This window comes from Haliotis cracherodii, unplaced genomic scaffold (assembly GCF_022045235.1).
Source record: "Haliotis cracherodii isolate W230 unplaced genomic scaffold, xgHalCrac1.p SCAF_24, whole genome shotgun sequence".
Classification (NCBI taxonomy): domain Eukaryota; kingdom Metazoa; phylum Mollusca; class Gastropoda; order Lepetellida; family Haliotidae; genus Haliotis; species Haliotis cracherodii.
The window spans coordinates 10,456,391-10,600,569 of NW_027266280.1; the positions used below are offsets into that span (position 1 = coordinate 10,456,391).

The 144,179-nt window shown below is 40.1% G+C and overlaps 5 protein-coding genes and 2 pseudogenes across 6 annotated transcripts; 3 read left to right on the forward strand and 4 right to left on the reverse strand.

Annotated features, from left to right (window-relative positions):
* Window positions 1–12,533: 12,533 nt before the first annotated feature.
* Window positions 12,534–17,011, reverse strand: LOC139472217 (sulfotransferase 1E1-like). The gene is made up of 6 exons (XM_071254592.1): window positions 16,999–17,011; window positions 16,608–16,793; window positions 15,130–15,483; window positions 13,708–13,811; window positions 13,377–13,557; window positions 12,534–12,643 (listed from the first exon to the last, which is right to left on the reverse strand). Exons 1-6 carry the CDS (start codon window positions 17,009–17,011, stop codon window positions 12,534–12,536), a joined length of 948 nt encoding a protein of 315 aa, XP_071110693.1.
* Window positions 17,012–26,127: 9,116 nt separating this feature from the next.
* Window positions 26,128–26,949, reverse strand: LOC139472239 (uncharacterized). Its single transcript, XM_071254623.1, has one exon. It carries the CDS (start codon window positions 26,947–26,949, stop codon window positions 26,128–26,130), a length of 822 nt encoding a protein of 273 aa, XP_071110724.1.
* Window positions 26,950–29,273: 2,324 nt separating this feature from the next.
* On the reverse strand, window positions 29,274–44,277 carry LOC139472314 (uncharacterized; annotated as a pseudogene).
* Window positions 30,086–32,075, forward strand: LOC139472533 (uncharacterized; annotated as a pseudogene).
* Window positions 33,957–35,593, reverse strand: LOC139472534 (uncharacterized). Its single transcript, XM_071255007.1, has 3 exons — window positions 34,577–35,593; window positions 34,265–34,456; window positions 33,957–34,004 (listed from the first exon to the last, which is right to left on the reverse strand). Exons 1-3 carry the CDS (start codon window positions 35,591–35,593, stop codon window positions 33,957–33,959), a joined length of 1,257 nt encoding a protein of 418 aa, XP_071111108.1.
* A 3,242-nt stretch (window positions 44,278–47,519) lies between the features above and the next one.
* On the forward strand, window positions 47,520–52,645 carry LOC139472398 (sulfotransferase 1B1-like). The gene is made up of 5 exons (XM_071254875.1): window positions 47,520–47,769; window positions 48,566–48,916; window positions 49,736–49,839; window positions 50,252–50,423; window positions 51,951–52,645. Exons 1-5 carry the CDS (start codon window positions 47,595–47,597, stop codon window positions 52,049–52,051), a joined length of 903 nt encoding a protein of 300 aa, XP_071110976.1. The 5' UTR covers window positions 47,520–47,594; the 3' UTR covers window positions 52,052–52,645.
* Window positions 52,646–92,436: 39,791 nt separating this feature from the next.
* On the forward strand, window positions 92,437–135,419 carry LOC139472336 (mucin-2-like). Of its 2 annotated transcripts, XM_071254796.1 has the most exons (45): window positions 92,437–92,534; window positions 93,017–93,043; window positions 97,571–97,723; window positions 100,807–100,866; window positions 101,589–101,609; window positions 101,905–102,063; window positions 102,289–102,321; window positions 103,769–103,927; window positions 104,050–104,121; window positions 104,552–104,572; window positions 104,876–105,034; window positions 105,260–105,292; window positions 106,152–106,310; window positions 106,433–106,504; window positions 106,935–106,955; window positions 107,259–107,417; window positions 107,643–107,675; window positions 108,535–108,693; window positions 108,816–108,887; window positions 109,318–109,338; window positions 109,642–109,800; window positions 110,026–110,058; window positions 110,918–111,076; window positions 111,199–111,270; window positions 111,701–111,721; window positions 112,025–112,183; window positions 112,409–112,441; window positions 114,043–114,201; window positions 114,324–114,395; window positions 114,684–114,851; window positions 117,625–117,639; window positions 118,042–118,188; window positions 118,479–118,502; window positions 119,075–119,131; window positions 120,165–120,326; window positions 123,032–123,046; window positions 123,497–123,643; window positions 127,019–127,033; window positions 128,806–128,967; window positions 129,597–129,620; window positions 130,785–130,838; window positions 131,866–131,886; window positions 132,661–132,813; window positions 133,512–133,580; window positions 134,184–135,419. In XM_071254796.1, exons 1-45 carry the CDS (start codon window positions 92,468–92,470, stop codon window positions 134,195–134,197), a joined length of 3,774 nt encoding a protein of 1,257 aa, XP_071110897.1. In that variant the 5' UTR covers window positions 92,437–92,467; the 3' UTR covers window positions 134,198–135,419. The 2 variants fall into 2 exon arrangements, with proteins under 2 accessions (XP_071110897.1, XP_071110899.1); XM_071254798.1 differs by lacking the exons at window positions 118,042–118,188; window positions 118,479–118,502; window positions 119,075–119,131; window positions 120,165–120,326; window positions 123,032–123,046.
* The last annotated feature ends 8,760 nt before the right edge of the window (window positions 135,420–144,179 follow it).

Below are 144,179 nucleotides of genomic sequence, written 5' to 3' on the forward strand. Positions count from 1 at the left end.
ATTTTACTTTCATTAGACTGTGTCTTATGGGACATATAAACATGTTACTGGTAAAAAGTAAGTGAAAACAGTTATTCCCTATATGCCTGACAACATATATTTGCTTGTACAAATATCTGTCGTCGCCGCTTTGATTGAAACATTTTAACACGTTGGACTATTCGTGACTCTGTTATTGATTCTGCAGATGAAATAACATAAATTTGCTTATCATGTTTTAAATGTGAACTTATTGATCAATTTATTAAGATATATAAAGCTACCTACTATATCGATCCGTCACTCGCTGTATTTTGTGAACAAAAAAAACCATGTCATACGTTTGACATTATCAAATGTAATAGTTTGCAAATGGTAGACTTTTACCACAGATCAAATCTTTGCATCGTTGTCTGAGTTTAGCTCTTTCTCCAATTGTTTCAATCCCAAGTGTTTTAAACTCTTCGTTCGTCAGCGAAAGAACTTCTGTTGGACCAACCTTACGTGATGCAAATGCAAAATGCATTGAATGAAATACATGTAAAGTAATCATTTGGATCATTTTATGAGACGAGATAAAGCTACATATCAAAATAACTGCACTGACCATCTTTAGTTAACCTTACAAATATAGTTGATAATGTTGATACTATTGATATCACGCATCGGGAATACAACCTTACCAACTCGTATGAATAAGATTTCTTTCAAGTGCAGTGCAAATATATATTTAAGTCTACCAGGCTTCCTAAATGAACTAAACGTTCAGTGATGTTTATCTACATCATACAAAATATATCGCTCTGGCCGTTCAACCGTTCATCTGTCCGTTGAAAATCCTTCAATATATGGAACTAGGTATATATATTAATCATGTAGGTTATGCTGTTTGGGAATTTTTAGAATATACAATTGTGTTCAATTTCAATAGATGTAACTGGGACTAAGACGCATCAACACGACGGGCTTCGTTTCCGTAACGGAACTATTATATATGTTTTCATGAAACATGTGTTAACCATGTTCTGCAGTGTTGCGTTTTAGTTATAAGACATGTTTGCTTTTTACCTTTGTTCCGGTTTCTAATTATTAAAGTTTGACTTTTACTAAGTAATGCGATAGCCTTTGTTTTCTAAAACAGACATAAACACCATTTATGATTTCATGTAACTATTTTAACCGACATCAACCAAAACCTTAAGTGGAAATTTTTGCAATGTAAGATTTCATTACATCCTTAAAGGTTATATAAGAGTAGGACAAAGGGGGAAATATACTCATATATCCATTGTCGAGTCATATGTTGAATTTAATGAATAGGATTTAGATTACATCTAATATTGTTACTTGAAATGTGGAATTTCTGTATTATTGATGTGCGAGGATGGGGGTGGGATGGGTGGGGGCGTATTGTTGACGCAACAAACTTTTTAAAAACAATAATCTATCTTAATGCAAAAACACATTGTATCTGGAATTCGCTTATTAATAGTTTATGCACAAGTTTTGTTTAATTGTTTGTGTTTGATTGTTTTTGCCACACTCGGCAATATTCCAGCAATATGATGACGGTCTGTATAAAAATCGAGTCTCCAGACACTCCAGTGATTGATATCATGAGCATACCAAGTCAGCGACCCTGACAACCCCATCCCGTTAGTCGCCTCTTATGACAAGCATTGGTTGCTGAAGACCATTTCTAATCCGGAATCTTTACGGGTCGTATGCACGAGTAAAAGGGTATATTACAAACAAGCCATACAGTTAGGAAAGTATATAACATGTCTTTCGATACGAATAAAACAGAAACCTCACCTTGTTATCATTAAACTGTGTCGTCATATGACCTAGGTTCAAACTTTCCAGTATTGATTCCATTTTGCAAATGGCGACTGAGCCTCGTTTTTTGCTAAATCATGCGGAGATTGCACGGAATGATGGGAAATATCGCTCTATCGCTTTCTCGCTCTATTCCTTTGTCGCTCTCTCTCTCTCTCTCTCTCTCTCTCTCTCTCTCTCTCATGACTGATTAACCAAAGTCATATGGTGAAAGAATCGGATGTATTTTGAATAGTACATACTATAAATCTTGAAATTAACGCGAGAATTGATTAAATGCGACAAATGCGAGTGGCCTTAATTAATTAAACTTTGCATTTATGTCTCAGAAATGACTGTTGATAAGACGGCCTCACTGAACACTTTGAATAGAGGAAATACCAACTTGAATATAAAACCAATCAACTATCTATTTCCACATTACTGTTACTGAGAACAATATGCCATCCAAAAACTAGAAATTACATAATGGACATCCGGTAGTATTACCATTGCTTGGGTGAGGACTTCCACTTTGATGACATCTACTCCGCAAACAGAATAAACATTGATATAAGCGTTGTTTTTAGGAAAACACTATTGCTTTTTAGGAAGTACGTTCTACTCAGCGCTATTGAGCGGTGTTATTTGCTATTTGTTTTGATAACTTGGCCGGGGGCGGGGGATCCAATAGCTAATTAGGGCCATAAATCAATCAAATTCCTTTTTACGCAGAAATACGTGGATTGTTATTAAAGCACATATGTCTGTACTGTTAAATTATATTTAAGTAGATAGTGAGAAAATTTCATATGTATAATTTGAAATGTGATTGGAAAAATGATTAAATGATTAAAAATATGATTAAAACTACATCAGCCCCCCACACATACATTGAGGACAATTCATTAATGTGGTTTTACGTATATACTTTTTATCATAAAGAAACACATAACGCATGCCTCCCATATTGTGGCCAAGAGGGAATATTGCTATACCGTGAGAAAGCGATAGAGTGAAAAAGCAATAGAGGGAGAAAGCGATAAAGCAAGAAAGCGATGTCCCCTCTCGGCCACCATAGGTATTTGTGTATTTGCGTAGTCAGTGCTATCATTAGCCTCACTACAGTGGGAGCAAACTTGGGTGTGATGACAGGATCTAGCTCCATGTCCAAATTGTTGATATTTAAAACAACGGAGTTTATTGAAGATGGAAGCTTTGCGAGGTTGAAGGTAAAAAGGTACGTATTAGTTTTGATGATTTTGTCACCATCTTTCCTGTTGAACCGTTTGACTGAAGACACACCTTGAGGCTTCAATTCTGCTACTATTTCCTCTTCAGACATGTCCGAGAGGCACTTCACGTACAAAGCCTCTACATGAATTGAGTGTTTTGTGCACAGAGGCTCCCCATCAATCCCTTCAAAATCCAGAAATCGTGGCCAAGAATCAACATTTTGTACAGAATCCTCATCAGAAGATATTGCAGGATCTATATCAATATGCCTTCTTTTATTTTTTATTGTCGAGAACCAGTGATCTGTGGGGTAGCCATAATGAATAAAAAGGATGTTCGACACCCCTGCTCCCCACCCACCATGGAGTATCTACAAGGACGGTGCTGCAGCGGAAACCCGACTACAAACACCAGGGTTACAGGCATGCTATACTCAAGTAATACAGACACGGGTAGCTAAGAAAGTCAAACAGAATAAAGTCAGGCTGGTTCCGCCCTTTACAATTTTCTGAAGACAAAGAGAACCTGGAGGTCAATAATGCCAGATTGGCCCATGAGCCACTGATTTCAGGCATGGGAATCTAGGCAGATTAATATCACACAAATTTTGATGTTTTCCAGAACTATTGAATGGAAAATAAGTATATATATATATATATATTCAAAATCAAAGTGAATCATGCTCAGGGCATGGCGTGACCAGCCGATTGATAAAACAAGGCCCATTCTACCACCCGTCTAGGTGAAGTTAGGGTCTAACTGGTGTGTATGACAAAAGGAACACTGTTCCTGTCTCCAGTTCCCTCAACCACCATAATCCCTTTCTCCACCGACACATGTACAGGGACGCAACCCACGGCAAACAGGTTGCCCAATATGTTCGCCTCATATGACAAGCAATGGGGTGCTGAGGACATATTCTGCCCCGGGTCCAAACGGGGAAGATCTATTAGCGTTACCCAGCACTCGCCACGTGGAGGCTGCTCTTCCTGAGTGCCTCCATCACAAGGAATTGAGCCCAAGAATCATTGTTTTGAAACACATTTTCAGGTGAACTGTCATTTTCAAGGTTCATAACGAGTTGAACCAGATAGTTGTTGTGACATGTTGAAAGGAATTTATTCAGCACCCCTGTTCCCCACACACCATCGAGTGTCAAAAAAGACCATTCTGCAGTGGAAGCCAGGCTGCAACACCAGGGCTACAAGGGTGGTATACTCCAGCAAATGCAACACGAATAGCTACATTTGTCCATCAAAAGAAATGTCCAGCTGGTTCGGGACAAGACAGAACATTGGAGACATATAAAATTCTGAGGTCGACATCACCAGATTGGCCCATGAACCACCGCCTTCTGGCAAAGCGATTGGGGAAAGAGCGAGGGTGGTGGTATCTATGACATGATTCTTCTTGTGAGGGTGTCAAAACCCTGAATTTCATGTTTTGTCCAATCAACAACACCAAAGGAATATGAAAGGACGGGCACAGCGTAAGTATTGTGGCTTTAACTTTATTGCGAGCGTTCAGCTCTGAACTCCACATTTGTACTCTGCCCGAAGTTTGCCCTTGATATGGGCATTCTGGAATTTGTCCGTAATCTGCATCTCTAAGTACGTATAGGCCTGACCTTCCACAAGATGGTCAAAAACTCCTATCCAAGGAAACTGACTGATCCTCCCCCTTCTACCTTGCCACGTTTCAGATGAAGAATGCTACATTTGTCGAATCCGAAGGTCATGCCTATGTCATTAGAAAAGGACTATACAAGGAGAATCTGTTTACCGAGTGTGGATCCTCCACTGGCAATAAGTTCAAGGTCATCCATGTAAAGGCAGTGAGTAAGGAGTGTTGGGATCTGTGCTGAGGAGGTCCCGGATAATAACCATCCTCTTTGCAAAGCAAAAAGCTTAAAAGGATTTAGTGACAAACAGAAAAGCAAAGGACTAAAAGAATCACCCTGAAATATTCCTCTTCTGACAGAAATTGGTTCCGAAGTCACCACCTGCCCCTCGACCACAGCAAATCATGAAAGACTTGAGTAAAAAAAGAAGTCGTTCGGTGAAGTCAATATATTCCAGTGACCTCAAAATCTATTCGTGAGGTACATAATCATAAGCTTTTCTGTAGTCTATCAAACATATCGAAAGGTTGTGGTGATAAGTTTAAGACTATTCAAGGATCATTTTCTGAACTAGCAGTTGGTCCTAACAACCCCCACATTCCTTTCTGGAAACTGGTTTTGAATACCATCAGGCCGTATCAGACTTTTTAATTACTTTTTTCCAGGCAATCAGTTGTAATGAAACACGACAATGCTGATATTATTTTTTCGCGTACACAATCATTAGATTCCTCTAACCATGGTTCCTCTCGAGGTCACTGTTGCCGGGTGTAGACCAAAACGGTTTCCAAAGCCTTTCACTGGAATCCATGGATGGTCTTTTCTCATTACTGCCATTGGTTGCATTTAGTTCACAGTAGAATTGTTTTTCATTTAATTTGAACAATTTGTTTTGTTTTATGAAATTATTTTTCTTGTCACACTTTCTTTTTACTTTTTGTCCAAACATTTAACTTTGCTTTCAGAGAATTAAGAATTTGATTAAGAATTTTCTCTTTTGTTGTCATGTATTTATATTTTAACGTTTTCCAAATTGATTTTTGTCGTTTAGACATTGATTTCCCCGAGGAACATAATTCTAAGCAAAGTTCTATCAAGGATTTATCTTTCCTTGTTTCATTAAGTTTAATTTGGAACCGAACCGGTTTTTCTTTGGATGGTTTTGTTTATAACCCTTTTGTGGTTCATTGTCTTTGGAAAATGTATGGAGTTCCTCCAATGTTCGAGCAGCAGCATACACGCAACAGTTAATGTCATGCAAAGAACAGTCTGCATTGAGAGTGACAATTTAATGTTATTATTATTTACAGATTAAATAAAAAATGCAGCAAAAAGGGTTTGGGTGATCCTGGCACGGTCAGGCTGGTTAAGCTCATCATCAGCTCAGGGCCCTTCCCAACATCGTCTGCGTTGACATAACATATGGAGGCATGCCACACGCCGTCCCACCAGTACACGTCTCCTTCAATATTAGCGACAGATGCAAGCGCATGTGTGTTCACATTTTTTTCACAAGACTGAGTCGTGCTGACACATTATCGCCAAACAAGGTCTTCGGTGTAAACTCCTCGGTTCTACAGGTCATGGGGAGATGACAGTTTCTTTTTTTATTACATGGGTTACGGAAGATCACGGGTTTTCTTTTTTCAACTGAAGGCTCAAACCACATATTGTATCGCCTGCTCAAAGCTGTTGGAATTGGAATTCATTCACATTGACGGTACTGGTGAGTATGTGCATTCATATACAGTAAACTACGTTTATAACGAACACGCCAATTACGAACTGACCGATATAACAAACTTATTTTTAGTCCCGGCCATTTGTTGTATATGTGCCGCATATATGCTTATAACGAACTACGGTTATTACAAACTAAAATTAGTGGTCCCTTTGAGTTCGTTATAACCGTAGTTTACTTTAACAATTTATGGCAGTTTCTCTGAACATTCAGTGCCTTCTCATTGAAAACTTTCGGTGTTCTCCATCACCTCAACCTGAGAGAATCATAATAACTACATGTGTCAGTCTGTAAGTGATAAAATAGTTATCGATAATAATCATTACAATAATATAAATAATACGAAATTTAGATTGATCATCTTAAAACTACGTGTATATTTTTACAATCTCAAAATGTATATGTTGTGTCGTATTTTGACAATTAAGGTGTTAAAAAAACAAAAAACTTACCTTATCTATAAAGAAGAGTGACTTCATGTAGAACAGGAGAACAGCAAAAGTGATGGGAGATCTCAACTCTTTTACATGTAGTCTTCTACATACCACGATGGCATTTCATTCGGAACATATGTATTTGATGTTTGACATAACTGATCACTGATTGGAAAGTTTTGAATGTGTGACATTTTTTGTACCATGTGATGGAATTCATGTAAAAATAGTTCCGACCACAAATATTTAGATGGAATCAACGTTTCCCATACTTGTCACGATTTTTTTTGCTATTGTTCTATAAGAATTTTAAATGAGGAATAGTTGAAATGCCATTTTTGTTCTATTCAGACACAGATCGTGACTCGGGGATCGTAATGGCCTAATACAATGTGAATTACGAACTACACAGAATTACGAACTTACAGTATTCGCACACACACATGGAACCTATCAATTTGCAAAAAATCAATTCCGATAGATGATAGCCAGTGTTGACACAAAAGTTCATAACAACAAAACATTTAAGAAATACATCACTTAAGAAGCAAGTGGCTGTGTATGAATTAATATCAAACATTTTAATCTAAACGGAAAACTGTCAGTGTTGAACATGTCTGACGACCTCACCAGAATGGAATCCGGGGACTTGCTCAGCGAATATGACGTCTGCGCCTCCAGTGGTTTGGCATTGTTTTAGCTCACGATTTCTTTGAGGTTGGGGGCGCACCATTGTTACGTCACCATCTCATAGTTTTCTCACTACTGAGAATTTATGTTTCAACAATATGGCTAATGAACGTGTAACAGAGTTGTTGGATTTTATAACTGATCGTTAACATCTTGTTTTTATGCCTATTGTTAAACATCTGAATATATACTGAGTCAAATTAAAAACTTCACATTTTAAAAAGTAATCCCATATATGATTTACAACGGACAAATGTATCAGAGAAGGTAATTCTTATTCATTAATGTCCAAAGAAGGATTTCAATTAACGGTGGTAACCATTATTTGTTCCAAGCACCTACGGTATTCGGTAATAACATCAACAGTTTAACTCATATGTCTCAAGCACGAGAATCTGATGGCACACAAAATCAGTAGCGTGTATGGCCACCATGTGCGTTGACAACTGCCACACAACGCCTCCGAATGGACCTTGTGATGCTTGTGAACACATGATTGGGAAGACGACGCCATTGTTTCTGCAAAATGGTGCCAAGATCTTGCAAATTCTGTGGTTGGTTCTGGAGAGTGCGCAGACTTCTGCCAAGAGCATCCCAGACGTGATCGATGGGATTGAGGTCGGGAGATCATGACGGCCAGTCCATGACGTTGACTCCCGCATTCTGAAGGAAAATCCTTGTCAAAATTGCTGTGTGGTGTCTGGCATTGTCGTGTTGGAAGATCAAACCGGGTCCATGTGCTGCCATAAAAGGCAGAAGTTCTGATGTTAGTACCTGGTCGCGGTAAGCAACAGCGTTGAGGTTGCCACGGATGACAAGAAGCCTTTTCAACTCTATTTTAATAGAGCTTATTGCTAGTGTCCACTGCCATGATATTGCTGGAATACTGCTAAAAGCGGCGTAAACCCATGCCCCCTCCTTCATTCTAGTTCAGGAGTCGGCTCGTCACTGTGAAGAGTTGACCCGTGAAGGTCCGGGGTAGAATAGGTCTCCAGCAACCCATGCTTGCTATAAAAGGCGACTATGCTTGTCGTAAGGGGCGACTAACGGTATCGGGTGGTCAGGACTCTCTGACTTGGTTGATGCATGTCTTTGTATTCCAATTGCGTGGATCGATGCTCATGGTGTCAATCACTGGATTGTCAGGTCCAGACTCGATTATTTACAGACCGCCGTCATATAGCTGTAATATTGCTGAGTGCGGCGTTAAACAACCAACCAACCAACCAACCAACTTTCTCAGAAGCTGTTTGATCAAGGTTACAGTGACCCAGTAAAGCTTTTAAGAAGTTTTATGATGGACATGTAGAGGACGTTCCCAAATGTAACGAATTGGTGACAAGAATGATGCCCGACACAATTCCTTGCTTTGACTTGTACCATATGATCCAGTCTTTCAACAGGTGAATAGTGATAGAATGTTTTATAATCCAGGTTTGATTAATGCGGTGTTCATTATGATCAAGCTTTTATTCCGAGTCTGGATTTAATAGACCGTAATAAGCCACAGCTATATTCATTTATATATATGTCAATGTATTCCAATTGCGTCGACCGATGTCATGATGTCATGTGTGAGTGGGTATGGTTTTAAGCCGCTTTTAGCAATATTCCATAAAAGGGCTTCACACATTGTACACCAGGTGTTCACAAAAAGGCAAAGCATGACCTGCTGTACCTCAAATATTGTGAAAATGTAGAAGCCAAAGACTTCTTGTGGATGGTGGACCCGCCGATTCAAATAAAGTGCATTGTCTTGAAAGCTATTACGTTTAAATCCACCTGGTGGAATGATTGGAAAAAAATATCACTGGGTGAGTTCATGGTATGCGGATGGGATGAAATAGCCTTGATCTATGTTGATAGGCGACTTTAGGCGGCGAATCTGGACTGCTTCTGCTAGTATTCTTTCAGCGAAGTCATGGAAGTTGTTGGAGTGCATTTTTATGTTTTCCCAATCGATGTTGTGATTGGGGCAGTTGCTGATATGGTCGGAGATGGCTGATTTACTGTCTGCTATGATTTTTGAAGGTTTGTCGCTCTTTTATTTCTCCATGGAGTAAGGAATTCCGTTTTTCCTAAGTTTGTTTAGAGAATAATATTTTACAAACTAGACAAAAATGTTTATGGATAATAACTTCTTCATAATACTATAATAGGGACGTTTTGTATCCATGCTTATGCCATTGTCAAGCAAAACTGAATAATGAACATAGTACATAATTATATATGGTAGGGCAAGGATTAACAGTAACGGCAATTATCAGGAGGGATTAACATGTGTAGGTTACTAATACTAACAACAGGATATTATTATAACAACATGATGGACGGAGAACACACAACGAGGAAGCCAATTATAACAGATTAAATTACTGGGTGGAATGATTGGAAAAAAATATCACTGGGTGAGTTCATGGTAGGCAGATGGGATGAAATAGCAATCTATATGTCTATAGAAGCTTTGTGGCGGCGAGTCTGTACTGCTTCTGCCATTGTATTCTTTCAGTCAAGGAAGTTGTTGGAGCAGATGTGGATGTTTTCCAAATGGATTTTGTGATTGGGGCAGTTTCTGACATGATCGGAGATGGCTGATTTACTGTCTGATTGATTTTTGAGGTTTGTGCTCTTCTATTCTGGTGTTGATGAGGCAGGATGTTTCACCACATAGGATTGTCTAAAGTTGCAGTCAAGGTTATAGACTACTCCTTTAGGTTCTTTTGATTTGGTGGTGTTTCTGTCGTTGTCTTTTCATAGGGTATTGTTGGAGTTGGTGTTGGTGCAGTAGGTGTCAATGTTTGCTTGCTGAGGAGGAGGCTCGTGATGCGGGAAGCATTTCTTATGAAGAGGAGGGTCAATTGGAAGGTCCTTGGCTGTCGTAGATCTCGATCTGGGACAGGGTATAGAGGAGTTTGGGTGGGTAATTGCTGAGATGAGTGAAGGCTTGACGGAGATGCTGGGTCTTAGGATTGGGATGTGCAGAAGAAAGTCTGATGGCTCCGTCGGAGTCGTTTGGTGAGTATGGATGTGATGCCAGATCCAAACCGAATCATCGCTATTACAGTGTAATAAAGGAGTTGTTTTCTATTAACTTTTTTGTTTACTTTGCTTTCGTCAACTTCTAAGAAATGCCTATCTGACAATTAAGTTGTGTACAAAATTGAAAAATTAAATCTTTTGACACAGTTGAATTTGGTTATTTTCTGAGATTTCAAATATTATAGCTAATCCTTTGACATTTTCATGATCCACACGGTGCCTGTTATCTAAAGTACTTTCTGTGAATATAAAAAAACGCCCTTCCTTCATTGTATTGAGGATTATGTTTAATCTTTGACAGGGATTTGGTGTTACGTTTGCTTATGCCTGCAAATTATCTCTTTGTACCGTGAAGATTCCGGGATAGAATAGGTGTTCAGCAATCCATACTTGCCGTAAAAGGCGACTATGCTTGTAGAAAAAGGCGACTAACGGGATCGGGTGGTCGATGGGTCGATGCTCATGATATTAATCACTGGATTGTCTGGTCCGGACTCGTTTATTTACAGACCGCCGTGATATAGCTGGAATATTGCTCAGTGCGGCGTTAAACAACAAACAAACCAACCAACGTATTTTTATAGATGTTTGGAATCCATAACAAAACAGGAATGGATATGTCTTCAGGCTTTAGAGTAAAGCCAAACGTTTATGGGGTTTTATGGTAGTGTATTTTATTGTTAACCAATTATTGTAACTGTATTACATTGTTTCTGTTGAGATTCAGTAGAATTCAGTAGAATCTCATATCATTGTATTTGGACAGTGATTAGTTGTCAGGAATGTAGTACCTTTAAATGCAAGCTTTTGTGAGGCAGTTACTATATTTGAATGCCAGTGTTGTGTGTAAACTCCCAGTATACCGTGGACTGAGAATTCAGAATATTCTGTGTTGTGATGGCACTGAGTGGAAATTTCCAGCAGCTAGTTAGACTGCATATAAGAGGTCGAGAGAGTGCCTCTCGTATCTCTCACACATGTAGTATCTCACATATTTCATTACACCAAGACCAGCTTTCGTGTGACGATCACTCATCACCCTGGATTCCCTGCCATGGCCTTTCTCGGAAGCTTGACCCTTGTCGCCGCTGGGTGAATATACCATCATCACTGACTTTTGCTGGGACCACTGTATTTTTATTTTTCACATTGAAAACTGCCATAATATTATATATTGCCATTTAATATTGTACGACCACTGTATTGTGTACTGCCCTTGTTATTGTTGTGCGATAATTGGTGTTTATTTGTAAACATAGTTAATTTTGTAATACAATTGTTAATTGAATACGATTTGTTGGTTATTTATTGGTTTCACACTATTTAAATCATTGAAGGTACATATTTCTGGGGTAACATATTCTTTCAATTGGGGAATCGACACGTAACAATAGTACTATTGTGTCTTCCCGAAAACTCACCACCAGAAAATAGAAGGATTGGTTACTTAAGGTTCCATGAAAAAGAAAACTGATTACGATGATTCCCCTACTCCATGCCCAGTGTCATGGTATTTCCCGCATCATGTTGTAGAAAACTGGAAAACACTGACTTGAGCACTCACTCATTCATAATGGTCCATTAATATCTTTGTAACCACTAGTTTCCCAATGGTATAACAATAAAGTTTTTGTTTTGATTGATAATTTCTAGTACCTCTGCATCCCATATTAAGGTGACATACCAAGTCAAAAAAACGTCAACGCCAGAGAATAATCAATGTCTGTCAAACCAGATTCCAATCGGCGTATAAGGCAAAAGTGTTGAAAAGTATTTGAATTGATCACTTAAACTCAGTGATGACACCAGGTGTATGTCCAGTTCTACCGGTAGCACCCGCCACTCACAATTTACATAAAAGCATGTGTCTGTTTAACGCCATTCGACGGCCGCCTATAAAAGAACAACAGATGGAGTCCAGAACAGACGTCGACAATCCAGTGACACGATAACGCATTTACTGACTATAGCGTGTTTAATTCCATTCCCTCAAAAGTGCAGAGCTGGACATTTTCTCCGCATAAACCTTGTCAAAGTGTTCATTTTGGGCTATGGTAAACCAACTCTTCCATTCTTGTGTCTCTCCTAAAACGAAACAAGAACACTGAAAACAGCCACCAAGATACGAGTTGAAAAATATTAGAGCTTTCAAGTTAGGACTTTTCGTATTAAATCTTGACGTATAAATGAATTCTTTAAACTGTTTAGCCACTTGAGGTAAAAAAAATAATTTGGGAGGCCGCAGCGTATCGCAAATACCGAATGCATAACGTGTAGGGAAGCCACCCAATTGTCAGACGTCCCGATTGTCAGGTCCGGGGTAGAATAGGTCTTCAGCAACCCATACTTGCCGTACAAGGCGACTAAGCTTGTCGTAAAAGGCGACTAACGGGATCGGGTGGTCAGGCTCGCTGACTTGGTTGATGCATGTCATCGATCCCAATTGCGTGGGTCGATGCTCATGATATTAATCACTGGATTGTCTGGTCCAGACTCGTTTATTTACAGACCGCCGTCATATATCTGGAATATTGCTGAGTGCGGCGTTAAACAACAAACCAACCCGATTGTCAGACAGCTTCTACCGGGATTAAGTTAGGCTGAGTGCACTAGTAAGTGTTACCTGTTTACCTTTGTTTATCTGTATCACCTAACGAGTTGAAGTGTCTTTCTTTGCTCACAGTTAGGAGACGCTCATTCATTAAGTGGCTAAGTCTAGACAGTGATATTGGTCACACTTCATTGACTTGTCTGACAATTGGGGTGTCTGACTATGGGGAGTGAACCCCTCCTACACCGGACAAATTTTCATAAATACCTTTTCTGTACATTCCCCCAAATCCTTCCTTCCATGTCATGTCTACAGATTTAGTTTGTTCTTCAGCGTCACGGGTCTTCAGACTTTGAAAGTTACAGGCCTCTGAAATCGACATGGCCCGCTGTCGGGTCATGTCTTTGCCAAGAAACTTTGCAACTTTGAATACAGAGGAGACTGTGTTCTGAAATACCAAATAGGATAAATACTTAGCTATAATTCTGTGCAGTAAAAAAATTTCAAACTTTGTTTATTTTATTGTTTTCCATTTGGATGTGGTATGTTGTGTATTTAAAATTTTGTTATTAATTACATTTTATAGTTTGAAACCAACCTGTTTCATCTCTTCAAAGGTCAGGTCTAAGACTTGTAACTCAGGGTGATGTTTTCTCTCCATCTCCCAATCCAGCAGGTAGTCAAATAAGGAACCGTTAGGGACTGTAAATGTAATCCATATGTTATCTTGAGCGCCATATCATGACGATTTACATTATGTGAGTGAGTGAGTTAATATTTAACGTCACATCGGCAATATTTCAGCCATATCGTGACGAGAAGTTATACATTAAATATACATATATTTAGACTTTATCAAAACCTGTCATCGAAGGACAGTATGATAACTAGAAAATCACAGATAAGATTTAAAACTGGTTGCGGAACATTTAAAAGCATTAAGTATTAATGAACAACACAATATAAAAATGGGCTAGAGATCGTCAGTTACTAAAGGGAGATCACCATACCAAGGACCATGGGGACATACAGTACCTTTGCTTCCTGCATGGACCCTGGCAGGATTTATATCAACCCTTCAGTCACTGGCGATAGTTTACCAGTTAAGCCTTGTATTAAAATGACAAAAAAACTACATTTTAAAATTATAAAAATACTTTGAATGATGTGGGAATTACATACCCTCTTAGGGGGACAATAATTTTACCCTACTTCCACCCCTCTGCAGGGTACAGCCACTAACCATCTATGTTATGAATTTGCACTACCAATTTATAAAATAATACATTAAACACATCAAAATTTATGAACAAGTTCGATTTCTTTAAAAAAAAACTATTATTAAACGAGACGTGTCACAGATTTGTTGATTGCTGCTTTTGCAGCAGCAGCAGCCATTGTGTTACCAATGATACCATTACATCATGTGAAGGGGGGCGCCCAAAGTAATGCAGGTCTTGAAACCAACCAGTACCAATATGGTGCTGACAAACCAAGAATCACAATCACAAACGTTAAATTTTGAATTGCAGCGCCTTAAGACGACTGTGCCACTCGTGCCTCGTAAAGAGAGCATATAACATTGCGTCGGCATTGTTTCACTCCAGTGAAGGAGACGGTTTTATTGTTATCATACTAATTATCATCATCAATGATGGCACGTGTAGCTCTGAATGAGGAAACACCAGAATAACGAACCCCTGCTTGTTTCAGAACGTGGATTAAATATCTTTGTGTAACATGATTCCTGCACCATACCTTCCCCTTCCATATGGTATCATGAGTGACTTATTTAGTTATATGATGACGGTTTTACATTGTGTGAAAGGAACGCCTAAGATTATTCAGGTCTTGGGCGTTTATGAGTTTTGTGATGGTCAAACCAAGAATCTTAATCATGGCAAATCTTGGATTGCAGTGCCATTAAGACGACGGGACGTACCCAGAACATCAGAATGATGTATCCCTGCTTGTTTCAGAACATGTGATATATTTGTGATACATAATTAGTGCATCCTACCTTCCCCTTCCAGAAACATTTCAAGAAAGTCTTCCCATTTCCCATCATATTCCTTGACCGTCACTAATCCTGCTTCACATCCTTCAATGGACCTCATGCCTTTCGTCATATTGTAGAGGGACACGGCCACTGACTTGGGGTTTCTTTCAAACAGAATTATTTTGGTTCTCTGTGTGAATACTTGGCGTGGAAGGTATCGGAGTGGCAGGTGGGAGCTCATCACCCTTGGAGACGTCAGGCTGTCAAGGTAATGGGTGCTTCTGAAGTCTGGTTGGTTCAGTCTTTCCACGTGGTTCCGGTAAACCAAATCTTCATGGGCCACCATGCTGACAATCTCCCAAAGCCAGTGTGTACCTGCAGATGTATCATTCAGTGTCGAGCTACTGCAGTTTATATTTTTACAGAACCCATCAAACTGTGACATTTCATTTCAAAATTTCGACGATCTTTTGTCATTTTTCAAACATACAAAGAAAACATCTAATACAGTTTGGAGTCGTGCGATTTCCCCTATAATTAGGAAATGACTTTACTTTGTGAGAGGTCATTGGTGAACGAAAATACGAACCGTCATAGACTGAGGGCCAAACAGTACGAACGTTGGAACTTCAGTAACTTCATTGTTACTCACCATTGATCTATTGCCAGATCATTGAAAGGTGATTATGAAGATGTGGACCCGTGAAGATCCGGGGTAGAGTAGGTCTTAGGCAAACCCATGCTTGCCGTAAGAGGCGACTAACGGGATCGGGTGGTCAGGCTCGCTGACTTGGCTGAAGCATGTCATCGATCCCAATTGTTGAGAGTATAATACTAATGTGAACTGTATTATACTAATGTGAACTGTATTATGTCGTGTTTGTATGTACAGTAACTTAAATTTGTGTCATTTGATCTCTGGCCCCGACCATTTGATATTCAGGGTCGGAGAGGGACTGGGATATTGTATCGAGATTAGATTTGTTTCAGCTACAGTTAGAAAACCAGATATTTTTTATTTTAAAAATGTGAGCCTGAATATGTTTTTTGTGGCAGGCAATTTCCCCGATAAGATCCCAGACTGAACTTAATTAGCAATATTCATCTAGTTCTGCTTATGTATTACAGATTGTCTCACCATTTAAGATCCAGGTTTGTCTCGAGCGTCACATGCTTGTCGTACAAGGCGACTGGTCGGATCGGGTTGTGAGGCTTGCTGACCTAAGTAATGCATGTGAGTGAGTGAGTGAGTGAGTGAGTTGGGTTTAACGCCGCTTTTAACAGTATTCCAGTTATATTGCGGCGTGTCAGCTTAATGTGGGAGGAAAGCCCGAAGTGATGCAGGTCTCAGACGTTTACCACTTCGGTGAAACCCACGAGCACGGTATGGTACCGACAAACCTAGAAACATACTTTGGATTAACGGTTTCTCAGGTATTATCATCTTTGTATGGTCATTCTTTTCCTGTTATTGTTTGGTAGATGTTGATTAATCCTACCTGACTTAGGGTATGCACAAACAAAGACGTCATCAGGGCGCAGCGGCATGTCTCTGATGTTCTCCAAATGTTGATGAAACGGTATGGATGTCGTACCACGGTGAAAGTAAAATCCATCTACACAGTTGACAAGAAAACTGTGTCCACTTCGGTCTTTCAACTCGGCTTTGTGCGACAATGTGAATTCTGAAATCATTCATAAACACTCATTTATCTACACCTACAGACTACTCTACATTACAGCATCCTTTATTATGTACTGACATCACGTGGCAAGTATTTATATGCGGATGACAGAGTTTATGATTCATATAGGAGTTTAGATCATTACATTAATGCACTCAGTAGATTGTGCCGATGACTTTGTTACTAGTTCGACACTCATTCTTACCTTGCATGGCCATTATCGGGGATAGAGTTTAGGATAAATTGTCCCAGCATGTTACACTATGAATACAACTACTCGCATTAATTTCCTGTTTTACAGTATACATGTATAATAAATAATATATGTTATATGTTATATTTCCAAATGGCAATTTTCCAAGGCTGATTGGCTGCCTTTAAGTTCTTTGTGCAGTACTAAATTGAAAGCTGATTATTTCATAAATGTTCATGACCAACTTCAATTGTTATCTGATACGTTACTAAACATTGCCACCGAAACCATCTCTAAAACCTCGACAACTCCACGTGTTAGTACACCTTGGTACAATGAAGATTGCAGAAAAGCTAGAAAAACCAGAAAAAAGGCTGAAAGAGTTTTCAATAAACACCCAACTCAAGACAATTTAAAACACTTAAGGATATCAAGAGCAAAAGCTCGTAGAACCATCAAGCAACATAAACGTAGCAGCTGGAGACATTTTGTGTCAAAATTGACTACCCGTACTCCACTCAATAAAGTATGGAATATGGTTTGCAGGATAAAAGGTATAGGTTCCACAAGTAGTGTTCAACACTTAAAAGATGAAACTGAGACATTAACTTCTAAAAAAGACATTGCTAATAAACTGGCCGAGACAATCAGTAATAATTCATCGTCTGCCAACTATGATCCTAAATTTCAAAGGTATCAGAGTCAGCAGGAAAAGAAGATTCTTACTTTCAAATCCGATAATTCTGAAGATTACACTGAATCTTTTTCCTTAAGTGAACTACACGAGGCTCTAAACAAAGCTCATGATACAGCATCTGGGCCAGATGATATCCATTATCAATTATTGAAACATCTACCGGAATCATCTCTTTTAACCCTCTTGTTCATTTTCAATAATATTTGGGAATCTGGGCATTTTCCTTCTTCTTGGCATGAGGCTACCATCATCCCTGTGCCCAAACCAGGGAAAGATCACACGAATCCTTCTAATTACCGTCCTATAGCTTTAACAAGTTGCATCTGTAAAACAATGGAACGAATGATCAACAGGCGTCTTGTCTGGTATTCGGAATCTAATCACCTGAAAACTGATATTCAGTCAGGTTTCAGGCATCAGAGGAGCACCATTGATCATCTCGTTGGTTTAGAATCTTTTGTACGCAATGGTTTCATTAATAAACAACATGTAGTATCAATCTTTTTTGATTTAGAGAAGGCATACGATACAACATGGAAATATGGCATCTTAAAAGATCTCCATGATATGGTTCTTCGTGGCCGTATGCCTGATTTTATTACACGTTTCTTAGAGCATAGAAAATTCAAAGTTCGAGTGGGCTCCACATTATCTGAGATGTATGATCAGGAAATGGGGGTCCCTCAGGGCAGTATTTTATCAGTGACACTTTTTAGCATAAAAATCAACAGTCTTGCTAAAGTCTTGAATGACAATATTGATGGTTTGTTATTTGTTGATGATTTTAATATATCATGTCGTGGTGCCAATATGAATACCATTGAAAGACAGTTACAACTCTGTCTAAATAAAATCCATAAATGGTCTCAAGAAAACGGTTTTAAGTTTTCGAAAACTAAAACCTGTTGTGTCCATTTTTGCAACAAACGGAAGGTACATAAAGACCCAGAATTGACTTTAAATGATATTCCTATCAAAGTGGTCACGGAAACAAAGTTTTTGGGTATTGTCTTTGATCATAAATTATCTTTTATACCTCACATTAAATATCTGAAGGCTAGATGTTTGAAAGCTCTTGATATTCTTAAAGTGGTATCAAACGCTAAATGGGGTGGAGATAGAGACACACTTTTGCACATCTATAGAACCTTGATAAGATCCAAACTTGACTATGGTTGTTTCATTTACGGTTCAGCCCGTAAATCATATATCCGAGAGCTTGACACAATTCACCGTCAAGGACTTCGATTGTGCCTTGGAGCATTTAGGACATCGCCCATTGACAGTTTGTATGTGGAGGCAAATGAACCCTGTCTTAATTTGAGACGCATAAAACTGGCATTACAATATGTCACTAAACTTCGCTCCAATCCATCTATTCCTACCTTTAACCGTGTATTCTCTCCTCCGTAGAAGCATTTGTATGACAGAAAACCAAACATAATTCCACCACTTGGCATTCGCATGGAATCACATGTCAATAATGCTCATTTAAATCTTTCTGCTATTGCTGAATATAGAGTACCAGCAATGCCTCAGTGGCAATCTATACAACCTGTCGTTAATTTAGAACTGACAAAACTAAAGAAATCTGAAACCCATCAATTATCTTATCAACAAGCATTTCATGAATTGAAAAGCAACTACCAATCTCATTCCAGTATTTACACAGATGGGTCAAAAGATGATGAGAAGGTATCAGCTGCAGTGGTTACAAACAGCTGTACTATGTCAATACGATTTACTGATGGAAGCTCCATTTTTACCGCAGAAGCACAGGCTATACTATTAGCTTTGCGTCATATTGGAAAGTCTCCTGAAACCAGTTTTCTCATATTTTCTGATAGTCTGTCCTGTTTACAGGCAATCAAAAACCGAAAAGTGGATCATCCATTTTTAGCTGAAATTTTAAGGTGTCATCTCAATTTATCAGTCGCTGGAAAAGATATAATTTTTTGTTGGCTGCCCAGTCATGTTGGCAACTGTAAGGCAGATTCTTTGGCAAAAAACACTCTTAATAAACCAACCTCAAACACAAAACTCCCATATTCTGATCTGAAACCTTCAAACACTATGTGAATGATCAATGGCAAAAATTTGGAATACCAAGACTCTGAACAAACTTCATGCTATCAAACCACAGATTGGAGGTCACGCATGTTCTGGTTTACATCGTTATGATGAAGTTTTTTTACAGCGGTGCCGCATTGGCCATAGTTATTATACACATTCGTTTTTATTGAAGGGTGAGGACCCACCTTTTTGTATCCCCTGCAATAGTCCAAATACTATCAAGCACATTTTGCTTGATTGTGTAGATTTTGCACTCATCAGACAACACTTTTATGATAATGTTCATACCCTATCTGAACTTTTTAACTCAGTTTCTAATCACTTGATTTAAGCATATTTAAAAGAAATCAAACTGTATGATAAATTATAGCCTCTTATCTGAACAATCAGTTTTTACTCTTGACTGTGATCTTGACTGAAGTTTTAGTGATTTTCAGCATCACTTTTATTATATTTGATTCCCTATGGTCCGATTAGACATTTTCTCGCCGCGAATAGCTGCAAGATTGCTGATGCGGCGTTAAGCAAAACTCACTCACTCACTCACTCACTGTAACAGAAACACCTTCCATCCTGGAGATGACCTCGTGGATAGGGTGTCTGCCCTGAGGCTGACGGTCGAAAGTTCAACCCCCGGTCGCGTCATCCCAAAAGACATTAAGACTTGGTACTTGTTGTTGCTATTATGTTCCGTTAATGCATGGTATGAAACTCCCAAAAATTTCAGCCAGACCACAGGACTACTACCAGCCCTGACCAAAACCTGCCTGCCCACTATAATCATATGTTTCTCAGGCTAACGGGGTTTCTTTTTGGTTACATTTTATCATTCATCTTTACATGTGAATTAATGCTTATCATCGGGAAATATTATGAATATGAAATATAACCCGACCGTCGGGCATGGGGGTTTGAGAATCTGGCAGTTCACCCTCTATAGCATAAGCATGGGTTTGTGAATCAAAATGAAATAGTGTTAAGTGTCGATTCGCAAATTGAAACAATATGTTAACCAATAAATCGGTACGTAAAAGAACTTAGTGTGAAACCAATAAACAACCAGGAAAGTTTACCAGTTGTATACAATTAACAATTGTATTTCAAAACACTTGAAACCTCACACAGCGCTTTCGGTTCAAATTCAGTTAAATCTACAGGTAAGCTCGGTCTACATTCAAAACACAGAATGTTTATCTCCTAATTGATATTTTATAACAAAACGACCAAAAGTATGGTGGCCGAGAGGGGACATCGCTTTCTCACTTTCTCGCGCTATCGCTTTCTCGCTCTATCGCTTTCTCGCAGTTAAGCAATATCCGCTCTTGACCTCTATAGGGGCCGCATATGATATCTGCTGCAATTGGGAGGGAATGTTGAATTTTTCTCAATATTTACTTAAAACATAATTTAACTGTACAGACGTAGTTCATTTTAAAACAATGCACAGGTTTTTGCGTAAAATGTACTTGATTGATTTATGGCCCAATTCAGTTGAATGAAAGTGGCAGATCATGGCAATACGCTCCAAATAAATCCGGTTAAAATCTAAATATATGCTTTTCAAAAGAAGTTGAGAAGACTATGGTTCATTAGTCATGGATGATTGTTTTGCAAAAATACAATCTTATAATTTTGGGTGTTCTATAACTTGTTTTCGGTAGTATATGATGTTACAGTGTATCATACTGTTGTCCGCAAATATTCTTTTTGACATTTGATGTATGTTTAACTTGAATTGTGTTTCTTGTCTTGTGCAAATCTACAAATATATGAACTTGCATATAGTAATTTGATAAACACCGCTGTGAGTGAGTGAGTGAGAATGGTTTCACGTCGCTTTTAACAATAATCCAGTAATATCACGGGGAACACCAGAAATGGACTTCACACATTGTACCCATTTTGGAATCTAAATGGGTCTTGGGCTTGACGAGCAAACGCTTTAACTACAAGACTGCCCCACTGCCCCCATCGGGAGAAGAAAGAAGAAGAGGGGGGAAGAGGGGGATTGGGGGTATTATGAACAAAATGAAAATCAGTGAACAGTGACTATCTTTATTCTGTGAATCTTGCGTATCTACTACAATACAAGAAAATATTCAAGCTAAACGAGAAAAAATTATGTGTGCATTTGTAACATATTTATCTACTGCAAGATGTTTAAAAAATCTAATCATAACAGGCAAGCAAATTAGTGCTGAGAATTACAGGATGGATCACTAAAAATCAGCAAAAAACGTTTTAATGTACGGCATTATGGGAAATATCGCTATCTCGCTCTATCGCTTTTCTCGCTTTATTGCTTTCTCGCTCTATCGCATTTCTCTAATGATTAACCATAGTCATATGAAGAATCAGGTGTTCTTTAACTTCTTTTGAATAGTATGTACTGTAAATCTTGAATATTAACGTTTGAGTTAAGTATAACTGCAAAAAATGAGAGTAGACTTAATTAATTATACTTTGCATTTATGTCTGAGAAATGACTGTTGATAAGACAGCCTCACTGCACACTTTCAATAGCAGAAATCCCAACTTGAATATAAAACCAATCAACTATCTGTTTCCACATTTGGGTTACTGAGAACAATATGTCATCAAAAAACTAGAAATTACATATGGACATCCGGTGGTATAACCAATGCTTGGGTGAGGACTTCCACTTTGATGACATCTACTCCGCAAACAGACTAAACATTGATATAAGCGTGTTTTTTAAGAAAAAGATATTTTTATTTAGGAAGTACGTACTATTCAGCGCTAATGAGCAGTGTTATTTGCTATTTGTTTTGATAACTTGGCCTGGGGGCGGGGGATCCAATATAACTCCTAAATAGGACCATAAATCAATCAAATTCTTTTTTACGCAGAAATATGTGTTATAAAGCACCCATATCTGTACTGTTAAATTATGTCTAAGTAGACAGTGAGAAAATTTCAACATTCTGTCCATATGTATAATTTGTAATGTGACTGGAAAAATCTCAGCACTCTTTTATGATTAAAAGCTCTCCCCTCACTGAAGTCAGGTTTAACAATTCACTAATGTTGTTTCTATCGTAAAGAAACCCATATAAGGGCCAAGAGGAAATATTGCTATAACGCGAGAAAGCGAGAAAGCGATGTCCCCTCTCGGCCAACATAAAAAAGCGATATCAACCCCATAAATGTCCATGTGTCATTATTTTGCAATGTCAATGTGGAACTGACATGAAAGGGAAGTCGACAGCTTGTGTGAGGGCTGGACACTTACGACAAAGGGAGGTAACTCTTGTAAGACAATAGTTCCGTCAAAGTGTTACGTTCACTGCAGTGAAATATCAAGTGTTATACACTGCAATATAAATGTCACTATTCCTAGCTTCAGAAAGCTCAGACATCCACAGTTAATTATGTAATAATGAATGAAATCATCCACATATCTACCATAAGCTTTGGAATCCAATTTAAAAGAGGAATGGATATGTTATATATGTTATATTGTGATCTACAGCCTCTTCTGTAAGCTCATATTGCTGTAAAGCTGGACACTGATATAGAGTATGACTGCTGCGAGCTCTCTGTGACTGTTCGAAACTGCTTATGTTTATCACAATTTTGTTATGTCAATTCTGTTATGGTTATTGTCCCATTGGGCAATACAATTGGAAGCTGACTGAAGCTTATAACCTTCCTTTGTGGGGGCAGTTTCTTTGTATAATTCTTCGCACTGATTGTAAATACCGGGACGTAAGGTTCTTCAGCAACAATTTCTACAAATTCAGCAATATGTTTAATTCCTGTACAGTGTTCCTTGTATGTTCTTCAAGACACCCACAATTTCTTTTTCCAATCAGCCTTGAATATACAGCAGAAGTTTCTCAACAATCTTTCCCATTCTCAACTGTTGATTTCGCTAAGCCAGTCCAACTTCACAACTTCTTACTGAATCGGAGTATCTTCTCTGTGTTGCACCTAAGGTTGTGAACTTTATCCACCAATGCTTTAGCATGACATATTGATAACCGAATGTCTCCAGCATCAACTGGCTGGCTTGAAAGTAGCAAACATCTGGGTCCATCTGGCACAGCACTTTGATAACACCATTCTTGTCAATGGCTAGTGTAGTGTTGCAAACGTCTACTTAGCACTGTTGCTGCTTGATATTTGCCCAAAACTAATGTCAACGGACTTGATAAATGCCCACTATTTCAGAGGATGTCCGACAATTGTCATGATTTCAACTTCTGACAGCTGCAGCAAATGCATATTGCAGATTGTTGGGCTGTGGTGTTTGAACAATATTACACTGACTGTGACTTGTGCCAAACTGCATTTGAATTGAGCCTCTTGTCAAGGTCATTCACTCTTTGTGTGGGCTTTAAAATCTTTGACATTGAGTTCATGGGTTTGGATTTTATGTTCGGTATCTCATGCTCTGTGTTGTCAATTGCCAGTATTTCGGCTTCAGGGGCTGAAAGTTCAGTACCCATATGGGGCTCTCCTCTTGCACTTCTATCTAAAATCCTTGACATTCAGGGATCACGGGTGGCCCAGCCGTCTAAGGCACCGCGATTCGCTGTGCAGAGTTGCGTCCCTTGGGCACGCCAGAAACCTATGATTATGGGTTCGAATCACGGTTCGTCCCGATTATGTTTCTATGTTTGTCAGCAACATACCCGTGCTCGTGGGTTTCACCGAAGTGGTAAACGTCTAAGACCTGCATCACTTCGGTCTTTCCCCCAACATTAAGCTGCCACGCCGTGGAATAGTGTTGAAAGCGGCGTTAAACCCACCTCACTCACTCACTCACTCACGTTCAGTTCCTGACTCTTCTTGGGGCAGTTAATTTGACCTCCTGTGCAGTTTGTTAGCGGTAATATTTGACTGTTTCGAGATTATCTGATATCATATTCACGTGTCTCTATTGTATCACGACACACTTTCTCAGATAACTTGACTACATTCTGCTTCAAAATATACGGCTCAACTGATTTTTCTCAACATAAATCACAATGTCTGTAGGACGACTTAGCAATCTTATTGGCAATGATATGGTTACATCAAAACAAAGTTTTATGAGTTTAACGAAGCCAACTGTGATGTACACTTCCACGTGACATTTGTTAAAATTCCTTGATGATTTATACGTTCCTGCTTATATTTTTTTCAAAAATACAAATTGCTAACACCATGCTTAAGTGTGAATGAAAGAATACAAAAGATAACATGATGCTTCTTCAGTGGCAAAAAGCGGGCGCAGCTTTATTACATAACAATACAGGCGGAAGTCGCGACAAGCAGTGTTACACAGTACACAGCAATGCAGTTACATTGCTTGCGTCCGAGGTTTAGATGGGTACACATCGTGACGCAATGGAGTAACTACCAAATCATGACCAAATGGGCCGGAACATACACATCATGACCAAATGGGCCGGAATATACACATCATGACCAAATGGGCCGGAATATACACATCATGACCAAATGGGCCGGAACATACACATCATGACCAAATGGGCCGGAACATACACATCATGACCAAATGGGCCGGAACATACACATCATGACCAAATGGGCCGGAATATACACATCATGACCAAATGGGCCGGAATATACACATCATGACCAAATGGGCCGGAACATACACATCATGACCAAATGGGCCGGAACATACACATCATGACCAAATGGGCCGGAACATACACATCATGACCAAATGGGCCGGAACATACACATCATGACCAAATGTGCCGGAACATACACATCATGACCAAATGGGCTGGAACATACACATGACCAAATGGGCCGGAACATACACATCATGACCAAATGGGCCGGAACATACACATCATGACCAAATGGGCCGGAACATACACATCATGACCAAATGGGCCGGAACATACACATCATGACCAAATGGGCCGGAACATACACATCATGACCAAATGGGCCGGAACATACACATCATGACCAAATGGGCCGGAACATACACATCATGACCAAATGGGCCGGAACATACACATCATGACCAAATGGGCCGGAATATACACATCATGACCAAATGGGCCGGAATATACACATCATGACCAAATGGGCCGGAATATACACATGACCAAATGGGCCGGAATAGAGATTACAGTTCAGTTCATCCTCCGAGGCTAAACACAACGTGAGGCATGAGCTGCAGTCCATCCTGTGTCAGTACATACACTGTCATCCTCTGTGGTTTGGGTACACTACATGAGGTGCAGTTAGCATGTTGAGGCTGAACTTACTTACAGTTAATGAGAAAATTGAGTTGCCTGCCACGACCTCCGCCACTGAGCTTGGTTTATAGCAAGCTCATTCCCCTGAGGATTAAGCAAAAGAACTGAATACGAGCGACACTAGTTTTGAAATGAACGCCTGGACGAGGACAAACCAGCAAATAACTCAAGACCCCCCTGCAATGAGTTCACGAAAATGTCATTGCCAATGTCCGACAGGTGGACACCATCCTGTCTGAACAAACCCCTGTCTGCTATGTTAATTTCGTTGTGCCCGAGAACACGACCTCCAAGGTCTAGTACACCTTTCCTACCAAATCTATTAAATCTCTTCCTCTTGCGCTCCATAACTCTGCCGTCTGGTATACCCCGCCATGTGACCCTCTGCAGAACATCTGACCATATGACTTGTGTGAAGGGCATCATGTGATGAATTTTAGTAAGATCCCGACTCACCGTTTGTAACAGTACTGTTGTTGGCACGTCCCCAAGGTCGTTACCTCCAAAATGAAGGAGAAGCCATGCTGGTGGAGGACTGCGCCTTAGTTTTTGCTGAAGAAATGGCAACAATGATTTCCACTTCATTCCCCTACTCCCGTACCATGTTAAGCTGAGTCCATACTTCTGCAGACCCAGGTCCAATCCCACTGGCCTTGCAACTGCTCTCCGGTGAGCCCAGTAGATAAGGCTGGAGCCGACAAGCCATATTTCTGTCAAAAATGAGTTGTTACAACATATTGATGCGAATGTACTTAGCGTATGCAGCAGATTTCCACCTGCCCCATGTGCAAAGTAGCTCATGTGGTATTCCCTGTGTTGCTGCATATGTAGCAGCTCCAATCCTGAATGAGTGTGTGTTGTAGTTTTGTGTGTGAAAGTTGAGGAACTGTAAGGCTTTCCGGAGTACTGCAGAGAACTGATATCTGGTGACAGCTTTACCATTCAAATGGATGAAGAACTGGCCTGGTTGGGCTGAGCGTAAAGACAGATATGCACTTAATGACCTGACTGGGCAAATTGTAGGTTCAGACTTAGCTGGGATTATCAGAGTTGTGCCTTTGCCCTGTTGATCATTCTTCGAAAAGCAAATCTTAACGTGCACTGCCTGTGCAATGATACCGACATCTGCCAATTTAAGTGTTCTGTCCTGATTCATCTTGGTCACAAATGCTATCTCACCAATCCGTAGGAATGCAAAAAATGCCAAGTTAAACATGGCAGCAAATAAACAAGCTTCATAACCTGACGTACAAATAGCCTGGAGGGCACTAGGTAGCCTCTTCAACATATCAATTGTGATTGGGTGTCTTGCATCAGGCGTCGACATCAGAGCTGCTGTATTTCTGTATCCCTGCATGCATTTGCGAACGAAAAAGTTTTCAGTAGGGTCAGACCAGCTATTAATTTTGTGATGTCTGCCAAGAGCTGAGAGATGTTGAGCTATAGTTGAGCTTGCAAAGGCCTTCCTAGACATACTGGCTATGTAACATAAAATATCATGTACCGGCACAGGCCAAATCATAGGTATTTTATGATTGTGACGAAATTTGTCAAATGACCTTAATGCAGCTGCATAGGTGTGTTGAGTATTGCTCGACACTGATGCTTTAATTAAGGCAAAAGCTTTGGATTTTAGATAAGCCACAGATTCTTGGGTACTGGTGTCGGTTTGGTTCTGGCTTCTGGTTTCAGCTGACGAAACTTCTGAAGATCAAAACGAGATAAGGAATCTGCAATGCTGTTTTTAAAACCAGGAATATACTGACCTTTGACTAATAAATTTATGGTGAGACAATGAAGTACAAACTGCCGCACAAACTGCATAGTATTCTTACATTTAGTTGACTGCTTGTTCAGTATGGACACTACTGCTTGGTTATCACTATTTATTATTAACTTTTTGCCCCGGAGGGCATCAGCCCAAATGTTAACCGCAACATAGACTGGGAAAAATTCCACCGTGATGTTTCGTGTTAGGCCTAAAGTCCTCCAATGTCCTGGCCATGAACCGTTGGTCCAGCGTCCATGAAAGTATGCTCCAAACCCACATGACTCTCCTGATGCACTGTCTGTGTAGAGGTGTAATGCTTCATTGGTAATCCAGCATTGATCCAGGAATAATGACGTTCCATTATGATTGTCCAGGAATGAAAGCCAAATCTGAAAATCATCTTTCATATTCCTTGTTACCCTAACTTTATGATGGGGCTTCTTAATACCACAAATTGAATCAATGGATCTCCGTAGGAAGGCCCTGCCGATGGGAATGGCCCTACCTATGTAATTTAGTGAACCAATGAGACTCTCTACTTTGGATTTTGACATGACAAACCTGAGTCTATCCTTATCATCCTGTATTTTGTCTGCTGGTATGGTTAACTCCATTCTTACTGTGTCTAGCTGAAATCCAAGGAAGCTGATTAATGTTGTTGGTGTTCCTATTTTGTGACTGGCTATAGGTATTCTGAGTTTGTCGCAAGCTGCTAATAATGTTGACAGGACTAACTGACATTCAGACTTATCTCTTCCAGATCCTCCGCATAGGTAGTCGTCCAAGTAATGCATTAACTCACCTTGAGAATTTAACTTTGTTTGAACTATCCACTGGATGAAAGTGGAATTTTTTTCAAATATTGAGCAGCTTATACTGCATCCAAATGGTAATGCTTTGTCGACATAATATCTATGTAAGAATTTTATTCCTAGTAAGTGAAAATCATGAGGATGCACCATGCATAACCTGAAAGCACTTTTGATGTCGGCCTTTGCTAAGTATGCCCCTGGACCAAGCTGCTGAATCATCAAAATTGCATCGTCAATGGATGAGTAGGTTACGGAACAAAGGCTGGGGCTGATGAAATCATTTACTGACATACCGTCTGGATACGATAAGTGGTGGATGATGCGGTACCCGTCTACTTCTTTCTTTGGACCAATTCCAATAGGAGAGATCCTCAGGTTTGGTAAAGGTGGGTTCTGATATGGACCGGCCATTCGGCCTAATTGTACTTCATTGGAAAGTTTCCCAAGTATGATTTGTTCCATATTGGGATCTTGAGCTGATTTTAGGTTGTTACAAACTAAACTGGCCTCTCTGGGTCCTGTGTAATGTAAATGAAATCCTTCGGTGAAACCGCAACGAAGAACACCGGCATCACTTAATAATGGGTAGGACTCCAGGTATGCTAATAGCTTATCTACTTTGATAGGTGTGTGGCCCAATGCTTGCACGTTTTGGGAGGTTTCTGTTGCGAAACTGAGACGTATTAACCTCTGGGGTTGGTTGATTTCCTGTAACTGATTGGTTTAATCGGCTTTTAGGGGATGGGTGGCTCCCACCACACTGATAACAAACATGAGGAAAACGGCAATGTTGTCTGCGACAAAATTTTCCAGGGTCATTGAAATCCCAGCAAAAACCAACTTTTAAGGTGTTTGCAGTTGGAGATTGTGAAGGCTGCTTGAAAGTGGTGAAACTGCGGTTCACAGGTTGAGGAGTGACATTCATGTATAACATCCACAATTCCGCGTTGATTGTGCCCCATGCCTTGTCTGTGGATCTACTTATGCGCAGCCTAAACTGTTTATCATAATTTTGCCAACCCTGGCCCCTGCTGGCCGCCAATCTAATTGTGTGCAAATATTTAAGCATTTGCTGGTGTGGCTTTCGGGGAATTTCTCCAGGTATATGCTGACAAATATGATAAAGGCTGTTGTCCACTCTTCCACTGACTGTATGTCCTTCGACTGGCGTGACATTTCCAATTGACCCAATGAGTTTACTCTGATAGTGCTATCCATTCTTGGCTCCTTATCCAATCCCTTAATCAGGGTAGCCAGATCTACATATTCCCCATTGTGTATTTTGTCCTTAATTGGTTGGGGGATAAAGGAACCAACATTGTCAGTTGACAAGGCAACCATTTTGTCACCACTGCATGCTATCCTAGCATTTATAGAGGGCTCCGAGCTTTTTCCGATTACCCACAATGCATCGCCGGCGGCCATGACGGTAGGCTGTTTTGTAAACACGCTCGGGTTGTCCTATTTTTAATGGTCAGTCATCCAACACGTGAAAATGCCGACTACTTGCGCTATTGTCAATTGTCATAAACGATCTGGTAGAGACCAAAAGAACTTTTATCGGATCCTAAAGGTAATTTGTCATCAAGGCGAGGACACACAGAGGAAAAGCGAGCGGCGGAGATGCCTTTGGTTGGCGGCTATCAACAGGTCCGATATGAAAACGTGTGATCAACTCCGTGTTTGTTCCGACCACTTCCTTTCGGGTATGATTTTTTTATTTCACAGTTTAGTTTAAAATGGTGTAAGATTTTGTCAGAGAGAAGTAAACACCTCACGTGTGTCTTACTGCTATCGTAGTAATCACTGGCCGAAGTAAATAATGGCTTTAGTTGACCAGTGATACATCTAAGCAGGAGGGGTGTATATCTATACATATACAGTCCATGCACATGCATTTCTCACTCATGCAGATGATAGGTTGGTAGATGGCATGTAAATTGCAATGACCTGATGACACTCCTCCAGTCATTCCACTAATTTATGCATATTTCCGGAGAGTTGATTTTTTAACTTTTGATTTTTTAACTTTTGCATATATATATTATATGTATGTTTATGTTAATGTTAATGTTATATAAAAATATTTATATATATATATGTATCCATCCTGCTTTATCGTAATTTATATACATATTTCCGGAGAGTTGAAACTTTAACTTTTGATTTTTTAACTTTTGCATATATATATTCATCATGCTTTTTTATTTCAGGTAAACCACATTTGTATGATGAAACAAATCCAGACTATGTACTGAGCATCAACCTGGGCTATGATTCTGTGAAATTACCAGAGGTATCAGCTGTCAGGCATGAACGATTGCAGAAGAAGAAAGAATCAATAAAAGCTACTGAAGCTGCAATGAGCCTTTTGGAATTAAATGCATCATTTGCTATCGATACAGGCGCAGATGTGTGTGGACCTCTGCCGGAGACTGACTGTGTCGATACAAATACAGAAATATCTGACACAGAGAAGTTAAACTTTGCAAATATAGAAATTTTGGAATTGAAGGATGAAAATGGGAAACTTTGGGAGCAAAATGAGTGTTTGAAAAATATTGTGCATAAAATGAAGGCTAACATGCCTGAAGATTTTGAAAATGACAATGACAAAGTGAAGTATTACACCGGTTTGCCTAGCTTTCTTACCCTCATGTCACTGTTTAACCTCATTTCCCCTGAAATGACTGAAAACAAGAATTCATCACTGAACAGATTTCAGAAACTGATTATTACACTTATGCGGCTTCGACTTAACCTACCGTTTACAGATCTCAGTTACAGATTTGGTGTGTCAAGGGCAACAGTGTCAAAGACATTTTTGGAAACTTTGAACATGATGTACCGGTCACTCCAGTTTTTAGTGAGATGGCCAGATAGAGATGAACTGCATGAAACAATGCCAATGGTTTTCAGAAAGTATTTTGGTCGAGGTATAACATGCATTATTGACTGTATTGAAACTTTCATTGACAGGCCTTCTAACATGACGGCAAGAGCTCAGACATGGTCAAACTACAAGCACCACAATACAGCTAAATACTTGATAGGGATCACACCTCGGGACAGTTAGCTTCATATCTGAAGGCTGGGGCGGAAGAGTGAGTGATAAACACTTAACAGCTAACTCTAAATTCCTTGATACCCTAATTAATGGTGATGTGATACTGGCTGACAGAGGATTTGAAATTCAGGATTTAGTGGCTCTTGTTGGAGCAGAAGTCAAATATCCTGCATTCATGAGAGGAAAGCAACAGCTTAGTGCGACTGAAGTGGAGTCCACGAGAAAAATAGCTAATGTTCGCATTCATGTGGAACGTGTTATAGGAACTGTTAGACAGAAATTTATGATTCTTGGTGCAACATGTCCAATCGACTATCTTATTACAAAATCTACTGATGATTGTCCAATCTTGGACAAAATTGTGTTTGTGTGTTGTGCTCTCACAAATTTATGCCCCTCGGTTGTACCATTTGACTAAGGATTGTCAATGTAAACAGATTTTACAGAGGAATTAAATGGTTTGATGATATTTCTAGATTGTTTTATTTAGTGCACGATATGTACTTATAAAAAAAAACATGTCTGCAGTTTATTGTCATAGCAACTGATTTACTGCACCCATTGTCTGAAGAACATTTAATTGCAAAGGCTCATTACCCTGCAGCCATGACATCTATATGCCTTTAAACACTTAATTGCCGTTATTTATAAGATGCTAATCCTATTTGTTAATCCCCATTTTTTTTGTACATCGACATCTGCCATCCTGAACAAGATGTGCAAGTATGTCAATGAAGAATTACTGTTTACATTTTATTTATTACTTACAAAATGTCAGATGACCTTGGCTATATAAGCCTTGGTCCAGAGAGATTGAGAAGAAGAAGAAAGAACGGTCTTACCCTTAGCCTAGATAGGGTTAGGCTGGGTGCTCCAGGGCACCTACACCACTACCACTATGTGCTGACCTGGCACATAGTGTCTTTGGTATGTATATATCTACATGTTTAAAGTAAAACTGTATATACCGCAAGCCATCGTCTCCAAGTTGTCACTTCCTACAGGAACCATACGGCGGCCCCTTGCATATACGAGTATGCAAATACTATGCAAATTATTCATTAATCAACGTCGTTGTTATTATACCACACTAAAATATTTAAGCGTGGATAACCCAAGCTGCACTGACGAGCCCTGGGAGGGCGAAACATGTTTGATAGGAGAAAATGTCTAAACTACTATGAATTTTGTTATGAAGTACAGTCGTGCCTCGTTTATACGGACACTTGCGTCACTTCACAATTCGTCCGTATAAACGAATTTCCGTATAACTGAAACCAGCTTCTTACTGGAAGTCTGTCATGGAAATTTGAACTTTACCACATTTTGAGGTTTGAATTTTAAACAATAAATCCAAATTGTCCAGATCGCCTGTGTTCTCGTAATAGGTAATCAAGGTCTCTATACAAGCCACGAACTTGTGCTTGGGGATTACATGTACAATAAACAAGCTCGTCTCAAACGTAACTCAGTGTCACTTTGTTAATTGACTTCTCACGAGTCAAAGGATTACCATCAGCGGAAGGATTACCACCAGCGGAAGTGTATTGTCCGGATAAGTGAGACAATTTTGTGTGCATTTCAGTGTTTTGTGTATGAAAATGACCGTCCGGTTCCGGAAACTGAATTTCCGGATATACGGGTAAATTTATATAGTCATTATTTCGTTTTGAATGAAAATCGTCCGGGAACCGAGGTTTCCGGATATCTGAAGTCCGTATAAGCGGGGCACGACTGTATTTGTGTTACTCTGCACATTCAATAAAAATGGTCAAGAATGTGATTCTATCTTATGAACATGTTTCGCCTTCCCAAGGCTCATCAGTGCAGCTTGGGTTTCCCATCAAATAACTTTGTTGAGAAAACTGCAGACGTGTTTGGGGGTTGGTTGTTTACAAATCTAAAGGAATTTTTTATATAAAAAAAAAATTCCCTGAGTTCTTTTTCACACAAATTTAGCTCCTGGCAGTCAGGACAAAACCACTCAGCCACTGGTGTCTTCTTCAGCTTCATACAAGTCAAATGGAACCACTCGAATGGTTGGTTGGGGCAGTCAGTAGAATCACAGGCTATCATCCGCCCATGTTTTGCTCCACCACATATACAATACAGACTTAGGTTTTCGTCAATAGTTTCCAAATTTCCAACAGGGCCATGGTGACTTGAGGATCTAACAGTTTCTGTATTTACTGATGCAGTAGAGCTGGATGCTTGGAGAACCTTTTCACCTTTTTTCAGGGTTTTACCTTGTTTCCTTGATTTCCTAGTGGATTTCACTTCCTTCATAGTATAGGCTCTGTCAGTGTTTGAAGTGCTGGCTGTCAATTCCTTCATCACTGTCCTTGAACTGTAGTGTTTAGAAACAAGTTCTGGCATGACCACAGTGGCAAAGAATCTAGCCGACTTGTCAACAATGTCACTCCAAGTGTCAGGACATGGTTCAATCCTTTCCATGAATATATCTTCACGGGTCCACATAATAAAGTCACAATAGTCAGCATCTGAAAGATATAGCTGTGTTTGGATTTGGTAAAAATAATCATGTTTTCTTCTCAGCTGAAAACCACTGGCAGTGTTTTCCAAACAGGATCCTTTCCCAGCTCGAACATTCTCATCCCGCATGCAAAAGGAACACTTTATCTCCAGACATCCTCTCCCACAGCAATCACATTCAACCAAACCATCAGGTGAAGCTCCCATATGCGGATACGCTGACTTGAGGAAAAGACCACAGGTTTCAGACTTCCAGTTTGTATGGTTTGGAGCAGTCTCTCGCTGATACTTGTTCCATGCTGTTTCCTCATGTTTGCAACCCCATTCAGTTGCTGCACTGGAGAACTTGCATTCCGTCGGATAGCAAATCGATTTCAGTAAACTCATTGATGGATTCTCACATGATGTTTAAAAGACCGCTTTAACTCTTGATGCTGTTATTCTACCAGTTCTCATTCGATGCCAAAGCTTAGAATCTGCTTGATCTCTAGTTTCGCTTTCAACATTATAAGCTTCATCTTCTGTTACTGCAATTTTTGGTAACAAGGACTGACAGTGCTCGAGAATATGTTCACAGTCCATACCCACACACTTGTCATCAAACAGTTCAGTCAATACCAATGGATATTTGGCTTGAAGGCTTTTTGGGATGTAAGCTGTGTTATATTCTCTGTTCACAGACAAACAGGAAGGCATGTCAGGTTTGATGGCTTTGAAGAAAAGGTCTATTCTTGATTTATTTATTTCAGTTGGTTTCTTTACAGATGTCGTTTCATGGCTGGCAATTTTCAGATCTAAGTTTTCCAGTGTTTGAACTTGGCTAATTTTCTTATCAAGTTGTTTTTTCAGAGTTTTAGATGATGTAAAGTCAATTCCAAGAAGAGGGGAATAGTTGACTGAAGTGCGTGACGTCGGCAACATCCAGTATGCAGGGGCTTGTGTCACTGTACTGGCTTCTCTTAGTCTAACTGTGGCTTCAATGTAGAATAGCACAGAAGCAACATGAGAACAACTTTCTCCAAGTCCAGCTTTGCAATCACAATGTGCAGAAATTATTTTAGACTGGTCATCAATAATTATCCATGGATGGAGACTGGGATCTGATAACTTTTGCGAATGCATGACTCTTGCTTTTATCACCTTCCTCGGATTTTCACTTGCACTGTAGATGTAAACACCAACATCCCTCACCCACCCACAGATAAAACGATCGTAAGCATCTAAACTCTTGTAATTTTGAAAGTCTTTCAGCGTGTAGAAGGGACTGGGATGGAAAATCAGATAATTTACCAGGTCCGGGTAAGTCAGTTCGGGAAACAAGCTGTGATCTCTACTCCATTCTTTTTCATCAATCTGGTAAGGGTCCTGTTTACCGATAAATGCAATCTTTTCCAAATACCTCGCATGTGCTTGTTTGTTTAAGGAATCCACATACTTCTCCATGACGTACGATATCTTGATAGTCACCAAAAACAGTTGCTCAAAGCATTCACAGTGCGTTTTCAACAATATTTGCTTGGATTAGATGATGGCCGCCGATAGCAGACAGTAACGCGAGCCTACCAACATGTCGCGCCGCACGGGCTTGTGGGTAATGTTACTATATTTAGCCCAAAGGACGGAGCCCTCTATTGACCTTTTTCACACTTCGCTACTTCCGGTTTGAAAGCGAGGCTTGGAGAGCATCGCTGCTTCTGCAGGTAGTGTCAACATACAGGAAGTAATGGCACAGGAAGTAATGGGTCGAGGTGTGAGCAACTCCTTCCAGGTAAGCAGCCTGTCTGTAGTGGTACATGTGTCGAATCACGAAAAATGTTTATCGTCAGTTCACAAGAAGTCCGCCTAATTTGTTGCATACAATGATACCACAAAATTATATTTCACTAAAAAATGACAAGAACATCGTGTTCTAGGTAAAATAATAATTGTTTACATGTAATTTCAAAATCTACTTCAATATTTCGAGCCATTCGTCACCGATGAGCTCTTGACAACTTCATCACACGATCAGTGAATAGGTTGACATAAACAGACGGCAAACCTAATGTTATGTAAAACATGTATTATTTATTTAAATGTTGATAATCTGGGGAAAGATTTACTTGAATGCAATGCCAGTAAGTAACACTGACACAATAGTCAACCTTATACTTGAGAAATAGTTATGTAATAAATATTTGTGGTTTGGGCCCTAGGCCTTATAGATCTATATTGACTAAGCATGTCTGTCTCTATGGCTGCCTACAAATGTAAATATTATTTTGATTAAAGGATACTACTGGTTAATGAAATGTTATGGTTATGGTCGTTTTGCTATCCTGCAAGTCAGGTTTATTTTCAGCAATCCTTGTACTGAAAATGTTCATACATTTAGGTAATATACAGGTAACTTCTACCTTATGTATGCTACTTTTAACATTTTATGGATATAGATTTTGTAATAATGGTTATCTACATGTATGTTTTTTTAACAGCTTCACCATTTTGAATAATAGAAACTTAATAACATTGATAAATATGTTTATTGATGTTAATTTTTTTTGTTTCAGATTGGTCGCAATATTACTTTTGTATGCTCTGACCACTTCAAGCAATGTGAAATTAAAAGAGGTCTGGGAGGGCACAAAAAGAGGCTTGTTCCAGGATTTTTAGATGGAACAGTGCCACCAAGAGTAGACCAACCAACAAGGTCCAGGACAGAAGGTATTGATTTGACTATCTCTTATTATCATATCAATTATTACATATAATATACAGTTCACTAAAATGGTTGTAATCATAATTTGTCATGACATTAATATTTTATTTAATCATTCATTTCTATTCCAGTGCATGTACTGTACAGTGTGTGACACTGTAAATGTATTATGATTATAATAATGTATAAATATATTATTATTATAATAATGGCAGTATTGCTCCCAGACCTGGCGGGTAACCAGGTGCGCGGAAGCTATGTCCAATTTTTTGAAAGTACTGATTTAACTTAGAAATTTTACTGCATCCGCCATCTTTGTTTATTTGACTTGACTATTGTCATTGACTTATTACATTTCTTTGTGTGAGTGTTGTCCAAAATGCACCCAATTGCTTAAAATGCAATCAAAAGTATAAATATTTATGTGAACCCCCCAAAAGTTTTCCTCTTTTTGAGGGAAAACCTGCACACATCCCTGATAATATATTTTATGGTACCAAAATTACTATTCTAGGATATGCTTTATTTACGAGGGAATATGAAATGTTCCGTGACTTACACTTTTCAGGTTGGATAGCATGGACTGTGTACCAACAATGCCTACACCAGCTGACACTGCAGATCTGGCTTCGACTACGGCCAGTGACCCGACCCAAACGTCTACCCCCCACCCAACAGCAGATCATGATTACCATGAGAAACAACACGCCACAACTGAAGAAAAGTCAGCTTCTGCACATGCAGAGATAAAACGCTTACAAAATTGTGTAAATGTTCAGTCTGCAAAATTATTTTCTATAAGGCGTTTCGCTACCAGTCCTGTGGACATCAATTTTTATACAGGTTTTGCTGATTTCAATGAGCTAGATCATTTTTTTCAGTGGCTCTATCCTACTGCTTCAAAGATGCAAACCTGGACACAGTTTCAGAGAGGCACTGATGTAGACAAACTACACTGTGGATTTCCATGTTCTTTGTCATTGTTTGACCAATTATTTGTTTTTCTTATTAGAGTAAGACAAGGTTACCCTGAAACACACTTGGCACATCTGTTTAATGTCAGTGTTTCAACTATTTGTAGAATAACTATTACATGGGCCAATTATCTGTATTTTTTGCTTGGATGTGTATGCATTTGGCCCTCTAGAGAAATGATAAATGAAAGAATGCCACCAGAATTTAAATGTTCTTATCCTGCAACACGGGTAATTGTTGACTGTACTGAATTGAAATGTCAAACGCCAACCTCTAGGGTTGTCAATTCAGAAATGTTTTCGCATTATAAAACCCACACCACTATGAAGGCATTGATTGGTATTGCTCCCCATGGGCCAATTACTTTTATCAGTTCCCTTTATGAAGGATGTATTTCTGATAAGGAAATAATCAAACAGAGTGGTCTCTTGTCATTGTTAGAGGTAGGCGATGGAGTTATGACTGACAAAGGTTTTTTGATCGATGATCTTCTTCACTCTACTGGTGCTCACTTGATTATCCCCCCCTTTCTCTCAAAATCAAATGATTATCAGTTTTCTAGAAAGGATGTAGAAATCACACAGGAAATATCCAGACTAAGTATACATGTGGAGAGAGCCATCAGAAGAGTGAAGGAATACCATATTTTTGATGGCATAATTCCATTAACCATTGTAGGATCTGTAAATCAAATTTGGACTGTTTGCTGTCTATTATCAAATTTCAGGGGTTCTCTTTTTTAAGTGATGCAAAGAGAAAACTTATGAAACATAACATGGCTAATGCCTCTGTACCGAGAGTCTGGTGACTTTGGACCAGGGGTCCGGAAACCGTCATATGCGCCGGACATGTCCGATTGGGAATCTCAAATGACCGGTTTAAAATATTGCTTACCGGACATTTTAAAAAGTATTGTCCGGACATTCTTAAATTTTGACCGGACATGATCAACAGTTAGGACTGAGCAGTTTCTGTCTGCAGTTGCAACACAATTAAGATTATCTACACTGACAAGCTTTGTTTCTTTTGATTGCTGTAAATACATCGTACCTACATGATAGTCCAATCGGTCAATCACTGTAATAGGCAATAAACTGAGTTGACACTAATTAATCAAGGATTAATTACTGAGAACATCTTGTTAATTTGCGTGAAAGGTGTTTACAACTGTACATAAATACCTTGCATCATCGATGTACATCATTATCCTCACAATGTTACGATACGTAACCTCAGACAAGAAGCGAAAGCGTGACGACAGCCAGTCGACTGATGCAGATCAGTCGAGCGGATCTGCCAAACCCTCAAAGTCAAGACGATCATTTTGTAAGTCGTGGCTAACGACTTTCACTTGGTTGACATACAATGAAGATTTGCAGATTTTATTGTTTTCAGTAGCTAGTCGTATATTGAATCTTGATTGACCGCCATTTTGCTTTCTCGGACGATCGATATCAATTTTTTTAAGGTCAATAATTAAGTACAGATGAAAAAAGTATTCAAATAACTATTGCTCTCAACGATATTTTAGTATTTGTGATTAAATTATCTGTCTTGTTTTAAAAAAATCTTTAGTTTAAAAAAAACCTTTTCCCGTGCGGTCACGTGATAACCAAATATGGGATAATAGTCTCGATCCAAATGTTACAACGCGTACACTTGAGCAGACTCATGAATATAACTCAAATTCAACCGTTGAACCTTTGGGAACTTGACCAAACGCAGATGGTACAAGAACTATATCATTCATATTCGGAATGATTGATGAGAACTGATTAGCCTTAGGATTTTGTCCACAAATGTTTTTTAGAGTGGAAGAAAATTCATTATGGTTGATGTCTTTGGGCAAGGGATTATATAGAGTAGACCTCAAACCATCAAGGCGTCTCTTTTTTAAAGGGACAGATTTCGCATTGGAAGATGATGAGTGAGTAAGTGTAGGAGAAGCAGAGGAAGTGTTAGTAGAGGCAGCAGATGTAGTTGAGGCAGCAGATGTAGTAGAGGCAGCAGATGAAGTAGGGGCAGTAGAAGAGGTAGTATCTGTTGATGACTTAGATGTAACAGATCCACTGGCAGGTGTTTTTATTTTTTGAACAGTGATTTGGTCTACCTTTTTGGCAAAAAGGCCTTTACTTCTTTGTGGAACATGCCATGTCTGTGGCAGCGATGTTTTTGACAATGCAGGTGGCACTGTTTTTAAGTCAAGGGATTGATAGTATTGTAACAAATACAGTAAACCAATCACGTGATTACATTTGCCCTGGCCAGATTCACAATTACATGAAGTCTGCTCAATGAGAGTTGAATCGGTTGTATTGATCCAGATCTGAAAAATATCATTGGTAGTCTATTGTTATTATTGTTTTATGTGGTAATATCTGCTCAGTGTAATAGCACTTTTTTTCTTATGAGGATTAATAGGCCTTGTCCAATTATAACCATGACGTGAAAATAATTATGCAGGGAACCCAGTTATTTTTTCTAAGCCTTGAGCATACTAAAGGTTTCTTCACTAAATTGATTGTTCTTCAGACTATTGATTCAAGGTGTGGGTTTTGAATAAATGAGAATTTTAATTATCTTTCCATCAAAAAGTACTTTATTTTCACAGCCACAATTGTTTTAAATGTATCTTAACGAGAAAATATGAAACAATTTATTGAGTACAAAAACACAATTTCCTTTTGGTTTTATTCACCTTCATGTGATAAGGGGTTTCATTCTTTTTTATTGACTTGAAGCTTCGAGCTCTGCAAACTGCTCCATCAGGTTGAGGAGATACTATAATCATAAAAGTAATTGAATATCCTGCCTGTTATAATCATGATAATATCAATGTGTATAATTGATTTAGAACAGGTCTGTAAAATAAACCCTTGTATACAATTTATATCATTCTTTGTTGTATTTAATTTGCCTGTATGTGTTTACTTTTAGTCTGACTCACGTTACCATAAAATGGTGAGTTATTACACATATACTTCTTTGGATTTATGTGAATGTTGATGGGTCACACAGCAGATCATATGGACATATATTACTCAAATGTGGAGGGCAAGAGAACATTATCTGAGCTCCCTGGTAATGTTTAACACTGAACATGAATGGTACACTATGTACAGTGAAAAACAAAATTGATGGAAAACTGTGAAACGAATCTTTACTTAAAGGGGCACTGATCTAACGCAATTCCCCGGGACTGGTTGTTGCCTTTGTTATTGTTTTTTCCCAGTGAGTACCCGGATGTATAGCAGAAATCTAGACTAGTTCGCGACCTCTGCTCCGCCTTTCGTAAGCGCATTAGTCACGTTTATGGATACCGGTAGTAATAAGGGCGTATGGTCACATTGATCAACAAAATGAAATACAGTTTTCGAGATAATAAGGAAATGTAGGTATCTTTGGGGGTAGCATCGGTAATGGTGACGAAGTTTTGATAAGTCACTTGCTTGGTAATTTTGCGATTTTCGTTTACACTATTTTTACTTGCAACACGAAGTAAATATTTCACCTAAGCATTGCTTTTTTATAGTGTGTATATTTTTTTACTGTCAAAATGTGTAACATATTTATTAAACGTCTAAATATTTTACAAAGTGACTGAAAAACATTTCGTTGAAAAGTACATGTCTATGTTGTTTGGCTTCTAATCCTACATAATAATCTGTTGTGATGTTTGTAGGCCCTTTTGTTCGTCTTAATCAATCTGGACAGATTTCTTAGTCAAAATGGCTGAAATATTTACACATTTTATAAATTGCCTAAGAGAATCAAATTTTACAAAATGATGGTAATATATACACGCTTACAAAGGAAAAGACCAAAGAAAACAACGTCTATCGCGCATTGAACGAATCGGTTCAAATGAAGGAAAACAAAATGCAAATACCATAATTACAACCCACCACATTTATGTGTATAAATTTTAGGCAGCTTCCTTGTTCGAGGAATGTATCCGTGAATCTCCACACAAAGGAACAATATCCCACTCGTCTGCAGCTGTACAAAGAAACTTATTCGATGTCACGTGTCTCTGTAACAATCAAATATTTTAAAAAATATATATCGTTTCGGGATATTATAACCCGTGTCCGTTTCTCAACTGATCACTTGGATTGTTTCGGGTGTTTCTCATAGGTGTCAAGTCTTCAAGGGTCGGCTGAGAAAGCCCACGTGACAACTATTTTCATAACGTCCACGGTTCCATTGAGTGACAGATAACAATGATCAATCAATCAATGTATTATCAGTTAACCCTTTGAACAAAGTATGTTGTTTTAACATCAGCACTTCACGCCATGATATGAGTGTATTCCCTTTGTTTTAGTAAACCTAGACATGTAAACACTCACTTTTGATATATCCACTGTGCAAGATAACAGTGATTAATCAATCAACGTATTTTCTGTTAATCCTTTGATGACCAGGAACGATCCGTTGATATACAAAAAAAGTAAATGAACTGATCATTCATCTCTTGCTTGGCTGCCACGTGCATATTACATAACACACATTTCACCTCACTTCCAACCTGGATTTAGATTGAATAATTACCCCAGACACAATAAATGCCAAATGGGAACCTTTGTAAGGTAATCTAAGTGGTGCTACCACTAATTGACAAATGACGACAAATACACAAGTGTAGGGTTATACGAGAAAACGTGGATGACAACAAGGGAGTAGTAATCGTATTATCGACGCAATCCAAAACCCGAAAATTCTTTCACTGCATACTTTTTTTAGTATTAAACTATAACCATCTGGGGTATTTCCAAATTACGACATCTGATGAGCTCCGCCATACTTTTTGTCTCTTTGTTCAGGCCGAAGAAATTAATTAACATGCGCCCTTTGTCGAAATCTTTATAGATCACAGTTAACCAATCAGTGTTTATGCAAAAATGCGTAAAACAAATATTGCCTCCAGCCTTCAAGTTCATTTAGCTGTCCTTGCAGACGGTAGCCCAGTCTCTGGTCACGCTCAGTTGCGTTGCGTATCATCCGGGTACTCACGGGGAAAAAAACAATAACAAAGGCAGCAACCAGTCCGGGGAATTGCGTTAGATCAGTGCTCCTTTAAGGTGAGTTGCTGCTGGTTCTTAGGCTTATGATGATGAAGGGACTTTTTCACAAGTTCAACACATTTTCTTTGAAGTTACAACAAATGTGAGTAGAAATTTATTTTTTGATAGGTCAATGCACATAACAGAAGAAAGTATTATTTCAGCCAGAGACCATAAAATATGGTATCTGCTTCACCCTAACAATAGTTATGTGACATATGAGAAAGTCATACAAATCATACAGTGATCAACACAGCAATATATATTTTTTATCTTTAAATTTCAGTTTTACACATACTGTTATATTACTCATTTCATGTTAAAAAAAACACCCAATATTTTTTAATGATTTTTCATTGCTACTACAGTAGCAAACTAATCACCACGTTTTTTGTTGTGGAAAATATTTATACTTCAGGTGGAATGTAAACAATGAAAAAAATCCGATTATTCAATTCAAAAGCTGTTCTTATTTGGACTCATATCAATAAGAAAACAAATCGAAACAACTTCACAGCCAAATAAAAGTGTTGTTTATTGTTTACTAAACAATATGATGTAATGATTATCCCATCAACACTACTAGGTGTCACATGTTTTATAAAAACCGCAAGATGTGTGTTTTTGGAGGATTTTGATAAGATAATATTTAACGGAAAAATCACTTCCGGGTTGCCGACACAACCAAGCCCCTACCTTCAACATCGAATATGTATCCCTCGCAAAAATTACCATAGGCTCTTTTTAATACTTTTCTGGGGACTTTTGCAATTTGGTTTACCCAAGTTTCAACAAAACCGGGTCTTATGACCGGGACACAGTTTAAATTTTTGGTCCACACAGTATTCGCGCTCAAATTGGTGGAAGCCATTTCGATACTGATTCCTTGACACGGAAGCACCGAATGCTCTCCAAGCCTCGTTTTCGATCCAAGATGGCGAAAGTGTGAAAAAGGTCAATAGGCATGTTAAGCGTATCGTTGTCAATGGCAACAGATGCGAGAGCGTGTGTGTTGTGATTTACCGACTGTACTTGTGGGATAGTTGGGGTATCTAAGCCTATCACTACATGAGACCGTGCATCATTATTGAAAACATGAGGTAATACATCACCTGATCCATTCCTCGCGTCGACGGGCTGCGATGACCGAGAGACGGTAGTTGACGCCATGTTGTCTGCATCGCCGGGCTGAGAACTTCGATTCGTTGGTTTGTTGACTCGAGCCGATTTCCGCGATGATCTCCGGTCGCTGGGTGCTTGGATCTTCCGCTTCCTCGATCTCCGACCTGACATCGTTCTTCTCACCAACGTACGGACAAGAAATTACACTAAGACAATAAATAATATGTTGCCTGTGAAATTCGCGTTTGGCTGCTTCTGAGGCGTGTTCAGGAGGGCGGGCGCTCGCGATATTACGCGAGCACGCGCTGTTGAACACAGCTAACCGCGCGAGCGCACGCGTGTACTCGCGATCGAGCCCGAGAGGTAGTTCGCCTCGTAATCTAAGATGGCGTCGCACATTGAACAAATGTTTGCCTTTGGCGAGAATGGAACCGATGTCAATAGAATAATCTTTAAGATTAGATCTACCATCAAAATGTTATTTTTGCATTTTCAATATATTGACCCGTGATGATCAGGGAAGACAATAGGTCTTCCGCAACCCATATGTTAGGATCGAGTAATAAGACTCGCTGACTTGGGTGATGCATATCATCGTATCCCCTTTGCACAGACCGATGCTCATGTCGATTGCTGGATTGTCTGGTCCAGCACAGGGACATGTAACTAATAATAAAAATAAACACTTTGTTATCATGAACATCAAAGTATGAACACATCAAACTTATGATGAAATTAAATGTGTGAATCTATGACACTTGTGGACAGTGCTGTTTTGATTCCCGGTGACGCCATTTTGGATGCTGTGCCGCGAGAGCGAGTACGCGCCTTCCGTTCAGAAAGGCGTGATATTGCCTCACTGGACTCTCGCGCGCAGAAAGCGGCTTGATGCAGTCACGTGCGTCACGTGATCGGTTTACGATTACCAACACACTGGTGTAAGGGAGGCAAATCCACTGAACTGTGGTAGGGTGCCTAACCTCCCACTTAAACAAATTTGTTACATACTGGCTTTCACAAATTAGAATAAGTGAAATTACAGCTTTGCCTTGCACAAACATTTCTCAAACTTAAAGAACCATTTCAAGGGAAAGAACCACATATAAAAGAACCAAGGTTGATAATCTCACAAAGTAGCTGACATATAGGAATATTGCTGAGTGCGGCGTTAAACAACAAACCAAACCCAAAAACCCAGGTAAGAAGAGAGCGGTCAAGCTTCAGCAGAGTCTTGGAGCTACATGTTGTCACACACCCTGATTTCTCCACAAGAGCGCTGGGTCGAATTACCCGTAAATCAGAAAAGCGTTGTAAACTCTCATACGGGCATTTGCAGTAGTCCAGCACTTAGGTTCCTCGTATGGATATACAGTAAACTACGGTTATAACGAACTCAAAGGAACTACTGATTTTTGTTCGTTTTAACCGTAGTTCGTTATAAGTACATATACAGCATGACTACAGCAAGTAGTCGGGACCGAAAAGTAAGTTCGTTATATCTGTCAGTTCGTTATAAGCGTGTTCGTTATAACCGTAGTTTACTGTATAGGTAACGTCGTTTAGAGTATTATTCCTACCATTCTTAATGCAGTAGCTGGCACTGATAAGAAATTCTGTAAAAAGACGGCCGTGGGGTTTAATGGTCTATGACGTATTTTGTCAACTCATTCTACATGGTCTAGCAACCAACACCCCCAGATCCACATTTGGAGTTAACATGTTTGGTTTGTATGTTTGTTTGTTGTTTAACGCCGCACTCAGCAATATTCCAGCTATATGACGGCGGTCTGTAAATAATCAAGTCTGGACCAGACAAACCAGTGACTGACATCATGAACATCGATCCACGCAACTGGGATACGATGACATGCATTAATCAAGATAGCGAGCCTGACCACCCGTTCCCGTTAGTCGCCTCTTACGACAAGCATGGTCGCCTTTTACGGCAAGCATGGGTTGCTGAAGACCTATTCTGCCCCGGATCTTCACGGTGCCAGTTAACATGTCAAAGGGTTCTGTTCTGTCCATACCAGGTGTACCCATTACTTGCTATTTTATTCGCAGCCACATTCCAGCCATTCGCCGGTGGTGTTCAGAAAGTAGAAATTCGGGGAATCGCCGATCGTCTGTAAGGATGGCGGCAATTCGAGAAGAAACTAACACTTGCTGTCACGATGATCGCTCCATCAATGTAAGGAAGCCATAATAAAATTATGGGTGTCAGAAATACTCATCAAAGGTTTCCGAAAGCATTTATGAAACCTTTTGCGTTTAATCCATACATCCTCTGTTTAATATTCAGCACGGCATTAACATTGAACTCATTTCAATAATTTAAGATTTGAGACAATATCCTTCTTGCTTGCAGCATGGTGTTATGTTTATTTGTTGTTTAACGCCGCACTCAGCAATATTCCAACTATGTGACTGCGGTCTGTAAATACTCGAGTCTGGACCAGGCAATCCCGGGATTGACATCATGAGCATCGATCCACGCTATTGGGATCGATGACATGCATCAACCAAGTCAGTGAGCCTGACCACCCGATCCCGTTAGTCGTCTCCTACGACAAGCATAATCGCCTTTTACGGCAAGCGTGGGTTGCTGAAGACTTAATCTAACCCGGATCTTCACGGGTACCACGCAATTGGGATAAGATGAAATGCATCAACCAAGTCAACGAACCCGAACACCCGATCCCGTTAGTCGCCTTTACTGCAAGCCTTGGTTGCTGAAGACCTATTCTAACCCGGATCTTCACGGGTACCACGCAATTAGGATACGATGACATGCATCCAGCAAGTCAGTGAGCCTGACCACCCGATCCCGTTAGTCGCCACCTACGACAAGCCTAGTCGCCTTTACGGCAAGCCTGGGTTGCTGAAGACCTATTCTAACCCGGATCTTCACGGGTACCACGCAATTGGAATAGGATTAAATGCATCAACCAAGTCAACGAACCCGACCACCCGATCCCGTTAGTCGCCACCTACGACAAGCATAGTCGCCTTTACGGCAAGCCTGGGTTGCTGAAGACCTATTCTAACCCGGATCTTCACGGGTACTACGCAATTAGGATACGATGACATGCATCCAGCAAGTCAGTGAGCCTGACCACCCGATCCCGTTAGTCGCCTCCTGCGACATGCATAATCGCCTTTTACGGGAAGTATGGGTTGCTGGAGACCTGCTGTGTGTCATTAAATCTGATTAGAATAGAATTGTAAAACCATGGAAACAAAGGAACCCGTAAAACATAGTCTTCCTTGTGGATTCGGTATTCAGGTTGAGGTGCCAGTTTTAAATGAATATGCCACATCGTTCACAACAAAACATCAGTGAACTGTAACGCTGTGATTCGTGCGACAACTGCAATCACAGTGCGGATCGTATTAAATGTCATGTTCTATCAGCAGCATTCATTATCACTGACCCAATTCACAACACAGTCCAGAAGTAACACGTGACACTACTGGCTGCACTGCCCGTGCCCAGGTTGGGGTGACTCGACAGTTGTTGAACAAGGGCTAAGTGACACAATACACCGCTCACTGTCAGTGTCCTCTGCACCTGAAAACGAAAATGTCTACAAAAGAACTGACCGATCGTGGAGGAGAAAGCATGATTGTCAACTGCTACAAAGGATGTTATTTCTACCGGGGAGGGTTTCCCATTCCGTTTGAAGAGCACATGAAGCGGGTGGAGGACATGGCGCTACGGTCTGATGATGTTCTCCTTTGCAGCTATCCTAAATCAGGTAATTGAACGTTATCATCGTCCCAGATGGGATTGCCTAAAAGTCGGGGCAAGAAAAGTCGGGCCGGGCCGGGCCAGCGGGTAATGCTAAAAATGGATTGCAGAATAATTAAACGAAATGTGCATATCTAGGCAGATCTCAATAGTCCAGAAACGTATCAGATCCAAATCGGGCGCACGGAGAGCTACCATTCGCCTTGGTCGAGGATGCTACAATTCGCTGTGCGGAGTTGTGTCCGTTAGGCGTGCCAGAGACAATTATGCTAGGTTCGCCTTGATTATATTTCTAGGTTTTTCAGCACCACAGCTGTGCTTGTGCAGTTCACAAAAATGGTAATTTTCAGACCTTCATTCAAATATCAAGCTGATACTATTTAAAGCGGCGTTTAACCAAACTCACTCTCAACAGAATCTAATTACATGGATGAATGCCGAGACATTTACAAACAAAGGAGTTTTTCAAATAATTAGTTCCAGAAAATGCTTGAAAAATATTGAGTTTATATAGTTTTTGTAGGATCTTCACATTCACATTGTTTCTCTCCTTTTGAATGAGCGAGTATGGATTTACGCCGCTTTTACCACTATCACGACCGGGGACACAGAAATGGGCTTCACACACTGTACCATGTGGGTAATGAAACCCGGGTCTTCGAGTGTCGAACGAACGCTTTAACCACTCAGCAACTCGACTGCCCAGGCTCTTTTTAAAGGAGTTACAGTGATATATATCCTCTCTCAAACAAACTTCCCAGCCCTACCCCCAGAATATTAAAACTATTTCATACATGTTCTAGGGACACATTGGCTGTGGGAAGTCATCAGCATGATAGTCAATGAAGATCTGGAATACCGAGAGAAAGAGCGGGGAATGGACATGTTGGATTTCTCGCCAATGAGTTTTTTGGACTCCATCAAATCTCCCAGAGTGCTTGGTAGCCATATCCACTTCCGTTTTCTCCCCAAAGAGGTTTTAACAAAGAAGCCCAAAGTTGTGTATATAGTCCGCGATCCCAAAGCCGTTGCTGTGTCCTACTACAATATGACTTTTGGAATGAAAACAGTGAGGAGTTATGATGGACATGTTCCTGTCAAAGAGTACAATGGGAAGTGGGAGGACTATTTGGAATCGTTCATCAGTGGTGAAGGTAAATGTAATCTTCAGACCAACAGAAGGTGATTGACTATCTATGATAAACCCGCCTGAGTGGTCTTGTGGATAGAACATATCTGCCAGAAAACGGACAATCGGTGGTCAATCTACAGCCGTGACCTACCAAAGACGTTAAAAGGTGGTACTTATTGTTACCCCAACTGACGCTCGGCATTAGGGTGATAAAACAAGGACTAGTCGGCTCGGAGTCAGTGAATTGTGCCTGAAGTGGCGATATAAATGCTAACCTGCTGCAATATATCTCAGCGGGCAAACACTATGAAACCGGCAATAGTCCCAACAAGTACAAGCAGACACACACATGCACGTAGGCACACACCCGTAACTATTTGAGGGCAACAATCTTGAACGCGACGGTTAACAATATGTCGGGTGACCTCATCTATGACAGTATGTTGGCTTTGGTTGTATTGTAGTTTGCAGGTGATGAGACTTGTAACACTTCATGGTCCCTTCATGGTCAAATCACGTTCATAACTATGCAAGGGACAAGTAGAGGCTAGTTGCGTAAGGCGCGGAAATTCACTGTTCAGAGTTCTACCCCCTAGGTGTGCCAGGATACTATATTCGCTGGTTTGAATCCCAGATTCGCTCTGAGTATGATCCTTGGGTTTCCAGCCTCATACTCATGCTCGTGGATGTCCTCAAAGTGTTAAGTTTAGGACCTGCATCACTTCGGGTTTTCTATCCTCATTAAGTGGATATAACTGAAATACACTTCGTATTGACGCTTAACCAAACTCACTCACACCATGAGTTGAAGAGTTTTGATCTCAATGTTTCTCTGATGTAGTGGAATATGGATCTTGGTTCGACCACACTCTAAGTTGGAGACAAGCAAGGGAAGATAATCCCGATGTTCCAGTATTTCTGTTGAAATATGAAGACATGAAAAGCGTGAGTTCATCAAAGCCTGAATCGTGATAAGGAAACAAAAAAACATATACCAAATATATAAAAAACCCGTTGGAGTAGGATACGAATGCCTGTCGCAAGAGACTACTAAAACGACATAGATCCTGGATAAGTCACTGCATTTACTGTTGAAGAATATTTACATTACGCAGTAATTTAACTTTAATATCGCTAACTGCGGTATTATACAACGTTCATCAAACTGTTTGATTTGCATTCTAGAAGATTGTGATAAAATAAGAAAACGTATAAACTTTATGGATGACAACTTCCGGTTCATTGTAGTCATCAACACACTCGATAATATACAAAATCATATTTTATATCAATATACAGCAAAGAAGAAAATGTATTCAAATCCCTACTAAAAAGGTTCTTCTCTGTATTTATGCAGGACCCTGTTTCGTGGATACAAAAACTGAGCACATTTTTAGAGAAACCCAATAATATTGAGAGGGCCCAGGCGATCGCAGACGCCTGCAGCTTTTCTAACATCAAGAAAGTCAATACAGGAACCAGGGCTGATGGCGTTGGTTGGAAGGAAGGAGGGAATATGTTCAGGAAAGGTGAGTGAGTGGTCTTTAAACCCATGAAAACGAGTATGGTATCGAGCAACAAGGCTTCATATTCAGGGAGAAAGTTGGATTCGAACCCATGCTTCAGGATTTTGGCTCGACCTCAGGGACGCAATTCCTAACAGCGTTTTGTGGCGCATCGGGCGACTGGGGCTCTAAACTATCCCCAGGAAAGGTACTGCAAATTAGAGTGAGTGAGTTTGGTTTTACGCCGCTTTTAGCAACATTCCAGCAATATCACGGCGGGGGACACCAGAAATGGGCTTCACACATTGTACCCATGTCGGGAATCGAACCCGGGTCTTCGGCGTGACGAGCGAACGCTTTAACCACTAGACTACTCGACCGCCCCTGCAAATTAGGAGCTGTTTGTTTGTGAATATTCACATCACTTGATGTGACACATCTGTCAGTGCCTCCAATATTCAGCACTCATGTTATATAATGGTTACTTTATATTTTGTTTGTTTCTGTCTGTTGAAAATCATCAATGGTTCCACTCTAGTGCTGAAGATGGCCCAGAGCTGAGTTCATTTCTTAATAATACGAGTGACATTAAGGAACTTGTCCAAACCCACGTGGGATTCCTGGTTAGGTGAGGTGAAATGGGGTTTAAGGTCGCGTCCAAGAGTATTGCACTTATATAGCGACGTGCTGTGGCTGCTTGTACTAGTCCGGACTGATGCCGATTATAGTGCTAGCTCACTGAGATACCATGCCGCAGTTTAACATGAATACCCCACTCAGACACAGTATACTGACTCTGAGCCGACCAGTCCTTGGTTAAGTTCCTTAATGCCGAGCGCCAGACAGTATAACAACAAGTACCATCTCTTAACGTGTTTTGGTATGACGCGGCCGGGGATCGAACCCCTGACCTTCCGCTCTCCGGGCGGACGCTCTACCACTAGACCACGGAGGTTGTCTTCCTGGTTAGAATACACGATGCTGGTACGTAGGAGGCAGATGACTTGGTGGTCATACTTGGTGAATTTGTTGCTTACGTGTTGTTCGTAGTATCATACACTGGATTGACTGGTCCAGGCTCACACACTTACAGGCCACCGTGAATAGAATATTGCAGAAGGCGTCGAGAAACAAGAAACAAACATGTCAAAACAGGTTTTTGTAGGTGCTTCTCTATTATTCAGTTGATATGAATCCTCCATATATCACGTTTACATACGTAAAAATCATATTCAAATTATTTTTTGTTTATTTTAGATACACTTTGTGTAAACATCAAGGTACACATATTATCACTTGCATGAAGAAAAAGCGTAAAAAATGTAATTAAATATGATCAGGGTCCTCCCCATAGGCCTTTGTTTCAAATTTGTTTCAATTTTCCACCTTTTAGAAATTCTAACAGAACGGTCCAGTAAAGTAGTTTCGGTAGCAAAGTTACGTCGTCAAATATGTCTCTTCGCTTTTCTCCTAATAGTTTCATTATTAAAGCATATACATATTTAATATTAAGAATGTAATCATATACATTCACGTTCATCGGTTTTACAGGGCAAAGCAACGACTGGAAGCATTGGTTCACAGTGGCTCAAAACGAAAGGTTTGAAGACGTCTTGATGGCTAAAATGAACAAAAGAGGTGTTTCTGAATAAGTGATAGATACTTTAGAAAACACACATACAATTCATTGTATCAATTATGAACAACAAGGTTGAAACACTCCTGTTGGAACGTTACGTGTATGTCTATTGTTACGTGTCCACTTCCAAATTGAAACAGTAAGTTAACCCAGAAAGCAAAACGTAAAACCAACAAATAACAAAGAGATGCTAAACAATCAACACTTGTATTAGAAATTAACCAGGTCTACAAGCCAATACAAATTACTGCAAAGCAAGTAGAGTGGCAGTACAAAATTTAATTGCAGTATAAAATACAACAGCAGTGATAATTCAATTACAACATTGTTTAACAATACATTACTCTGACATATAACACAATACGGATGTGTAAACAGCAACAGAACACTTAAATGAAGACAGGTTTGAATTATGATTTTATTTTCTTCTTTTTCATTCTTTAACTTGAGATACAACAACAACAACAACAGCAACAACAACAATGACAATAACAAAGGACAAAACCCCTTCCATATCCAATAGAAATCTCTGATTAAGCAGAGTAGATTGTACAATTCCGACTATATATCATGAGCTTGTGTTTATGAATCACTATCAATTAGTAATGATACCAGATGTTCGCGAAAAGGTGAGCGTATCCTGTCCCACAGGTGGCACCCGTCACAAACACATGCAAAGGCAAGTCAATTGTTCACCTGAAAATACAAGGAATGGAATTGGCTATTTGACCATCATTGAACCATAGCAAATCATCGATATACCGGAAGCTTATGTTAAACTTCTTGGCCAAATTTCCCCTGTTTCATGTGAGCAAAAATTCACAACACATGTGCTAAAAGAAACAGATCTGCAAATAGGGGATCACGATAAGAAATCTCTGCTTGATGCAGCTGATACTTGCACACACATCACCCATGACTGAGAAACGAGACCATCAGTTTGTATCCTGAAGTCTTGGGTGTTAAAGCAGCTGGAATCATCACTCACTGCTGAACATCACTGATTATCAATTTATTCGGCAATATTTCATCACCACCGAATCAGTGTGTCAATGAGGTGCGTGAGTGTGATAATGTGTTGAGATTCGTGTATTAAAAAGAAATATTGACTTAAAATCCATGTATTCAGAGTAATGCCCAAATATATTTTCGAACCTCACCTTTTTCCGAGCCCCTCAAAACGTAACCACGCGCTTTATTGGGAAATCAAGGTACAGTCTTCAAAGCCTAATGTTCAAAAGACATCAAAATGTTCGCCTCCTGTCGCTGAAGTTATGTTACGAATTAAGCTAGACGAGGTAGGATGTTCAAAAAGTTATGAAAACATACCTCAAAACTTACTTTTGCACTGATGTATAAACATGATCTGTTGAAATTTTGCGCCAGAATCATCGTATGCACCGGTGATACATAGGCTGCTGTTTGTCAACTTGCTGGCTGTAATGTCATATGACTGATTATGTTGTGTGTCTATTTTTAACTTGACTGTCATAGAGGGGCTCGAAATCAGGTGACGGTAACAAGATGGCGCCTGATTGACTCGTCTCACTTGGGGAGGCATAATCACGATTCAGTTGACAAATTTGGCCATTTGACTATCTAATTGTAAACCGAAATAAATGTTGTCAAAGGTAAGGCTTAATTTTATTGCGATTGTTATTAGACACGTAATCAGATATACGTCTTAGGGTCTCGAAAACACAGTTCGCTAGGATACCCGCATCAACTGTGGACATGTGAAAATATTATGTAATATACACCCCACCTATATTGTGTTTCTGTTGAATTAACTAAATAAACTAAGGGCAAAAGAATATATACCGAATTTGTTTTTTTATGTATTTGAAAATTGAAAACATGTTATTAAATTTGAGTATGTTTATTTAAACATCACTCCTACATCGAAACGTCGCTCTTAATTGTAATAAAGAAGTTGTTCATCCATAAATTCTTATCCTCACTCATAATCCCGTTGTTTACATTACTGGCTTCATCCCTTGTTCATGGCACTGACTTCACCAATGGTCATCATCACTGCCCTTGTGTGTACACAACAGGCTTCTCTACTCCAGTATACAATATCTACCCTACTGTATAAACATTGCCTCCTACGTGTATATATACTTGCTTACTGCACTCTGTAAATCACTTGCTTGATAACGGTGTTAGAACCTACACCGAAACGTCGCTCTTAATTGTAATAAAGAAGTGGTTCATCCATAAATTCTTATCCTTACTTTTAAAGTTGTAATTCAAATTATAGTTTACAAAATAAAACCTGGTAAAAGTATTATTTTGAGCGGTGACTAAACGCCCGGACATGATTTTTTTTGTATAATATCGCTAACTTAAGACGTTTTCAATTGAAAGTCAAACATGATAAAATCAACTGCGAGGCAAAGTCATTCATCGCCACAGTATATATAAGGTTGAAATAATGCCGTTGCAAAAAAGAAAAAAAATCCTTTTTGATATGTGTTTTGGCCATAAAGTAAATCAAAGAGCACACAACTTCAACCAAATTTGCAACTACCCCAATCACAACATCAATTGGGACAACTCAAATCCTTTCCAACAACTTCCAAGACCAACAGGAGCAGTCCAGACTGGCCACAACTCAATTCATCAATCAACAGAAAACAAGGCTATTCCTTCCCATCCGCTTGCTGTGAACTCAACAATAGCTCTATCTCCCCAATCCCATCATCCCACCTATGTATATGTAATGGTAGGAAGAGAATTTATGGATGTCAACTTCTTTATTACGTCGAAACAACAACGTTTCAGAGTACAGCTTACTCCTTCATTAGGTGAATGGATGCTATATGTAATGGTTGCTTCCTCGTCGTGTGTTCTGTGTCCATCATGTTGTTACAATAGTATCCTTCTGTTGTTATAGTTTATCAACTCATATTAATCTCTTTCATGTATGTAAAGTGTTACTGTTGATCCTCCACCAAACATATATAATTCTGTACCTTGCTCACACTATTCAATTAATTAATCTACCAATCCAAAATCCAATAAACATACAAACACCCACCTCACCCGGCTCCCTTAGTTCCCTCCTCCACCCACCTCGGCATTTATTCCAAATTTAAAAATTTCAAAAAATTAATATAAGCAACCCCTAAAAGCCCCCTCTTGGGTTGCACACACCACTTTCACCCTTCTCGGAATACACTAAATGGTCCGGCCAGGCCCGTGTGCGAAATACGCTGTAGTCGGAAAGCGCACGTTAAATCTTCTATATCAGTCAGTCAGTCACACTATTCAGTCTGGCCCGACAACGGTATGTGGATCTATGCCGAAACGTTTATAGAGTATAATATAAGATAGCTACGCGATACGTCACAAAGAACAATGAAGAACGAAGCGTGGTTTATTTCACCATAAAACATAGCTCCATCATGACGTAATGGTGTTTAAGTATACACCTACCTAATTTATTATTTTATATTATATTTTCATCTCCGAAACATTGAGAAGATTAATGCAGGAAGTGGTTGAACCAGATCGTCGCACTGCATTAAGAATACGGTTTGGTCTGCAGGAGACATGGAAATAAACGACGGGTTAATAAGGGATACTTTCTGCCAAAGATTAAGTCTTAGATCTCTATAACGGTCACACGTTACCAAATAGTGAACTTTGGCCATTACATAATTAACAGACGCGTTCAGAAACAGGGGTTTTCGGGCGTGACTAACGGCCTTTTTCTAATTCTAAGGGTAAAGTTCCACAGCGAAGTTTAGCTTCGCCGTGATCTATCCAGAATATGACGTACATAAAATGAAACATTCAGTGTATTTTTAAACTATCTAAACGTTCTAAGCTTATTACCTCCAGTATGGCAAGTGTCATTCCAAAGTCCACGAAACCAGTTTTCTCTATCAAGTTCTATCAATTTTGATTTCAAAATTTGGAAATCTATATTACCAATATTATACGAATCCAAAAATGGTACATCCAAAGAACCAAACATTCTAACAACTCTGCTGTCCCAGGACTGTCGGACTGATAGAGACCAATTTCTGATACGAGCTATAATTCTCTGTGGGGGAGCTGAATTCAACTTCTTTCAGGAACGCACACCTTCAATTTTGTGTTTAGTAATAATCGATAACCAACCTGTTTCACCTCTAAAATAGGAGCAGTTTTTCCTACACCCAAGAAAAAGCGGCACGCTCTATTTTGGATGGCATTTATGCAACTAAATTCTCAGGTTCCCCAAACTGCCGCACCATACGTTAAGATAGGTTGTACAAGACTGTCATACAAAGTACTGAAAACATCATAGGTCATTCCTTCAACTGATTTAAATTTACTTATAATTACATTGAGGGCTCTTCCAGCCGATTTAGCAATTTGTTAAGCTGTGAAATTTAAATCTAGGTGTTCCTGGAGCCAAAGTCCCAAATATTTATATGCATTACAAATTTAAATATTCTCTACCCCACTGCCACTAGAAGCGTAACAGACTGCTGTCTATAATGGACAATTTTATTTTTTTGGTATTAATTTGAAGACGCTATTGTCTGCACCAATTATCATCACACTTTAACATTCGTTGTAATGAGTGCTCGTCGCCGGCTGTGAGAGCAATATCATCGGCGTATAAAAGTAGACGAAGCATAGAATCATCGTGCAGGTCATAACTTTCCTCAGCCAAGTCGTTAATGAACACGGAAAAGAGTGTCAGTGATAACACACAGCCCTGCTTCACTCCACTGTAAACAGGGAAATCCTCTGTCAAGTATTCGTTAACGGACACACAGGATCGAGTGCCATCATGTAACGACTTCAATGCAGAAAATAGCCTTAGCGAAATATCCACATAGGAACTATTTTTGAGCGCTAAGATAAGTGTTGACGAATAACATCATACGCAAGAACGTTTATGGGTGTAAAGTTTAACACCAATACAAGTTTTGTAGTTTGCACGTGCCTCACGCAGTTGCGCCACACACGTTCTTGGGGTGTCTTTCCTGATTTTGACACTTTCAAGAATGGTCGATTAATCTCTGTGGACCATTATTTCTGTTAATGTTATTGATTCTGCTTTTCATACAGTTGTGATTTATAACTTGATTTCATTCATTGTTTGTTTATGAACTAGTGATGTGACGTATCCAACGCGAGGGGCGCCTATTGCCATGCTGAAAACTGGCAGAAGTCTGCGTGCAGTGGCCAATACGTTCAACGTTTACATCCTGTGATTAGCAGATTAAGGAACAGGTACCAACACACCAAAAATGTTGATGATCGATCCCATTCAGGGTGTTCCAGGTCAACGACAAGAGAACGGGATCGACTGATCTCAAACCTGGCTCTGAGACATCGAGCTCAAATGGAGAATCAAATTGCTACAAACTTTTATCTCTACTAGAATACGATTTACGGGTCAGACGACTAGAAATCGTCTACAAGCATCTTATCTCCATGCTCGATGGCCACATGTTGTTCCACATCATACACATCGTCATATTGCCAACAGTCAAAGGTGTGCACAACGTCGAAATAATCGTAATCGGTTATGTCACATGTTTTCAGATGAGTCATGATTCACTTTGCTTTTTGTTGATAGGCGTGATCGTGTCTGGCGACGTCGTAATGAATGTCAACCTCAGACCTCATGACAGATTTGGCGTTGGATCGGTTATTGTGTGGGGTGAGACTGACTGAACCCCACTCCATATTGTGCAGGTAAGGTTCACTGGACAGTACTATCTTGACAACATACTGACACCCTTTGTCACGTTTCAACAGCGTATGAGCACAATATCCAGAAAACACTCCAACCTTTGCCCCTTTGAGAGAGTGAGTGAGTGAGTTGGTTTTAACGCCGATTTTAACAGTATTCCAGTTATATTGCGGCGTGTCAGCTTAATGTGGAAGGAAAGCCCGAAGTGATGCAGGTCTCAGACGTTTACCACTTCGGTGAAACCCACGAGCACGGGTATTGTGCTGACAAACCTAGAAACATAATTGGGGCGAACCGGGATTCGAACCCAGAAGCATAGGTTTCTGGCGTGCCTAAGGGACGCATCTCTGCACAGCGAATCGCGGCGCCTTAGACGACTGGGCCACCCGTGTCCCCTTTCCCCCTTTTGAACACGTCTGGGACATGATAGGGAGATGTGTGCGTCAACATTAGTGGACGCCGCCATGTTGGCTGAACTTATTCAGGCGCTGCAAGAGAAGTGGGGCAGACTCCCTCAAATGGCCATTGGTAGACTCATACGCATTATGCCTCATTAAGTGAATGAATGTTTGACAAATCGTGGCGGTATTACGCACAACTGATAAATAAATATTTATTAAATAGATATATTTATTATTTTCTGTAATAATCATAGCTTTGCAGCATGACTTCACATAATCGTTTTGGCAATGTATGACACTTTCCAGATAATAGCATTTGCAACTTATTCAGGGTTCGATATTGACAGTACATTTTCTGTAAGTAATATTCTCTGAGGTCACCACAATAGTTGACAAAATATAAAGACAAAATCATATTCTATACTCTATGTTCTATTGTACCAGGTTTACACACAGGACATTTAAGTAGTGATAACTCTATTCCTAAAAATAATCTTTCATTTTTAACCTTAATCGATAAACCTTCAGTTTTGATAATTCGGGTCTTAGTCTAATAATCACATTACGATGTTTTATTGTCTGAGATTACAGACAGATGCTTTTCAGGCTCTAATAAAGTTTGAAATCTCTATACACTCTGTGCTTGGAACCATAATTCAAACAGATGTGGGCGGTTGGGTAGCCTAGTGGTTAAAGCGTTCGCTTGTCACGCCGAAGACCAGGGTTCGATTTCCGACATGGGTACAATGTGTGAAGCCCATTTCTTGTGTCCCCCGCCGTGATATTGCTGGAATATTGCTAAAAGTGGCGTAAAACCATACTCACTCACTCACTTAAAGTGATGTACTCAAATTTAAATACATAATTATTTATTAGTACATCTTCAAATGCCTTAAGAAAAGCTACTTACATATACATAAGTACAGAAAACGTCAGGAAATCAATTGCCGTCGTCTTTTTCAGGTTATGTAACACCCCATTAAACACAGGTAATTCGTTACACGTGTTCAGAACGCAGGGCTATTTCCTTTCTCGGCCGCCTTTGTGGTAGAGCGTCCGCCCGGAGAGCGAAAGGTTCGGGGTTCTTTTCCCGGCAGCGTCATACCACAATACGTTAAAATATGGCACTTGTTGTTACCCTGCCTGGCGCTCGGACTGGTCGGCTTGGAGTCAGTATACTGTGTCTGGGAGGGGATATTCGTCTTAAACTGCGGCATGGTATCAGTGGACTAGTACTATAAAATCGGCATGAATTCGGTCGATTACAAACAGCCACACACACACACGTGCGCGCGCATGTCACAATAAGTGCAATAATATTTGACGTACGTTGAAAAAACCATTTCCCCTCACCTTCTTTCAACTAACAAGACCGGCTGTTCCCCGACAAGCTTAGTATGGAAAAAGGCATGTAACTCAGTTCAAATTAACTGAAAATCTCGCTTTAGCCTATTGTCTGTGCATACATTGCAAATATCATCCTGACAGTATTCGAGGTCGGTAATATCGATAATACGCTTGCTGTAATAGATTTGTAGCTTTTTGGAACCCCTAAACAATAGCGTTGGCGTAATATTGTTATAGTCCAATATGTACATGTTTCTTTTAGCATGTATATTTATAATATTTTTTGGTCAACTGAATTTATTATATACAAATTTATCAAAATTATGTGCTTGTAGAAAAAAGGATTCACTTTTATTTCCGACCTCGGCAATCGTGATTCATACCAGTATTAGTAAAAAAATAAGCCCATTCTTGCAAATAATACCCAAATCACCATAAACATGGACACAAGCATATTAAAACCTTCACCAGGTCACAACCTCAAAATATATACACTTTTTGTCAAGTGAGTTGTATCCCGTAATGAAAATACGAGTAGTTCCTGAAACGAGAGATAATATGCGCATATGTATGTTAAAACACACAACACGTAAATAATAATTAATAACAGTACATATGGTAGTTTGGTACCAACAAATTGGTTTGAATACTCGTAATATGAGTATTTCTATAACTACCTCACACTAAAAGTTACAGTGTGTGGTCATGTATTGACTGCATTAACACGGCGTCAACGTGGCCTTCAGAATTGAAGCGTTCTTAAAGTGTTGTCACCGAGCGAGTTGCAGTGACCTATCAGCAATAATTGCTGAATGATCATTTAAAGGGTATTATATAGGAATGTTGAATAGATGATGGAGGGAGAACAATATACACCATTGACAAATCTCACACTGCCAGTCTAGGCACGGAATCACATGTTGTGCATGCCTCAGGGTTTTCATTATGTTATATTATATAAGATTCAGTAGAAGTTCATAGTATTATGTGTTGTGAATAAATAGTTGTTATGAACGTAGTACTATTCAACATAAACAGTGGCGTGGAAGTTACAATAATTAGATGCGCTTCTGGAATGTAAGTGCGGCTGAAACTTCGGGTGTGTGTGTGGGGGGTTAAACTAAATACAATCGTGCCTATAATACCTCACATTTCATCTCACATTACATCAAGACCCGCTTTTGTGTAAAGATCATTGTTTTCGCCCTGGATATCAAGCCTAGGCCTATCTTGGAAGCTTGATCAATGTTAGTGCTAGCTGAGTACTATTATCACTGACATGTTTGCTATCACCACTACGTTTGATACAGCCGTTGTATATGTACTGGGATTGAATTCTGTACTCCCACGCTATGCCATTGTAATCGTTATGCAGTAGTTTGCATTGATTTGTATACCAAGTTAAGTTTTATAACACAATTGTTCATTTTATAGCAGTCTTTGTATTTTGTTGGTATCTCACTGAAGACTTTAGCTTTGTTTCTTGGTTAACTTATTGTTTCAACTTGGAAGTTAACACCTAACAATTAGAAGGTGTCCACGACCCGAGTATTGTTATATATATTGCGTTGGAGTTTAGTCCAGTTCATATTAAACTTGATATACACATTGGCGTGAGTACTCAGTTCAAGCATCGACAGCGTCGTGATTCAGTACACGTAGACTTAGCTAATGTGTGTAACTAAAATGTAAGGTACGTGTAGAACCACATTGACAGTTTCAAGATTGTGACACTAGGTTTGAGCACTCCTGTAACCGCAAATACACACAATTAGAAGGTGTCCTTATGAAACTATATTTTCTGCCGACAACAAAATAAGGGAACTGATGAAATAATAGTTAAAGTGCAATGACGATAAATGTCTCTAAAATTAATTTCGGATGGGTAGATAAATATCTGATGTGTCCACCATGTTGGGTAATACATGTACGACACTTTGAAAGCATACTGTTTATTAACTTGCGCAGGGTTGCCCTTGGTATAGTCCGCAATTCCGCCTGAAGAGCTATCCCAATCTAGGCCACGTTGGTGGGTGCTGGGTCTCTTGCGTACACTATCCGCTCGAGAACATTCCCCAGATGCTCAATTTGGGATATATCAGGGGACTAAGCGGTGGTGATGTGGTCTGGCATTGTCGTCTTTCAGTTAAAAGAAACTGCGCATGTTTCTAGTTATGAAACAACGGCAGGACGCAACATTTCGTCAACATACGCTGGCCATTCAACATACAGATCATGATCAAGAATTGTTGCCCTGGCATACCGCTCGCCGCTACGTCGCCAACAACGTTTTTCTGCCATCTGTGAAAACCTTGATTTGTCTGTAAACACGGTGTAACGCCATTACGGACAGTCCGTCCCTGGGGTTGTAAAGCCCAACCCAATCTTTGCCCCCTATGGTAAGCTGTTAGGGTCAAACCTTTCGCAGGACGCCTTCCTTTCAGCCGGGCTGAATAGAGCCGGGTTTTTAACGTTAGATGTTGAAATTTCGTCTCCTGTTCTTGTACTGAATTCTCTATTGATAACAGCAGCAGATTAGAATCCATTGAGTGGTGTAATTAATATAATGAGACGACCTTGTCTTGTTTTTTTAGGCCTGCTACGCCCATGTCGCATTGAAATCCCACCAGTTTGACGGTATTTTTCCTACAGTCGAGAAATAACACTTTTGATTTGGCAAACATTCGTGAAACTTGGGATATTGACGTCCACCCTCCCTTGTGACCACAATTCGCCATTTGTCTGTTGATTCGGATACTGTTTTGGGGGCATTTTTAAGCCCGTGCTTAGCTCAATTGCATTAGTGGTTGTGAGTTTCCCTATAGGAGCACACACGTTGGTTTCTGTCGGCACGTGCAACACGTGCTGTTCATTCATGATGTGAAATTTCATTGTGGAAAGATCCTGCGTTCAGAAGCAACTTCACGGTATTGTAAATGAACATTTCACCGATAGCTACATTCAAATAATTAGTTCACTTTTTTGTCGTTAAAATATATCACGGCGGCCTGTACATAATCTGACAAAACAGTGGTTGATATTATGAATAGCGGTCCACACATTCGAGGTAGGATGACACCAAGCAACAAGATCACCGAACTTGACCTCCCAACACAAGTCTGTCACCTCGTACGACAAGAAGACATTCTATTGAGGATATCAGTGGTTAAAATTATGATTCTACAAATTTATGTTAATGTTGTGACTATTTCCATTTTAGTAAACATATTGATAATGAACATTAATTTGTAATAATTCTTGAAAAACGCCTGATCAAATTTCTTGATGACAACCCCTGACGTCAGGATCCTAGCGAGAAATAAGCATATACTACGTAAAAGAAGTTTACGAGCACCCCATTCTTTAATATTACTATACTTATTCTGTAATGGTAGTTAAAGAACTGAAAGTTTTAGTGTTGTGTCAAAGCTGACGTCACTTTAACGGATTACGTACTTCATCAACTTTGTTGTAACGTTTATGTAAAAAGCATTTCTTCGCCGTCATGGAAGCAAGATATCGATGAGAACGTAAAATCAAACTAAACATACTTGTATTGGTTGGTTTGTTTGATGTTTTACGCCACACTCAAGCTGTATGACTGCGGTCTGTAAGTAATCGAGTCTAGACCAGACAATCCACTGATTTATATCATGAGCATCGATCCACGCCATTGGGATCGATGTTTATTACGCCGCACTCAGAAATATTCAAGCTATATGACGGCGGTCTGTAAATAATCGAGTCTGGACCAGACAATCCACTGATTGACCGCGATTCGCTGTGCAGAGTTGCGTCCCTTGGGTACGCCAGAAACCTATGATTGTGGTTTCGAATCCCGGTTCGCCCCGATTATGTTTCTAGGTTTGTCAGCAACATACCCGTGCTGGTGGGTTTCACCGAAGTGGTAAACGTCTAAGACCTGCATCACTTCGGGCTTTCCTCATTAAGCTGACACGCCGTGATATAACTGGAATACTGTTAAAAGCAGCGCTAAACCCAACTCACTCACTGATTGATAGCACGCCATTGGGATCGATGACCAAGTGTTTCAACCAAGTCAGCGAGCCCGACCACCCGATCCCGTTAGTCGCCTCTTACGACAAGCATAGTCTTGCTTTATCTTCAAATACCTACATGGTGTTTAAGGCTATTCAGATAGACTTTATACTATCATATACTTTTCAAAAAGAAATTAGGGGATCATGAACTATAAAAGTTAATGGGGTTGAGGCACTGGGCGGAGCTTGGACTGAAAACAACCAAGGGTGGTCACTCTAATTTTGAGTGTAATTTTATCTGTGGCCACGATGTGATGAGGTCGGGGATAACCACCTATCGGCGTATAATAAGCCAATCGACGTATTATACGTCAGTTGGCGAATATAACATACGCCGATCGACGTATGTCAAGACATTGTGCGCTAGAGCGCCAATTGAAAGTGGCCAAATCCACACATGCGACAGAAATATCAATTTAGTCTATAAAACTAGAATTTTACCACACATGGCACACAAATACAATCGCCGTCAACTTACTTGCACACATATCAGGCTCAACGACAATGTTATACTTCTGTTTGCTCAGTTTAATGCTCAGTCGTACATCTGCAACGCCATGTTACTCTGCACCGGAAACAGTACTAAACGATAAAACGAGACGTTGACTGGTAAATGAATGCACAAGTCCAAACAAACAATTTCTATGGCTAGTCATAATTGAAGAAATCCGAATTACAAAATGAAATGGAAAATCAAACCGTAAAACAAATAAAAATTGAGGGAAAATTGGCATGGTAACAGTGTACACGAATAACACATGTTGTCTACCATTGGTACATAAATAGAACGAACCATCTGAGTTGTTAATAATCGTTCGTAGAGGTGTATTTAAAGCTATGTCATGATAGTAATTGTGTCTGACATTAAATTCCTGCAGAGGAAAGGGTATGGATGAACATTATCATGGTAATTATTGATATTGCTCATTGTGATATATTGTATTTGGAACTGTGATAACCTGAACTCTTCATATTATCTGTGATAGAAACCACCATCAAACTGTGATCAACTCCACATCTGTGATAGAGATTCTGCGAAACGCTGACTGTGATATTTCTCATATACATTGTGATAGACAATTTGTGATCTCCAGTAGAGATGTATATTACGCCATATTGAATGTAGAATGGAATGGGGGCGTACACAACATGACAATTTCGTCGGAGAAAAAATCTTTAAAGTTTTCAAACTGAAATGACGCAAAATCAGGCAACCTGTGATAACTTTCTTGAGAAAAATGGGTGGTTGTCAACCACAAACTATCATTTGTGCACTGAATGTGCACACTATGTTGAAGTTAACCATCTGGCAAATCCATCCTATGACACTTTTCCCACAGCTGTCCATGTTGCACGTTACATTGAATCCGGTGTCTGCACCAGTGACGATTTGCGAATAATTGCTGTCGCACTTGGTAACACTCAACAGTAACAATTGTACCATGACAACCATATTGTGTCATCCCAGTACAGGGAACCAGATAACGTCAGCAAGTATGATTCCAAGGAATGGTTGTCACATCAGAACCCTGTTGTTGTCGCCCTGTTAATGTAAGTGATGATAGTTCTGCAACAAAATATGCATATTTGGCACGTGCCTATGAACACTTATATGGTGCAAGGAATAGTAATGTCATTTGCCCGTTATCGTTTGCCATGGACCTGTTACTGTATTATGTGACAGGCAGTAAAGTGGCTTGCAATCTGTCGTCCAAGACAAGTCCAGCTGGCTCTTACCAAAGCATACTCAAGTGGATCAATGAACAAGCTGCCATGCCTGTAAAGTGTCCAACTGCAGGAGATATTATATTACATTTTTTGACAACAATCAGGTGCTGACGAGGAACTGGCGAGCGAGATACGTCGCTAAAGCCATGGTGAGTGTTGTAACGAAATTGCTCCACCTTCTCCCACCTGACACTACGTTGCAGACAACACCCCATCTCAATCCATGCAGCTGGTTGACGTATGAAGTCAGATCTCTGCAGAATACACTACCCTCTTTTATATCTTCTTCTATGGATGTCTTTCGTCATTATCGTACAAAAGTACTAACTGTAATGTTGGACAAAGTCCTTGCAGAACAAGGTACAGATGGCGTGAGTGATACTTTTGATTGTGCCGTGCTGCCTGATCCACCCACAGCTATGGATGACACCCATTACACGGTGAGTCGGGACGACGATACATCAAAGATCAGAATCTTGAGATCACATAGGACACCAAACAAGTATGACATTGTTGAGGCTGGTGAACTTTTCCATCCAGATCTTGTTGTAGGTGAACCCGTTATTATCAATCCATGTTCATATATGTCAGTAGAGGTTGTGCTACGCAGGATTTTGGAAGATGTTGGTGTGGGATTATTTAGATCATGGTGTGTGATTGGATGTGATGGCCTACCTTATGACCATGCTTTGCCTGTGATAGACAATCGTTACACATGTTCCATCTGCAATGCCACCGATATTCATGGCGTGCCTGAATTACAGAAGCATCTGGATGATGACCATAACCTACCATGTCACAATCCACAGGAACACCGGACGTTCGGAAACATCTTATTGCTCCCAGGGCCCGGACACATGGAAATCAACATGACAAAGGCAAGTTTAATATTATTGTGGGATGTAATCCTTAAAGATCTTGCCGTCATGCTGAGTTTCAGGACATTTCAAGCCCAAGACTCGTGCCGACATGCCACGGACCATCATAAGGCTTGGCAGATGCTGGAGATATTTCTGTGGGGGACGGAGCTGAACTTCTTGTCCTTTTCATCAGAGACTGTGAGCAACATGGCAGGCAGGCAAATGTGGCTGTTTTACATTCATGGTTATCATGTGCAAAGAACAGAAACTACCTTTTCATGGTCGATGTTACCTTCACCTATATCATGGCACTGTTTCTATTCGGCTGTGGCATGAGAAGAGGAAACGAGAAATTAATCATGGAATCTTAGGCACGTTTCTCAGATCTATTCTATGGCCTACACATGACACAGTACCAAGAAATCACTGTTCGGGAGCATCATATGAGGAACTCTAGTCCACCAGAGGTGAAGGACTTCATAGAATCTCATATTTCTTTGTCCGCTTCAGGGAAGGATTTCAGGGGTGAAGGGGGAGATTTTGTTTTAAGAGGCAAAACACAGACGGATACAGATGTGGATGCCTCCAGGACTTCCTACGGAACAGCACTGGCAGAGAATAAGTCGCAACATAGACACCTTAGACCAGGTAATAACCCTTTTGTAACACTCAATTGAGAATATGCAACTCTTGAAAAACCTATATTCATACTGAAAAAAACCAGTAAAACGCACAAACCAAGGGAGTGGAAACACCCTAAAAGTTTCAAAATATGAAATATTTGCCAGCATTAAAACTGACGGTAAAATTAATTAATTGAAACGTTTGTAATGAATCATGCCAAACTATGCACACCTTTCACACCTTTGTGTTCATGTATTTAGTTTGCATCTTTAACGTAAGGGGGAATAACTGGTGTTGAAGGATCAATACTTATACAGCTGCGTGGTTTTGCAATGGTGATGTTCACCGTTCCCCATGTAAGGGAAGCTTACTGATGTTTTATTGGCATTGAATAATGAACTCCGTATTTCCCGACCCTCGGTTTTCATTTTGTGACGACATTGTAATGGATTTTCAAGAGTTGTAGTTGATATTATGAATAGCGGTCCACACATTCGAGGTAGGATGACACCAAGCAACCAGTTCACCGAATCTGACCTCCCAATCCAAGTTTGTCCCTTCCGACCAGAAGACATTCTATGGAGGATATCACTGATTAAAATTATGATTCTACAGATTCATGTTAATATTGTTACTATTTCCATTTTATTAGGCATATTGATAATGAAAATTAATTTGTAATAATTTTTGAAAAACGCCTGATATATTTCTTGATGACAACCCCTGACGTCAGGATCCTTACGAGAAATTAGCATATACTACGTAAAAAAAGTTAAAGAGCACCATATTCTTTAATATTACTATACTTATTCTGTAATGTAAGTTAAAGAACTGAAAGTGTTAGTGTTGTGTCAAAGCTGACGTCACTTTAACGGACTACGTACGTCATCAACTTTGTTGTAACGTTTATGTAAAAAGCATTTCTTCGCCGTCATGTAGGCAAGATATCGATGAGAACGTAAAATCGAACTAAACATACTTGTATTGGTTGGTTTGTTTGTTTGATGTTTCACGCCGCACTCAAGCTGTATGACGGCGGTCTGTAAGTAATCGAGTCTAGACCAGACAATCCACTGATTTATATCATGAGCATCGATCCACGCCATTGGGATCGATGTTTTTAACGCCGCACTCAGCAATATTCAAGCTATATGACGGCGGTCTGTAAATAATCGAGTCTGGACCAGACAATCCACTGATTGACCGCGATTAGCTGTGCAGAGTTGCGTCCCTTGGGTACGCCAGAAACCTATGATTGTGGTTTCGAGTCCCGGTTCGCCCCGATTATGTTTCTAGGTTTGTCAGCAACATACCTGTGCTCGTGGGTTTCACTGAAGTGGTAAACTTCTAAGACCTGCATCACTTCGGGCTTTCCTCATTAAGCTGACACGCCGTGATATAACTGGAATACTGTTAAAAGCAGCGCTAAACCCAACTCACTCACTGATTGATATCACGCCACTGGGATCGATGACCAAGTGTTTCAACCAAGTCAGCGAGCCCGACCACCCGATCCCATTAGTCGCCTCTTACGACAAGCATAGTCTTGCTTTATCTTCAAATACCTACATGGTGTTTAAGGCTATTCAGATAGACTTTAAACTATCATATACTTTTCAAAAAGAAATTAGGGTATCATGAACTATAAAAGTTAATGGGGTTGAGGCACTGGGCGGAGCTTGGACTGAAAACAACCAAGGGTGGTCACTCTAATTTTGAGTGTAATTTTATCTGTGGCCACGATGTGATGAGGTCGGGGATAACCACCTATCGGCGTATAATAAGCCAATCGACGTATTATACGTCAGTTGGCGAATATAACATACGCCGATCGACGTATGTCAAGACATTGTGCGCTAGAGCGCCAATTGAAAGTGGCCAAATCCACACATGCGACAGAAATATCAATTTAGTCTATAAAACTAGAATTTTACCACACATGGCACACAAATACAATCGCCGTCAACTTACTTGCACACATATCAGGCTCAACGACAATGTTATACTTCTGTTTGCTCAGTTTAATGCTCAGTCGTACATCTGCAACGCCATGTTACTCTGCACCGGAAACAGTACTAAACGATAAAACGAGACGTTGACTGGTAAATGAATGCACAAGTCCAAACAAACAATTTCTATGGCTAGTCATAATTGAAGAAATCCGAATTACAAAATGAAATGGAAAATCAAACCGTAAAACAAATAAAAATTGAGGGAAAATTGGCATGGTAACAGTGTACACGAATAACACATGTTGTCTACCATTGGTACATAAATAGAACGAACCATCTGAGTTGTTAATAATCGTTCGTAGAGGTGTATTTAAAGCTATGTCATGATAGTAATTGCTCATTGTGATATATTGTATTTGGAACTGTGATAACCTGAACTCTTCATATTATCTGTGATAGAAACCACCATCAAACTGTGATCAACTCCACATCTGTGATAGAGATTCTGCGAAACGCTGACTGTGATATTTCTCATATACATTGTGATAGACAATTTGTGATCTCCAGTAGAGATGTATATTACGCCATATTGAATGTAGAATGGAATGGGGGCGTACACAACATGACAATTTCGTCGGAGAAAAAATCTTTAAAGTTTTCAAACTGAAATGACGCAAAATCAGGCAACCTGTGATAACTTTCTTGAGAAAAATGGGTGGTTGTCAACCACAAACTATCATTTGTGCACTGAATGTGCACACTATGTTGAAGTTAACCATCTGGCAAATCCATCCTATGACACTTTTCCCACAGCTGTCCATGTTGCACGTTACATTGAATCCGGTGTCTGCACCAGTGACGATTTGCGAATAATTGCTGTCGCACTTGGTAACACTCAACAGTAACAATTGTACCATGACAACCATATTGTGTCATCCCAGTACAGGGAACCAGATAACGTCAGCAAGTATGATTCCAAGGAATGGTTGTCACATCAGAACCCTGTTGTTGTCGCCCTGTTAATGTAAGTGATGATAGTTCTGCAACAAAATATGCATATTTGGCACGTGCCTATGAACACTTATATGGTGCAAGGAATAGTAATGTCATTTGCCCGTTATCGTTTGCCATGGACCTGTTACTGTATTATGTGACAGGCAGTAAAGTGGCTTGCAATCTGTCGTCCAAGACAAGTCCAGCTGGCTCTTACCAAAGCATACTCAAGTGGATCAATGAACAAGCTGCCATGCCTGTAAAGTGTCCAACTGCAGGAGATATTATATTACATTTTTTGACAACAATCAGGTGCTGACGAGGAACTGGCGAGCGAGATACGTCGCTAAAGCCATGGTGAGTGTTGTAACGAAATTGCTCCACCTTCTCCCACCTGACACTACGTTGCAGACAACACCCCATCTCAATCCATGCAGCTGGTTGACGTATGAAGTCAGATCTCTGCAGAATACACTACCCTCTTTTATATCTTCTTCTATGGATGTCTTTCGTCATTATCGTACAAAAGTACTAACTGTAATGTTGGACAAAGTCCTTGCAGAACAAGGTACAGATGGCGTGAGTGATACTTTTGATTGTGCCGTGCTGCCTGATCCACCCACAGCTATGGATGAGACCCATTACACGGTGAGTCGGGACGACGATACATCAAAGATCAGAATCTTGAGATCACATAGGACACCAAACAAGTATGACATTGTTGAGGCTGGTGAACTTTTCCATCCAGATCTTGTTGTAGGTGAACCCGTTATTATCAATCCATGTTCATATATGTCAGTAGAGGTTGTGCTACGCAGGATTTTGGAAGATGTTGGTGTGGGATTATTTAGATCATGGTGTGTGATTGGATGTGATGGCCTACCTTATGACCATGCTTTGCCTGTGATAGACAATCGTTACACATGTTCCATCTGCAATGCCACCGATATTCATGGCGTGCCTGAATTACAGAAGCATCTGGATGATGACCATAACCTACCATGTCACAATCCACAGGAACACCGGACGTTCGGAAACATCTTATTGCTCCCAGGGCCCGGACACATGGAAATCAACATGACAAAGGCAAGTTTAATATTATTGTGGGATGTAATCCTTAAAGATCTTGCCGTCATGCTGAGTTTCAGGACATTTCAAGCCCAAGACTCGTGCCGACATGCCACGGACCATCATAAGGCTTGGCAGATGCTGGAGATATTTCTGTGGGGGACGGAGCTGAACTTCTTGTCCTTTTCATCAGAGACTGTGAGCAACATGGCAGGCAGGCAAATGTGGCTGTTTTACATTCATGGTTATCATGTGCAAAGAACAGAAACTACCTTTTCATGGTCGATGTTACCTTCACCTATATCATGGCACTGTTTCTATTCGGCTGTGGCATGAGAAGAGGAAACGAGAAATTAATCATGGAATCTTAGGCACGTTTCTCAGATCTATTCTATGGCCTACACATGACACAGTACCAAGAAATCACTGTTCGGGAGCATCATATGAGGAACTCTAGTCCACCAGAGGTGAAGGACTTCATAGAATCTCATATTTCTTTGTCCGCTTCAGGGAAGGATTTCAGGGGTGAAGGGGGAGATTTTGTTTTAAGAGGCAAAACACAGACGGATACAGATGTGGATGCCTCCAGGACTTCCTACGGAACAGCACTGGCAGAGAATAAGTCGCAACATAGACACCTTAGACCAGGTAATAACCCTTTTGTAACACTCAATTGAGAATATGCAACTCTTGAAAAACCTATATTCATACTGAAAAAAACCAGTAAAACGCACAAACCAAGGGAGTGGAAACACCCTAAAAGTTTCAAAATATGAAATATTTGCCAGCATTAAAACTGACGGTAAAATTAATTAATTGAAACGTTTGTAATGAATCATGCCAAACTATGCACACCTTTCACACCTTTGTGTTCATGTATTTAGTTTGCATCTTTAACGTAAGGGGGAATAACTGGTGTTGAAGGATCAATACTTATACAGCTGCGTGGTTTTGCAATGGTGAGGTTCACCGTTCCCCATGTAAGGGGAGCTTACTGATGTTTTATTGGCATTGAATGAATAATGAACTCCGTATTTCCCGACACTAGGTTTTCAGTTTGTGACCACATTGTAATGGATTTTCAAGAGTTGTATTCACGTCTGAATAATGGCCCTTCTTGTGTAAACCATACTGCTATGCAAATGCATTACAATAATGTTGACAATAAGAACAGTCTGATAGGAATTTTATTACATTGTTGTATGTCTGTGCTTATCCCAGTAGAAAGTATTTTTTCTCATTATGCTCAGGTGTTTTTTGGAAACTCTGTCACCTTAACAAAGTAAATGCACCTAATAATCACAATTTGGGGCATCACATCCTCCCAAAGGTCTCTTTTTTCTGTGTCGCCTTCACCATCTCTTTCAAAATGGCAAATTGCACATTTATTAGAACTAGATCGTCGAAACATTGATACTTGGCTTTGTACGTATACAGATGTCGTTCTTTTCCCGTTAGTGGGTGGGGGGAAGGGGACGGTAACGACACCATCACCTGTTGTTTGTGCTGTTTCCATCATCCCTTAGGTTTCCAATTGGCCATGAAAATAATAATAATATGCACATCATACGTAATATGTAACAACGACTGTTTATTTACGTAGACGGAAATGTTTACATATGTTCTGTTGATTATTGATGGATATGCTTTACTTACAAGCAATTTGTCGTACTTAGATTTCAGTTCCTGTGATCCATACGACCAGTTTGGTTTTGATGGCGTGACAATGTAAAGATAAGCCTCCGAATGTGTCCGGCCACCTAAAACATTTGAATTTGTACTGATAAATGATACACTTACTTTCATATCCGATCCACATCTGTCTAGGATGTCTGGAGCGATGATCTCTATCACCCGAATCTTGACAACGAGATCCGTCACTGGCGACATCGTCTGTGACAGTCTGGTTATCTGGCCAAGCCTGCAAGTGCAGTTCCGCACACGTCCCTCTCTGGACAGCCCCTGGACTCGGAACTATGTATGTTCTCAGGAAGGTGTACTAACAATAAATCTTTGTATGTTGATGCAGTTTTGTCAGGCTTTTAACTGGTGAAGCTTCCGCGGGTGTTCATTTTGGCAGGGGACCGTGAGAAGTCTCAAGATGTCACCAAGAGGACAAATGCCGAACTGTTTGACATGATCACAGCTGAAATTAATCAGATTGAAGACCTCGGATCGAAGGATGTGGCGGCATATCTGCGTAATAACTTTCACCGCCATGGCAGGACTGGCACTAAGTCTGTGCTGCTCACATTCCTACGTAATGCCAGCGACATTCTGGCAGGCCTTCTGGAGGTGATGGATTGAAACTTCAGGTATTGTATACTTTTACACAGCCTGGTTCCCTGGGTATCCCGCGCTGGCGCTACACTGACCAAGGCAATGACTGCACAATGACCGCCTCCACTAGACGAACAAACATGGCGGACCCGCCATGTATTTACTATAGAAAAACTCTAGAACGGGGGTTACAATTTTTTCTTAGCATTTTCATCACTACTCTTGCAATGTATATGTCACGAGAATAACGTCCATTATTACTTTTACTCGAAAGTGCTCGTCACATCGGTGAAATGTAAACAATGACACACATCTCTTATGCCTTCCCAGTCCTGCTTGTTGAGAAGAAATTCTTCTGTAGGCATGTTGAAAAGGACTTGTTGTGGTGCAACAGATTGACGGGAACTGAAACTAATCTCCTGGATGATTGCAGCAGACCCAAACCAGTGTGCAATGCTCTGTTTTTTGTCACCAGTTTCCTAAGATGACTTACATCGACCATGAAGTTAACATTATCACCCACAAGTCTGAATCTTTGGCCTTGTTTGAGACACTCCACCAGTTTGTCCTGGAACTGCCCACTGATGCTGTCGAGAATACAAGAAGAAACCATGTATGAAACACACACTCCCAAGGGCTGTAGCTTATCAAAGGCTTGTTTGGTGAAAAAAAAATCAGTCATAATAATTTCATTATCTATCCATCTTTCAATTGTCATCAACATGATAAATGTGGTTATATTTGGGGGTTTTCACTAAAATTATTTTGAAATATAGTCTTATTAAGACTTTGAACTTATGCATGGTAAGTACATGTTTTGATTATTTTATAATGAATGTTACTTAATTAAGTTAAGAATTATGTTATTAGAATTATATTATCAACTTCATCGTTATGTTTGAATATGAAAATTCAAATAATTCATTCTGCAGAACACACATGCAAATAACAAGTAATCATAGATTTCAAGCAAACTTATAATAAATCATCTTTTACAATACCTTCAAAGTGTTTTCAGCAATCGGACATCTGAGATAATTCCATCTTGGTTTGGTCTACTAAAAAGTGAACGATCTAGAAGCATTCAAAGCTTATGGACATCATGCCCTGAATAAAAGCCATAAAAAAATTAACACATTCAGTTCATGCTGTTGGAACTTGTTAGTACTAACATTACAATGCAAAATGGGTCAACAAATTCAGTTAAAGTTCTCCTGAATTCAAATCAAAATCACTAATTGTGTGTTTAACCATGAATGGATACAGTGCTGTTTAGCATAGCCGTGAAGCCAACACATTGCCTTGCTTCATTTCACGTAGGGGGGCACGGGTGGCCCAGTCGTCTAAGGCGCCGCGATTCGCTGTGCAGAGTTGCGTCCCTGGACACGCCAGAAACCTATGATTGTGGGTTCGAATCCCGGTTCGCCCCGATTATGTTTCTAGGTTTGTCAGCACCATACCCGTGCTCCTGGGTTTCACCGAAGTGGTAAACGTCTTAGACCTGCATCACTTCGGGCTTTCCTCCCACATGAAGCTGACACGCCGTGATATAACTGGAATAATGTTAAAAGCGGCGTTAAGCCCAACTCACTCACTCATTTCACGTAGAGTTTACTGGCCGCTTAATTGCTGACATAAAATTATATGATTTATGTCTTGTATCAGATCTATTTTTATATCCCTAGCATGATCAGGCTCTAAATGATGTTAATATATTTGCTCTGCTACCGGCTTCAAGACACAAAATCTTTTGTACACGTAGACATGAAAAGTTTTCTTGGTTGCCTATAATTCAACAGTTCACAAATAAATAATGCAAAGTACACGTGTCTCCATCTTTCGTCATAAAATATTACATTTTCTGTGCAGGTGAAATTTTATTAATATGATGTATTATCATCATGTTCATCTTGGTTTGTTTTCATATGCTTAAACAAACAATGTGACTAATTCATTTTATTGAGCAGTAAATTTTGAGATAAAAAGAAGGCCTGACAAAATGAATTCCTTGTTTAATAGAACGTATCTTTTTCTTGATTGTTAGATGAAGGAGATAAAAAGAATGAGGAAAAAAGTGGTAATCTGTACAACAATGAAATGATGATAATACTGTGCTTAATAAGACAATTAATCAATAGTATATATTATATAAATCAGAAGTTGCATTTTTTTTTACCAAGGCAAGAAAATTGAGTAGGCTATTTCCATAACACAATTAAAGAATTTTTATGGCCACAGTAACGATTGAAATCACATGCAGAACATGATTGGTTGGTTGGTTGGTTTGTTGTTTAACGCCGCACTCAGTTATATTCCAGCTATATGACGACGGTCTGTAAATAAACGAGTCTGGACCAGACAATCCAGTGATTAATATCATGAGCATCGATCCACGCAATTGGGATCGATGACATACATCAACCACTTGGAATAGCTGTTTCAGCTCCTGTCATACCAGATAGAGTAGCCGTGTCAATATTTGAAGCACATTCCTACAACTAAAAATATTTTTTTCATGGAAAAATTGCTGAAGACATTTAAATTTTTTCATTTGATATTTTTTGGTCAGGAGTTACTTGAGCTATTTGGGCCACACACAGATGCAAGGACTATCAGTCCTGAAAGAAGGACATTTGCCTGCCTTTGGTAACACTGAAACATTCCGCAGTGTTGTTGACCGTTTCAACATGAGCAAAGGACCTTTGCGTTATTATCTGCACAATTTCTGAAAGATACTTAATAGCCAGGCAGTACTGCCAAGCCTTATATCCTGGCCGAAAGTTTCTGATTATGCCTGTGTTGCAGAAAAATGTTCGAACAGAGCTGGCTTTCCAGGGTGTAGTCGGGATGGTCGATGGATCGTTTATACCGATTCCTGGACCAAGTGCATTTAGGGATTCCTACACCTGTAGGAAAGGGTACACTGCCATGCATTTGCAGGGTGTTTGTGACAGCACATTGAAATTTATAAATGTTTCTTGTGCGTATCCTGGATCTGCCCATGATGTCAGAGTGTTAAAAACAGTCCTTTGGCTCAAATTCTGGCTGATGATCCCCTACCAAAGGAATTTCACTTGCTTGGGGAATCGGCTTATGGTCTCTCAGCTTCACTGCTTGTGCCCTTTCGGGACGACCCGTGAAGATTCCGGGGTAGAAAAGGTCTTCAGCAACCCATGCTTGCCGTAGAAGGCGACTACGCTTGTCGTAAAAGGCGACTAACGGGATCGGGTGGTCAGGCTCGCTGACTTGGTTGATTCATGTCATCGATCCCAATTGCGTGGATCGATGCTTATGATATTAATCACTGGATTGTCTGGTCCAGACTCGATTATTTACAGACCGCCGTCATATAGCTGGGATATATTGTTGAGTGCGGCGTTAAACAACAAACCAACCTTTCGGGACAATGACCATTTGACAAATGTGGAAAAGCAGGAGTTCTACACGTGTTGACATTGAACGCTGTTTAGGTCATTTGAAAAGGAAATTCAGGAAACTGAAGTTCCTAGACATGAGAAATGTACGGGAGATTCCCGTGGTGATAGTAGCTTGTTGTGCTCATAACTTTATTTTAGCGAAAGAATGAACTTGAACTTGACATCGAAGAACCTGCATCAGCTGACGACGGCAATACAGATGTGAACTGTAAAACAGGTATTGCAAAACGACAAGAAATTGCTCAACTCTTAGCCTAACGTCGTTGCTCATGCCAATCACTGGATTGTATTGACAGACTACCATCATGTGGCTGAAATATTGCTGAGTGTGGCGTTAAACAACAAACAAACTTTGATGTGGCACATTGCTCAAAATATTAATGTATGGTAAATAATGGAGTATGGACCAGACAATCCAGTGATTGATATCATGAGCAGCGATCCACGCAATTGGGATCGATGACATGCTTCAACCAAGTCATCGAGGCTGACCACCCGATCCCGTTAGTCGTCTCCTACGACAAGCATGGGTATTTGAGTACTTATTGAGCTATCAAAACAATCCAATGAAATTGGGAATTGGAACTTTGTATTCTTATGTCAGGTACACGTCACTATGATAAAAACTTGTTGCCACGGAAACAGAAAATATTTAAAATAAACAACACAAGCTGACAACCTGTGTGTGCATTTTCAAGAAATATCTCTTAGTTTTGAAAACGTCCTAGATAGCAAAAGGCACTTCTTCAGCCCTTGGTAATACATGAACAAGGTTCGTATGAAAAGTATTTCACAACATTCAGACCCGAGAAAATTCCGGGGTAGAATAGGTCTTAAGCAACCCATGCTTGCCGTAAAAGGTGACTATGCTTGTCATAAAAAGGCGACTAACGGGATCGGGTGGTCAGGTTCGCTGACTTGGTTGGAGCATGTCATCGATCCCAATTGCGTGAATCGATGCTCATGATATCAATCACTGGATTGTCTGGTCCAGACTCGATTATGTACAGACCGCAGTCATATAGCTGAGTGCAGCGTTAAACAACAAACCAACCAACAACCAACCACAACTTTCAAGTTGTGCTCCGGAAATACACCTTCCGCAACTTCCAGACTAAGTCCAAATTGTTTCCATGGATTTCGAGACCCGTGAAGATTTCGGGGTAGAATAGGTCTTCAAGCAACCCATGCTTGCCGTAAAAGGTGACTTTGCTTGTCGTAAAAGGCGACAAACGGGGTCAGGCTCGCTGACTTGGTTGATGCATGTCATCGACCCTAATTGCGCTGCTCATGATGTCAGTCACTGGATTGTCTGGTCCAGACTCGATTATTTACAGACCGCCGTCGTATAGCTGGAATATTGCTGAGTGCAGCGTTAAACAACAAACAACCAACCAACCACGAGCACGGGTATGGTGCTGACAAACCTGGAAACATAATCGGGGCGTACCGGGATTTGCACGCACAATCATAGGTTTCTGGCTGCCCAAGGGACGCAATTGTATATACAAGGTTTACAAACAATGAGGCAGCTTTCACATTGGAATCTTAACACTTGAACATGCTTAACCCGTACGGAACTCTCAATATGTATGCATAACTCTGCCCACTGAATCCAAAAACGAGGCTGACCCGGCGCGCGACCGACCAGGAAGAGTGAGTCTAAAATGGCGCGACCTTCGAGTAACTTTCACTCTTGTGTCCCGCAATGCTCAAGCGATTCGCGCTACGAAGCAAATATCAGCTTTCACGCGTTCCTCAAGGCAGTAGATGGGCGGAGGAAATGGATTATATCTATACGAAGAGACGAGGGTTCGTTTTTCAAGGTACTTTGACAGTGACCTGCATACCTCCTTGACCTACGATTATGTAATTCAATGCGGAAGTGTTTTCTTTTGCCCAAGTCTACAAACGTGAACGTTGTTGAACGAACTGAATACTGATAAATGATTACATAAATAAGTAATTTATAACATGTATCCAACTATCGAACTATTCGCCAAATGTCTTGGGGACATATTAACTACCAACTTTTATGATTAATAGTTTGTGTGTAGCATTGAAATTACATCTAGTGACTAGTACTGTGTTCATCGAAGTACATTCTTGATAATGTGGTTGACGTGCATTTATTCCAATTTCAGATATCAAAATAAACACTTGAGAGAGGAGTAGAAAAGAAAAACAATCTGTAAAACCGTCTTGACACCAGGTATTTCTATTAATGTTAATCTTAATTACCATCTAATTTAATTTATAGGCTAGATCTATGTGTGTGTTATGGTTCCGAAGTTGTGTCTGTTTCAAACATATATATTTTAATGATTTAATCTCACTGAAATTAATGTTTCCTTTCAACATCATGCACATATGAATTTGTTTTATATGTTTGCACTGTATAAGATTTTCTACTGATACTTTATAGGTGCCCTCTATTTTCGCATGGTCCAACCCCAACCCACAGCGGAAACCACCTGTCCAAAGGTCACACCTGCAATCCAGCCAGTCCAGGAAACGTTTAGCAGAAGTCCTCACAGATGGGCAATTACAATGATTCTCTTTATAAAAAAAGTAAAATTGATCACTTTTTGTTGATTTATATTGACATATATAATATGATCTTCCCATGAAACTCCAAACATCTTCTAAACAGAAATATTGTTGTTCTAATTTAATGGAGAAAACAAAATACATGTCAGCCATGAGTTGTGTGTTGAAAACATAAAGGATATGTACGAATAATATTACCAAACATGTTGATATTACAGGCAAAACATACCAATGGGCACAGGTGAAGCAGCAGATGATGTTGACCAGGTTGATCAGCTTGATGAACTACATTGAAAACTCAAGGAAACCGAAGAAGCACTTCGCAAGAAAGAAGAGGAATGTTGTGAACTTAAAAAAACCCATGTAGAAGTTAAAGATAAGATATATCTTGAAACCGTTAACCGTTTTAGCACTGATAATTCTTTGATACGATTCTACACTGGTTTTCGAACATATGCTCTGTTTTGTGCATTTATCTCTTTCATTCAGCCTAGTGCCTCCAACATGCAAAGTGCATACTATGTTCTAAGTGAAATTGTATATCATGCTGGTATACCAAGGTCAATGCTGCTCATAGATGAGTGTTTATTTGTTTATGAAGACTGAGAGCTGGTCTGCTTGCTGATTGGGAGGTCAGACTCGCTGACTTGGGTGATGCATGTCATCGTATCCCAATTGCATAGATCGATGCTTATGATTTCAATAACTGGATTGTCTGGTCCAGACTTGATTATTTTCAGACCGCCGTCATATAGCTGGAATATTGCTGAGTGTGGAGTGCTGCGTTAAACAACAAACAAACATCATAAATGTCAGTACCCCTGTAATTATTAGACCTATGGACCATAATTTAAGACCACAGAAGTGGAGAAAGTTTCTATACCAGTGAAACTCTGACAGATACAAAAAAGTAAATATCATTCAACTTGCAACTGTTGATGAACATGTTGAAGGGAAAATCAGATTGGATCATCTCTCTTTGATCCTTATTGTTTATTTTGTGTTTCATAGAACATATTTTCTGCAAAAAGTAAATACATAGTGCAAGCCATCCCTCTTCATTTTTTATGATTATACTTGGATGATAATCTGGTCATTATATTCAAATCATTGTTGTCTAATGATCATGATGGAAAATAACCTTTATGTTGACTGACCTTATCTTGTTCTGTATGTTACAGTTTTATGGTGATTCTAGTATTACTATGGGAATTTGTAAAATAGCTGCAGAGGAAAGATAATTTATTATTCCTTGTTAATTTTGTATAAATTAATTAAGGTAATACTAAAAAAAAGAATGCATCTAAATAAGCTTGCAGTTTACACCACATTTCAGAATAAATATTACTCTTTCCAAATGGGAGTCCTGCTGAGGCCAAACAAAAAAGTCACACCATGACAGTTTAAACCTGAAACAGCAAGTTGCATTTCAACCTGTAAATAATGTTTTTTTTATTTTCCTTAAGGGACAACACACCATCCTTCCTCTGCAGGTAAGCTACATTATTTAAATTTGGAGCTACAACACTTTTGATCTCTAAGAGACCAAAAGGAGGGTCAGCACTTGGGTCGTAAACTTCCCATCAGGGGATGCGGCAAGCCAGTAGCAATGGGGATTCACAATAACACCACATGGGTAGATATTTATTTCCTTATTCTTGAGAGTACTATAGGCTTGGGAAGAAACAGGCCCGTAGTCAAGTCCAAATTGAAGATTGGTACCACGTCTAGGTCGGGTATTACAATCTGACTTGCCTAACAGAATATATTGATGGAAACAACAGACACAGGTGACATTTGAAAATGCTTGGATTTACTTGGTCCTTATATGAACTTACCTTCTGCCACCCTCCGCCAAGACTGTTGTCGTGTTATGGTGCTGCTGCTGAACAGGTCGCAATGCTGCCTCCTAAGCTCTACAAGCAGCAGGACTGCTTCATGTCTCCAGTGAACTTTCTCTGCAACAAGATGGTATATATACATTTAGTGAAGAAATTTGACAAGTGTAAATAACAGTACATGAAATGATGAGTGATCTAGTTGGCCATTTGGGTTTAATATGAATTTCAGCAATGTTTCGGGGTAATACGGAGTATGGCAGTGTAACATTTCAGTCTAACCTCTTCAACCAGAGATAAGCTACAAAGCGTCAGGGGCGGGATTTGAAAATACAAACTGAAGTAAACAGTATACAATAACAATACCATGGATACAAGCTATTAATAATATAAGCAACCCATGCTTGCCGTAAGAGGTGACTATGCTTGTCGTTAAAGGCGACTAACGGGATTGGGTGGTCAGGCTCGCTGACTTGGTTGATGCATGTCATCGATCCCAGTTGCGTGGATCGATGCTCATGATGTCAATCACTGTATTGTCTGGTCCGGACTCGATTATTTACAGACCGCCGTCATATAGCTGGAATATTGCTTAGTGCGGCGTTTAACAACAAACCAACCAACCAACTTAATATGCTAAAATATGACTTATTAGATAGCAAACCTTGAGAATCTGTTGTTCCATTGCAGAATAAGGATTCTGTAAAAAAGTAAACGGTAAATACATGTAAAGAATTCTATCACTTCATGATTCATGACAGACATACTATGAAATAAATATTCAGTAAGGTATCTTTCAAACTCTTCGTCTCTCTTTGGCCTTATTGGTACATTGTCATATATCTTCTAAAGATATTTTTCTGTTTATTGTTTGTATGCTGAGTGCATTACTGCACCCGTATGACGGCGGCCAGTAAGCCAGACAATTCAATGATTGACATTAAGCGCATTGATCCACGCATTTTGGATACGATGACATGCATGAACCACGCTTGACCACCTGATCCAGTAGGTCGAGCATAGTCGATTTAACGGCAAGCATTGGTTGCTAAAGACCTATTCTAACCTGGATCTTCACAGGAGATGCCCTGTTTAGTGACATGTAAGCATATTTTTATGTTGATATTATTAGTTCTTGAATTGTGACCAATGATATTTTCCATTGCATCTAAATGTTGGTGCCACAAATATAAACTTTGAGGTCTGAAAAAATGAAACCACACCAGTTTCGTCTTGCAGGTCAAGGTCCATTTCAGTTTTCGATGCCGGTTTTCCAATGAATCAGGAAAGTGCTGAAAGGAAATGAATGCAGATACTCGATTGCAATCAATATGTGCATAAACTCCCGCTATTTAGAAATATGGTTTACTGTGTTACATAACCTAGATACTATATTTTTGGATCGGTAGGTAGGAAAAATGAGCAATCATTTACAAACATATTGTCAACTTTGGTGCTTAGAAAAGTAAAATGTGGGATATTATCTTTTTTTTATTTATAAATGTACCCAATCCCAAGATTGGTTGGTTGGTTGATTGTTTAACGCCGCACTCAGCAATATTCAAGCAATATGACGGGGTCTGTAAATAAGCGAGTCTGGACCAGACAATCCAGTAATTGTGTCATGAACATCGATCCACCCAATTGGGTTCGATGACATGCATCAACCAAGTCAGCGAGCCTGACCACCCGATCCCGTTATAATGAATTTAATTATATTGCTATATATAATATAATCTTCCCATGAAACTCCAAACATCTTCTAAACAGAAATATTTTGGTTCTAGTTTAATTGGAGAAAACAAAATACATGTCAGTCATGAGCTGGGTGTTGAAAACATAAATGATATGTATGAATAATATTACCAACCATGTTGATTTTACAAGCAAAACATACCAATGGGCACAGATGAAGCAGCAGATGGTGTTGGCCAGGTTGATCAGCTTGATGAACTACCCAGAAAACTCAAAGAAAACCGAAGAAGCACTTCGCAAGAAAGAAGAGGAATGTTGTGACCAGACAAGCCAGTGATTGACAACATGAGCATCGATCCACGCAATTGAGACCGATTACATGCATCAACAAAGTCGCGAGCCTGACCACCCGATCCCGTTAGCCGCCTTTTACGACAAGCATAGTCGCCTTTTACGGCAAAGATATTATAGTTAACGGAGGATGTCACAAGATAGGGGTTACACGATGCAGTACATATCTTGATACAGAAGCAACGATATGATATGTATCTCCAAACTGCATATTCAACAATGTGGCCAGAACACCAGACAGAATAGAGTAGGTTCATAGACTCGCTCGAAAGGTAGAGGACAACTAACATGTGACTAATAACTATCGACTTGACTGCGTCAAACTAACTATTCTGTATGAGATAATACTAAGAAACAAACAAGTTTATGTACCGTTATATGACAGGCACCAAGGATACACTGGTCGGTCTTTTTGTCGGCCAATTTTGTATTCGTATGACGACCAAGAAATTATGAGGAATTAAAACAATAGTTTGTACTTGCTTATGATATTGATGGCAAGATCATCATGGACAATCGTTACGGTTAAATGTGAATCAATACCAAATTAAATGTATCGGGCATCGTATTGTGCATGGTTTACCTCGGGGTTCTATAATTGTGATGGTTGATGCTGCTGCCGCTTTTGTTGTTGCCGAAAGAACTAAAAAATAATTCACACTTGAAATGGTTTCATATGATAATGGATATCAAAACAGGTGCATTATATTCAACATGTTTACCCTATATTTCTACCTAACTCACGGTAGGGTGGTGACAATTCTAAAACACTTATCTGTACTAATCAGGATCGATCATTTAAATTTAAAAGTATTTCCATTATGAAGTGTATTTGGAAGTTTATATTCTATTGAGCACAAGAACACACTCTAGTGAATTACTGCTATGGGGTATAAAGGATAGTAAGTACCTCCACTGATGCCAGCCATTATTAAAAAGGTCTTTCTTTCTGGTAACTTATCATTTTGGATCGGTAGGTAGGAAAAATGAGCAATCATTTACAAACATATTGTCAACTTTGGTGCTTAGAAAAGTAAAATGTGGGATATTATCTTCTTTTTTTTTTATAAATGTACCCACTCCCAAGATTGGTTGGTTGGTTGGTTGTTTAACGCCGAAATCAGCAATATTCCAGCTATATGACGGCGGTCTGTTAATAATCGAGTCTGGACCAGACAATCCAGTGATTGAAATCATGAGCATCGATCCACGCAATTGGATCGATGACATGCATCAACCATGTCAGCGAGCCTTACCACCCGATCCCGTTAGTCACCTTTTACGGCAAGCATGGGTTGCTGAAGACCTATTCTACCCCGGAATCTTCACGGGTCCACTCCCAAGAAGCAAGCACACAAAGGCAGAGAAAGAAAATAAAATGCTACGAGCTATTTCTACAAAATAATATACCTCATTATTACCATGTTAACCTGGAAACAAAAAAAACACACAATATATTACCTCATATGTAATATTTAAGATACACAAGAAAACAGTAGTCAGTTATATTAATGGATATCTACTCATTTGGTCTAAACATAGATGATAAAATTTGTAAATGAACAACACATACCGTACGACTTTCACCAAATCCTTTTAAGGGTCTGCTTTATGTATCTGCAATCACCAGAAATTAAACATTCAATTTCCCAAATGATGAGAAAATTGCAATCCAACGTTTCAAATCATTTGAACCAGTTATACTGCAGACTTAAGTACATACTTAAGGTTCTTTTCCCAGGTGCATCAACAGGATACATATTTTCCAGTTAGGAAAATAGCAACTCTGCCACTAAGGTCTCATTATCACAACATGTAAGGTCCTTAATTTTTTACAAATGATCAAACAAAAAACCTTAAAAAAACTTTTGTGAATAATTCAACAATTATTTAAGTAAAAGTGTAAAAATAACAAATGCCGAAATAAATCTTTATATGCACTTTTATATTTGGTTGTTTAAAAAACATGCAACATCATAAATGAATTATGATAAAACAAGAATGTGACAGTCATTACAAAATAAAAAGTGTAAAGTGCACTTACTGTAAAGGGCGATGAACGCGATACTCCTCTGTCTTATTTTGGCCATTAGAAGGTGCAGATCTCCAGCAATGTTTTTAATGTGTTTTGCAAATAAGGTTAAAATTGTTGCACACAGATGAATCACAATACTAAATATGTGCTTATATTTTCAAAATCTGATTTTGGTCAATCTAATGCCATAAAGCAACATGATATCTTTCCCAAAAGAATGTAAAGGACTTTGGTTTTACAAAAAAACAGGGAAAGGTATTATTACTATTACTATTATTCAGTAAACAAGTCTAGATGAATGTATATCTTCCCATGACAGATCCTGATACTATCTAAGCTCATTTGAGCTGTTGCAGAACCCCCCCCCCCCCCCCCCCCCACACACACACCTCAAGTGTGGACAGACTGACATTACACCTTTAAGGCTATGCCATTGGGACCTATTCTTTGTTTCGCACGTGAGTCGTCTACTCCAGTGACTTGGCCGACAGTAGTTGATTCATGTGCAATCGATACCTGCTCAATAAGTATACACCGTAAGTATAAGAGTGATTATGATAAGCACCAAAATTTTAATTGCTATGAGCAGATGCTTTATAACATTTTACAATAATCTTTCACGACAAAACTTTGACTCAAAGCGTTTGCAATGTTTTTTTAATTTTTTTTTTTTTTTTTTTTTTTTGGGGGGGGGGGGGGGGGGGGGGGGACACTTGTCCTTATTAATCTAAACAGCACACCCACATCTGGGCCACCTCATATTGTGGGTATTCATGTAGCAGTGTTTACTTTCACATTTTGGCGTTTAAGCGAAAGTTTGAACTGTCTTCATATAATCAATACATACATGAAATAATTATGTCGCCGAAATGTTTTGACTTGAGAATATCATATTATTCACTTCGAATTTGGCTATTTACAGTTCCATCGATCAAGATCTATCAATATAAATATGGATATTCATTATGAGTGCAAAGCCTGAACGACAGAAAGGTCGTCACACACACACTCACAGCAGACACTGTTGCAGCAAATGCTACTTCTACAGAGCGTTTCAGACACTAGATTAAGTTGAAAAGGTGTCCTTACCTTGGGAACATCGCTTGTGTGCACCTGGATGGACAAACAGTGTGTAATTTTTGTATTTTCTTCGTTTGTTATGCACAGTTCCATCATTTGCACAATGTTGGACGCCATCTTGGGTGACGAGGCGAACTACATCCCGCCCTTGATCGCGAGTACACGCGTGCGCACGCGCGGTGTTCATCAGCGGGCGCTCGCGTAATATCGCGAGGGCCCGCCCTCCTGATCACTCCTCTTGTCCGCCGTGTTTGTTCGTCTAGTGGAGGCGGCCATTGTGCAGTCATTGCCTGGGTCAGTGTAGCGCCAGCGCAGCATACCCAGGGAACCAGGCCATTGATATTGATGTGTTTTTTTTTACCATGAAATGTTGGACATTATGTCATCATACCTTCTTCATCAGTGTTCGCTTTCTGGAGCAGAGGGTAATGGATCCTTTTTTTGAGTATGTCACACATGTTCTGGGCATTGGTCCCTTGTGATGAATTTTCACCAATGTAGGTTTTTTGGCCTGTGTTGGTTGACGTTTTGTATATCGGTAGGTTTCCGGCATCAGTTAGAATGTATTTTTCTATATTTACAGGTTCCTCAACTGCTTGACCTGCATTATTCATGCATTCATGCATTATTTCTTTGCAGTTTACTGTCTCATCTCACCTCTATAGTATCTTTGTCTTGTCCACTAGCCTCCTCCTGATGTTCCATGATTTCCTCTCCAGTAAGTTGAAGTCAGACACAATTACTATCATAACATGGCTTTAAATACACCTTTACGAACGATTATTAACCACTCAGATGGCTCGTTCTATTTATGTACTATTGGTAGACAGCATGTGTTATTCGTGTACACTGTTGCCATGACAGTTTTCCCTTAATCTTTATTTGTTTTACGGTTTGATTTTCCATTCCATTTTGTAATTCGGATTTCTTCAATTATGACCAGCCACTGGGCCTCCATAGAAATTGTTTGTTTGGACTTGTGCATTCATTTCCCAGTCAACGTCTCGTTTTATCGTTTAGTACTGTTTCCGGTGCAGAGTAACATGGCGTTGCAGATGTACAACTGAGCGGTGTATATGCATTAAACTGAACAAACAAAAGTATAACATTGTCGTTGAACCTGATATGTGTGCAAGTTAGTTGATAGGGGTTTTATTTGTGTGCCATGTGTGGTCAAATTCTAGTTTTATTGACTAAATTGACATTTCTGTCGCAAGTGGGGGTTGGCCACTTTCAATTGGCGCTCTAGCGCACAGTCGGAAATTAGTTATTGCATGGCCTGCGCTGTAAATGTCTTCACATACGTCGATCGGCGTATGTTATATTCGCCAATTGACGTATAATGCGTCGATGGCTTATTATACGCCGATTGAGGGTTATCCCCGACCTGGTGATTGGAGATGGAATTGGAAAGCCAAATGTTCTATTTGTTATTTATTTTCTTTCTGATCCTACATGTTTTTGTCGTAGTGTCTTAAAGGCAGAATCGAACTAAAAAGCACGAGTGAAATAACAATTTCACGTTTTCAGAAAAATATAGTATTTAATCACAAAGTACATGAATGAGTACTCCAAACTAAAACACAATAATAAAAATGTGAAAAATGTGTGTCTTATATAGTCAGCAATGAAATGTTTAATTCTTCTTTTGCAAGAATAAAAATATAAAACAAACTTTCAGCATTAGCATACAATTTGACGCTCCCATCTTTTGCTCGACCTCATGGTCACAATCAACGTACAGCATATACACACGTGACAGCAACACGAAAGTAAAAACCAAGTTTTAGACGTGTTCCATGCGTCTACACAATCTCACATTGTGATCGTGAGTAACGTAACAAGCAAGTGACGTCACATCAGACATTATGACGTCATGATATCCGTACATGCTTGCCAACGGCTCTTACAAGAGGGAGAGTGGGTAATCCGAATGATTATTAATTATATTAGACCTTTAACGAGTAATGGCATTATGAATAATATTTGTCGGTAACGGTCTTGTAAACGACGAGACCGGAGGTCAAAGGGTGTACACGAACTCTCATCTCGTACAATTCCGTACTCCCTGCTAGTGACACATGTATATCAAAATGTTTGTGTGACAAATCAGGCCGCAAGTAACTCAAAATGTGAACATGGTCACCTACAGCAGATGACGTCCAGCAATATTTCAGCTATATGACGGCGGTCTGTAAATAATCCAGTCGAGACCAAACAATCCAGTGATTGACATCATGAGCATCGATCCACGCATTTGGGATACGATGACATGCTCCAGCCAAGTCAGCGAGCCTGACCGCTCGATCCTGCGAGTCGCCTCTTAAGACAAGCATGGTTTACTGAAGATCAGTTCTAACCCGGATTTTCACGGGGACTCGCCTCGAGCTGACAATTATGTACACTGATACTGCGTCATCCACACACTAAGAGTAATGAAAGCATTAAACGAATAAGCTTGTCCTTTTTCAATTATCTCGCTTAGGCTCAGTTATATACCCTTTGAAGCAATACAGATATGGTTTCCCGAGTACAGTAAACTACGGTTAAAACGAACTCAAAAGGACCACTAAATTTTGTTCGTTATAACCGTAGTTCGTTATTAGAAGATATACAGCTTTAACTAATGTTATATCTGGGATAACACTTTCTTAGTAAAGTACAGATTCTAGAACTTTTTTGGGTTGAGTCCCGTCCGGGATTCGAACCCACACCTGCCAGGGTGAGGCCTATCCCAGATATAACATTAGTTACATTTGACCACTTTCTAAATGGCATTGTGTATTCATAGCTTTCGGCCATGGGAGCCGTGCCAATTTACACTGGTCAAGGCGGTACTCAAAGTACGTGATCTAGACTACCAGTTGTCGGACTTTCTTTTCTGTGGAAGCCTCGGTGGCTGAGTGGGTTAGATCGCTGACTTTGTGTGCTGTCGATTAGGTGCCTCACCCTGGCAGGTGTGGGTTCGAATCCCGGACAGCACTCAACCCCAAAAATTACTAGAATCTGTACTTTACTAAGAAAGTGTTATCCCAGATATAACATTAGTTACATCTGACCACTTTCTAAATGGCATTGTGTATTGATATACAGCTTATATACAAGAAACGGCCGGGACTAAAAATTAAGTTCGTTATATTGGTCAGTTCGTTATAAGCGTGTTCGTTATAACCGTAGTTTACTGTACATCGTTCAAAAGGAACATATCTCTTGATTAAACTCCTGATCAAATGTTCAGGGTGAAATAATTACGTTCTCATCAACACACTATCTCTATACATATACCTTGAAGTATTAAGAAGTGCTTTAATGGACGAACACAGAAGTCAACGCATTAGCATTCAAATACAGGTACACTCTGTTGTTTCTGCTGCCCAAATCAATCTTGAAACCATAGCCCCCACTCGGCTGTTCACTTCTCCACCATGGCAGTTAGTGAAGCCCGAGGTAGACCTAACATTAAGTAAACTAAAGAAATCCGACACAAATCAATTAATTTATCAACAGCAATATAAATGAACTACGAAGCACGTATGATACTCATAAATCTATATTTACAGATGGATCCAAGGATGGTGATGCTGTTGCCAGCGCCACCGTCATTGGATCCAGGACTATCTCAACCAGATTACCAGATAACTGTTCTATCTTCACAGCAGAAGCACATGCTATTTTAACGGCTCTAAAATACATCAACAGCCAAACTAAACATAAACAGTTCATTATTTTTTCAGACTCTCTTTCTTGCATTCAAGCTATTAAAAACATGTCTTCCACGCATCCACTTTTAATGGAAATTGTTGAATTGTTTAATGAGCTTGCTACTGGCCAATGCGACATCATTTTCTGTTGGTTACCAAGCCATGTTGGAATCACTGGTAATACAATGGCCGATGCTGCAGCTAAAGCAGCACTCAACAAATCTGTGACACCACTTCTGCTTCCATACAGCGATTATAAACCTGTAATAAGAAACTACATCAGAGATATAATGCAGCAGAAGTGGGACACCCAAGTAGGTATTAATAAATTACATGCTATAAAATCAACCATCGGTTACACCTACTTGGGTTGTCAGTCCAGATTTGAAGAGGTCATTGTACGACGATGTCGCATTGGCCACAGCAGGTATACGAATGAATATTTACTTAAAGGTGAGGATCCTCCATTTTGTATCCCTCGTGATGAAAGAATCACAGTAAAGCATGTCCTGCTTGACTGTGTTGATTTTTCCATCACAAGGGATAATTTTTTCAAATCATCATCGCTTAAGGATCTTTTTAACAATATTAGTCCTCATTTAATTATTGCATTTTTAAAGGAAATTGAACTGATAAATAAATTTTGATGTACATAATTGTTTCTTAATTTGATAGTGTCTAATTGTGAACTGAGATTGTTACTGGCTGTGCCCTTGACGGGGGTTAAAGTACTGTAAAAGTATTGTCCCCCTGAGAGGGCATAGTAAGTCCATATCATTCGAAGTCTGTTATTCCTATCATAGTTTTAATCGTAGAATATATGTTCTTTTAAATACAGCTAAATTCCCTAATCGTCGCCAACAACTGAAGGGATGATGTAAATCCTGCTGGGGTCCATGCAGGTAGCAAAGGTACTGTGAGTCCCCATGGTCCCCAGTATGGTGATCTACCTTCAGTTGCTGGCGATCTATAGCCCATTTTATAATGTATTGTCCTGTCTAGTGATGTATTTTTATGGTTCCCTGCTAGTTTTAAATAATAATCTGAGATAAGTCTAGTTATTTTACTGTCCCTTGTCGACAGGTTTTTATGGTTTACATGTATTTATTATATATAACTTTTGAAAGTCACGATATGGCTGAAATATTGCTGATGTGACTTAAAATCTTAACTCACTGTAACTCACTGTAAGCTGGACGTGAGGTTTGAAACGTTGCCAGTGCCTTTGTCCTACGATACTCCTATATATATATATATATATATATATATATATATATATATATATATATATATATATATATATATACGACGGGGGAAATGTTTATATATATATTGTAGTTCCGGGTCACGGGGACATATGATGAATAGATGTTATAGTACCACGCCCGAGTCATCTAAACACAAACGCATCAGGGGTATTCATACCCGCTCATGGGTCACACGAAAAGAGACGAACAAATGAAGGCGACCCATGCAGAGAGACCTCACATTACCGATGACGACAGGTGTTAGTCTGTTGGTTACTGTGAAGAAGATATTGAATGCCGTTGATTTACGAGTAAGCTTTCCGCACTGATGTTGTACTTGTGATCGTGTTTGTTTGGATAAGTTAATATATGGAACTGCGGCTGTAAATATATACTGGTATATATTTACTAGTATATATTTATATATTATTTTAATAGAATGAGCCCAAATATATCTTTTTATATCTTTTACATATTTTTTTGTGGCAGACAATTCTTATTTATTCAACAGTCTAAAGCATAATTATTTTTTTCTATATATTTCTTGGACAAGTAATATTTTTTGATAAAATGTCCACAAGGCGTTGTTACTTACCTGAAAACAAAACTGTATTTGCACTGGAATACTGTTAAAAGCGGCGATAAACCAAACTAACTCACTCACTCATATCAGAGATGTGTGAGGCGATGGCGACCTAAGTGTATAGTTGCACTGAGAATCAGCTACAACATCGGGTTCTATCTGTTCCATCGCTGCCACCAGTCACAGCATCTAACAGAGCGAGGCTTCCAACCAGACACAAGGTCAAACAGACTGACCATTAGGTGTACAAACAACGATGCCTGTTGTGAGGCCGAATACACTTCCCTCACCTAAATTATCTGGATGATTTGTCAACTTGAGTTCAACTATCATGTAATTACTTCAGTGAGAATGCAATTTCAATGCAAAATCTTAAATTTAGTATTTTTATATCTTCTTAGGAGTGCTTTGAGAAGCCATTCTCGTCTGGATAGTGCAAAATGTAAATATATACATGTATGTCTATTAGACATAAACAGACTTGGAACCCATGGGGTCAGTCACCTTCTACGGAAAAACGGTCAGACTGTCATAAAGCGGTGAAGGCACACGGGAGAATGTCACAGCCAGATGTATATGACGTTTATGCACCAGTCGTGTGTACATGTTTATGTAGATGGGTGACAACTTTGTGTACTGGCTTCCATTCACCCAAACAGTCCTGGCCTCATTCTGAGAATTCTATAGGCTGCCCTGTGTTGTGTGACATGTATTCGATCTGAATAGATTGTGTCGCCGTGACATTCCAGTATGAAAGTCAGCGCTACAAGGTATACTATTTACCGTAACAAAAGCCTATTCAAAAGATCGTAAATACATGACAGAAGACTAATACGCGGATCTGGCACATCGCTCTACAGCTGAGCTGACAAGCAGTGTCTTCTCCACGTTAAGATGCCCCGAAAAGACGGATGTCTTGCCTTGATCATTTTAGTTGCTGTTCACCAAGCTTCTGGGTCGAGTAAGTAGCGTGACAAGTCTAGTACACATTATTAATAATAGTATTATGGAGTGATGTTGGTGAAATGAACTGCGCGAAGATAAAAAAAAGCGAGGCAGCACAAAGTTTCCGAGACCTCTAGAGAATATATTAAAACATGAATCCAACTCTAGTTTAGAATGATTTGGCAAGTCTAGATTGCCTCATGTCTAGATTGAAGGAAAACATTGTTCTGGGCTCCAATTGGTTTTTATTTTGTTATTTTCAAGCTACATATTTTTGAATAAGATTTTATTTCTGGGACTAAAATAGGTGTTAGTATAGGCAGAATTTAGAAAGCACAGTGTTAACACGAAAATGTACAACAAAAATGAATCTTCAATCTATCAAATTCGTTGTACATTGTTTAATTACACACGCCATGAAAACAGTACAGTCTGACTATCTGTGCTTTCAATGAACATGTAACATGGATGACAGAACAGTCTAAATTGTATTTTCAGGCATTGGTTTCTCTACGGAAGCGCCGAGTAAGTATTACTTCAAAACAGGAAGGTTAAAATGTTGACGCCTTCAGTATTACAAATAAGTATTTCATGACTTTGTGATTTGGCATTTCACGTTCAGTAATCGTGTAATTTAGGCACAAAATATATCACCATGAACAAACACATTCCTATTCCACGAGCTGGTACAGTAGGGATCTTGCCTTCACCTTTCCTTGTTTGTGTGTTGTTTCACTCAGCATTATTCCAGCAGTAGTTGAGGGCATCGGTACAGTACCGCTCCTGGGTTCTGATTGGTCCAGAGGATCACGTGACCTCTGTGACGTCACTTCTTGTCACGTGACCTTTCGGGAGGGATGGGTGGTCCTGAAAAGGGCCGTTTTGGGGTGTCACGCGTGACTACAAACACACGTTTTATCCATAGGATGATGACGTCATTCGTTCATCCACGCCGAGGAGTTGTCACTCGTGTATGTCTACATGTCTGTTACCATTTGTGTTTCCATGCAAACGTCATGTACAACGTGTTTCCATGCAAACGTGGTGCCATGCGTGACAACAAACAGACGTTTATCCATAGAATATCGCAGAGCCCACACTGGTTTTAGAACAAGTCTTAGGCTATGGCAGCATTACAACGAACTATTCAACGCGGAATTGACGTCCCCGACAGTTGGGGTGGTCCGTATTATTATCTAGTATCGGCCACCCATCTCACCCGAAAGAAAGTTTTCATCCTTTGCTTTGCCAACCCAAAAAACAATCCAAAACAAAGAACCCACACCCTCCCCAGTCCTCTTGGAGGTACACGCCTATGCGTGACACCATGTTTCAAAATATGTTTGTATGTATGGTGGTTTGCAAACGTCACGCATGTGTATCGATCTATACTTCTAGTAACGTGTGTTTGTAGTCACGCGTGGCACAACGTTTTGCATGGAGACACGCATGACACCACGTTTGCATGGAGACACGAAGTACATCACGTTTAATGGAGACACGCGTGTCAGTACGCATGTAGACATACACGAGTGCCAACTCCTCAGCAGGGATGAGTGAGTGACAATGTCATCATCCTAGCTATGGATAAATGTTTGAAGACACGCGTGGCACCACGTTTGCATGGAGACACGAAGTACATCACGTTTAATGGAGACACGCTTGTCAGTACGCATGTAGACATACACGAGTGCCAACTCCTCAGCAGGGATGAGCGAGTGACAACGTCATAATCATATGGATAAATGTTTGAAGACACGCGTGGCACCACGTTTACATGGAGAGACTTGGTACATCACGTTTACATGGAGAGACGTAGTACACCATGTGTGTTTGAAGACATGAAGTACATCACGTGTGCATGGAGGCACGCGTGACAGTACACATGTAAACATACACGAGTGACAGCACCTCGGTATAAATGAACGAGTGACAACGTCATCATCCTATGGATAAACGTGTGTTTGTCGTCACGCGTGGCACCATGTTTGCATGGAGACACGACATACATCACGTAGGCATATCCCTACATCACGCTCATGTCTGTGCCTGTCGATTCACCTTTAGAATTCAGGCAACACCTTTAGAATTCCACAACATGATCGTAGCGCTAAGGTGATCGCCACTCACCGAGTTTTAACTTAGACGAACGGCTGTCATAGTGGGCTACAATACATGATCGCCTTGTGGAACGAGACCTTACACCTCAAAGTTTACAATCACGTCAACATAGTCGATGACATGATTTGTGGAATGTTGTTGCAAGATCCTTCGCCGATATGACGTCAACCTAGCAACAAAGTGGCAGAGTCGTCGACTGTGTATGATAAGCTCGTCTCAGTGAGCTATCATATCCACATGCCATCGCCACACCAGTCAGTGTCCTGTCAGGAGACAGATGGCAGATCATCCGTACCTTTGCACTAAAGCACCTTTGTGGGTGAAGAAGTGATCGACTTCTTCCCCGAAACGGCCCTTTTCAGGACCACCCATCTCTCCCGAAAGAACGCTTTTATCCTTTGCTTTGACGACCCTCAAACCCAAACAAAGAACCTGCCTCCTCCTCCCCCCTCCCTCCCTCCGTCCACCACCACCCCTCCCTTCACCACCACCACCACGTCTATTTTTAGAACAACAAAAGAACAATAATGTCGATCTTGGTCACTTTTTACGACCGCTTCTCCGGGTTTTTTCCCCCTTCCCCCCTCCTCCCCCGGAAACGGATGTGACGCCCTCTTGGTGGTGCGCACGCCACCGGAAACGGATGCGACGCTATCTTGGAGGCGCGCGCCATAGGAAACGGATGCGACGCCCTCTTGGAGGTGCGCTCGCCACCGGAAACGGATGCGACGCCATCATGGATGCGCACACCACCGGAAACGGATGTGACACATGCGCATGTCACTTGACCGGAAGTGACGTCACAGAGGTCACGTGATCCTCTCGACCAATCAGAAGCCAGGAGCGGTACTGTACCGATGCCCTCAACTACTTCCAGCTATATGACGCGGTCTGCAAATAGTCTATGTGGGCTAGACAATGGTGAAAGATATCATGAGCATTGATCTACGCAATTGGGATACGGTGACATACATGTACATAAATTAAGTTAGCGAGCTGATCCCGTTAGTCGCCTCTTAAGCTTGCGATAAGCACGGGTTACTGAAGATCCGTTCTACCTCGGATTTTCACGGGGATTCGCCTAGAGCTACTGGTGCCACTTGTGTACACTGACACTGCGCCATATGAACACATCTGTGATGTAATGAGGAATACAAGTATTTATGCTCAAATATTCTAATGTAATTATGTACCGGATGTGTCTATAGTGTGTTGTCTGTTAGAAGCAATTGCAAACACAAACACCAGTCAGGTATGTCGATCTTGAAGCAAATCGGCGTTCACGGTACGAGTAAGTACCACTCCCACTCACTGGGAGTGTTCTCTCCACGCTCACTGTCTGGCGCGGTTACACATCTACAGCGGTATTCTCCCTTTGTTAGGCACACTGTATTTGGGTTACCGGGTCTCATCAACAATACGCTTTCTTCCGTTTTCAAAATTTGTTTGAATGAAGGTAATAATAAAACACACTCAGCAAATACCCTTTATTCTGTTTTAAATATTCATTTCCATAACGTTAATATCATTATAAGTTCAATGAAACACATGGATTGAATTGAGGTATTTGAAGCTGACGACGGAGTTTGGGCCATCAGCTTGAGATACGGTTTAATGTAAAGCAAACCCGTTGTATCCATCTTCCCGAGGGTTAGCTGAGTGCATAAGTCCAATTTCCACCCTTGCCGAACTAGGCTGGAAATATGGAGTTATATTTTGGCTGGACTAACGAGTCTTTTCATAGTCCAATCAAAATCGCGTAATTAAATCAACATCCGGTTCGTAAACAGCCGTCCAGATTTTGGTGGATTTCCGGATTTGCAATGCATGCGGACGTCAACTTAGTGTCAAAAGAATTTTTTCAAATCATTTCATGTTTGTAATCAAGGTGTCCAGGTGATTTGATGCATTTCTCGCAGTAAGACACGTTTTATTACAATATTGATCAGATCGTCTTCACTTGTTTGAATCAAAAGGAAGTGATATGTGACGTGAAATCTGATTGGTCTTTAGAAAGGACATAACTCGTAATAGCCACTGATGGCGCTACGATCGAACAGAATAATTCCAGCCTAGTCTCTTGCTTCGGGAAGATGGTTGCCACAGTCTGGACAAGAAGCTGTTTCATAGCAAAAAGGCTTCTCAACGCCATAGTTGTTAGGTATGTAGAGACACGAGCGACCCTTATTTCAACGTTATATTCACTACACAATGCGTTTCGAGGCTACATCATGCCGAATTGAAGTGGCGAACTGAAACAGATTTGGACTTGTTTTACAGATCAGCAGGAGAAGCCGGATTATATGATAGACTGGATGGACTTACAGTGAGGTTTTAACGCCGCTTTGAATAGTATTTCAGTTATGTCACAGTGTGTCAGCTTACTTTTGGAGGAAAGCCCGAAGTGATGCAGGTCTCATACGTTTAACGCTTTGGTGAAACCGACCACGAGCCTATAAACATAATCGGGGCGAATCGGAATTCGAACCCATAATCATAGGTTTCTTGTTTATCCAGGGGCGGTCGGGTAGCCTAGTGGTTAAAGCGTTCGCTCGTCACGCCGAAGACCCGGCTTCGATTCCCGACATAGGTACAATGTGTGAAGCCCATTTCTGGTGACCCCCGCCGTGATATTGCTGGAGTTTTGCTAAAAGCGGCGTAAAACCATACTCATTCACTCACTCACTCACTTGTTTATCCAAGGGATGCAACTCTGCACAGCGAATTGTGGCAGCTAAGCTGACTGAGCAATCCCCCGTAGACTAACAACAAATGATACTTGTTTATTTACAGAGATGTTGAACTGTTATGACAGCTATTGGTCGAGATATCCTGTGTAAAATATAGTTGGTTACTTCTGAACAACTAAAATATCATCATCATGGTACTCGTCATCACTTCATTGACATCTTACGACCTCTTGCTCTACAGGACCATGTACCGAGGATGAGCCGATGTCCGCTGGTTCGTGCTGGGTCATAAAGTGTGAGGGTGGTTACCTCAGCGATTTTGTCACACTGCGGGTTTCCGAGGAGTGCTGCCAACAGCCCATCCATTCAGACCTCTGCCAAAGCGCCTACCCAGGTAAATATAAAACCTTATCGCTTCTATACTTCACCTGTCATGCTAACAGTGACCACCTGCATCTATACTTCACCTGTCATACAAACAGTGACTACCTGCATCTATACTTCACCTGTCATGCTAACAGTGACCTCCTGCATCTATACTTCACCTGTCATACTTACAGTGACCTCCTGCATCTATACTTCACCTGTCATACTAACAGTGACAACCTGCATCTATACCTGTCACTCCACCTGTCATCTAACAGTGACCTCCTGCATCTATACTCCACCTGTCATACTCACAATGACCACCTGCATCTATACTTCACCTGTCATACTAACAGTGACCACCTGCATCTATACTTCACCTGTCATACTTACAGTGACCTCCTGCATCTATACTTCACCTGTCATACTTACAGTGACCACCTGCATCTATACTTCACCTGTCATACTCACAATGACCACCTGCATCTATACTTCACCTGTCATACTCACAATGACCACCTGCATCTATACTTCACCTGTCATGCTAACAGTGACCTCCTGCATCTATACTGCACCTGTCATACTCACAATGACCACCTGCATCTATACTTCACCTGTCATACTAACAGTGACCACCTGCATCTCTACTCCACCTGTCATGCTAACAGTGACCACCTGCATCTATACTTCACCTGTCATGCTAACAGTGACCACCTGCATCTATACTTCACCTGTCATGCTAACAGTGACCACCTGCATCTATACTTCACCTGTCATACTAACAGTCACTTCCTGCATCTATACTCCACCTGTCATGCTAACAGTGACCACCTGCATCTCTACTTCACCTGTCATACAAACAGTGACCACCTGCATCTATACTTCACCTGTCATACTTACAGTGACCACCTGCATCTATACTTCACCTGTCATACTAACAGTCACTTCCTGCATCTATACTCCACCTGTCATGCTAACAGTGACCTCCTGCATCTATACTTCACCTGTCATACTTACAGTGACCTCCTGCATCTATACTTCACCTGTCATACTTACAGTGACCACCTGCATCTATACTTCACCTGTCATACTCACAATGACCACCTGCATCTATACTTCACCTGTCATACTCACAATGACCACCTGCATCTATACTTCACCTGTCATACTCACAATGACCACCTGCATCTATACTTCACCTGTCATACTAACAGTGACCACCTGCATCTATACTTCACCTGTCATACTCACAATGACCACCTGCATCTATACTTCACCTGTCATACTAACAGTGACCACCTGCATCTCTACTCCACCTGTCATGCTAACAGTGACCACCTGCATCTATACTTCACCTGTCATACTTACAGTGACCACCTGCATCTATACTTCACCTGTCATACTCACAATGACCACCTGCATCTATAATTCACCTGTCATACTCACAATGACCACCTGCATCTATACTTCACCTGTCATACTCACAATGACCACCTGCATCTATACTTCACCTGTCATGCTAACAGTGACCTCCTGCATCTATACTGCACCTGTCATACTCACAATGACCACCTGCATCTATACTTCACCTGTCATACTAACAGTGACCACCTGCATCTCTACTCCACCTGTCATGCTAACAGTGACCACCTGCATCTATACTTCACCTGTCATGCTAACAGTGACCACCTGCATCTATACTTCACCTGTCATGCTAACAGTGACCACCTGCATCTATACTTCACCTGTCATACTAACAGTCACTTCCTGCATCTATACTCCACCTGTCATGCTAACAGTGACCACCTGCATCTCTACTTCACCTGTCATACAAACAGTGACCACCTGCATCTATACTTCACCTGTCATGCTAACAGTGACCACCTGCATCTATACTTCACTTGTCATGCTAACAGTGACCTCCTGCATCTATACTCCACCTGTCATACTCACAATGACCTCCTGCGTCTATACTTCACCTGTCATACTTACAGTGACCTCCTGCATCTATACTTCACCTGTCATACTTACAGTGACCACCTGCATCTATACTTCACCTGTCATACTTACAGTGACCTCCTGCATCTATACTTCACCTGTCATACTAACAGTGACCTCCTGCATCTATACCTGTCACTCCACCTGTCATCTAACAGTGACCTCCTGCATCTATACTCCACCTGTCATACTCACAATGACCACCTGCATCTATACTTCACCTGTCATACTAACAGTGACCACCTGCATCTATACTTCACCTGTCATACTTACAGTGACCTCCTGCATCTATACTTCACCTGTCATACTTACAGTGACCACCTGCATCTATACTTCACCTGTCATACTCACAATGACCACCTGCATCTATACTTCACCTGTCATACTCACAATGACCACCTGCATCTATACTTCACCTGTCATACTCACAATGACCACCTGCATCTATACTTCACCTGTCATACTAACAGTGACCACCTGCATCTATACTTCACCTGTCATACTTACAGTGACCTCCTGCATCTATACTTCACCTGTCATACTTACAGTGACCACCTGCATCTATACTTCACCTGTCATACTTACAGTGACCTCCTGCATCTATACTTCACCTGTCATACTCACAATGACCACCTGCATCTATACTTCACCTGTCATACTCACAATGACCACCTGCATCTATACTTCACCTGTCATACTAACAGTGATCACCTGCATCTATACTTCACCTGTCATACTTACAGTGACCTCCTGCATCTATACTTCATCTGTCATACTTACAGTGACCACCTGCATCTATACTTCACCTGTCATACTTACAGTGACCTCCTGCATCTATACTTCACCTGTCATACTTACAGTGACCACCTGCATCTATACTTCACCTGTCATACTTACAGTCACTTCCTGCATCTATACTCCACCTGTCATGCTAACAGTGACCACCTGCATCTCTGCTTCACCTGTCATACAAACAGTGACCACCTGCATCTATACTTCACCTGTCATACTAACAGTCACCTCCTGCGTTTATACTTCACCTGTCATGCTCACAATGACTACGTGGTTTTGTGGCAACAGTTGGTTCATACATGTATACTTTGTGTGTTACAGTTCAGTCCACCACATGGTATCCTACCACGATGTCGACCACGATTTTGACCACGTTGCCACGTAAGTCGTTGTTCGTACAGATTGCCCTGATCCATGGACCCTTTGTGGAAGCAATTTCCATTTTATACACACTGATATAAACTGAAAATGGATACTCCGGATTACTGGATAGACTAACGAATACTATGACACAGGGATTCGGGTCGATCTGCGTACTATATAGCATAAAATGTTTATTCAGTGGCATTTATGACAGTCTGTTCAACTGATACTTCATGCAATGTGTTTTATTTGTTTGTTTGTTGTTTAAAGCCACTCGCAACAATATTCCAGCCATGTGACAGCGGGCTGTAAATAATCGAGTCTGGACCAGACAATCCAGTGATTGATATCATGAGCATCGACCCACGCAATTGGGATACGATGACATGCATCAACCAAGTCAGCGAGCCTGACCACCCAATCCCGTTAATTGCCTTTTACGACAAGCATAGTTGCCTTTTACGGCAAGCGGGGGCTATTCTTCACGGGTCTCATGCAATGTATAACATTGGAATAGGTGTCGAGATTGTTCGCTGCCCTGCCCTGCCCTGCCCTGCCCTGCCCTGCCATGCCATGCCATGCCATGCCATGCCATGCCATGCCCTGCTATGCCCAGATCTAGTCCGACCGGATCCCAACCTATCCGACACGACCCACGATCTGCAACTCACTAAAATAACATTGGAAGTCGACTGAACATCTTACATATGTATACATGTAGACATATATCTTTATTTCAGCTACAACAACTACAACATGCCGTAAGTTACTGTTACTTTCTTCTAAAGATAGATGTAATGTCTAGATTTAAGCACTTGATGCAGTTGATGAAGACCTATTGTTGACAAAGAAACACCGAACCTAAATGATGATGTACTGACTCCCATAGCGATATACCAACAAATAAAGCCTCAGTTTTCAGCGTAAACATGATCTACATGGTACAAATATCTGCTTTGCTTGAATTCGTCGATGACTCCAGGTCAGCATATTCATCTTCCATACACTTCGTAATCACATGTGGCATACTGACCATGCATGTCTCGCCTGTTTCAGCATGCGAGATGAAGCTCTATCACCACGACATCTGTGGTCAGTACGCCTTCTGCGGCGACTGTTACATGAACATGCAGACACTGACGGTGCGCGACGATTCCGAAACATTACTCTGTTGTACGTGGACCCGGTCGTCCCGATGTCTGCAGCTGTACCCTGGTATAAACACTTATTAAAAACTTAAAAGCATCAATGATACCTCATGAACTAATACAAGCAGAAATCTGATTTAATTTACTATAATATAACTTAAATATAATGGCGACATCACAAACATCATCTGCTAACGTTAATGAGATCATTTTGAATTCATTCTTGCTTTGTTCATGTTATTTTATAAATAAAGTATTTAATCTTAAACGAGGTGTATCAATTTCATTTCAGACCTTTTGACAACAACACCACCTTCAAGCACACGTAAGTAAAGAAAAAAGACACAAGGTGAAGAGGTTCCTTGAAAACATCAACTATGTATGCTGAAACATGGAATGATTCCTCCCTCCATGCTACCAAGGCTTCACTGCAATGTCTTCCTCCTTCCACGTACTAAGGTTTCACTACAATGCCTTCTTCCTCCACGCTACCAAGGCTTCACTGCAATGTCTTTCTCCCTCCACATTACCAAGGCTTCACTGCAATGTCTTCCTCCCTCAACGTTACCATGTTTCAGTGCAATGTCTTCCTCCCTCCACGTTACCATAGTTTTATTGCAATGTCTTCCTCCCTCCATGTTACCAAGGTTTCACTACAATGTCTACTCCCCACCATGTTACCAAGGTTTCACTACAATGTCTTCCTCCCGCCATGTTACCAAGGTTTCAATACAATGTCTTCCTCCCTCCACGTTTCCAAGGTTTCACTGCAGTGGCTCCCTCTTACAACGTTACCAAGGTTTCGGTGGAATGTCTTCCTCCCTCAGCGTTACCAGTGCTTCACTGCATTGTCTTCCTCCCTCCATGTTACCATGGTTTCAGTGCAATGTCTTCCTCCCTCCGTGTTTCCAAGGTTTCACTGCAATATCTTCCTCCCTCCATGTTACCAAGGCTTCACTGCAATGTCTTCCTCCCTCCATGTCACCAAGGTTTCACTTTAATGTCTTCCTCCCTCCATGTTACCAAGGTTTCACTGCAATGTCTTCCTCCTACCATGTTACCAAGGTTTTACTACAATGTCTACCCCCACCAAGTTACCAAGGTTTCACTACAATGTCTTCGTCCCGCCATGTTACCAAGGTTTCAATACAATGTCTTCCTCACCTCACGTTTCCAAGGTTTCCCTGCAATGTCTTCCTCCCTCCACGTCACCAGGCTTTCACTGCAATGTCTTACTCGCTCCACGTCACCAGGGTTGCACTGCAAGGTCTTCCTCCCTCCCTGTTACCAAGGTTTCACTGCAATGTCTTCCTCAATCCACGTTACCAAGTGTTCACTGCAATGTCTTCCTCCTTCTATGATACCAAGGTTTCACTGCAATGTCTTCCTCCCTCCACGTTACCAAGGTTTCACTGCAACGTCTGCCTTCTACCACATTACCAAGGTTTTACTGCAATGTCTTCCTCCCTCCACGTTACCAAGGTTTCACTATCCTGTCTTTTCCCGCCATGTTACCAACGTTTCACTACAATGTCGACCTACTTCCACGTTACCAAGGTTTCACTGCTATGTCTTCTTCAATCCACGTACCAAGGTGTCACTCCAATGTCTTCCTCACTCCATAATACCAAGGTTTCACTGTAATGTCTTCATCCTTCCACGTACCAAGGTGTCACTGCAATGTGTTCCTCACTCCATGTTACCAAGGTGTCACTGCAATGTGTTCCTCACTCCATGTTACCAAGGTGTCACTGCAATGTCTTCCTTCACAGCTGAGTGCCAGGATTCGGACACTCACATCAATTCGGACTGCTACTGGATGCGATGCCATGACGGCAAGTGGCAGAGACCGGAGCCGGCCATGACTGAGCACTGTTGCAGCACCTACACCTACTTGCCGGAAAGATGTGCCATTGGTATCTATGAAACAGGTAAAACTTAGTTTTAGTTATTTGCTGTGAGTGTTGTTTATTTCACATGTTTTTGTCATTGTCATTTCCGGTTCCAGTACAGAAGTTCTGTCCTTTTATTGTTTTCATATTTGTTTCTGCAGAACCGATTATGACTACGACAACGTCAACACCGTCGCCAACAACGACGACAGTGACAGAGCCAACGACAACACGTATTTATACTAAATTACATTATCAAACGTTATATAACTGCTTGTTTATAGTCTACATGACTATAAATAAATGTAGAATGCGATCGAATCTGACACTTCCGCAGTTTCCACAGACCTGTTCAGGGTGTCTCTATATGAGTGCATAATCTTCCCCTCAAAATACAACATGCAGACGACGACGGCATAAGTAAATAATTTTCGTTCACTGTATTTCCTCCATGATATGCCATCAATTATTCAACTGTTTCCTTTCGTGAAACAAGAAGTGAATTTTGGTTAACGCTGTTGCAAGAAGTAATCAGTTATATCATGGCTTATTCAGGGAGAAACGCCTAAAGTTACACCGGTTGTACGCATTTTACCCTTTAATATTGAAAGTCGATTGTACATGTTACATATGTATACATGTAGATATGTATCTTTATTTCAGTTCCAACAACCAAACCATGCCGTAAGTTACTGTTAATTATTTCTTCTAAAAGTAGACGTAACCTCCCAATTTAAGCACTTGATTCAGTTGATGAAGACCTTTTGTTGATAAGGAAACGCCAAACTGAAATCCTTGTCACAAGGGATGATGTACTGACTCCGAACAAATAAACCCTCAGTTTTGACTCTTAAGATCGATGTTGTTCACATATCTGCTTTTATTGAATTCGTAGATGATGCATAATCAGCATATTCTTCTTCCATATAGAATATGACTTCATAATCATATGTGACATACCGACCATGCATGTCTCGCCTGTTTCAGCATGCGAGATGAAGCTCTATCACCACGACATCTGTGGTCAGTACGCCTTCTGCGGCGACTGTTACATGAACATGCAGACACTGACGGTGCGCGACGATTCCGAAACATTACTCTGTTGTACGTGGACCCGGTCGTCCCGATGTCTGCAGCTGTACCCTGGTATAAACACTTATTAAAAACTTAAAAGCATCAATGATACCTCATGAACTAATACAAGCAGAAATCTGATTTAATTTACTATAATATAACTTAAATATAATGGCGACATCACAAACATCATCTGCTAACGTTAATGAGATCATTTTGAATTCATTCTTGCTTTGTTCATGTAATTTTATAAATAAAGTATATAAACTTAAACGAGGTGTATCAATTTCATTTCAGACCTTTTGACAACAACACCACCTTCAAGCACACGTAAGTTAAGAAAAAAGACACAAGGTGAAGAGGTTCCTTGAAAGAATCAACTATGTATGCTGAAACATGGAATGATTCCTCCTTCCATGCTACCAAGGCTTCACTGCAATGTCTTCCTCCTTCCACGTACTAAGGTTTCACTACAATGCCTTCCTCCTCCACAATGTCTACCCCCACCAAGTTACCAAGGTTTCACTACAATGTCTTCGTCCCGCCATGTTACCAAGGTTTCAATACAATGTCTTCCTCACCTCACGTTTCCAAGGTTTCCCTGCAATGTCTTCCTCCCTCCACGTCACCAGGCTTTCACTGCAATGTCTTACTCGCTCCACGTCACCAGGGTTGCACTGCAAGGTCTTCCTCCCTCCCTGTTACCAAGGTTTCACTGCAATGTCTTCCTCAATCCACGTTACCAAGTGTTCACTGCAATGTCTTCCTCCTTCTATGATACCAAGGTTTCACTGCAATGTCTTCCTCCCTCCACGTTACCAAGGTTTCACTGCAACGTCTGCCTTCTACCACATTACCAAGGTTTTACTGCAATGTCTTCCTCCCTCCACGTTACCAAGGTTTCACTATCCTGTCTTTTCCCGCCATGTTACCAACGTTTCACTACAATGTCGACCTACTTCCACGTTACCAAGGTTTCACTGCTATGTCTTCTTCAATCCACGTACCAAGGTGTCACTCCAATGTCTTCCTCACTCCATAATACCAAGGTTTCACTGTAATGTCTTCATCCTTCCACGTACCAAGGTGTCACTCCAATGTCTTCCTCACTCCATGTTACCAAGGTGTCACTGCAATGTGTTCCTCACTCCATGTTACCAAGGTGTCACTGCAATGTCTTCCTTCACAGCTGAGTGCCAGGATTCGGACACTCACATCAATTCGGACTGCTACTGGATGCGATGCCATGACGGCAAGTGGCAGAGACCGGAGCCGGCCATGACTGAGCACTGTTGCAGCACCTACACCTACTTGCCGGAAAGATGTGCCATTGGTATCTATGAAACAGGTAAAACTTAGTTTTAGTTATTTGCTGTGAGTGTTGTTTATTTCACATGTTTTTGTCATTGTCATTTCCGGTTCCAGTACAGAAGTTCTGTCCTTTTATTGTTTTCATATTTGTTTCTGCAGAACCGATTATGACTACGACAACGTCAACACCGTCGCCAACAACGACGACAGTGACAGAGCCAACGACAACACGTATTTATACTAAATTACATTATCAAAAGTTATATAACTGCTTGTTTATAGTCTACATGACTATAAATAAATGTAGAATGCGATCGAATCTGACACTTCCGCAGTTTCCACAGACCTGTTCAGGGTGTCTCTATATGAGTGCATAATCTTCCCCTCAAAATACAACATGCAGACGACGACGGCATAAGTAAATAATTTTCGTTCACTGTATTTCCTCCATGATATGCCATCAATTATTCAACTGTTTCCTTTCGTGAAACAAGAAGTGAATTTTGGTTAACGCTGTTGCAAGAAGTAATCAGTTATATCATGGCTTATTCAGGGAGAAACGCCTAAAGTTACACCGGTTGTACGCATTTTACCCTTTAATATTGAAAGTCGATTGTACATGTTACATATGTATACATGTAGATATGTATCTTTATTTCAGTTCCAACAACCAAACCATGCCGTAAGTTACTGTTAATTATTTCTTCTAAAAGTAGACGTAACCTCCCAATTTAAGCACTTGATTCAGTTGATGAAGACCTTTTGTTGATAAGGAAACGCCAAACTGAAATCCTTGTCACAAGGGATGATGTACTGACTCCGAACAAATAAACCCTCAGTTTTGACTCTTAAGATCGATGTTGTTCACATATCTGCTTTTATTGAATTCGTAGATGATGCATAATCAGCATATTCGTCTTCCATATAGAATATGACTTCATAATCATATGTGACATACCGACCATGCATGTCTCGCCTGTTTCAGCATGCGAGATGAAGCTCTATCACCACGACATCTGTGGTCAGTACGCCTTCTGCGGCGACTGTTACATGAACATGCAGACACTGACGGTGCGCGACGATTCCGAAACATTACTCTGTTGTACGTGGACCCGGTCGTCCCGATGTCTGCAGCTGTACCCTGGTATAAACACTTATTAAAAACTTAAAAGCATCAATGATACCTCATGAACTAATACAAGCAGAAATCTGATTTAATTTACTATAATATAACTTAAATATAATGGCGACATCACAAACATCATCTGCTAACGTTAATGAGATCATTTTGAATTCATTCTTGCTTTGTTCATGTAATTTTATAAATAAAGTATATAAACTTAAACGAGGTGTATCAATTTCATTTCAGACCTTTTGACAACAACACCACCTTCAAGCACACGTAAGTTAAGAAAAAAGACACAAGGTGAAGAGGTTCCTTGAAAGAATCAACTATGTATGCTGAAACATGGAATGATTCCTCCTTCCATGCTACCAAGGCTTCACTGCAATGTCTTCCTCCTTCCACGTATTAAGGTTTCACTACAATGCCTTCCTCCTCCACAATGTCTACCCCCACCAAGTTACCAAGGTTTCACTACAATGTCTTCGTCCCGCCATGTTACCAAGGTTTCAATACAATGTCTTCCTCACCTCACGTTTCCAAGGTTTCCCTGCAATGTCTTCCTCCCTCCACGTCACCAGGCTTTCACTGCAATGTCTTACTCGCTCCACGTCACCAGGGTTGCACTGCAAGGTCTTCCTCCCTCCCTGTTACCAAGGTTTCACTGCAATGTCTTCCTCAATCCACGTTACCAAGTGTTCACTGCAATGTCTTCCTCCTTCTATGATACCAAGGTTTCACTGCAATGTCTTCCTCCCTCCACGTTACCAAGGTTTCACTGCAACGTCTGCCTTCTACCACATTACCAAGGTTTTACTGCAATGTCTTCCTCCCTCCACGTTACCAAGGTTTCACTATCCTGTCTTTTCCCGCCATGTTACCAACGTTTCACTACAATGTCGACCTACTTCCACGTTACCAAGGTTTCACTGCTATGTCTTCTTCAATCCACGTACCAAGGTGTCACTCCAATGTCTTCCTCACTCCATAATACCAAGGTTTCACTGTAATGTCTTCATCCTTCCACGTACCAAGGTGTCACTCCAATGTCTTCCTCACTCCATGTTACCAAGGTGTCACTGCAATGTGTTCCTCACTCCATGTTACCAAGGTGTCACTGCAATGTCTTCCTTCACAGCTGAGTGCCAGGATTCGGACACTCACATCAATTCGGACTGCTACTGGATGCGATGCCATGACGGCAAGTGGCAGAGACCGGAGCCGGCCATGACTGAGCACTGTTGCAGCACCTACACCTACTTGCCGGAAAGATGTGCCATTGGTATCTATGAAACAGGTAAAACTTAGTTTTAGTTATTTGCTGTGAGTGTTGTTTATTTCACATGTTTTTGTCATTGTCATTTCCGGTTCCAGTACAGAAGTTCTGTCCTTTTATTGTTTTCATATTTGTTTCTGCAGAACCGATTATGACTACGACAACGTCAACACCGTCGCCAACAACGACGACAGTGACAGAGCCAACGACAACACGTATTTATACTAAATTACATTATCAAACGTTATATAACTGCTTGGTTATAGTCTACATGACTATTAATAAATGTAGAATGCGATCGAATCTGACACTTCCGCAGTTTCCACAGACCTGTTCAGGGTGTCTCTATATGAGTGCATAATCTTCCCCTCAAAATACAACATGCAGACGACGACGGCATAAGTAAATAATTTTCGTTCACTGTATTTCCTCCATGATATGCCATCAATTATTCAACTGTTTCCTTTCGTGAAACAAGAAGTGAATTTTGGTTAACGCTGTTGCAAGAAGTAATCAGTTATATCATGGCTTATTCAGGGAGAAACGCCTAAAGTTACACCGGTTGTACGCATTTTACCCTTTAATATTGAAAGTCGATTGTACATGTTACATATGTATACATGTAGATATGTATCTTTATTTCAGTTCCAACAACCAAACCATGCCGTAAGTTACTGTTAATTATTTCTTCTAAAAGTAGACGTAACCTCCCAATTTAAGCACTTGATTCAGTTGATGAAGACCTTTTGTTGATAAGGAAACGCCAAACTGAAATCCTTGTCACAAGGGATGATGTACTGACTCCGAACAAATAAACCCTCAGTTTTGACTCTTAAGATCGATGTTGTTCACATATCTGCTTTTATTGAATTCGTAGATGATGCATAATCAGCATATTCGTCTTCCATATAGAATATGACTTCATAATCATATGTGACATACCGACCATGCATGTCTCGCCTGTTTCAGCATGCGAGATGAAGCTCTATCACCACGACATCTGTGGTCAGTACGCCTTCTGCGGCGACTGTTACATGAACATGCAGACACTGACGGTGCGCGACGATTCCGAAACATTACTCTGTTGTACGTGGACCCGGTCGTCCCGATGTCTGCAGCTGTACCCTGGTATAAACACTTATTAAAAACTTAAAAGCATCAATGATACCTCATGAACTAATACAAGCAGAAATCTGATTTAATTTACTATAATATAACTTAAATATAATGGCGACATCACAAACATCATCTGCTAACGTTAATGAGATCATTTTGAATTCATTCTTGCTTTGTTCATGTAATTTTATAAATAAAGTATATAATCTTAAACGAGGTGTATCAATTTCATTTCAGACCTTTTGACAACAACACCACCTTCAAGCACACGTAAGTTAAGAAAAAAGACACAAGGTGAAGAGGTTCCTTGAAAGAATCAACTATGTATGCTGAAACATGGAATGATTCCTCCTTCCATGCTACCAAGGCTTCACTGCAATGTCTTCCTCCTTCCACGTACTAAGGTTTCACTACAATGCCTTCCTCCTCCACAATGTCTACCCCCACCAAGTTACCAAGGTTTCACTACAATGTCTTCGTCCCGCCATGTTACCAAGGTTTCAATACAATGTCTTCCTCACCTCACGTTTCCAAGGTTTCCCTGCAATGTCTTCCTCCCTCCACGTCACCAGGCTTTCACTGCAATGTCTTACTCGCTCCACGTCACCAGGGTTGCACTGCAAGGTCTTCCTCCCTCCCTGTTACCAAGGTTTCACTGCAATGTCTTCCTCAATCCACGTTACCAAGTGTTCACTGCAATGTCTTCCTCCTTCTATGATACCAAGGTTTCACTGCAATGTCTTCCTCCCTCCACGTTACCAAGGTTTCACTGCAACGTCTGCCTTCTACCACATTACCAAGGTTTTACTGCAATGTCTTCCTCCCTCCACGTTACCAAGGTTTCACTATCCTGTCTTTTCCCGCCATGTTACCAACGTTTCACTACAATGTCGACCTACTTCCACGTTACCAAGGTTTCACTGCTATGTCTTCTTCAATCCACGTACCAAGGTGTCACTCCAATGTCTTCCTCACTCCATAATACCAAGGTTTCACTGTAATGTCTTCATCCTTCCACGTACCAAGGTGTCACTCCAATGTCTTCCTCACTCCATGTTACCAAGGTGTCACTGCAATGTGTTCCTCACTCCATGTTACCAAGGTGTCACTGCAATGTCTTCCTTCACAGCTGAGTGCCAGGATTCGGACACTCACATCAATTCGGACTGCTACTGGATGCGATGCCATGACGGCAAGTGGCAGAGACCGGAGCCGGCCATGACTGAGCACTGTTGCAGCACCTACACCTACTTGCCGGAAAGATGTGCCATTGGTATCTATGAAACAGGTAAAACTTAGTTTTAGTTATTTGCTGTGAGTGTTGTTTATTTCACATGTTTTTGTCATTGTCATTTCCGGTTCCAGTACAGAAGTTCTGTCCTTTTATTGTTTTCATATTTGTTTCTGCAGAACCGATTATGACTACGACAACGTCAACACCGTCGCCAACAACGACGACAGTGACAGAGCCAACGACAACACGTATTTATACTAAATTACATTATCAAACGTTATATAACTGCTTGTTTATAGTCTACATGACTATAAATAAATGTAGAATGCGATCGAATCTGACACTTCCGCAGTTTCCACAGACCTGTTCAGGGTGTCTCTATATGAGTGCATAATCTTCCCCTCAAAATACAACATGCAGACGACGACGGCATAAGTAAATAATTTTCGTTCACTGTATTTCCTCCATGATATGCCATCAATTATTCAACTGTTTCCTTTCGTGAAACAAGAAGTGAATTTTGGTTAACGCTGTTGCAAGAAGTAATCAGTTATATCATGGCTTATTCAGGGAGAAACGCCTAAAGTTACACCGGTTGTACGCATTTTACCCTTTAATATTGAAAGTCGATTGTACATGTTACATATGTATACATGTAGATATGTATCTTTATTTCAGTTCCAACAACCAAACCATGCCGTAAGTTACTGTTAATTATTTCTTCTAAAAGTAGACGTAACCTCCCAATTTAAGCACTTGATTCAGTTGATGAAGACCTTTTGTTGATAAGGAAACGCCAAACTGAAATCCTTGTCACAAGGGATGATGTACTGACTCCGAACAAATAAACCCTCAGTTTTGACTCTTAAGATCGATGTTGTTCACATATCTGCTTTTATTGAATTCGTAGATGATGCATAATCAGCATATTCGTCTTCCATATAGAATATGACTTCATAATCATATGTGACATACCGACCATGCATGTCTCGCCTGTTTCAGCATGCGAGATGAAGCTCTATCACCACGACATCTGTGGTCAGTACGCCTTCTGCGGCGACTGTTACATGAACATGCAGACACTGACGGTGCGCGACGATTCCGAAACATTACTCTGTTGTACGTGGACCCGGTCGTCCCGATGTCTGCAGCTGTACCCTGGTATAAACACTTATTAAAAACTTAAAAGCATCAATGATACCTCATGAACTAATACAAGCAGAAATCTGATTTAATTTACTATAATATAACTTAAATATAATGGCGACATCACAAACATCATCTGCTAACGTTAATGAGATCATTTTGAATTCATTCTTGCTTTGTTCATGTTATTTTATAAATAAAGTATATAATCTTAAACGAGGTGTATCAATTTCATTTCAGACCTTTTGACAACAACACCACCTTCAAGCACACGTAAGTTAAGAAAAAAGACACAAGGTGAAGAGGTTCCTTGAAAGAATCAACTATGTATGCTGAAACATGGAATGATTCCTCCTTCCATGCTACCAAGGCTTCACTGCAATGTCTTCCTCCTTCCACGTACTAAGGTTTCACTACAATGCCTTCCTCCTCCACGCTACCAAGGTTTCACTGCAATGTCTTCCTCCCTCCCTGTTACCAAGGTTTTAGTGCAATGTCTTCCTTCTACCACATTACCAAGGTTTCCCTGCAATGTCTTCCTCCCTCCACGTTACCAAGGTTTCACTATCCTGTTTTTTCCCGCCATGTTACCAACGTTTTACTACAATGTCGACCTACTTCCACGTTACCAAGGTTTCACTGCTATGTCTTCTTCAATCCACGTACCAAAGTATAAATACAACGACTTCCTCCGTCCACGTTAAGAAGGTTCCCACTGCAATGTCTTCCTCCCTCCACGGTACCAAGGTTTCACTGCAATGTCTTCCTCCTACCACGTTACCAAGGTTTCGGTGCAATGTCTTCCTCCCTTCACGTTACTAAGGTTTCACTGTAATGTCTTCCTCCCTCCATGTTACCAAGGTTTCAGTGGAATGTCTTCCTCCCACCATGTTACCAAGGTTTTACTACAGTGTCGAACTACTTCCACGTTACCAAGGTTTCCCTACAGTGTCTTCCTCCCACCATGTTACCAATGTTTCACTACAATGTCTTCCTCCCGCCATGTTACCAAGGTTTCAATACAATGTCTTGCTCACCCCGCCTTACCAAGGCTTCATTGCAATGTCTTCCTCTTACCACGTTACCAAGGTTTCAGTACATTGTCTTCCTCCCTCAACGTTACCAAGGCTTCACTGCAATGTCTTCCTCCCTCCACGTACCAAGGTGTCACTGCAATGTCTTCATCCTTTCACGTACCAAGGTGTCACTCCAATGTCTTCCTCACTCAACGTTACCAAGGTTTCACTGTAATGTCTTCCTCCTTCCACGTACCAAGGTGTCACTGCAATGTCTTCCTCACTCCATGTTAACAAGGTGTCACTGCAATGTGTGTAATGTCTTCCTCCTTCCACGTACCAAGGTGTCACTGTAATGTCTTCTTCACTCCATGTTACCAAGGTGTCACTGCAATGTGTGTAATGTCTTCCTCCTTCCACGTACCAAGGTGTCACTGTAATGTCTTCCTCACTCAACGTTACCAAGGTGCCACTGCAATGTGTGTAATGTCTTCCTCCTTCCACGTACCAAGGTGTCACTGTAATGTCTTCCTCACTCCATGTTACCAAGGTGTCACTGCAATGTGTGTAATGTCTTCCTCCTTCCACGTACCAAGGTGCCACTGCAATGTCTTCCTCACTCCATGTTACCAAGGTGTCACTGCAATGTCTTCCTCGATCAACGTTACCAAGGTGTCACTGCAATGTGTGTAATGTCTTCCTCCTTCCACGTACCAAGGTGTCACTTAAATGTCTTCCTCACTCCATGTTACCAAGGTGTCACTGCAATGTGTTCCTCACTCCATGTTACCAAGGTTTCACTGTTATGTCTTCCTCCTTCCACGTACCAAGGTGTCACTGCAATGTCTTCCTCCACAGCTGAGTGCCAGGATTCGGACACTCACATCAATTCGGACTGCTACTGGATGCGATGCCATGACGGCAAATGGCAGAGACCGGAGCCGGCCATGACTGAGCACTGTTGCAGCACCTACACCTACTTGCCGGAAAGATGTGCCATTGGTATCTATGAAACAGGTAAAACTTAGTTTTAGATATTTGCTGTGAGTGTTGGTTTTTTCACATGTTTTTGTCATTGTCATTTCCGGTTCCAGTACAGAAGTTCTGTCCTTTTATTGTTTTCATATTTGTTTCTGCAGAACCGATTACGACTACGACAACGTCAACACCGTCGCCAACAACGACGACAGTGACAGAGCCAACGACAACACGTATTTATACTAAATTACATTATATAACTGCTTGTTTAGAGTCTTGCTGACTTTAAATTAAAAAAATAAATGTACAATTCGATCGAATCTGACACTTCCGCAGTTTCCACAGACCTGTTCATGTAGATTACGGCATAAGTAAATACTAACTTTTCGTTCACTTTATTGCCTCCATAATATGCCATCAATTATTCAAACTCTTTCCTTTCGTGAAACAAGGAGTGAATTTGGGTTCAAAGGTTTCTTATAGTCAAGGAATTATTTGTAAGAAATCCTGTAATATTTCAGCAATGTGTTCTGGTAACGGGCTGCTACAACAGGGTTACAGTCATTGCTGGGATCTCTACTGTGTGAGCGGGAATTGGGCGACCCAGCCGTCTTTGACCCTCACATGCTGTGAAGAGTTTGTGATGCACAACTCTCCCTGGTCCCAGGATTGCTACAACACGTTTCCAGGTAGTTAAGAAATGTTGTTACCATTTCTACACACTATGTTCACGCTGTCACAAACCATATCCACACAATCACACAATGCCATCACAATAAAACAGCATGTCCCCACAATCACACATACCATGTCCACACAATCAAACATCAGGTCAACACAATCAAACATAATATCTACACCCACCGACACCCACACCCCCCCTCCCCCCCAGCCCCCCCCTCTCCCCCCCCGACACACACGCCGACTATATCATGAACATGTGTTTATGAATCACTATCATTACCGGTGGCACCGTCATAAACACAACCAAAGGCAAGTCAATTGTTCACCTGAAAAAACACGGGAACATATGGTACAAGTCAAAGTAGAAAATTGCATCGGACATTATTCTTGTCACTGATGCATCAAATTTGGAAATTACCACCGCATGTATACCATACAATCGAACATGCCCTATTGTACCTCAAAGGCTGTGATTGGCTGGAGCTGCAGGAATATTGCTGAACAGAAAGAAAAAGTTGAAGTCACCTTCTTGCTATACAGTCTTTATGCATAGACCTAATTATGAAAGAGATGAGGCGGTCTCTCTGATCTCCTATAGTTCTAGTAGAGGTGGGTAAATCAGCGGCAGGAAATTGGTTATTTGATGGTTGTTTAACGATATCATATCATCAAAAATGCTGAATATTAAGTTCAACTTCTTGGCAAGATCACCTTGTTTTGACTTTGCCTATACGAACAGATGAGCAGGAGGGGGAAGCACAGATGGTGCCCATTGGGATGTCTACGTTTTGCCTAAATATCCTACCCCCAAATTTAAAGTTCAGATGGCATTTGCCTCATTTTTGACAACTGACCTGAACCTGTGAAGATATACATGTAAATGTTTCTATATATATTGTAACAAAAGCCCCATGGATCAAGGAATGAAGACTTTTCCATAAGTTGGCATGTGGGATAATGGTGTACAAAGTTGAAAAATCAAAATTATTTGACAGAATTGAACATCGTTGTTATTGTAAAACGTCAAGAAACACTTTTGGGTTCATTAGAAATCACATGGTTTTAATCCCACTTGTCGCAGGTACGTTCTCTTGTTGTATTAAGGATTATGGTTAACCGTTGGGATGGGGATTTGGTGGTACATTTGCTTGACCCAGCATTATATCTCATTGTGTATGGATTTTAAATTGAGCTTTGGAATCCAGTACAAAAGAGGAATGTAAATGCCTACAACACAATAGCCTCACACCATTACACACTCTGCCTGCAACATGACACACTATTATCACACCATCACAAACTCCGCCTACAAGATTTCACACTATTCTCACACCATCACACACACTACCTACAACATTGCACTCTATTCTCACACCATCACACACTCCGCCTGCAACATTGAATCAGACACACTACCTACAATATTTCACTCTATTATCACACCATCAAACACTTTACTTACAACATTGCACTCTATTCTCATACCACCACTCACACTACCTACAATATTTCACATTATTTTCACACCACCACACACTCTGCCGACAATATTTCACACTATTTTCACATGATCACACAACTTGCCTGCACCATTTCACAATATTTTCACACCATCACACACTCCGCCTTCAACATTTCACTCTTTTCTCACACACTCTGCCTACAAGATTTCAGACTATTTTCACACCATAACACACCTTGCCTACAACATTTCACACTATTCTCACACCATCACACACTATACCTACAACATTTCACACTATGCTCATACCATCACACACACTACCTACAAGATTTCACACTATTTTCACACCATCACACACCTTGCCTACAACATGGCACAGTATTGTCACACCATCACACACTTTGCTTACAACATGACTCACATTTTCAAACCATCACACACTCTGCCACTGACATGTTTTCTCCAATTGTGTCTAATTTCTGTATCCAATTACATCTCTGTATCACTGCCCTGATTTACGAGAATAAACATCATTCATTCATTCAAACATCATTCATTCATTCACAAGATTTCACACTATTCTCATACTGTCACGCACTTTGCCTACAACATTTCACACTATTGTCACACCATCACACACTTTGCCTACAACATGACTCACTTTTTTCAAACCATCCCACACTCTGCCTACAAGATTTCACACAATTCTCGTATCGTCACACATTTTTGCCTACAACATTTCCCACTATGCTCATACCATCACACACCTTGCCTACAACATGACACATTATTTTAACACCATCACACACTTTGTCTACAATATTTCACACTATTGCCACACCATCACACACTTTGCCTACAACATGACTCACTTTTTTCAAACGATTACTCACTCTGCCTACAAGATTTCACACCATTCTCATACCATCACACAAACCACCTACAGACAGCTGTAATACTGCTGAATGCACACGCGAAATAACTTATTTACGCATGCATTGTACCCATTTGAAGGCAATTCATAACTTGTGGACATGCAGAGCAAGCATACCCTTTTCGCGAACACCTACTGTCATCACTGATTTTCAGGGGTCCATTCATATAATTTCTACAGCTATTTGCCCATTACGCCAAGTGGAACCTGTTTTCGCGGAAAATCTAGGCTGGTTATTTTTGCATTAACAATTGATAGTTTACGCTTGTTCACAATGTTTATTTGAAAGAAGTTATATCCACATAGTCAAACAATTTCTTGGTATGGCAATGAACAAATTGTAAATGTTTATAAACAAATGACCTTTCTTTCCTTTCAGAACTATACCTCCCACGTAAGTTCATGTCAACCATCGTGTATAATGTATATACGAAATAAAGATATAACGTCAGATTGGTGCACAGCCAGTAAATCTATGATGTTGCTATGTGTCCATGTAATATTTTAAAACACTTTATCAAAAGAATTAAGTTTTAGAATAATAAATTGTTATGAATATAAAATAATACTTTTTAAGACAGCCAGACATGAAATGTAAAATTATGAGTAGATACTTTTCATGTAATTTTGGTCAAGCACTTGTGATGAAGTCTGCACTAAAGTATTAAAATCTGTAAAGATATACAAAATAAAATTTTGAGTGAACCTATTTGTATTAACTCATTTGATATTTAACTTTGCTTATACATATATAGCCTATATATTATACTGCTCAATACACATGTGTTATTATTAGGATGCACTTCTGATGAGGTGAATGGCTGTGCGTATCGCAAGTGCTCGGAAGGTCGCCTTATGGACTTGGTGTGGGCAGTTATCTCTGAATATTGTTGCCAACCCGAAAATCGCCTCGACTGGGCCTACAGTGACGGCGGATGTGATGGTATGAAGCTTATTACTAAGACAATGTTGATTGTAATGACATATACAACTGGTGCCTTGATAGATACATCGCCGGTGTAAGAACAGAAGATGGGGTGTACCAAGGACCAGTTCACCTCAGCTATTATTGCTCATAGTAGCTGTCGAGTGATTGTTTTGCTTTAGCTGTTCACAATATACCGTTCATAATACCAAGGCAACCTTGGGATTTTAAATTATTATATTTTTGAAGACATGATTACATTTAGTGATGTCAAATAAGTAAATCAAGGTTTCCTCATCTAATTTCAGTGATGTTTCCTCCTACTACGACAGGTAAGACATTTAGTTGCCGTGGAAAATCCTGGGGCAAATCAATAGCTTGTGCGCAGCGGTGCCCTTTGCCAACATCTTCTCTCCAGAAACTGTTGATGTGATCAGGTTATGTTTCTGCAATAAGTTGCATTCGATAATAGCTGATAATATTTTTGACATTCCATTTTCAATTTGGTAAATGTTCTTTTGGTCGTTAGCATATTGAATACACTTTTTGGTGACTGTCATCGTTTAGGTCCACGTTATTGAAAAAACTGTTCAGATATGAAACTTGGTATTTCCAATATTTTTTACTGTGAAACAGGGATGTGTTTTATCGTTGGTTCTGAATTTATCGATCATCAGCAAACGATGTATATAGATGTTTTTGGTTTCACAGGAACATTTCCTAATTATACTCTCTGGCATATCTGGCAGCGCCACTAGACGTGCGAATTTGTATAGGTGAACTTTGACGGTACAGGTCACTTTCTAACAAAAACAAATCCTTTTCATGAAGGTGAAAATGATTTATCAGGTTCCAATTGATAAATTGTCTGCCTTTATATTGTTTTCATATTTTTGTCCTGTAGAACCGTCAACGACAACGACAACAACGACAACAACGACAACATATCCAACGACATCAGGTATTTATACCAAGTTACGTTATCAAATGTTACATGACTACTTATCACAGTATACATGTGTGGTCAGGTTTATGCATGTCATCGTATCGAATTGCGTGGATCGATGCTCATGATATTAATCACTGGATTCTCTGGTCCAGACTCGATTATTAACAGACCGCCGCCATATAGCTGAAATATTGTAGAGTGCGGCTTTATAAAAAAACAAACAAATAAACAGGGAGTCTTAGAAAGGACATTTTCTCGTTGATGAGACTTTTACACATTTTAGATGGAGCGACAACGCGACATATTTTGACCTTGAAATGTCACCTTGTCGCATTGTCATCCTTTTGAAACATCTTTTTTAACATTATTCAAACTGCGACAATGCGACAAATATAAAGAAGGTCTCGGTGTCGCGTATTTTCGCTGTCGGGCTTTGGTTATTCATGATATTTTCTGCTTTTGTGGAAGGGCGAGAATGTCTCATCTAGGAGTTCCATACTATTAGTTATTCTTCATCTCTGTCCTTTCGTGAAACGAGTAACGAAATTGGGTTCAACGCCGCTTCGAACAGTATTCAGTTATATCATGGCCTATTTCTTGGAGAAAACCCCAAGTGACATATATGTCATACACATTTACTCATTTAGTGAAACCCACAAGCTCAGATAACTGCTCCTACATCAATGAGTATATTTAGTACAATTGGTAAGCTTTCGTTAAACATCGTAATTTTTGCATTTCAATACAGGATATGGTGTACATAACGAATACTAAAATATGTCGTAGTTTTCCATAATTGAAATCAACTGGTTGATGAAGTTGGGTGTCCGTGTTATTGACCCAAACAATGATGCCTCTAAACGTGCTCAGATAATTCCAAGCTAGTTTACAGAGCCGCACTGACATCTATATCAATATCAATAACATCAAGCGTATGTTTAACGTTCTTATTTCAACATGGCCGCAATATCGATAACATGAAAATTACGTTAAATGGATTTACGCTTGTCCAGGAGTTATGTTAAAAGTTGCTATACTATTTCAGCAATGTGTTCTGGTAACGGGCTCCTACAACAGGGTTACAGTCATTGCACGGATCTCTACTGTGTGAGCGGGAGTTGGGTGACCCAGCCGTCTTTGACCCTCGAATGCTGTGAAGAGTTTGTGATGTACAGCTGGCACACGGATTGCTACGCTACGTTTCCAGGTAGTAATGAAATGTTGATACCATGTCTATAGACTATGTCCACACTATACCCGAACAATAACACTGTCTACAGAGTCACACACCATATCCAACGAATAACACGGTCCACACAGTGACACACCATATTTACACAATAACACCGTAAACACAGTCACACACCATATCTACACCACAACACCGCCCACACAGTCACACACCATGTCCACAAAATAACACCGTCCACACAGTCACACACCATTTCCACACAATAACATCGTCCACAAAGTCACACACCATATCTACACAATAACACTGTCTACACAGTCACACACCTTATCCACACAATAACACCGTCTACACAATCGCACACCATAACCATTCTATCACACATATATACTGAACCAAATTAAAAACTTCACAATCCTAAAATATGAACATTTTGACCAGGTATCATTGTGGGCCCTTATTGTGTATTTAAACAGTAATGGCCATGTATTGTCTTCTGATAACACCCGTTTTCGATAAAAATCATGTGCACAGCACTTTAGAGTCAAAAGTGGTTTTTCATGCGCAACTGATCACGTGGCCATAATACCGCACGTGTTTTCTGCCATACTTGTTAGCAGTCATTAACAAAAAAAGAAAAACACAAGAAAACAAAAGACTTTACGGCCATTTGTCATGCCACGCCTTTCAAATGTGCATCGTGAACGTGCCATCGGCATCGGGAACGTCCGTAGCTGAAGTCACAAGGACGATCGCCCTCGGCCAGGTCGTTCACGTGTGACGTCACATGCAGAGGATCGTCAGATTGTCTTACGTCACCTCCGTAACCGATTTTTGACGGCTACATCAACCAGAAATGAACTGTTTAGGGGTAGACTGAGTGCGCAAACTGTTCAAAACCGTCCGAGAACTGCTCATTTTCAAGCACGACGGCCAAACTGCGGGCCGATTCTGACTCAATTACACATACGTCAACGTCAATTGTGGGCACAGCGACACTTACGATGGACTCGGAGGAATTGGAATCAAGTCGCCTTCAGTGATGAATCCCGATTTAATCTTCGATTTGCTGATGGTAGGGCGAGGGTGTGGAGGCGCCGTCATGAACGATACGCCCAGTGTTGTGTACAGGAAGTTGACAGATTTCGAGGCGGAAGTGTCATGTGTGGGGTGCTTTCTGTGGCAATGCACGTTCCAGGCTTCTTGTCATCCGTGGCAACCACAAGGCTGCTGCTTTCCGCGACCAGGTACTGGCACCAGAACTTCTGCCTTTTATGGCAGCACATGGACCCGGTTTGATCTTCCAATACGACAATGCCAGACCCCACACAGCAATTTTGACAAGGAATTTCCTTCAGAATGCGGGAGTCAACGTCTTGGACTGGCCGTCAAGGTCTCCCGACCTCAATCCCATCGGACACGTCTGGGATGCTCTTGTCAGAAGTCTGCGCACTCTCCAGAACCAACCACATAATTTGCAAGATCTTGGCACCATTTTGCAGCAACAATGGCGTCGTCTTCCCAATCATGTGTTCACAAGCATCACAAGGTCCATGCGGAGGCGTTGTGTGGCAGTTGTCAACGCACACGGTGGCCATACACGCTACTGAACTTGTGTGCTTGGGATTTATGATTTAAACTGTTGATGTTATTACCGAATACCGTAGATGCTTGGAAAAAATTATGGTTACCACCGTTAATTAAAATCCTTCCTTGGACATTAATGATTAAAAATTACCTCCTCTGATACATTTGTCCGTTGTATATCATATATGGGATTACTTTTTTTAAAAATGTGAAGTTTTTAATTTGACTCAGTATATTATGACCGCAGAACCACACACTACCTAGTGATATGAGACACTATCATACCCAATACTCACAACATCGCACACTATGCCTCACTATTCTCACTCCACTATACACTATGCCTCACTATTCTCACACCATGACACACTATGCCTCACTATTCTCACACCATGACACACAAATTAAGCCTCACTATTCTCACACCATGACACACTATGCCTTACTATTCTCACACCATGACACACTATGCCTCACTATTCTCACACCATGACACACTATGCCTCACTATTCTCACACATCACACACCATGACACATTATGCCTCACTATTCTCACACCACCACACACCATGTCATATTATGCCTCACTAATCTCAAGCCATGACACACTATGTCTCACTATTCTCACACAATGACACATTATGCCTGACTATTCTCACACCATGACACATTAAGCCTCACAATGCTCACACTATCACACACCATGACACACCATGCCTCACTCTTCTCACACCACCACACACCATGACACATTATGCCTGACTATTCTCACACCATGACACACTATGCCTCACTATTCTAACATTACAACACATTATGCCTCACTATTCTCACACCATGACACACTATGCCTCACTATTCTCACACCATCACACATTATGCCTCACTATTCTCACACCATCATTCACTATTCATACCATACATTCTTCCAACACAAAACAATCGCACACTGTACAAACTCATTGTAGCAAATTATAGGCATTTCATAACTTACACTTCTTCACAATGCTTATTTGAATTATGCAATAAGTCAACCAATTCTTCGTAGCACAATGAACAAAGTGTAACCAGTTACAAGCAAATGGAATGTTAATACTGTGATCAGATCAAATTCCCCTTTCTTTCCTTTCAGAACTGTACCACCCACGTAAGTACTTGTCAGCCCCTTGTATGATGTGTTAGAGAGAAATATGTATATAAGCAATAGAGATATACTTCCAGATTGGTGCACAGCCAGCGACACGAGTAAAGCGATGACGTTGCTAGATTTAAGCTTTAGAATATTAAATCGTTATGAATATAAAACAATCTCTCTCTAAAACTGATAGACATGAACCTAATTTATACGTCGATTCCGATGTTTTGAATACGATATTTGCAAGAATTATGTAGCGGTCAATCTAATTCTACAAAGATGTACCTACCCATGGTATTCAGTTTTTGTGAATATAGAAAAAACCCTTTTTAAGACAGACATATTATATATAAAGTCAAATTATGTTTAAAACTATTTGTATTAACTCATTTGATATTTAACTTTGCTTATACATATATAGCCTATATATTATACTGCTCAATACACATGTGTTATTATTAGGATGTACTTCTGATGAGGTGAATGGCTGTGCGTATCGCAAGTGCTGGGAAGATCGCCTTATGGACTTGGTGTGGGCAGTTATCTCTGAATATTGTTGCCAACCCGAAAATCGCCTCGACTGGGCCTACAGTGACGGCGGATGTGATGGTATGAAGCTTATTACTAAGACAATGTTGATTGTAATGACATGTAGAACTGGTGCCTTGAAAGATACATCGCCGGTGTAAGAACAGGAGATCGGATGAACCAATGGGGTGAACCAAGGACCAGTTCACTTCAGCTTTTATTGCTCACAATAACAGTCGAGTGATTTTAACCCTTCTATAACACTGCTATTACACTGCTATTTCCCTATAATAACACTCCTATAATTAGAACCCTTATGTGAGTGAGTTGGATTGGACGCTGCATTTAGCATTATCTGGGTTGGTGATACAAAGAGTGTCACACTTTGTACCGATAATGGTACCCATGAACCGAACATTGGTCTGCTTACGCTTTCATCCATCTCCTGTGAATGTTCCGGGAAAGAAAATGTCCCAAGTATGTATGCCATGCTTATCTCCCACACAGCTGTTATTATGTGGTCATCGTGTTATATCAAGTTAACCAACGTTGGTCACGGAGATTATTTGGATGGGTGACTGCTTGATTCCTGAGAGTTTCTTTGGCTTCGCTCCTGTCCTACATTGAAGAACATGTAACAGACGTAGTATCTCCTAAGGCAAGAGACTTTGTTCGAAATATGCCCCTATTCAGCCAGCTGTGATGGGTACCAGGTAGGATGAGATGGCAATGTTACTGTTAACCTTCTAGTGCATCACAGGCAGCTTGGATTGTGTACTCCCTAGGGAGCTGAGAATAAAATAGAATGCACACTGATCCAGTGACCAGGGTTATAATAATAGTGTAGCGCCTTGAACAGTGTACTCCCTAGGGAGCTGAGAATGAAATAGATTGCACACTGAGCCAATGACCAGGGTTATAATAGTGTAGCGCATTGAACATGCCCCTGTGTTTTGTGGAAATATAGCACAATGTAAATGGCCTACTAATAGCATTAGTAGAAAAGGTGGAATAATTGTGACTGTGAAGTACTCACTTTAATCAATCACAAATTTCAAACCACGTTGAAACATACATCTATCTTTTTGGGGAAGTTAAACAGGCACTTTGTAATGGTAATATACGCCACTATTGTGTCAAACGATCATATTCAGTAAATAGTATTTGATTTTTATAGCCCCCTACAATGTTCATATATATGAAGGGGGCAGTGGGGTAGGATTGTGGTTAAAGTGGTCGACCGACCCGGGTCCGATTCTCCACATGTTTCCAATGTGAGAAGCCCATTTCTGGTGTCCTCCACAGTGATATTGATGAAATATTGCTAAAAGCGGCGTAAAACCATACTCACTCACTCATTCAAAGAAGTTACCGGGCAGTTACAGATTGCTCAGGGCTATAGGGTGGTATTGATATGAACCAAGAACAATATATTATTATTATTATTATTCGGGATCTTTATTTGTACTTCAAATGGTACAGGAAATTGTCTGAATAACCTTTAACACAGCGCTGAAATAACCGACGGTATATCATGAGAGAAAGTTGATAAACCTAATTTTATACTGAAGACATAATCGGACATACAGGTATCTTAAGCACACATAAACTGGATGTAACTGTTTCTATTTGATTTATCGAGGCGTTCTCAAATATTGACCTTCGGCCAAATTCGAATTTCACAGTTCGTTTTTTATTTTTTTTTTATTAATGTGATTTGCAAAAATCACTGCTGACGTGTTCTTAACAAAATATATCCGGTTACATTATAACACCAAACACCATGTTGAAATGTGCCTGAAACTGCATTGATATAAAAATACATCCCATTGTGTCCAACATAATGTTTTCTACGAACCTACCAGACACTGCTGTTTCATTAAAGAATGTATACTTTCAGATAATCCCAGTAGTAGTATCAAACTAACAGAATTCTATTTAGTTTAGAGTCTGTTTCAAAACAATAGCATGTGCTGAACTGTATGAAATAAATCTATCACATGTATAAGTCTAAAGAGGAAGGTTATCAAAGCGGTTGCATGCAGAGGTTCGATACAGGTGCTAGAAAATTCATACATCAAGTGAACTCCCGCCGGTACTGAAATGTCGCACTGAAAGACAATGCTAGAGCTGGTCAAAAAGTTCAAAGCCTAACAAACAAAACCAACAATTGTGAAAGTGTTTTTAATTCTATTTTTTAACATAATCTCCCTGCATTTCAATATACTTCTCATATCGATAGAGAAGCTTTTCAATTGCAGTCAGGTAGAAGTTTTCTGAAGCCACCGAAAAACCCATTCACTGCAGCTTTGAGGTCATCGTTGTCGTCATAGGGTGTTCTTTCAGTTTAGGAAGCAGGTGGAAATAACTTTTTGCCAGGTCTGGTGAGTATGGAGGGCGAGGAAGCGCTTCGAAGCCACATTATATCACAGTAGCCTTTGCAAGTCGGGAAGTGTGAGAAGAGGCATTGTTATTATAAATTAATTGGTAGAACTCCAGCAGGCAGCATTCTTCGCCGTTTTTGTTTGATAGAATCTCTCAGGCGATGAAGCAAATGAGCATAGTAGGCACCGGTAATCGTCTTTTGACTTGCTAAGTAATCAACAAAGATCACACCCTTTGCATCAAAGAATACAGTGGCTTTCAACTTTCTCCACTGATCTTGGAGACTTGAATTAATTTTGTGTCGGAGAAGTGGAATAGTGCCATTACACGGATTGACGTTTTGACTCGGGATCATAGTTGTAGACCCATGTTTGGTCACCCGTTGCTAATCTCTTTTTGAATTTGACGAAATCCTTCTCAATTAGCTCAATATTTTCTCTGGCAATGTCAGTTTCTTTTTCCTTAAGATCAGAATTTAGAAACTTTGGCACCCAACGAGAAGATATCCTATTCATCTGTAAATGTTCATGAATAGTAGTTTCAATGGATCCATGGCTTAGACCTACCTGTGTCTTCCTCAAGCTCAGCGTCTATCTGACAGTATGAGTCTTTATATCTCTTTGATGGACTCTTCATTGATGGAAGTTGAGGGACGCCCAGACCAACATCAAAGCTTGTTCTCCCAGCTGTAAACATAGCTCCCCAACGTTTAACAGTGGAATAGCTAGGGCACATATCCCCATACACTTGTGACATGCGGTCATGAATTTGTTTGGGAGTACTTTTCTCAAAACTTGATGACTGATCGGTACTCGTTCTTTTCCATTCCTGTGTCCATTCGGACCCTCTATCACGTTGTCACTTATATACAAACGGCCTCAACAGACCAAATACACTTGCAAAGAGCTACTCACACAATGTACTACACTGACTAGTTCAATTTGTTATGAACCATAGTTGAAAGTTAGTCAAGCTTAGAACTTTTTGACCAGCCCATGTAAGTCTATTCTGCATCAATGCAATTTAATTATTCGAGACATTTTGTGAACTCATCATAACATTATTTTTCAGAGTTATACCCTCCACGTAAGTTTAATTTCGTTGATTCATGTAGTCACCTCTATTCTGACTTTTACTCTCAATGGAATCTGTTTCGGCAGATAATTGAGACTCATTATTCTCTTGCGTTAGCATTCTCTATTCACATTTGTAGGGTTCAGGGTTACGTGCTCTCTCACTCAGAAACTCAGGAAAGACAAGTATTCCGCTACATATTGGTTGGTTAACGTTCTCTATTCACATTTGTAGGATTCAGGGTTATGTGCACAATGTGCCTCAGTCGACACTCAAGGAAAAATATGTATTCCGCTACGTTTTGGTTAATTTGTTGCACTGACATAGTTCATTCTTTTGAATGTTATAGTTGTTTATAGATTTAATTAAAAGATGATACAATGTTGAAATATCATATCATCGTCAATACTTCACTGGTAGGTATTCACTACGCCCATGGACGATGATGTGAAAGTGATACAGTGTTAAATTGGGGCCTTCTATTTTTCTCTTTCTTTCTTTTAATGCACAGTAGCCATATATGTTGGATATCAAATGTATTGTTCTTTTATGGTAAAATGTATATTTTACCATAGCTTATAACGTTTGGTTACGCACTTTGGTCACGTTCCAAACAAAAAAACGAAACGCTATGATTCTCATACGGAAGTTAAATTGTCTAAGCGCTAAGACAGCTTTGAGGAACGACCCGTTTTTCTGTGTCCGAAAACTACAGTATGTGTGTTGAATAGAATACACCTGCCTTTCAGAAACCACGCGTCCTGCTTATTGCATTTAATTCATTCAGTTCCATTCATGGATGTCAACAGATGGTAGCTACGCGTGTACGGAGATATAACCAGTGATGTGTTATTAAAGGCCCAAGTGCTTCCCAATATGATAGAACCTACACTAAGACTCCAGAGATTCTATATATTAGCGTCTTATGCTTTCATTCACCGTCTGTGTCAGTGTTTCTCAACACTCATGCCCTCTGCGGAAAATGACGTAGTAGCCTCCATATGTGTCAATGTATGTCGTCGTACATTGGCGTTCTTCCTACCGCCAGAATCGTGACTTTTATAACAATGATGTATTTGAATCGTGGACACGTTTCGCTTCAATGTAATATCCTCTTGTTCACAAGGACTCAGCATTCTGATATTAATAAAGCAGAATTTAATTAATATGCAATTAACCTATTTCAGTTTGTAAATGAAAAGTGTTTATTACTTATTAATATTAGGACAGCGACACTGGTGTTAGCCGATTCCGATATAAAGGTTTATGGTATCGCCCGTTAGTCCAAATGGGGCACTTCGTGATTCTTTAGTTGTAATGACTTTGCTGGCGTTTGAATTCTATTCATATGCTCGTACAGTTAGAACGATTGTACTAGAACTCTTGGCAACTTAGTCTCTTGATACCTTACTACAATTTCATACATAGTAAATTATCAAATATATTAATTTTAGTATACTCGTACTATATTTTATTCTACCTGAACGTTTCGTGACTATTTGTATTTGAATAAAAACTTCAAAATAATTTATCACTGTCATATCAATATGACATGATATAATATGTATTATTACTCTTTAAGTCATTGTTGTTCTTGGTATTGTGGTAATAGCTATTGATACTTTATTCTTCAAATGAAACAAAACGCTATTCACCATAAATGTCAGCAGTAGACTGCCCAAAACCTATTGGCGAGATCAGTTCTTGTAATCACATTCATAAAACCTACCTGTACATCAGGAACAGTACTGTGGTTTTAATTTTTTCCATCTTGTTGACAACAGCCTGTACAACTGATGAAATCGGACATCACTGTACATACCGGAAATGTGTTGGAGGACGACTAATGAGTCTCTTTTATCCCGTGATTTCTGAGTATTGTTGCCGACCCGAGAACATCGCATACCAAGGCTTCACGAACGGTTACAGTGATACAACTTGTGAAGGTAATTCTTTGTCGAAACAAATGAGCCCTCGCGTAGATTGGGAACGACCATTTGAACGAAGGATTATTTGTTTTTGAGAAGTGGAAAAGAAATGTTTGCTTGACATGCCAGATGACCTGAGCAAAATGTTTTTTGAAAATTGGTCTGCTCCTTTCATAGAAGAAAATTGCTTGTTTGGAAGCACTGTCTCATCCAAAATGAATGGTTTTTGATACAATCATTTGAAGTCGCCATTATGTTATTTTTCTTATTCTCCCGCGAAGACGGAAGTCGCCTTCAGCCACCAACGCTTGTCAGAATAGAGACTATGCTTGTCGTAAGAGGCGACTAACGGGATCGGAAGGTCAGGCTCGCTGACTTGGTTGATGCATGTCATCCGTATCCCAATTGCGTGGATCGATGCTCATGGTGTGAATCAGTGGATTGTCTGGTCCAGACTCGATTATTCACAGACCACTGCAACTGTACTTAGTCCGGCGTTAAACAACAACACACATGTTCGTTTTAATTAAATTGTTTAAATTATTTAATTTTAGGCAACATTTGATGTTTAGTTTATTTTCTATCACCTATGCAATGACATTTATTGTTATGGGAAGATTTACAAAAGTTTTTTTTTCTCATTTTAGAGATGTTCCCTTCGACTACCACAGGTGAGACCTTTTCTTCTATATCGGGTCCCGCATACGTACAATAGATAAAAAACAATGTGGTAAAAACATAGTCACTCACTCACTCGCTCAACGTGTAGAACTATCTTGATAAGGATTCCAACATGGGGATAAAGTATAAAGTCCATTTGCCTCGCTGTGATATTGCTGGAATATTGACACAAGCGGATTAAAACCATAGTCACTCAATCACTCGAGGGGTAGACCAATCTCCTTAAGGGCCTCTACAAGGATACTGAAAGTGAAGCCAATTTACTGGTGATCCTACCTGGAAATAGTTGCAATTTTGGTAAAAGGGTGTAAAACTCTACCCACTCACTCACTCTACGTAAATGAAGGTCACTCAATACTTTAATTACACAGGAAGACCGCCTCGGTGGTCTAGTGGTAGAGCGTCCGCCCGGAGAGCGGAAGGTCCGGGGTTCGATCCCCGGCCGCGTCATACCAAAAGACGTTAAAATATGGTACTTGTTGTTACCCTGTCTGGCGCTCGGCATTAAGGGGATAAAACAAGGACTGGTCGGCTCGGAGTCAGTATACTGTGTCTGAGTGGGGTATTCATGTTAAACTGCGGCATGGTATCTCAGTGAGCTAGCACTATAAATCGGCATCAGTCCGGACTAGTACAAGCAGCCACACAAACACACACACGTACATGCACGTCGCTATATAAGTGCAATAACCCGACGTTAAACCCAATTTCACCTCACCTCACCTAATTACACAGGAACCAATCCGGATTCATTCCCAAAATGGGGGCGATGTGTGAAGCCAATTTCCGCCGTGATATTGCTTGAATATTGCTAAAAGCGGCGTAAAACCATACTCACTGACTGATATGTTTAAGCCCCCCATGGGCTGGAGGTGGTTGTCAAGTTGTATCAAAGCAAACGGAGTCATATCAAGCGGAGAACTCACTTGATTCTTTTCTCTCAAAAGTTCTAGTGCTTTGAGTATTTCCGCGACACGTCAAGAATGCATTAAACATTACCGCTGAATGATTGTACATTTAGTAGGTAAAACTAGAATAGAAACGCCAGTTTCCTTATGTGATATTGATTTTATGACACATTCCACAAACACGTGTGTATTTGTGGCTTATTAATACAATACTTTTACTATTACTGGTTGTTCCTCATGTTACAGTTGTGTACGCGACGGCAGTTACATCATACCCAACTCCGGCAGATTTCACGAGAGGTACGACTTCGCCGACAGTCTTCATCCTGATATTTTTACTGATGTCTCAGCAAGTACTAACGATTATACTATGTGATAAAGCAACCGTGAAATTTTCTCAATTAAACAGTTTAAGCACAATCAAAGGATGAACTTGGAATATGATAAATATGCAAAAGAGGTCCCCCGTGAAGATCCGGGGTAGAATATGTCTCAGTTGTCGTAAAGAGGCGACTATGCTAATCGTAAGAGGCGACTAACAGGATTGGATGGTCAGGCTCGCTGAATTGGTTGATGCATGTCATCGTATCCCAATTGCGTAAATCGATGCTCATGATGTCAATCACTGGAGTATCTGGTCCAGGCTCGATTATTCACTGACCGCCGGCATTTAGCTGGAACATAACTGAGCGAGGTGTTAAACAACAAACTAACAAAAAAGCAAAGGGGGTCACCTTGCAGGAACTACTTTTAAGCTCCACACATCGATGTCTGTTTGATCAATAAACTCTTGTCTGACGTTCCCAATAAGTTTTGATAGGGGTTCCCAAATGTGTGGGCGTTTCTATAGATATGTATGACTGTGCATAATTTGGCACCGTATGATAAATGACACTATACGCACGAAAAGTGGTTAAAGCGTTCGCTCGTCACGCCGAAGACCCGGGTTCGATTCTCGACATGGGTACAATGTGTGAAGTCCATTTCTGATGTCCCCCGCGCGTGATATTGCTGGAATATTACAAAAAGCGGCGTAAAACAATACTCACTCACTCACTGGAACACTGTATTAATGAGCGGATTGTAAAGCTTATTCACTGAGTGAAAGAACGCCTCAGTGTCATTCGGTGTTTTTTAATATAAACATAAGAGAAAGATAAAGATAAAGAGAATATCGATCTCACTTCTTTCCATGTAGTATGTATCATATATTAGGAATAAGAAAATATATATTCCAAACATTATGATATCTACTGCGGTAACTTTGTTTACCTATATTGTTAAATTATCTGTCATCTCAATTACTTAGACAAATTTCCTGTTTCAGATCCTTCTTCGGGACAGATGTGTAAGCATATTCTGCTGTAATCATAACGCCCTCGCTCTTGCTGAATCTCTTACATGACTGGAAATAGCAACATCTCCCATTGTTATTACTGGTGTTGGGTACAGTTACAGTGCTATACCGTCAAGTGAAGAATGTTATTACTAGTTTTGAGTACAGTTACAGTGCTATACCGTCAAGTGAAGAATGTTATTACTAGTGTTGGGTACAGTTACAGTGCTATACCGTCAAGTGAAGAATGTTATTACTGGTGTTGGGTACAGTTACAGTGTTATACCGTCAAGTGAAGATTGTTATTACTGGTGTTGGGTACAGTTACAGTGTTATACCGTCAAGTGAAGAATGTTATTACTGGTGTTGGGTACAGTTACATTGCTATACCGTCAAGTGAAGAATGTTTTTACTAGTGTTGGGTACAGTTACAGTGCTATACCGTCAAGTGAAGAATGTTTTTACTAGTGTTGGGTACACTTACTCTGTTATACCGTTAAGCGAAGAATGTTTTTAGTAGTGGTTTTTTCACCCCAACCGGGGACGGTTGTTGTGACGGCGCCACCTTGGGTCATCATTTATTGATGCTGTTTCCTTAATCTTTTCTTTAGATCTAGAAAATCTCGTACAAGGATTTTTTTGCAGGTATTTCTTAGGACAGTGGAAATGTTTCTTTCCCCGCCTTTATAAACATGAGTTGTGTGTCTATATGAGTTACTCTTATCAATGCTACAATTTATAGTATCCTTGATTCTTAAATATACGTACCGTTTATGATTAATTCAGATCCCTGTACAGAAAACGAGATTCAGGCAGGTGGCTGTTATGAAAAAATGTGTGTGAACCGCTACCTGAGTGATGTGCTCGTCCCCATCTACAACATGGACTGCTGCAGCAACGTGCTCAACAGCCATGACGAATGTTACGTCAGCTTCCCAGGTACAGTAGTTGTGGTGGTCAGATAGTGGACGTCATGATTACACACCGTCACAGTGATCAACCAGCATCACTCCACTGCAACAGTGATTCAAAAAGCACATCATCACAAAGGGCGAAGGAGGATAAGGTCCCTGGGATATTCATTATTTAAGAAAGAAAACGTTAACAAATCATCAGTTGTCAAATGTAGTCATATTGATCAGAAATTGACTTTATTTTATTTCAACACTTGAATGTTTGGGTCTTTCTTTCTTTAATTTATCCATACGTATGTATTTCATCGTGTCAGAACTTCTATGATTTTCAAAGTGGATGAAAGAAAATAAGGCTAGTCCGACACGTCTGGTATTTTTCATTCCAACTTTTTGCTTTAACGTTTCCAGTTGTCCAAAAAGAACCCATGTTCTACCGCGTTCGTTGTAGATATCACGTTACATTACAGGGAAACAAAAGGTTCTGAAGTTATTGGACCTGTACACGCCGCTTTTAGCACTATTCCAGCAATATCAGGGCGAAGCATGTCAAAATGGGGTTCAAACCGAGGTCTTGGTCGTGACGATCGAAGGCTTTAACCACCAGGCTACCCCACTGCCCCTAAAAGAAACTAAGATCCACTTTGAGACATTCGAATAAAGCATTCGTATGATATCCTTGAGTCGAAACTTTGGAAACTACTTGGTTCCTCGTTTGGTTTCTAGGACTGTACACCTCTACCTCAACAACGGCGGCGGCGACAACTACGAATGAGGATGTTCCTGAGGCAGATGGTGAGATACCGAAACTCTCAGATTATTGCTGATATATATTACTCAGTGCACAAAGAACAAAAGAAGTTGCTATCCATAAAAAGTGTCATGTGTCATGTACTCATGTTCTTGAAATTGTCGCTTCAAATTGAATTTCTGGTAGAAATTGCATTAACATACCTAATGGAAACAGTGTTTCATGTTTTCGTTCGAGTGCTCACCTGTTATTATCCCCGCCCCAACGCATAACTCAGAAACCTTTAAATATTTCTCTACGAAACTTTTCATGCCTTTCAGACTCTTGCTGAACTGGTGCCTTTTGATATTTAGCACTTTTAGAAATTTAATTGTTTATGTTTCCATGACAAGTTGGATTTAAGTTTTAATATAGGGTGTGTTCACTTATGAAGTATAACAAATAAACTGTTCAATATTTCCTTGCCAAACATTGCATGTCTATATATAAAGCACATACTGAACTGGTGCCATTTGATATTAAGAAGTTTTAGAACTGTTATTTTAGAATTCCCATTGCAGTTATTTTGACATTGGCTAAGAGAAATGTTGGGTCAGTTACCTGGTTTCGTCGACTATACGCTTGTTTTGTGTTTTGCATTTAACCAGCCCTCACGGGTTAGCTGCAACTAGACGACAATGGAACAGCATCCCCTGCCTGTCAGCATGTCCTGATGATGGCTGTTCTCCTGCTCTACAGGCTCCTGGTTTAAAGTGGACACACAACAGCACCACCGCCTATCTCCTTGTCGTATAGATAACCATTATTCTGTTGCCACCAGATCCCATGCTTAAAGGGGACACACTCCTGGCCTATGAATCGCAACCCTGTTTTTTAACACTACTGGATACATTGTTTTCACCTTTCATGATTTAACATTTGCTCTCTGTCCGAATACCTTACTACCTTATGATCAATCTTGATTTCTTGTCACATAAAACACGAAAATACTGCTTACTGTGGGAATTTTAAGTTTCTCAGTTGATCATTATGTATGATGACTCATTGCAGCGGCAAAGTAGCATCACATTTTGACATACCCCTGCTTCTATTAATACATAATTACATTTATATGTTGCAAGTTTCAAATGATCCATCGAAGAGTAAATGTGCGTGCAGATATATTTTAGGAGATAGGAGAGAGAAGTAGGTTCTGGTCAAGAATTCCGTGTTAGAAGTGAACTTTGTTTTATCTCGCAATCATTGATAATAATTAGTTATAGGCATTTTTTAAAACCTTTGCGATCTCATTTTCTTGATCCCCGGTGTCTCCTCCATATCACCGTTTCACTAAGGTACACATATGATCAAGTAAGCGTTAACCAAAAATCTACCACAACCCGGCATCACCAATTTGTTTGTCACCATAACATACCTTCACTAGCTTTACACTCTTCTCTGAGAGTCCGTGTGCCGTCTAAAGAGGAGTTCCATCTCACTCGCCGCATTAGCTGTAGGCGTTATTCTAAAACTTTGCTGGTATTGATGGATCGGGTGGTCAGGCTCGGTGACTTAGTTGATGGCGTGTCATGGTACCCCGACGGCGTAGTCCAGACTCGATTATTTACAGGCCGCCTTCATATAGCTGGACTAATGCGGCGTTAAACATACGCACGCACGCACAGGCTGGTCACCTCATTCACTGTTCCTCTGGCCCTGCAGTTTCAAAGGTGGTGGGTTGTGTTATATTTTGTTGCTTTGCTCAGCTTCAGTTGAGCCAACTTGTGACGTTTATAACTGTTCTCTCTGCGCAATATGTTCTTGTCAGTGATCTGTGACAAAACACATAAGCACAGAAACATGATCTGTCTTCATGTGTAAAATGAATAAAAAGTATTTTTGTTCGTATTGTGTTGATTTGTTTTCGCGAAATTACCGGCAATGGGAAGAATTTCTTGTAGCGTCGCATCGGAAATATGTCTGCGTCATAGAGCGACGAGAAACTTGTCAGAAAATATTAAATATGCATGTAAATTAAGAAGCCATGATGCAAATAGTTCAACAAATTGACAATATGATATCTTCCGCATCGCTATCTAGATGAATCATGACCTAAACTATAGCTATAAACTCAATCATCCACTGGTAGCAAATGCCTGGTTCGCCTGAGACAGGTCCCACACAATATCACATCGAAGAAAGAAAGAAAGTCATTCACTCAGAAGTGATTTTACACGTGCATGTCATGTTGGTGTGTTTCGGCGTGGTTGTCTTTTTGCGATATTTCATCTTTTCGCCACATTTCTGCAATACCTCATTCTTTCCACACAAATCAATTCCAACCCATGCAGAAATGACCAATTCAGTTTTGGCATTAATTGTGTATGGATGTCGGCAACACTCTGTTAGATATTTACGATTTTACTACTTTTGCGTTTCTTTGAATATATATATATATATATATATATATATTTGTTCTAAAAAAGTGTTTAATTACATGTAGGTTGCTGCTTTGTACGTTATCTCCATTCTTTCTTCTGCAAGAGTAAAACGTGATACTTTTGTCGTCCGTGTAGTTATTTTATGGAATACATCCTATAACAAGCTGCAGTTATTGCCAAGCCGAACAGAGATTATACGAGCGTATCACATGTGTGGCAATCGGAAACCAGATCATATTCCATTTACATTTTGGGTTTTCTGTTGTTTTTATCCAGGACGGTTTTCATATATAAGCACTAAGTCTAACTAGTTTGCTTAAGAATAAATGTTTTCCTTCTGTTTTCTGAACCGTTCACTGATTCAGAGTGAATGAGCGAATTTTACGCTTTGAACAGTACTTCACTGATATCACCACGTGTCAATTTAATTTGTGAGGAAAGCCCTTTCAGAAGTGAAACCCACGATCACAGATAATATGCAGACCTAGAAGCAGAACCGCGGCGAACTAGAATTCGAACCCACGATCATATTTCGCTGGCGTGGTCAAAGGACGCAACCCTGCACAGCGAGTATCTCTTGCAAGGAATATTATAGGTATGTATTTTAAGTCTTGCAGATGATATATCACATTATTTACACGTAACTTGTACAGGGGATGTAACACGTTATTTAGATGTAAGTCTTGCAGGTGAGATGATGCAGTATTTACAAGTACCTCATGCAGGGGATGTAACACGTTATTTATAAGGATCTCATGCAGGGGATGTAACACGTTATTTATAAGGATCTCATGCAGGGGATGTAACACGTTATGTATAAGGATCTCATGCAGGGGATGTAACACGTTATTTATAAGGATCTCATGAAGGGGATGTAACACGTTATTTACAAGTAACTCATGCAGGGGATGTAACACGTTATTTACAAGTAACTCATGCAGGGGATGGAACTCGTTATTTAAGTGTGAATGCCAAGGATAACATAGCGACAATTGAATGGGAAAATATGGGCGCAGCTTTATTACATGGCGGAAGTCACGACAGGTTTTGATACTGAACACCGACCTTACGAGGATGGGCAATTCAAAAAAATACAGGGTACTATACAAGGGTACAGGTTGTACACTTATGACACACAAAAAGTTAACTTGCTATTGCATCCGAGGTTGATATGAACATCGTGATGCGGCAGCAACAGTAAACATCATGACCAAATGGGCCGGAATATAATACAAGCACAAACGCACACACTGAATACCCTACACGCAACGTGAGGTTCATTTAGTGATTTAAACATATTTTATTCAGATTGAAATGGATTGGGAACAAGTTATCCAACTTAGGACTCCCTCTCCATGGTATTTACAAAGCTTGTACAGTAAATCATATACAAGGAAAACAGAAAAGAAGATGAGTGTAAAGATAACAAGAAATATACAAAAGAGAGAGACTAGTATATGTACATTAAAGTGTTACCCAAATCTCTTTGTATGACTTATAAACATTTGCACTGCTTTAAAGATGTGTTGATTTTCGATAATGGACAAACATTCATTTCCGTTTAACATCAATTTAAATCTAATTTAGCATTTTTGTTCACGGCGTTCTGTAAAATGTCCCGAATTATTATTAACATAGTTTTTCTTGGGGGACGTACAATGGACACTTTAATAAATAATGATATGCGTTTTCACATGGATCACCACATTGACATATTGGATCACATTTTATCTCTATTCTGTATAAATCAAAATTTAACTGGCTTTTCATGTATCTTAATCGAGTATGATAAATATTCAACTTTCTAACACCATAGGAAAAATATGGAGGTGCAATGACTTGCTCTTTTTGTATGTATGTCTTGAATTGGGATGTAGATGTACAATTTCTACCTGCTGCAGGAATAGTGTTCCATAACCTTACAGTTGATGGAATAAAAGAACACGTTGAGTGTTTTAATCTAGTATATGGAATCTCAATATTTTCTGAATTTCTTAAATTATATGATATATTTGAACCTACAGTGGTTGGTACAATGTCTTTAAGGTAAGTTGGGGCAATATTACTTTGTATTTTGTAGAACAAACATAGCTTGCGTTTACTTCTTCGTTCTATTAACGTTTCCCATCCTGTTTCATAATACAGATGTGTGTGCGAAGTTTACTCTGGGAGCCCAGTAACTACTCTGGCAGCTTCTAGTTGGAGATTTTCTAACTGAGTTGATAATTCTATATTACACCCATCCCACACTTCACACGCATATTCGAAATGGGGTCTTATGAAGATTGTATATACGTTATTTAATGTATTTCTGTTCAATATGAATTTTAATTTTCTCATTGAATTTATCATTTTTGATGTTGACTTATGTATGTTATCTACATGAAAGGTAAATTAATATCATTTACATGTTAAGCCTTATGTATGTAGAGAATGCCCCAGACTTCCACCTGCCTCACATGCATATCACATTGTCTGATATGCCAACTCTGGATGCATGGGTAGCTGCTCCTATTTATAAAATAATGTCATGTTAGGTATCTATTGATTGCTTGAACTGAGCAGATGATTGGGTCTGTTTTTGTGGGGATAATCAGTGTCGTACCCCTACCAAGTTGATCGGTTTTTGAAAAACGAACTCTTACATGTAAGGCTCCCTGAACAATGGCTACATCCTGGAACTGAAGTGGTCTATCGCGGTCCCTTTTAGAAACAAGTGCAATTTCTCCTATCCGAAGAAAACCAAAAAAGGCAAGATTGAACAAAGCTGTAAAAAGGCATGACTCATAATCAGATTTACACACATGGTTGAGGGCACCTGGAAGTTTTCTCAGTATATCAAGGGTTATTGGTTGACGGGTGTCATGTGTACAGTTTTCCTTTTTCTATATCCCTGCATGCACTTTCTCACCAGGAATTGGTCAGTAGGGTCAAGCCAGCAATTTACTTAAAGATGTCTTGCGAGGGCTGACAGATGAAGTGCAACTGTTGAACTAGAATAAGTTTTTCTTGACATGTCTGCTATGTAGCATAAAATGTGATCCAATATCTGGCAATATTTGAGGGATGTTAAGTTCACTCCTACATTGCATAATGATCTTACTGCTGCTCCATAGGTCTGCCGTGTGTTCGATGAAAGTAATGCTTCAATCATTGTAAAAGCTTCAGATTTTAGATGATCCAATGATTGTCTGGAACTTGAGTCGGGTTGACAGCAGCATTTGGTGCAAGGCAGCGGAAACGCTGAAGCTGAGAACGAGAAAGTGCATCAGCCACGCTATTCTCAGAACCTGGATTGTACTCTCCCTTAATTAACAGGTTGATTTGGAGACAGTGGAGAACAAACTTTCGAACATACTGCATGGTGTCCTTGCATTTAGTAGTTTGCCTATTCAGTATAGAAACAACAGCCTGGTTATCACAATTGATAATTAATTTCTTAACACTGAGTTCTCTTTCCAAATATTAACTGCTACAAAAATTGGGAAAAACTCGAGCAGTGTAATGTTCTTTGTCAAACCCCTTTCGTGCCAGTGATCGTGCCAGTGATTAGGCCACATGTAACACGTTATTTACAGGTAACTCATGCAGTGGATGCAACACGTTATTTACAAGTAACTCATGCAGGGGATGTATTATGTTATTTACAGGTAACTCATGCAGGGGATGCGACACGTTATTTACAGGTTACTCATGCAGGGGATGTTACATGTTATTTACAGGTAACTCATGCAGGGGATGCAACACGTTATTTACAGGTTACTCATGCAGGGGATGTTACATGTTATTTACAGGTAACTCAGGCAGGGGATGTAACATGTTTTTTACAAGAAACTCTTGGAGTGGATGCAACACGTTATGTATAAATAACTCTTGGAGTAGTTGTAACACGTTATTTACAAGTAACTCATGCAGGGGATGCAACACGTTATTTACAAGTATCTGTTCCAGGGAATGTATCACATTATTTACAAGTAACTCATGCAGGGGATGTAACATGTTATTTATAGGTAACTCTTGCAGGGGATGCAACACGTTATTTACAAGAAACTCTTGGAGTGGATGTAACATGTTATTTACAGGTAACTCATGCAGGGGATGGAACTCGTTATTTACAGGTAACTCATGAAGGGGATGTAACATGTTATTTACAGGTAACTCATGCAGGGGATGTAACATGTTATTTACAGGTAACTCATGCAGGGGATGCAACACGTTATTTAGAAGAAACTCTTGGAGTGGATGCAACATGTTATTTATAAGTACCTCTTGGAGTGGTTTTAACACGTTATTTACAAGTAACTCATGCAGGGGATGCAACACGTTATTTACAAGTAACTCATGCAGGGGATGTAACATGTTATTTACAGGTAACTCATGCAGGGGATGCAACACATTATTTAAAAGAAACTCTTGGAGTGGATGCAACACGTTATTTACAAGAAACTCATGCAGGAGATGTAACACATTATTTACAAGTTCCTCTTCCAGGGGATGTAACACGTTATTTACAAGTAACTCGTGCAGGGGATGTAACACGTTATTTACAAGTAACTCATGCAGGAGATTTAACACGTTATTTACAAGTATCTCTTCCAGGGGATGAATCACGTTATTTACAAGTAACTCATGCAGGGGATGTAACACGTTATTTACAATTCTACCATGACGTTGACGAATGCTTGATTCTGATTGGTTAAAAAGGTTTCCTTTTGGCTACGGAAACCCCTTTAAGCATTTTCACAAAAAAAACGTGCGCATGAATACATAGAAAGCATAGAAAGCCTACATATCGATGCCGATTGATCACCCCAATATAAACAGTAAAATGAATCTTTATTTCCTCTAATACACGCTGGGTCTCTACTACCAGCCAGGTCCCTAATACACGCCGAGTCAAGGGCTCTCGCGAAATTAATAGAGGAAATACGGTAGTTTGATGTCGCAAAAGCAGCACTCATCAAATCTGTGACACCACTTCTTATCCCATACAGTGATTATAAGCCTGTTATTAGATGTTACATCAGGGATCTCATGCAGAAGAAGTGGGACACCCAAGTACATGTAGGTATCAATAAATTACATGAAATTAAACCAACTATTGGTTATTCCTACTTGGGCTGTCAGTCCAGATTTGAAGAGGTCGTATTGGCCATTCCCGATACACTCACGAGTATTTATTGAAAGGTGAGGATCCTCCGTTTTGCATCCCTTGTGTCCTGCTTGACGGTATTGATTTTGCCATCACAAGGGATCAATATTTCAACGTTTCATTCCTCAAGGATCTTTTAACCTCAACTCACATTTAATTCTTGGATTTTTAAAAGAAATTGAATTGATTAATAAATTTTGATGTATAAAGTTATATATTTTATCAACTGGTAGTATATGATTATGAACTGAGATTGTTAGTGGTTGTACCCTGGATGGGGGTTGAAGTAGCGTAAAATCATTGTCCCCCTGAGAGGGTGCGTAAACCCACTTCATTCAAAGTAATTTATATATACCAGGTTTTTAATCGTAGACTATTTGTTTGTTTTAATTTTGGCTAAACTTGTCCATAATCACCAGTAACTGAAGGGATGGTGTAAATCCTGCCGGGGTCTATGCAGGTAGCAAAGGTACTGTAAGTCCCTATGGTCCCCGGTATGGTGACCTACCTTTTGGTTGCTGGTGAAATATAGCCCAATTTTACGTTGTATTGTATTGTATTGTATTGTATTGTATTGTATTGTATTATATGAATTGAGAACTTTTATGGTTTTTTTTATGGTCATTTACTAGTTTTAAACCGACATCTGTATTTATATAGTGCTTTTACTGTCCTTTGTCGACAGGTTTATATTCTAAATTGATGTATTGTCTAATTTGATATAGTCACTATATGGCTGAAATATTGCCGATGTGACTTTAAATATTAACTCACTCACTCACTCACTCACTCTTAGCCTATGTCAAAATAGCTGCAATGGAAATTCTAAAATAAACATTTCTACAACTCCTTAATATCAAATGGCACCAGTTCAGTATGTGCTTTATATATAGACATGCAATGTTTGGCAAGGAAATATTTCTTGAAATAATGCCCAGTAATACAAATTTCTATAATACATAAATAGCAAAAGGCAACAATTCAGCATGTGTTTGATAGATGTGGATCATTTCATCTGGAATCGAATCCTACCCTTATTGTTTTCTAAGTCCAACTTGTTGCCATGGAAACATAAAAACTAAAAATTTATAAAATTCCTAAATAGCAAAAGACGCTAGTTTAGTATGTGCCAGGTAGACATGCAGACTTTTGTAAGAAAGTATTTAACGGTTTTTGAGTTACGCTCCGGAAACGAACACCACCCTTATAGAACCTAAGTCCAACACTTGAAATGGTTCATATGATTGTGGATATCAAAACAGGTGCATTATATTCATCATGTTTGCCCTATATTTCTACCTAACTCACGGTAGGGTGGTGACAATTCTAAAACACTTATCTGTACTAATCAGGACGACCATTTAAGTTTAAAAGTATTTCCATTATGAAGTGTATTTGGAAGTTTAAATTCATGTAATATATATCGTAATCATAAAATGATTTAAGCATCGATGATGGTTCACTTTTAAAGGTAATAACGACCCGTGATGATTCCGGGGTAGAATAGGTCTTCAGGAACGCAGACTTGCTGTAAAAGGCGACTATGCTTGTCGTAAAAGGTGACTAAAGGGATCGGGTGGTCAGGCTCGCTGACTTGGTTGATGCATGTCATCAATCCCAATTGCGTGGATCGATGCTCATGATATCAATCACTGGATTGTCTGGTCCAGACTCGGTTATTTACAGACCGCCGTCATATAGATGGAATATTGCTGAGTGCGGCGTTAAGCAACAAACCAACCAACCAATCTTACAAGACAAGTTTGTTCGTCTGATCAACTTCTACTTGATGTTCTTGTCTGTTATTGAACTAGAAACATATAGTTCAAAATCTTTCAGGCCATAAGCTGGATCCCTGTGGAATCCGTCTCTCGCTAACCCTCGTAACGGCTCCCTCACTTTCTGACTTTAATCTGGATGAAAACTTACCTCTTACAACGCTCATGAATTTCTGACTTTGGAAGTATGCCCTTAGAACATGTTTTCTGTTATGTGAAATATAGCCTAATGAAAAAGGCATTATTATTAATATTTTTCCATTTTACACCCGCAGAAGTTTGTCGCCTTTTACGACAAGCATAGTCACCTTTTACGACAAGCATAGTCACCTTTTACGGCAAGCATGGGTTGCTGAACACCTTTTCTACCCCGGAATCTTCACGGGTCTGTCTTGTAAGAACATATTGTGAACAAACTTTCTCTAATATGAGTTAGTAAATGGGATTGTTTCTGCACATCTACAACAACTGACTAAACAATTTCTTGTAAGAACATATTGTGTAGTCAGTTGTTGTAGATGTGCAGAAGCAATCCCATTTACTAACTGATATTAGAGAAAGTTTGTTGTTTAACCTACACTTTGCAATATTCAAGTTATATGACAGCATCTGTAATGTTGAAGTCTAGATTTGTGTACAAAGCAGCACATTAACAATACAACATGCATACAACCACCACCAATAGAATGGGTGTATATCAAAGCCCACAACCACACACGCACAAGTCAATCTAGATCTATTGAGCACAGGAACACACTCTAGTGAATTACTGCTATGGGGTATAAAGATAGTAAGTACCACTGATGCCAGCCATTATTAAAAAGGTCTTTCTTTCTGGTAACTTATCATTTTGGATCGGTAGGTAGGAAAAATGAGCAATCATTTACAAAAATATTGTTAACTTTGGTGCTTAGAGAAGTAAAATGTGGGGTATAATCTGGGTTTTATGAATGTACCCACTCCCAAGAAGCAAGCACACAAAAGCAGAGAAAGAAAAGGAAATGCTACAAGCTATTTCTACAAAAGAATATACATGTACCTCATTATTACCATGTAAACCTGGAAACAAAAACACACACAATATTATACCTCATATGTAATATTTAAGATACACAAGAAAACAGTAGTCAGTAATATTGATGAATATCAACTCATTTGGTCTAAATATTGATTATGAAATTTGTAAATGAACAACACATACCCTACGACTTCCACCAAATCCTCTTAAGGGTATGCTTTAAGTATATGCAATCACCAGAAATTAAACATACAATTTCCCAAATGATGAGAAAA

Bases quoted from the DNA above. Each gene is read 5' to 3' on its own strand.
- LOC139472217 (XM_071254592.1), bottom strand. The intron at 13,812-15,129 runs GTAGGATGCACT...TTACATTTACAG, and splicing joins AATGTTTCTGGAAGGGGAAG to TCCCTAACGGTTCCTTATTT. The intron at 13,558-13,707 runs GTTGGTTTCAAA...TTGGTATTTCAG, and splicing joins CCTTTGAAGAGATGAAACAG to AACACAGTCTCCTCTGTATT.
- LOC139472239 (XM_071254623.1), bottom strand. From the start codon at position 26,949: ATGGTAAAGCTGTCACCAGATATCAGTTCTCTGCAGTACTCCGGAAAG.
- LOC139472534 (XM_071255007.1), bottom strand. From the start codon at position 35,593: ATGGAGAAGTATGTGGATTCCTTAAACAAACAAGCACATGCGAGGTAT. The intron at 34,457-34,576 runs GTTAAAGCGGTC...TGCAAACATGAG, and splicing joins GTAGAATAACAGCATCAAGA to GAAACAGCATGGAACAAGTA. The intron at 34,005-34,264 runs GTTCGAGCTGGG...TAAACACTACAG, and splicing joins TTTGCATGCGGGATGAGAAT to TTCAAGGACAGTGATGAAGG.
- LOC139472398 (XM_071254875.1), top strand. From the start codon at position 47,595: ATGTCTACAAAAGAACTGACCGATCGTGGAGGAGAAAGCATGATTGTC. The intron at 47,770-48,565 runs GTAATTGAACGT...TACATGTTCTAG, and splicing joins TTGCAGCTATCCTAAATCAG to GGACACATTGGCTGTGGGAA. The intron at 50,424-51,950 runs GTGAGTGAGTGG...TCGGTTTTACAG, and splicing joins AGGGAATATGTTCAGGAAAG to GGCAAAGCAACGACTGGAAG.
- LOC139472336 (XM_071254796.1), top strand. From the start codon at position 92,468: ATGCCCCGAAAAGACGGATGTCTTGCCTTGATCATTTTAGTTGCTGTT. The intron at 114,396-114,683 runs GTATTTATACTA...GTAATATTTCAG, and splicing joins GACAGAGCCAACGACAACAC to CAATGTGTTCTGGTAACGGG. The intron at 119,132-120,164 runs GTATTTATACCA...ATACTATTTCAG, and splicing joins AACATATCCAACGACATCAG to CAATGTGTTCTGGTAACGGG.